General features: G+C 40.4%; 7 protein-coding genes and 1 long non-coding RNA gene across 17 annotated transcripts in view; 3 read left to right on the forward strand and 5 right to left on the reverse strand.

Annotated features, from left to right (window-relative positions):
* The first annotated feature begins 6,728 nt into the window (after window positions 1-6,728).
* Window positions 6,729-8,833, forward strand: LOC103717261 (phytolongin Phyl1.1-like). Of its 2 annotated transcripts, XM_026808501.2 has the most exons (3): window positions 6,729-6,802; window positions 6,975-7,074; window positions 7,189-8,833. In XM_026808501.2, exon 3 carries the CDS (start codon window positions 7,653-7,655, stop codon window positions 8,466-8,468), a length of 816 nt encoding a protein of 271 aa, XP_026664302.1. In that variant the 5' UTR covers window positions 6,729-6,802; window positions 6,975-7,074; window positions 7,189-7,652; the 3' UTR covers window positions 8,469-8,833. The 2 variants fall into 2 exon arrangements, with proteins under 2 accessions (XP_026664302.1, XP_026664301.1); XM_026808500.2 differs by having other exon boundaries at window positions 6,975-8,833.
* Window positions 8,834-14,569: 5,736 nt separating this feature from the next.
* LOC103717260 (single-stranded DNA-binding protein WHY2, mitochondrial-like) lies at window positions 14,570-39,339 on the reverse strand. Its single transcript, XM_008805576.4, has 8 exons — window positions 39,215-39,339; window positions 22,369-22,490; window positions 22,196-22,293; window positions 22,008-22,100; window positions 21,492-21,586; window positions 21,316-21,389; window positions 16,776-16,864; window positions 14,570-14,994 (listed from the first exon to the last, which is right to left on the reverse strand). The coding sequence occupies exons 1-8, from the start codon at window positions 39,244-39,246 to the stop codon at window positions 14,872-14,874; spliced, it is 726 nt and encodes a 241-aa protein (XP_008803798.1). The 5' UTR covers window positions 39,247-39,339; the 3' UTR covers window positions 14,570-14,871.
* Window positions 39,340-46,896: 7,557 nt separating this feature from the next.
* LOC103717259 lies at window positions 46,897-48,358 on the reverse strand. Its single transcript, XR_605647.3, has 2 exons — window positions 48,278-48,358; window positions 46,897-47,423 (listed from the first exon to the last, which is right to left on the reverse strand). It is a non-coding gene; the product is annotated as an uncharacterized LOC103717259 (long non-coding RNA).
* Window positions 48,359-52,079: 3,721 nt separating this feature from the next.
* On the forward strand, window positions 52,080-59,631 carry LOC103717257 (PHD finger protein At1g33420-like). The gene is made up of 5 exons (XM_008805574.4): window positions 52,080-52,855; window positions 53,293-53,419; window positions 55,674-55,889; window positions 57,836-58,453; window positions 58,647-59,631. The coding sequence occupies exons 1-5, from the start codon at window positions 52,507-52,509 to the stop codon at window positions 59,488-59,490; spliced, it is 2,154 nt and encodes a 717-aa protein (XP_008803796.1). The 5' UTR covers window positions 52,080-52,506; the 3' UTR covers window positions 59,491-59,631.
* On the reverse strand, window positions 57,705-77,282 carry LOC103717258 (vacuolar protein sorting-associated protein 9A-like). Of its 5 annotated transcripts, XR_005508108.1 has the most exons (9): window positions 77,072-77,169; window positions 74,231-74,378; window positions 72,149-72,319; window positions 67,563-67,742; window positions 62,844-63,141; window positions 59,789-60,007; window positions 59,274-59,663; window positions 58,608-59,172; window positions 57,705-58,428 (listed from the first exon to the last, which is right to left on the reverse strand). XR_005508108.1 is itself a non-coding variant. In XM_039118588.1 (7 exons), exons 1-7 carry the CDS (start codon window positions 77,167-77,169, stop codon window positions 59,653-59,655), a joined length of 1,125 nt encoding a protein of 374 aa, XP_038974516.1. In that variant the 5' UTR covers window positions 77,170-77,278; the 3' UTR covers window positions 59,370-59,652. The 5 variants fall into 5 exon arrangements, 3 of the variants coding, with proteins under 3 accessions (XP_038974516.1, XP_017700709.1, XP_038974517.1); XR_005508107.1 differs by lacking the exon at window positions 57,705-58,428 and having other exon boundaries at window positions 58,453-59,172; XM_039118588.1 differs by lacking the exons at window positions 57,705-58,428; window positions 58,608-59,172 and having other exon boundaries at window positions 59,370-59,663; window positions 77,072-77,278.
* A 2,169-nt stretch (window positions 77,283-79,451) lies between these two features.
* On the reverse strand, window positions 79,452-91,929 carry LOC103717256 (survival of motor neuron-related-splicing factor 30). The gene is made up of 8 exons (XM_008805573.4): window positions 91,733-91,929; window positions 85,600-85,668; window positions 84,685-84,798; window positions 83,919-84,001; window positions 83,747-83,822; window positions 82,858-83,043; window positions 81,866-81,994; window positions 79,452-79,858 (listed from the first exon to the last, which is right to left on the reverse strand). The coding sequence occupies exons 1-8, from the start codon at window positions 91,805-91,807 to the stop codon at window positions 79,697-79,699; spliced, it is 894 nt and encodes a 297-aa protein (XP_008803795.1). The 5' UTR covers window positions 91,808-91,929; the 3' UTR covers window positions 79,452-79,696.
* A 46,384-nt stretch (window positions 91,930-138,313) lies between these two features.
* LOC113463391 lies at window positions 138,314-143,014 on the forward strand. 4 transcript variants are annotated; one of them, XM_026808498.2, is made up of 3 exons: window positions 138,320-138,726; window positions 139,535-139,679; window positions 141,919-143,014. In XM_026808498.2, exons 1-3 carry the CDS (start codon window positions 138,559-138,561, stop codon window positions 141,933-141,935), a joined length of 330 nt encoding a protein of 109 aa, XP_026664299.2. In that variant the 5' UTR covers window positions 138,320-138,558; the 3' UTR covers window positions 141,936-143,014. The 4 variants fall into 4 exon arrangements, 1 of the variants encoding a protein (XP_026664299.2); XR_005508109.1 differs by having other exon boundaries at window positions 138,314-140,833; XR_005508110.1 differs by lacking the exon at window positions 139,535-139,679 and having other exon boundaries at window positions 138,314-138,726; window positions 139,936-143,014.
* Window positions 143,015-143,354: 340 nt separating this feature from the next.
* The window catches only part of LOC103717255 (putative methylesterase 14, chloroplastic), a 20,311-nt gene continuing 19,486 nt past the window's right edge, over window positions 143,355-144,179 (reverse strand). The window contains exon 5 of one of the 2 annotated variants that reach the window (XM_008805572.4): window positions 143,355-143,982. In XM_008805572.4, coding sequence (XP_008803794.1) covers window positions 143,710-143,982 — 273 coding nt within the window. In that variant the 3' untranslated portion in view covers window positions 143,355-143,709. Of the gene's footprint in view, window positions 143,983-144,015 lie in introns of those variants that run through there. The other variant, XM_026808497.2, reaches the window with a different exon arrangement.

Below are 144,179 nucleotides of genomic sequence, written 5' to 3' on the forward strand. Positions count from 1 at the left end.
CTTTGTGTTTCTCTTGGAGTCGACTCTTACTACCCTGGAGTCGACTCGTTGAACATTGGAGTCGACTCGCGCACTTCGGGAGTCGACTCGTTGACAGTTTCTGAGTTGAAGCTTTCTGTCCTTCTGTCTGTTCTCAGTCGGAGTCGACTCGTACTGATCTGGAGTCGACTCGAGCTCGTGCCAGTGAACTTGATACGCTTGGAATCGACTCGTGATACTCGGGAGTCGACTCGAGTCTCAGACTTTGGTTCAGCAGACTTCTTACCTTATCCAAAATACTATGAACCAAATCTAGAGACACTTGGACAGGATTTTCACTGAAACACTCAATTGAATTCATTAGTAATCACAAGATATACTCAAATGCTTTGAGCTCATCAAAATCAAATGGGGTTTTAATCAATCACTCCACAGGAAGAGATAAGAAAGGAGAGAGACAGAAGAGACAGACTCCCTTTTTCTTCTCCAAATAAAGGGAGTCTATCTCTCCCTTTTCTCTATAGGCAGAGGGGGTGGCATCCCATGGTGGCTCAGCCTTGAGTGATGGTGACCACGGAGACTCTCAGCCACAGTCATCACTGACAACGACGGCTGATAGTGGCAAAACCTAGAAGAAAAATGGGCCAAAACAGGGCACTCTATTTCAGATGGTTTTTTGGCGATTCTCCAGCCTAAATCTCATCTAAAATAGCAAGAGAGATCTACCTCAATCCGACGAGGTGGTCTAATGGCTCCTTTCAGCGATAAATCGAGGAAGAAGATTGGAGGAGGAGCTTTGGATCGGTGGCTCGATCTTGAGTGAACTCCAAAGAGGAAGGGGGTCTTTAAATAGGCAATCCCGGCCTTATCTGGCCAGTCTTTAGATGGTGATGGGACTTCGATCACCGTCGGGATCGCAGAGGAAGAAGACTCCCAGCCGGAGTCTTCCTCCCGATCCGTCCACATGTGCATCGCACATAAATTCCAAGGCCAAAATATGGTTGGGCTTGTCAAGTGGACCGGGCCCAGTCCACTAGTTTCACATTCTCCCCCCTAAAAAGAATTCGTCCACAAAATTTTTGTAGCTATAGTTCAAAGAGTAGAGAATATTTCTTCCAAATCAAATCATAATGCTTCTCAAATCAAAGCCATCTTATTTGACCTGTATCAAAATAATTCAATTCACCATCCTTTTACTACGCAACTCTGATTTAAACCACAACAGACTCATGTCAAGTCTAAGTTTTCTAAAATTACCAATTTTTTAGTACATGTATTGCTATATCTTAATCCTTGTGAACACTTCCAAAATTTAAAAGTTCACATTCTTCTTTTGATAGATAATCAAAGAATGTTATGTAGCCACTTAATCTTTTCCTAGCAACATAATAAGTCATCTAACAAAAGCAATGGGTATGAGTAATACTCGTATCAAACAATACATAGGAATAAATACTAAAATTAGATAAGTTCATATCACTATCGCATTAGTAGCTTGTGCATCTTGTTGCATAATAGCATAGACCCTTCGTTGGGTTCGTGGTTTTTGACTTGCCTCCTTTTTTTGTTTAGTTGTCAGGGCAGGTTGATTTTCCTCCCTTTGTGGACATTTAGCTATTTTATGACTCTTCTGCCCACAACCAAAGCATGCACTGGTGTTCTAGTGATAATCATTTACAGCATGATTTCTACCACATCTGGAACATTTATTGCTATTCATCTGCTCAGGGTTGTCACTCTTTGATCTCTTGTTTGAACTCTTAGTGTTTCTATTACTCTATTCCTGAGATTTATTTGACCTATTCTTCTACTTTTGATTCATTTCTTTTTTTGCCTGTTCTTCGTTAACTTCCCTTTCAATTATCAAGGCTTTATTTACCACAGCTGCATAGGTAGTCAATTCGTATGGCACTACTTGTTTCCTTATTTTGATTTTTAGTCCCATCTAAAATTTGTGCACTCAATCTTGCTCATCCTTGACTAACCTTGGAACAAATGTAGCTAGTTCGGTAAATTTAGCTTCATATTCTGCAACAGTCATATTTCTTTGTTTTAGATGAATAAATTCTTGCTCTTTCTGTGTCCTTACACTTCGAGAAAAATATTTATCATAGAATGCTCCTTAGAATCTTTCCCAAATGGCTCCCTATCTTGCTCATATTTATGTTCCAGTATCTGCCACTAATTAAATGCCTCATATTGCAACATGTATGATTTATAAAAATTCTTTTCATTGTTCTGGCATCTCTGAACAGTGAACGTGTTCTCCATCTCTATAAATTGTCAGGTTCCAAAGGTTTCGTAGTCCCCTTGAAAGTTGGAGGATCTAGCTTCTTAAACTCAACTATGTTACTACATTGCCCGTACTGCTCCCCTTGTTCTTGCTATTGCTATGCATGGTGCAATTGCATTTGATGTTGTCGACCTGTTACTATTGGAGCAACTGCTACTATACCTACTGTTGCATCTGCATTATACCAACTAAGGTCTATATAACCTGGCCTAAGCTCGGCTCTTGTTGTTCTATCTGAATATTCTGGTAGGATCGACGAATCCCTCTTGCTGAGGGGTGCCACCAACTTGTTTGGATGTGCCACCATCTTGCTGGTTTGGTACCTCAACATTAGCACTACTAGTAGTCTTTCTCATCTGATGTAGAAGCATCCTAACCTATATCCATCAGATAGTAGCATACCCATAATAAGCTTACCAACTAATTACAAGTATTTACAAACTTGTCACAATCATCATAAACTAACGTCCCAATATCCCTAGTGTCTATCCACCTACGCTCATATTATGTCTGATTCTACAACTTATGATTCATCTATTTATGCTCCAATACCATATTAATTATCATGCCTCCAACCCGAGATTGCGAGCCGGGGGTTGTAGCAATCACCACACACTCATAGGAAACTCTTTTCGTGAGCATGCAAGGCATCTCATCACGATATCAAAATCAGGCAGCAGAAATAATTTAAATAATAACGTTCAAATTTTAATTAAATAGCAAAATTAAAAGTCTTACAAAACCAATAATCTTGCATCAACTCTAAAACAAAATCTTATCTACGTAAAGATGTCAAAGTCTTGTCTTTAATTGTTCTCCGATGAAAAATTCCTGAGTCTAGCTAATTTTTCGGATATGTAAAAATAGTAATAAATCATATAATGAGCTAGACAACTTAGTAAGCCATCATATAATAAGCTAGACAACCCAGTAAGCAATGAACACTTTAACTAAATAAATCAAGCAATAAAACAATAATAATATAATAAAATTAAGAATGCAAAATATATCAATTCAAAGCCAAATCGATGTGCTATCACTTCAAATTTCAAATCTTGTTTCGTAAATCAATTATTTTTCAAATTATCAATTTTATCTCGACACCCATGAGCTATGACCACATTTATACCATATGGCTAGGATAGAACATGAGCTCATCAAAATGCCAATGTATAACCTCCATTAGTAGGGTATCGATATGCCAACATATAATCTCCACTAGTAAGGTATCGATATGCCAACATATAAATCCCACTGGCAGGGTGTCGATATACAACGAATAACCTCTACTGGTAGGGTGTCGATATACCGGCAAATAATCCTTACTGGCAGTGTCTCGATATACCATAAATAACCTCCATTGGCGGAGTGTCGATATACCAGCGAATAATCCTCACTAGCAAGGTATCGATACATAGTCTGGCTGCGAGTCCAAATATGTTTGCAAAAACTCGTTTTCTCATATTTAGTGCTCCAAATCATAAGATACATAAATTCATATGACATCGAAATCAATCGAACATATCTATATCGAAATCAATATGTTCAATTAACAATCAAACAATATTTTAGAAATAAGCACATATAATAATAAAATACCGTGCATCAACTTCATAAATCAAGAATGATTCATTTTAGAAAATAGCTATAATTTGTCGATAGATCTAGAAAAAATAGTTATATTACTTACCTTGCGAGCGAATCCAAAATATCAGTCCAATCAATTTCTTTTTTTTTAAGATTCGAGTATTTAAAAATTATCATAATTTATCATAATCATTCTAATAAATAAAAGTTCTATTTCAATACTTTCATAGAGCTGACCAAGCAGGAGTGCCCGACACCCTGATTGGTCTAATCAAGACAAAACTCTGATCATGTTCGAACTAGGTACAAATGGTTTAATAGAGATTAGAAGTGACCAAATCTCATAGTGTTTGGCAAGGATCAAGGGTGAGGGTTGGCACGCTGCTTGACGACTCTTGATGAGGATCTTTCAACTAGGTCAATTCAAAAATCACTAAGAGTTGTACTTATGGGGTCCAATCAACTCTAAAAAGAGAAAATTTAGGTAGAGAGATAGAAGAAAGGAGAGAGAAAGAAGAGAGAGAGAAAAGAAACAAAGAAAGAGAGAGAAGAGAAAGACTCTCTTCTTCTCCTAAATAGGGGAGAGTCCATCTCTCCCTTTTCTCTTCGGTCAGAGGGGGTGGCAGCCCATGGTGGCTTAGCCCCGAGCGATGATGGCTACGATGGCTCTCAACCATAGTCATTGCCAGCAATGATGGCTGGCGGCAGCGAATCCCAGAAGAAAAAGGGGCCAAAATAAGGCACCATGTTTCGAATGGTTTTTCAGCAATTCACCAACCCAAATATCAACTAAAATAGCAAGAGAGAGAGAAAGGAAGAAGAAGACCTACCTTGGTCTAGTGAGGTGGTCCGACGGCTCCTTTCAGCGACAAATCGAGGAAGAAGACCGGAGGAGGAGTTTGGGATTGGTGGCTCGATCTTGGGTGAACTCGAAAAAGGAAGAAGGGAGTCTTTAAATAGGCAATCCTGATCTTATCCGGCCGGTCTTTGGATGGCGATGGTACTACAAACACCATCGCGATCGAGGAGGAAGAAAACTCCTAGCCACAGTATTCCTCTCGATCCATCCACACGTGCGTCGCATGTGAAGCCCAATGCCAAAAATATGGTTGGGCTGGTCAAGTGGACAGGGCCGGTCCACTGGTTCAACATGTCATACTTATCCTTAAATGTGTATGTTATAATAACTGGAAAAGCAATCGACAATTTGGCAAAAATATGACAGAAGAAAGTGGGCCCTCTAGAAATGAGCTAAATAGTTTAGATGACTCCCCAAAAAAATGATTGCATATGATTAGAGTAGAACTGCTCTATCATGCCTACAATTTTTAATTCCTATACTAGAAAACAGACGTAATTTTGAGATATAATCATTAATTTGGGGTATAGACTATGCATTCTGGATAAACACACAAATAAGCAATCATGTACCCAAAAAAAATACACATTAAATAGGATATCTAGCACAAGCAGTGCAAATGATTTTTCTGATAGAGATTAAAGTAGAGGTAGAAATGCATGGGCCCCACCCTTACTAGTTCATTATGTGCTAAGAGAAGAACAAATGCAAACAGAAGAACAAAGCAATAGCTTTACGAAAACAAATATTTGCAGCTAAGTTTTCACAGAAGGATTTTACTTAGTGAGAACCAACTCTTCGGAAAAATAAGTTCATGTCACAGACAACAGGCTCAAAATCGATGCAGGATAATGAAAATCTTGTACTATCTTTCACATTGATAAACCTCAAAATAATAAATGATATACTAATACTCTTAACCTACCTATCTTGCACATCTTGAAGTGAGAGTCTTGAACGCTACCATTTATCCCTTCTCAAGCAAAGATGATACGCTACCCCTGGCTCAAAATAATCACTTTCTGCTTTTGCATAAAAGCTGCCTAGAAAAATATGCTTGTCGCACTCAAAGGAAATCTCCATCACTTATTGGTACACATAAATTGACTTTATTTTTTCCTCTTATTTTCTCATCCAATGTCACATCGTCTGATGTTTTTGACCATCCATGCTTATCTCACTGACAATTAGTTTACCAGTGCATCAGAAAAAATCAAAATGATAGAGCGCTAAAGAAGATCATCAACGAATCTGACTATCAGAAAAGGAAATCAAATAACCAAATAAAAGAAGGATTTGGCATTTTAGTTACATTATATGTTTGAAAAATGAATCTCGAGCACTTGCAATATATTTTGACAATACTTTTTCATCTATTATCTGTTAGTAAGAGCGCTACCATATTTTTCTTATCTTATATTTTTTTTGTAATTTTTAATTAGTCACAATAAAAAAATATTAGAATAAATAGTCTTCTAGATGCAACAACAGCTTATCATATGAAATTCACATAAAACATCAAAAAAAAAAGTCTGTTATCTTATTTTTCCATGAGATAATTAAAAGGAGTGCTTGTGACCAACCCAATTTTGAAAGTGATTTCAAAACATGAAAATTTTGTACCATTTGTTCTGCGCTAAGCCTAAGCTAAAAATGTTCATTGGACCATTTATGTATAATTTTATTAAATCAATAGAAGAGCAATCTGATACATGGAAATTGTTTTTTGATCAAATTCATGAACTGAACTTTCTTCCATGTCTATATTACCTCAATTTTAAGCTAATTAAAAAGGAGTAATTTCAGAATGACTCTAAAAGCAAGATCTGCCGAAGAATTTGTCTGCAAATGACCAGCAGGGAAAAGACCATGAGCCACAAGCCAGCCGAGATACGACTTTTGAAATACAAAAACAACTAAATTACTTGATAACTAGAGATCCTATCCAAATCGGCTACTTCCAAATGAATTCTCAACTAAGACCTAGGCGTTCAGATTGAAGTTTTCAGCTGCCGGCCAATTCCCACTGATTTAAGAAAGCCCGTTGAAATGGATAAATAGGTCGTGTACACTTAATCAAGTTGGTAGGTACTTAGACATTAATTTATTTATTTTTTCTTTATTTAAATATCTGGGCAAAATCCCCTCTCAAAAGAAAATTAGGGACAGCCCCAGAGAGCGCTTTATTCAACTTATTAGAATGAAGAAATTGTGTGCGTGTATATGACATTTTATTCCTTTCCCATTCTATTTAAGCTGAAGCAACCAAAAAAGAGAGAAGTGGCGCGAGTCTGTATCTAGGGTTTTTGGATCTGGGCCTCTTCAGAAATCCTGAGCTTCCTAGCAAGCGATTACGGTACTTCTTTCTCTGGATTCTCTCTGTTCTCCTTTCTCAAAAGCGCCGAACTTTCATTTGACTGTGTATTCTTCCCTCCGAATAATTGAAATTAGGATTTTTTTCTTGAACTAGATTTCTTGCAAGAAGTAAGGAAACGTCTTGATTTTCTGAATTTTCATCTTTGGCATACGATATTTTCTGTTGGGAGGAGAATTCCGCTTGGCAACTGCAACCTTTGGGGTTTATATTGGATCCTGCATCCGGTCTTCTTTTGTGGCATATTTCCAAAACCCCAAACCAAGAACTAGTTCTCTAAATTTGCAAGATCTGTGGCTAGATTATGAAATCTGAGGAGAGACCCGAACAGAAATTTTTCCGAGCTTCTGATTATAATCGAAATCCTTCTTGAAGCTCAGAACTTTGATAAATTCCCGGCGGTCAAGGTCCGTGTGGTTTGTTTCATCTCATGGCAAATCCATGGAAAGCAGAGATCTGTGACTGGATTATTAAATCTGAGGAGTGATTCGAAACCGAAAGGTCAAAGTTTTCAGAGCTTCTGATCATAATCCTAATCCCTTTCGAAGCATAGAACTTTGATGAATTCACAGCGGTCGAGGTCCCTGAGACTTGTTTCATCTCATTGCAAATCCATGGGAGTAGAGATAGTAGAGCAGTCATCAACAGATTCTTCTATGGACAACACAGTGTACTGCTGCATCGCGAAAGGAAACAGAATTCTCTACTCTTACAACACCAAAGACCGTGAGCTTGAGGCCCTGGCGGCCCTCTGCCTTGCGAATGCCCCACCCTTCCACAGGTGGTACTTCCACACTGTTGGGACAAGAACTTTTGGTTACTTGATGGAAGGTGGATGCACCTATTTCGCCATTGTGGAACCTAGCTTGGGGAATCTGGAGATCCTTCGGTTCCTAAAGCACATCAGGGATGGGTTCAAGAAGGTCTCAATGAATGGTTTCCATGATGAAGTGGTGCCCATCATCCGGCAGTTGATCAACTCATTGGAAAGAATGCCTCGACCAACAACAATTTCTGTTGATGAGAGCTTGGAGGGGAATGTGTCAAGTGATAGTTCCATATCTGGAAGGACCCCTTTACTTGGAAACAGCAAGCATGATAAGAGGAAGATGAAGGACAAAGTAGTTGAGAATCATGAAGTTTGTGAAGACCGTATAGACAGAGGAGTGAAGATCAACATGCCACCAGAGCCAGTAGGCAGTATGCCGTTGCAAAAGAGCTCAAGTTTGAGGAGGACTCAGGCACCGCAAGTTGGACAGAGGTTGTGGTGGCGACATGTGAAATTAGTTGTTGCTGCTGACATTATCCTTTGCTTGGTTTTGTTTGGTGTTTGGTTGGCTGTCTGCAAGGGTTTCAAGTGTATTTCGGATGGATAGCTAAATGGGTTAGATTTGGAGAACAAGGATAGTGCGGGAATTGGAAGCATGAAACACTTCATTGGATGTTATTTTGAAACGTTTATTTGTTTAGAAATGAAAGATGGATGCAACAAAACTACCACACGGTTGATATTTCTTGTTGCAACTTTTAGGAAGAATGGATTAGGAGATTTACTTGGCAGTTGTCAAGATTATTGAGATATGGTGTATTTGTATGTATTCATTTGCATTTTTTTTTCACTTCAGTGTTACTACTGCAACAATGGCTGCTTATATGTACTTCATGCTCTTGTTTTGTGTGGTTCTTGAGCAAACAGATAAAGCACGATATAAAATGATATTTTCAGTTTCCTTTTTGACTTTGTTTACATTTGCTAATCGACTGAAATTCATTTTTTTTTGGGTCAATGTGGTGTCAGAAATTACACTAGACAAAAAGACAAAAGACAAAGAAGGGCAGACTCGGAATTTTGAAATATTCCAACAATCCTCCACATATTTTAAAATTCAATAATAAGTTAACGAGCGCGAGAGTTCAATGCCTCAAATTGGTGTCTTTGAGACTATGAACCATTTTTTTAGGACTAGTAAGTATGACTTACAGAACTTTTGGTGAAACATGAAATTTCTATGAACCAAAAGTCCTTTATGTAAATCAGTGACTCATAGCCCACATTGACCTCTCAAGTTCTGGGCTTGTTCTAAACGGGTTGGTGCAAATAGGCCATGCACCTTACCTGGATATTCATGAGTGCTTTAGAACTGCCTAATTCTCATAGGAAGCGGCCCCACTTCCACACCCATATAGGTGGATCCATCAAGTGTGTACTGCAGGTATACACACCATCCTAAAGGACTATGGTATCCATTAAGAGCTTTACCTCATCCTTATCTACTACAGTTTGCACTATCTACACCATAGGGATGGATTTTCAAAATTAAATACGATAGTGTACTCACAGTCAACTAGCGACTTGTTATTACCCATATGAACATGCTTCATGGGATCTCCAATCACACATGTTGGGTTTCTGTCGTTATTGACTTTGATATAGGCATTAGTCCCATCCCCCTCGATGTTTCACTCACTAGTTTTCTACCTAGTGGTTTTGTCAAAGGATCGGCCAAATTCAACTCTGACTTTACAAACTCAAGAGATATAATCCCATCATCAAGCAGCTGCCTTACAATATTATGTCTCAACCTTATGTGTCTATTCTTTCCATTATAAACTTTATTCTTAGCTCGATATATAGCAGCTTGGTTATCACAAAGAATAGACACAGAAGGTGTTGGTTTATTCCATAATGGAATATCTCCCACAAGTATCTATAACTATATTCAAATCAGTTCCCATTATAAGCATATCATTAACATACAAACATATGATCACAACAACATTATTAACAACCTTACTATAAACACACTTATCAGCCTCATTAATTAGAAAGCCATTAGATACCAATACTTTATCAAATTTTTCATGCCATTGTTTAGGTGCTTGTTTTAATCCATATAAGGATTTTACTAATTTACAAACTTTGTGCTCATTACCAGGAACAATACAACCTTCAGGTTGTTCCATGTAAATTTCTTCATCTAATTCTCCATTCAAAAATGCAGTTTTTACATCCATTTGGTGAATTACTAAATTATGAATGGATGCTAATGCAATGAGTACTCTAATAGATGAAATTCTAGAAACTGGTGCAAAGATGTCAAAATAATCAATATCTTTTCTTTGTGAGTATCCTTTTGCTACTAATCTTGCTTTAAACTTATCAATTGAATTATCTGGTTTTAACTTTCTTTTAAAAATTCACTTACAACCAATTGATTTAGCACCTGGAGGCAAATCAACTAAGGTCCATGTATGATTAGACATAATAGACTCTATTTCATTATTAATAGCCTCCTTCCAAAAAGGTGCATCAGCTGAAGTTATTGCTTCTTTATAAGTTTGAGGTTCATTATCAACAAGAAAGGTGTAAAAATCATTTCCAAAATTTTTCTCTTTTCTAGTTCTTTTACTTCTTCTTAAATCAATTTCATAATTTTCATGTGCCTTCTTTTCTTATTTATTATGAGACTGAGAGTCAATTTTTTCTTTACCTAGTTTCATAGGAAAGATATGTTCAAAGAAATCAGCATTTTTAGATTCTACTATAGTGTTGGGTTCCATAATATTAGATTCACATTTTAATACCAAGAATCTATAAGCAGCACTATTTAATGCATAACCAATAAATAAGCAATCAAAGGTTTTAGGTCCCAACTTTCTTTTCTTTGGTTCAGGTAATAGAACTTTGGCCAAACACCCCCACACTTTAAGATATGTAAGGTTAGGTACATGACCTTCCCATAACTCATAGGGTGTCTTACCAATTTTCTTATAAGGTATTCTATTTTGAATGTGACAAGCGGAGAGAATAGCTTCCCCCCACAAATAAAGAGGTACTCCTGAGCTTATTAACATAGCATTCATCATTTCTTTTAGAGTTCTATTTTTACGTTCAGCAACTCCATTAGATTCAGGAGAATATGGTGGGGTAATCTCATGGATTATACCTTTATCTTCACAAAATTTATTGAAGAGATTATACTCATATTCTCCTCCTCTATCAGTCCTTATTCTTTTAATTTTCTTATTAAATTTATTTTCTACTTCAGTAACATATTGCTGAAATTTTTCAAAAGTTTCATCTTTAGTCCTAAGTAGATATACCTTAGTGTATTTAGAATAATCATCAATAAAAGTTATGTAAAATCTTTTTCCTCCTCTAGTTGGAGTGTTTTTCAAATCTCCTAAATCAGAATGTATTAATCCAAGTAATTCAGTTTCTCTTTCTATTGACTTATGACTCTTTTTAGTAGATTTAGATTCTACACACACTTCACATTTATCATTCACATTTCCAAAGGTAATATTATTTAACAAGCCTAGGTCTTTCATTTTCTTGATATAAGAAAAATTAACATGTCCTAATCTACCATGCCATACATCAACAGAATCAATCAAATAAGCAAAAGATGATGCATTTTCATTCATAGTTTCGGTTACATTCAAGACAAATAAACCCTGGTTACAATAACCCTTCCCAATGAAAACATTGTTCTTAGTCATTACAATTTTATCAGACTCAAAATACACTTTAATTCCAGCCTTTCCTAATAAAGATACAGATACTAAGTTCCAACGGATATTAGGAACATGCAGCACATCATTCAGGAAAAGGACTTTTCCTGATGTTAGCTTGAGGAGTACTTTTCCTTTGCCAACCACTGGCGAGGGTCTCGAATCACCCATGAACACTTGTTCTTCGCCTTCATTTAATGGAGTGTAGGAAGTATATGCACTCCTATTGCCACAAATATGTCTGGTAGCCCCAGAATCTACCACCCAGTCCTTTGCTACCATAACCATGTTGGTTTCAGACACAACTGCTGCAATAATATCTGTCTCTACCAAGTTAGCATTTGGTTTAACAGATATATCATTCCTTTTTCTAAACCTGCATTGATTAGCATAATGTCCAGGTATTCCACAAACAAAACAAGTTCCCTTTCTTTTAAAACCAAGACCTTGGAACTTAGGTTTCTTATCATTTTTGAGATAAGGCTTCTTGAACTTTGAACGAGACCCACCTGGTTTGCTGACTATTACATTGGCTTTGGAAGTCATTTCCTTGGCCAATTGTTCTCGGTCTCTGACTCGATTTTGTTCTTCAATTCTAATATGAACAATAACATCTTCAAGACTCATATGTTTCCTTTTGTGCTTCATGCTGTTTTTATAATTTTTCCAAGACTCAGGTAATTTTTCAATCAAACAGCCGGCTAGGAAAACTTCTTGAAGCATTATATCTTCATTTTTAAGATCAGTGACTAACCTATGAAAATCATGTATTTGGGATGACACATCCCTATCCTCGGACATTTGAAAGTGCAGAAAATTTCCTATAGCATATTTCTGTACTCCAGCATCTTCTAACACATATTTTTTATTCAAATTTTTCCAAATTTCTGCAGCTTCTTTGTATGAACAGTAGACATCAAAAAGTTCATTGGACAGTGTACTCAGAATTGTGTGTCTACAGATTTTATTTCCATATTCCCACTCTTTGAATTTAGTGTCAAAATCTTCAGACCCTTCTATCGGTTTTGACTGATTTAAATACTGAGCAAAATTAAGCATATCCAATGCAGAATAAACACGTTCTTGCCATCTCTTAAAATACATACCATTGAAACTCTCAATTTTAGAAGTATCAGGAATTGATCTAGCAGTAATCATAGCAGAATCCATGCCGAACTATTCTTAATGTTGAGGCGTGATTTCAGCCCCTCGGAGAATGAGAGAGAGAGGCTTTTTGATTGATTAACTCTATCGGATCTGATAGGGTTTAAAAAGAAATGAAGATCAAAACAATTCAAAAAATAAAACGGCAAAAAGAAACCTGACTCAAGCCCACACTCGCGGGGGGGGGGTCCCCCTGCGCGTGATAATCGCAACGCGCCCGGATCGGATTCGCCAATTTTGGTTTGGACCTCCATTGGGCTCATGCGCGCGTGGGCTACTTTCTTTCTTTGCTTCACCAAGTTAAAAGGTTGAATACTATATAAAGATCTTTTGAGTTTTGTTCCTTTCCAATGTGGGACTAAAAGAAAGTACACTAGACAAAAAGACAAAAGACAAAGAAGGGCAGACTCGGAATTTTGAAATATTCCAACAATTCTCTCATATTTGCTTAATATTAGGTCCTTGTGCCCCATACTAACAGAAATATATGGTTTAGAGGTCAACGAACAGGTCCGTGATAGATGAAAGTTTTAGATTTTGAAAGTGAATAGGTCTGGTGTTTGGTTACAAGTGAAGCACTGGAATTTGTTGTTGGATGAGGAAAATGACAAAGGTTCGGTTTAATGTCTTGGAGGGGAAGGAATGAGTGGAAGGAAATAGCAAAATATGGTTTCAAGAGTTCAAGGATTGGTTAAAAAGTAGAGAGGAGATTGCATGGTGAATGGCAATAATGAACAGTTGATAGCTTATATTTTAGGCAAATGGCTAAGGTAACTGAATTGAAGTTTCTCATGAAGCTCTTTGGCTTGTTTCTCCCCCCTATACCATTAGAAGTTGGGGTGTTTAAAGCCATCCGATTGGGTTAAATGGGGGATAGGGTGGCTTGCAGGATAATTTCTCAAGTAGCTATATATAACGTGGCTGATAGAATGGTTTGCAGGGTCGCTATAGGATGGCCATATCCTCTTATTTTGTTAAAGACTTCTGCGTTATTGCAGTATATATTCTTTCACCTAAAGCTGATTGCTGCTGAGTTAGGTGAACCCAAAGGTACGCAAACAAAATAGTTATTTCCCAATTTTTTTTCAGCACAATTTTCTCATTTCTCATATTACAGATTTAGATAATTTTTGGTCGGTCCATGTCACAGATTTGGATATAATATATTTAGATAACTTTCGGTTGGCTTTTCCGTTCATAGTTTTTGCATGGCTGCCTTTTTTTTTTGGGAGTTCAAAAGAAATTAGATATCTTTAAATGTTGGAGTTCTATAAGAATTAGATAACTTTATAGAGTTTTTTTCCTATGTGTTTTTTTTTCCTACGTGGTTTTCTCATTTCTCATGCGACAGATTCAGATAACTTTTGGTTTCTTCATGTAACAGATTTAGATAGAATAGATTTAAATAACTTTTGATTGATGAAAATAGGAAGACACGGTTTTTTTTTTGTTTTTTAATATTTTTCTGAATTTTTTGGAGAAATTTTTTTATGATTTTCCCTTTTTATGTCTTGTTTTTTACAAGATAGGTTTGCAAGTAATGGAGATATCTTTCCGGCCAGCACCTTCAGTTTCTCACCCTAGATCCCAAAAGGCACAGGCAAGGCTTGGTGAAGTCTGAACCCTTGTTTCTGCCCACCATACTAAGCATGAAAATACCTTTTCAGCAGTCAAGTGTATCTATATTTTATAGGATCCATGGCAAATAGTGAATTACATATTAGTACACGAGCGTTCAGTGACAACATCTGGGATCCTGCTGTATAGGCACAAGTTAGGACGACAAGGCATTTCGCTATTTGTTAACGATGATATACGTGGATGCACATCTTTTTATTCCATGCTAATATAGGTAGACGCACATATTTTAAATACATGAGCCATCTATGCGTTTACAAACAAAACCTCAAAGCCCGCCCTGTGGGAAGAAAGCATGTCATCTGCCCATTTTAGTTGAAAAACTAATTTAATTTCCATCACCAAATATGCGAGGACAATTGACACTGTTAAGCTACTAACCCAACTCCTCTGACAGAACAATATTGGCATCATGATGTTTGAAGCCACAAGCAATAGTCAAGGTATCGAATTATATCATCATCATCTTTCCCATTCGAAATCTGGGTCTGGCCGCATCTCTCTCTGCTTTGGCCGCTCCCCTTCGACACTCTCCAACTGTGGCTTAACGACCTGGTCCCAGCCCATGATATATGGCAAGATGAACTGCACAGAAGCAAAATATTTAGTGCTAGTTCCATTTAATCAATTATCAAACGACATACAATATAGCTGAATTTATTGCAATAAAACACAAACAGCTAAATTTAAAAGCACCCATCATATATGCGCGCATGTATACATTCATACATGTGTGTGTATATATATATATATATATATATATATATATATATATATATATATATATATATATATATATATATATATATATATACATGCCAACAGATGGTGACCTTAGGATTTAGTTGAGCTCATTTGTCATCCAAACTAAACCCGTCCCAACTCTCCAAATCCACACCAGCAACCACCCACAAGCTCTGACTTTCCAATTCAAAAATAGCAACGACCATAACCAGAACAAATGCGTACCGGTGTTTGTTAGATTTTACCTTCTTTATCACAAGATTTAATAAATCCTTTCTCAAAATTGCCGATCATGTTATCTCAGGTTTTCCCTCTATCCAAACCCTTAGAAGAAAATTCATTTATTCCCCTTGGTCCTTAATGCCTCCTCTACCTTTATAGCACATGATCGTGCTGTCTTGATTGATTCCTGGCAATGCTGTCTAAAAATAATAGCCTTGCACCTCTGAAAAGGTCATTTTTATCCTTCTAATATTGCCGCACATTTGCATTAAAATCTCAACTTTGTAAAATTTAGCTATTTTCCTTGATTATCTTAAACATAACAAGTCGTACACCATCACAAGCCTCACTTCCATCTTGTAAGGTTTTTCTACAATCTAAAATGCATAATTACTATCATAGTGACCCAAAGGCACTTCCTCTATTTGTTCATCCTAACAAAAGATGGAAAAAGAAGCTAAAAGGATGACAGTAGTGCATCTCCTGGCCATCAATTATTATCCCATAAAATTTGTGTTCCATATGTTCTCTACCTTGACTGATTTTAAGACTCTCATCCTGGAGAACCTCCATCCTTTCCAATTCAACATTTGAATCAAGTCTTAAATCATCAATTAACATTTTATCATAGCAAATATTATCCATGATGGAACCTCCTCTTAAATACAGCAATCAATTCATCCATGTCAAGTGTAAAGCCGTGAAAGACTTATTTGTCACCCCTTATGCAGTCCCACCATACTGAAATTCTCAACACACTCTTAACTACTTTTCATTTGTTTAAATTCCTTCATTCATGTATCAATCCTGTTTTACTGCTTTACAACACAATTTTCCCTTGTGTGCCACCAAACCACCCTCACTATAGTCTATCATATGCCCTTCATCAACAAATTCCATGTGTTACTTCCTCATATCGACCATTACATTGATTTCACAAGCAAGTCCAAGGCTATCCTTCATGGCATAAAACCAAATTTGTTTTAATTCTATCACCCTCTTACACAAAGGTCACTTCGAATTTCTATCACTTTGATCAATATAAACAGAAACCACAAAACTGCTCTAACACCGGATTAGGATCCAAATCACATGCAGGCTGCCAAAGCTCCTTCAGCAAGACCACCCATTAATGCATCAGTACATACAAGTCATAATGCACAACAAAAAGAGGAAGCAAATATGCTTTCTGCATAAACATGCAGTCACAATTTATAGTTACTTTATATGTTCCATGGTGCACATGTCAGTGACTATACCTGCATGTAAGTTACATTACATATATATATATGAATAAATGCAACTCTATTAGCGTGCATTTGTTTTATCCTATGATTTGGAAGGAAAAAATAACATTGTATAGAGTTCCACTATAAGATAATGGTTCCTGCAAAACTTACACTAAAAGCTGCACGCACCACTGCAAACTCAGCTTTTGCCACGGGTACAGAAAAACGATCATTTGTTTTCTGGACAGAATTCATGACAGCTGCACAGAGAGAGTAATTGTAATACTTACATGAATACTGCAGTTTGCAGACCATGGTTGATAATATTTAAGCATCCATAGAGTAACAAGCACATAAACTCAATAAAGGACAGAGAAACACCAGACTTTCACAGTTCTAAAAGCTCCATAGAAATGCCAACACTTCTTACGTGTGAAAACTCTTGTATTCCCAAGAAACACCTACCACTTGACAGGACTTTCTAATCCCCACCTTCCTTTCCTCCAATCCCCCTTCACCATGCCCACCACCACAATTCCAACCTCCTTCCCAACAATCAGCACTCAACTACCATCATCTCCTCCATTTCAATCTTCATCACCACCACTACTCTACCATCATCACCATTTCCACCTACAACCCAATGACAACCAACATAACCATTGTCATCATCAGCAACACCATCACCACAAATATGAGGTACAATCAACGCTCTGTAAATTCTGGAACACCAATGATACTCTGTTCAGTCCACACCACCCCTTGGAGATGGAGGTTAAACCCTTAATTTTTGACAGTCATGGGGACCTCTGGATTTAGGTTATAGCATAGGTTTGTGTATAGTTGAAAGAAATGAACCATGTTAGAGTGTGGATTTAGTGATAGAAATAAGCAAATCATATAGGTGGAGTTGGTTGCCATAAAGCAGGCATATAGCTTGGAGTAAGCATCATGCCTAACGTAAGCATCATGCCTAACGGCTTCTGAAAAGCGGGCATAGGCAAGGAACAGTTATGCCAGTCAAACTTGCTTATGCCATGCATAACTATTCAAAGTTAGAGGTGCCATTAGCTATTTCAGGAATAAAGCCACCATTTATGCCTGTGTCCTCATTTTTAAATGGATACGAGCAATATCAACCAAAAGTTATTCTAGACACTGTAGCCAAACAAATAGCAATGACATTTGGCACAACCATCTCTAATCCACTTTTGTGTTATGCCTGAACTGAATGCAGCCACGGGATTAGATGGCTTAGGAGAATGGCACTGAAGTATGATGACAACAGAATTGTAGGACTTGGTATGGATTCATTTGGAGTACTTTTGTTTTAATTAGGCGAATGAAAAGGTCATTTATTCTAACTGACACCTAACCTTCTGCAGAGTTCTTTTTTGAAATCTCTTGATCATCATACTTCCAATAATACCCATACTATTTATTCTCCATCTATTATTGCTTTGAAGTTTAAACGTCTCTATTTTCCAGCATAGGTGTCACCGGCAAAAAAAGAGGAACACACACACACACACAGAGAGAGAGAGAGAGCCTTTTAGAATAACATTCAAATAGGAGTATTGAAACAGAAAATATACATCTGAACATTATGGCTACTTATAATAGGTGCCTGATTCCAAAAAATTGAAGACTACCACAATGACCAACAGAAATTTGTCTCCTGTAATGATCTCACATAGGCAATCCACTATCACAGTTTAAAAGATTTCAATTTGAAGTGCAACAATATTAATGCTTCTCAGGAAATTTGCACATATTTAATGTTGTTTATGATTTAACATTAAATCATCATCATAATCATTATTATTAGTGTACAAAATATTCTGGATAAACCTAAATTATGATATTGGGATCTTGTACAATGTATATGTATGAATTTGATTCATCACAAATCTTGTGCTTGATGAGCAGCTTATATAGTACTTTAAAAATACTGCATATATAATCACTTCTTGAGAATCAGTGGTATTGTAAAATAGACTCATGGCTGAATAGGCACCTACAAGTTTACTCCCAATGACTAGGTTCTAATATCATATTTGCCTGAGGGTGTCAGCATGTTGAATTTTGTTTTAATGAAATTAGGTCATTGATAAGAATTTTCAGTCAATACACATGCCTATGCACATGCAATATAACTAGTCTGGAAAATGTACGTGAACTGTGATTCCACAAGTAGTCAAGTATAATGCCTTGAGAAAGTTACCATTGGAACAAGATATTAGACTAGATTTTCAGCATCATTTTAGTTTGGGTGGTGATAATAACTGGCAGTTTGCAAAAGTTCGATGCACTTCTGTTCATCCTTTGCTTTCGCACAATGGAATAATTTACACTTGCCGAAGTATATAGAGTCATCAAATGCAATTATCAACCATAACCATCTTGTCCCTATTATATGGCGTTCACTTATAGAATCTTAAACTATTATTTGTGGTTTCCACCATATTACTCTCATAAAATTAAAGCATAGATTCCGATCGTGCCTTCGAACACTCCAACATTATGACCTACAACTTAATAAAGATGACATAAAATTGAATTAACAACGAATGAGTCATAAAATTGATGTGATGAGAGTGAAAAACTAAAGGCAATGCACAGCGATGTATATTAGTTTAAAAACTTTTAAATTAAAAGAAGAATGTCCACTCTTACACAATCTTCCCTTAAAATAACCAGAAGACGAGCAAACAGCAGCAGACTGCTGTTCCCTTTTCTAGCCCTACACTTATATAATCTCTGAATTCTAAATTTGATTCTACTTACTGATAAACTGGGATTAACAATGAATGACAAAAGATTAATACAGATTTTTAATAGCCCACAGACCTAATATAGCAGCACAACTCTGAAAAACACAGAATTGGGCATTCAAATTTACATGGTATCCAGCTCCAAAATATTTTGGTTTTTATGGGGTTTAGCATGTGTAGACCAAGCACAACAGTTTGGATTTTTGAATTATATTGCCTAAGATGTAGTTTAGTTCTCTAACTATATTGAAAATGTGCAACTGTCCATTTTGTGTTCACTTGCAACCCATGTTATTGCATGCTAATTGCTAACTCAACTTGAACCAACCTGAAATCTCATCGCTTCAGCAAGTCAATACAGACACATTAGAAATGCTCCATATGCTTTAATTTCTTAATTATCCGGCCATCATTCACAAAAATGGTCGTGCAAAGAGCAGCAATGAAGGTTGATAACTCAATACACTCCAAATTTCAGATTCAGGTAGAAAAAGATTTGGATCTACAAGCTTATTGCGTTTCACTGTAGAAAGAAAAATTAGAAAGAAATGTGTGCCTGCAGTAAATATTTACTTAGAAAGAAAAAAGGGGGATGGGAAGGTTGTGCTTAACCCTCTGTCAGATTTTAAGTAATTCTATAAATGCAAAACACTAATTCTATGTGAAATGCTTTTGAGGTTCCTTGCCTATTTGATTGGTAACATAACATTTGTAATTCATAGATAACCTAATTGTGTAAACACATATGTTACATACATAATGTCATTTACATGCATACATGTGTATGTTGCATGCACGTATTCATGTATGTATTTACATATGTACGCATGTCTATATATGTATGTATGTGTCGATCTCCACTCAAATCCGGTCAGGTCTATATTGGACGAGGGAGCCTCATATCAATGATCCAAGCTGTTGGATGTGATCTACTAGCTCTAAATTGCTTATACACCACAAATCATAAGATTTGGAAACTTCTAGGTCAAAAAATTGGACAATCTAAATAACATCAAATTATATATGTTATTTTGGTTGCTTGGTGCATACGATCTCCAAATTATATGATTTCTTTTGTGTGTAAGCTATTTAGAGGTAGTACATCACAACCAACGGCTTGGATCATCAATATGAGACCCACATCGTCCAATCTACATCTAATTGGATCTGAGTGGAAATCTACTCGAGTGTAGCCAAGTCCAGCTCTCTCTCTATATATATCTCTATCTATCTATCTATCTATCTATCTATCTATCTATATATATATATATATATATATATATAAACATTGCTAGCCCTTGAAAAACTAGAATAATATAGATGATAAAGAAGCAAAGGTTTTAAAAGTTCAAGTAGATGAGTTGTTTGACCAACTATTCCACTAGGCTGCTCATATAATTGTCTCCCATATTCAAGGAGGGAAAAATTAAAGCTAGACAAGTGCGTGCCCTTTGCATTTATTGAAAAGAATGTAACAAAAGAAACCCTTCCACATTAGCCAACTTAGAGCATTTTTTATGGAACCAGAAACCACCAAGCAGAAAAAACTATGATTACTCATCCAAGTGTGTGCATCTGATATCATCTTCTAGATCAAGTCAGAAACATCAAACAGGATAATTGCCCAGAACATCAAAAATTTAACCATCCATACTTAAAGACATGTCATTGCACTAAGGCCCAACTCTAAGCAATTGACATTCTCCAGCTCCAAGAACTATTCCTAGGTCTCTTTGTTACTTTTGCTACAAAGATCCGCATTTCCTAAACCATATAACTCAAAATAGTTTTAAACCTAAACTTCAATCAGTCTTCATAAGAACAAAGGAAAAGCTACTTAGTAAAGAAGCAAAACAATGGCAAATGCTAGTTATTCAACCATGGGATCTATCAGTAAGCAAAGAAAAGAGGACTACTAAAATAGTCAGAGAACTTACTTAGATTAAAGAAATAACCCTCGCCATTGGGAACTGGGGAAACTGATAGTGTTTTCTTCACTTGACCTTCCAGACTGTAACATTGTATATCAGAAACCAGGGGTGGTGTGGGGTGTGGGAAGGGATACAATAGGCCTATGAAGATAGTGCATATTAATGGATGTCAAATAGCAAACCTTGACTTCATTGAAGGATCATGGAAAAATTCACATGATTCAGCAGGACCTAGGCTTATTAGGCACCCAATTTCAGTAGCTGATAATGCAAAGAGCTACAAAAACCAGTAATTAGCATGTGAAGCATCACTACATAGAAAATGCATATAAACATATGGTTCAAAAAATTAAACTAGCAGCAAAAGAAAAGAAACAAAAGGTTTAAATCCAAACATGCAGGTGAACTGGGTTGTGCCAACAGTCACAACCCCCTGCTTAATAACCAAAGGTTCTGGGTCCGAGCATTAGTGGTGCATTCCAAGTATTTGCGCATGGGTAATTATAGTGCAGGTGGGTCTCCCTGCCTTTCCAACAAAAAAAAAATCCAAATTTCCAGCATAGATTTCTATGGATCCCAAAAAAATCCTGGCTAATATCTAATAAAAAGTTATTGGAAAGATTAAACAGGTCAGTGGAACAAGCAGAAAATGACTCAAATAGAAGCGCAATTGCAAACACTACAGAAAAAACCAGTACCTGTTTCTTTTCAGGATCATACTTCCGTTGACCAATAGCAGGCATGAACTTCAATAGCACAACTCCCCTTCTATCAACTTTAGAACTCCCAGACTGCCCAAAATATTTTATAAATGAGGTGTAAAGAAAGAAAATCTTGGTCGAAAAATAAATCTCGAAACTAATGACCCCAAAAACCCAAACCATACATCCAGCCTGCTGAATGTTGGCAGAACAGGGGAAACTGTAAGTGCAGCTTTTCCTTTAAAAATAGAGAAATCTGCATATGTTTTTCCTGAATAATTCCCTGCAGAGGAACAAGAGTCTGAGCAATATCGATGAATGACAGAGGTAGCTGGAGTGAAACCAGATTTCATCATACCATGTTTTATGGAATCTGATCTTGCAGTTGAAATACCGAATCGAGAACTGTAATTACTGAACCATGAAGCTTCCTTGATATTACTATTTTTCTCAGGCAGAAATTTTGAAGCCAGTTGATTCCTGCAGAACCCAATCAAATGGTCAAAAGGTTATAATATGCAACCTAAAACCCAAACTATATGGTAAATAATGGATCTGAAGAAAAACATGCATGGAATATCCAATCGTCGCCTAAATCAATTTCACCATATAAGGGGACAAGACCAAATTTTATCATCAGAGTGAAAATAGAGTTACAGAGTGATTAAGCATCTAAGATTTAGCAGAGATTTAAGATGAAACCATGTAGCTGTCAAGAAGCTACTGAAACAAAGACATCAGGAGTTTCAGGCATGATAGTGAGAAGTCATATACTACTATCTCCAGAACTATCAAAACCAGCTTGTAACCATAAATTCTTGTTCCAGCTATTTGATGTCCACTTTATGAATCCTCATTTGCCAGGTATTTTTTTCTAGAGCCACTTTTGATGTTATTTTTGAGCTTCTCCATATCTTTTATTTCACAGCATTTATCCATGTTATCTTAGGTCTTCCCCTCTCAGATCTTCGTATTACATTTAGGCTCTTTTGGTCCTGCTACCTTCAAATCATTTTCTTGGATCCATTTTACTGCCCAGCATTCTAAACATAAAATACTGTTAACTTCATTATGATTCTATAATTTTTCCCTTAAACACCAAGGTATGCGCATACTAACCTGGAAGTACCCTTCAACTTTTCCAACCAGCTCTAATTCTATTAGACATGAATTCATCTATCTCTCTATTATTCCATAATAATAGATTCTAAATAACAAAAACAGTCACTTGCCCGTCGATCTTAACTGAGACCTCATATTCACTTATATTTTCACCAAAAGTGCATTTCCTAAGTTCTACTTTTGTTCTGCTGATATTTAAGCCCTTATCATGATGCTTTCTTCAATAAATTTGATTTAGCATTTAATCTTGTCATCTGCTGATCAATCAACACTACTATCATTAGCAAATAACCAAATAGCATACACCATAATACATCTTTGTTGATATTAATAGTAAGTTATTAAATGATTAGTTACCCAGCTCTCAAACAAATAAATAAAACAGGAATAAATTTCCACTAGCATGCAACAAGTTATGCAACTTCAAATATAGAGAACTTTAGTTCTCTTCTTTATAATGGCTATCAATATCTTTAAAACGTATAGAACAAAGGAATCCTGCATGAAAACAGGGAAAAATGTCAAATATGTACTACCAGAGGAAAATGACCCGGAGTCAATGTCACATGGATGGATGTGTTTCAATGCATACAGTTAAAGTGGAGATGTATGCAGCTCCATTTAATAAGCCTCATCATTTCACTCTTCAAAACCAAAATCTTTCCATGTTTAAGGATACCATGGAGAACTAAGCCTGAATTGCCAAACAACAACTAATGCACCCCTTGTTACCACATGGTATTTGTGGTTCAACCAACTCTAGCCCAAAGTTTAACTGGTCAGAAACTTCATACTAATTGAATGCAGGACCACCTGGGAAGGGCATGTGCATGCACAAGTGTATCTAAAAGGCAAAGAAGAAAAGTTTTGACTTTAAGGACTCCTGATCAATTCAGAATTCCACTACATCCAAAACTTTCCAAATACAACCAAGTAAAAGGAAAGAAAAGACAAAGGTTGGACTCATTAAAACTCTCTTACATCACTAATACTTCTCCTCAAATCTCTCCCTGGAGAATTCGAGAGCAAGTAATCTATTTTGCTAGACCAAATCCCAATCATCAATTATATTGAATGTTCTGATATGCTCTGGTAATGCTCGTAGCAGCTGGATGAGGTTCCCAAAGGACCGGGGGGGTGGGGTGAGTGTGGGAGAGGAAAACCTGTTATCCTGCGGCTGATTCAACAACCAAAACAGAGGAGGGAACAGGGGAGTTTTGGGCTCAAGAACAGAGCTTTTTCTGGGTTTTTTTTTTTTCACGAGAAAGCAATGAAGAAGAAGGAGGCGGCGCTCCTTTACAACCTTTATACATAACCACAACTCCCCTAAATCCCTAATCACAATCCTAATCAAACAGACTCCTAATTCAACTCAACTCAGACCCTAAACAAGCTTAGATTGGAAATCAACTTGATTAAACAAGGACTCAATTAGACTCAACCAAACCAGAATTCAAAAAAAATCACTTAATCAAGGCTCCATGCTGGGTTTCATTATGGTCCTGCATCAGTCCCCTCCACTTGAACACGACTCGTCCTCGAGTTTTCATCTGGGTATAGCTGCTCTTCAGGGTTATGGTATTCATAGATATCAGCGACATTAAAAGTCTTTGAAATTCCCATATCATCTAGTAGGTCCACAACGTAAGCATTGTTATTGATCATTTTCAAAATTCTGTATGGTCCGTACTTTCTTGGCTTCCATTTGCTGTAAGTTCCCACGGGAAATCTTTCTTTGCGCAAGAAAACCATCACCATGTCGCCTTCTTGAAATTCTTTGTGCCTTCGATGTTTATCCGCCCTTGATTTGTACTTAGCATTTGTGTCCTCTAGGCGTTTCTTCACTTCTAACTGTATAGCTTGAATTTCTTCTGCCAAATGTTCTGCTGCCGCACTGTTTCCAAAAATTTTCGGTAGGCGCGCCAGATCCAATACAGGCTTTGGTGCCTTTGAATAAACAATGGAGAAAGGCGACCGTCCGGTTCCACTATAGACAGCATTGTTGTAAGCAAACTCTGCTTGGGCCAAAGCATAATCCCAATGTTTCGGGATGCTCCCAGAAATGCAACGGATAAAATTACCCATGTTCTGTTAACCACTTCCGTCTGTCCATCAGTCTGAGGATGCGCAGTGCTGCTGAAATTTAATGAAGTGTCAAACATCCTCCATAGAGTAAGCCAGAAGTGACTCAAAAATTTGGAATCCCGATCTGATGTTATGGATTGTGGTACTCCATGCAAACAAACAATCTCTCGAAAGAACAACCTTGCAATGTGGGATGCATCTGATGTCTTCTTGCAAGGGATGAAATGCGCCATCTTGGAGAACCTGTCCACCACCACGAAAACTGAGTCTACACCTCTTTATGTTCGGGGAAGATCCAACACAAAATCCATCGACAGATCCTCCCAAATAGCATTTGGCACAAGTAGAGGCATATATAGTCCAGTGTTTTGCGATTGCCCCTTCGCTGTTTGGCAAGTATAACACCTTTGAATAAATTTTCCAACATCTCTTCTCAGCTGCGGCCAATGATACCTTTCCGTGAGACTGGCAATGATCTTGTCCCGACCCATATGCCCACTAAGGCCGCCACCATGAAAGTCTCTAATCAGCTTCTCTCGCAATGAGGATCTAGGAATACATAAGGAATTGCCCCAAAATAGATAGCCATCCTGAATGTTGAAGTCTCCAGTTGCTTGATGACTTGTACACTTTGCCCATACATCTTTGAAATCCTCATCCTCTGCATACAACTCTTTCAAATATTCAAACCCCACAACCTCTGCCTGCATGGTAGTCAATAAAGCATTGCATCGGCTCAGAGCATCTGCCACCCGATTTTGTGGCCCAGACACCGATGCTTCAACACAAAGAAAAATTTCTGCAAAAAGCTTACCCATCGAGCATGCATTCGGTTCAAATTGTTCTGATTACTGATGTACTTCAAGGCTTGATGGTCGCTGTACAGAACAAATTCTTTTTGAATAAGGTAATGCTCCCAATGCTTCAACGCCCGGATGATCGCATAGAAGTCTAGCTCGTAGGTTGTCCACTTTTGCCGTGCTTCACTAAGTTTTTCACTGAAGTACTCCACGGGCCGTCCTTCTTGGGTCAAAACAGCCCCTATGCCGACCACAGAAGCATCACACTCCACTTCAAATAACTTTTCAAAACTCGGTAATGCTAGTACTGGTGCAGAAGTTAGCTTTTCTTTTATCAATTCAAAACTTGCTTGTTGCTGCTCCCTCCATTGAAATCGGCCCTTCTTCATGCATTCGGTGATGGGAGCGATGATGGTACTGAAGTTCCGAATGAAACGCCGATAGAACGTCGCTAACCCATGAAAGCTGCGGACTTGGCTAACATTTGTAGGAATCGGCCACTCCCGTATTGCCTTTACCTTCTCTTCATCAACATGTATGCCATCAACCCCAACAACAAATTCCAGGAACACCAAGCGTTTTGTAACAAAATGACACTTCTTAAGATTAACAAACAACCGATTCTCCCGTAAAGCAAGCAAAACTGCTCTCAAGTGCTCCTTATGCTCAATTTCATTGCGACTATAGATCAGAATATCATCAAAGTAGACGACGACGAACTTTCCAATAAATGATTTTAGTACCTGGTTCATTATTCTCATGAAGGTGCTCGGTGCGTTGGATAGGCCAAAAGGCATGACCATCCACTCCTAAAGTCCATCCTTCGTCTTGAATGCTGTCTTCCATTCGTCACCGGGCCGAATTCGGATATGATGGTAGCCGCTCCGAAGATCAATTTTGGATAAGACCTTGGCTCCTTCTAACATGTCGAGCATATCATTCAAACGGGGTATGGAAAACCGGTATTTTACTGTTATCCTATTGATTGCACGGCTGTCCACACACATGCGCCAACTCCCATCCTTCTTCGGCGTCAAAAGTGCAGGCACCGCGCACGGACTCATGCTCTCCCGGATCAGCCCCTTCTTGATCAAATCTTCAACTTGTTGCTGCAGAATTTTGCTCTCCTTAGGACTCATGCGGTAATGAGGCAGATTGGAGAGACTTGCACCAGGCACCAAATCAATATGGTGCTGAATATCTCGCATGGGAGGCAGTCCATTCGGTAATTCTGCAGGGGTGATGTCTTTGAACTCTGTCAGCAATTCTTTGAACTCCTCAGGCACTTGCTGCATGATAGGCATCTTCGACCCCTTAACAACCAACACCATAACCTCTTCAGCCCCCTTGAGTTCTGCCATGAACTGCGCACCAGAAATAGCAAAGAAAGACTTTCCCTCCACTTGAGAAGTTTTGGGGGTAGGCTTCTCTTTCATAGGCACCAACAGAATTTTTCTACCTTGCCATCGGAACAAGTATGCATTGTCTCGGCCCCTGAATGTAACATCTGTGTGATGCTGCCATGGACGCCCAAGTAGAACATGACATGCATCCATATCCACTACATCGCACACCACTTCATCCTTGTAGTACCTCCCGATGGACAATGGCACCCTACATACATTCTCTACTCTCGTTTCAGCACCTTTCTTAATCCATCCAATCTTATAAGGAAACGGGTGTTTTTCTGTCTTCAATCCCATCGCACGAACCAACGTGGAAGAAACAATATTTTCGCTGATGCCGCTGTCAATAATCACATTGCACACAGTTTTGTGGATAGTGCAGCAAGTTTTGAAGATACTGTGGCATTGCGATTCCTCTTCATTCCTCGGGGCAAATAAAATTCGTTGAACTACGAAGGAGGCCGGAACTCCTTGATCCGGTGCCGTCACCTCGACGTCTTCATCGTCGGTCTGCCCCTCTTCATGATCCTCGTCCTCATGCGGCATTTCTTCTTCATCCTCAGCTTCGACTACATTGACTGGCCGTCGCCTCGGACACTCGTTAGACCAATGCCCAAACTCTTGACATCTGTAACATTTTATAGGCATTGGTCTCTCGTAGGGGTTGCCACTACCTTTTGGGGCCGCCTGCTGCTTGCTGAAATTTCCAGCTCCTCTCGACGTGGACGTTGGTGGTGGTTAACTCGAAGTGGCCGCTCCTTCAACAGTCTTCTGCTTTGCTATGGTGGAGCGCAAGAACGATGCTCTATTCATGGGCTGAAATTGGTGTGCCTTTCGTGTCGCCTGCGCCTCAAATTTTAAGGCCAAACTTGTAGCTTCCGACAGGCTCCACACCGGATATAAATCCACCTGATCTCGGATAGCCGGCTTCAACCCACCAATGTACCTCGCCACTTGCTGATTTTCTGTTTCTGACAAGTTGTTGCGGGCATTGAGGCGGTTGAATTCGTCAGTGTATTCGGTCACCGTTCGAGGGCCCTGTTGGCAGTAGGACTGTTAACGAGCCGAGCCGAGCCTGAGCCTGGGAGAGCTCGGCTCGGCTCGTTTCACAGAAGCTCGGGCTCGGGCTCGGTAACGAGCTCTATATTGGGCTCAAGCTCGGGCTTGCTTGGCAAAGCAAAGGCTCGGGCTTGAGCTCGTAAAGCTCGTTTCAATTACGAGCTCCAGAACGAGCCCAAGCTTAGGCTCGTAATCGGGCTCGAGCTTGGGCTCGGGCTCGATAACAGGCTATTTTTCTCTATGTGGTTAGATTTTTATGAATTATAGTGCTGAAATAAGATTTTTTAGTGGGAAACTAGAGCTCGTTTGGGCTTGTGAGCTGCTCGGGCTCGAGCTCGGGCTCGGGCTCGGATGTAAACGAGCCTTATATTGGGCTCGGGCTCGGGCTCGTTTGACTAACAAGCCGAGCCCGAGCCCGAGCCGAGCCCGAGCAGCTCGGCTCATTAACAGCCCTAGTCGGCAGTTCTGGTACTGATGGTAGAGCGCCTGCTCATAGTCAGGCGGAAGAAAACGGCCACGCAGATATTGCTTCATCTTGCGCCAGGTGGTGATCTGCATCTTTCCTTGCCGTAGACGGTTATGTTACAGTTGATCCCACCATGCAGATGCTCCTCCCTTCAATTTATATGCGACCAACTTCACCTTCTTCTGATATGGGATCTCCATATAATCGAAAATTTTTTCTACCTCAGCCAACCAATCCAAAAATCCCTTAATATGAAGATTACCGTTGAATGCACGGAGATCCACCTTTAATCTAAAATCAGGGGAGCCCCTATCACGAACGCCCCAAGGGAGCCTGTTTCTCACAGGTTCTGCATTCCTTCCCCCTGCATGGGCCCTGTTCATCCATGGATGTGGCTCGGGGACTTCGTCGACGACTGCATCTTCATCAGGGGGCCAACCGTCAATAGCCACCCCTCCAAAAGAAAGTCTGTGGTCGACTCCATTGAACCTGTAGCCTGCTTGGCCTTGGTTCCTCCGTGGACGTTGCCCTCCAAGCCCCTCATCTCCTTCATCCGGATAGCGATGGTTGAATGCCATTCGGTCCCGTTCGCCTCCGTTGAAGCCGTATCCACCTGGGTGCAGTCGCGGTCCACCGAATGCTCCAAAGACAGCGTCATCTTCCTCTTCGTCGGAAGACTCCGGAGGAACTCGCTGGCAACGCCGGCGAGGGGGATCTCGCGCCGGTGCCGGTGGACCGTGAGGGAGATCCTCGTGAGCCCGCACGCGCTCCCGGTTGGGATCCATGGTATTTTCAATCCGCATGGCTTGGAGAGTTTGCTGGATATCCCGCACGGCCCCTTCCAACCTGCGGATCGCTGCCCAAAGGCTGGCACCCCGTGATCGCCGGGGTGGACGCTCGTGGCACTGTCATTCGCCATCAATGCCAGTTGACCTCGCTCTGATACCAAATGGTGCGGTGAGCGTGGGAGAGGAAAACCTGTTATCCTGCGGCTAATTCAACAACCAAAACAGAGGAGGGAACAGGGGAGTTTTGGGCTCAAGAACAGAGCTTTTTCTGGTTTTTTTTTTTCACGGGAAAGCAATGAAGAAGGAGGCGGCGCTCCTTTACAACCTTTATACATAACCACAACTCCCCTAAATCCCTAATCACAATCCTAATCAAACAGACTCCTAATTCAACTCAACTCAGACCCTAAACAAGCTTAGATTGGAAATCAACTTGATTAAACAAGGACTCAAGGACTCAATTAGACTCAACCAAACCAGAATTCAAAAAAAATCACTTAATCAAGGCTCCATGCTGGGTTTCATTATGGTCCTACATCGCGGGGGGGGGGGGGGGGGTGTAGCGGGCACAACATGGTGGATAACTGTTTAGAAACCAATAGAAAAAAATTTTGAATTCGCATTAAGCTCATACCACCAGATTTAACCTGATGGTAAGTAACAACTCTTAAGAGCAGTGGCAACTTTTTTGTAAACCTCATATATGCTACTTTTCTTGCATAATCAATTTTTCCCACCGGTATTCAAGAGCACTAACCAAAATTCAACCTACACACATCAACTAAAATCCACACTCTCCATACTATCATAGTAACAGAATATTCTATCAAGTCCCACCAAATTCCCTAAAACCTAAGTAATTTATTTATTTACTTTCATCTTGCTTCTAATTTTACTTGATTGAATATTTGATACCAAGAATTAGTGCTTAATTATAGTGACATGAAAGTAATCTGAGCAACAATCAATCGCTATACAAGAACCACATGGAAAACAGGCAGAATCCAGCAAGAAAATGTTCCATCTCAAACATTTGGACAGTTACCAGTCAATCAAAAAGACATGATAATGAGAATAAATGGGGCAATAGCATATGTTTCTATAAAATCTAAAGGAGTTTTTGGACAACTTTTGGTTCAAGTCACAAAAATGTCAAAAATGAGACATACAGGTAGTAATGAGGGATTATCTACCCTAAAGATCCTACCAGTGAAATGCATAATGAGCATATGTAATTTCCAATTACCATCACAAGCTTATACATGCAATAGCCTTTTTATGTGCATGTAGACCTATTCAGCAGATTTATTAAAAACTAATATCATGGGCTACAGCATTTGCATATGGCCAAGATATTGTTATTAGTGTTATGCACCAATGCCAGGCACTCACAAGTATGATTGTGAGGACCCGTGTGGGCTTGTATTTAGTTCCACATCGATTATCCGCTGAGTAGATCTTGAATACTTATACAGGATCAAGAAATCCAAATAATACTTTCTGACTGGCCATTTTGGATGAGACCCTAGGTTGTCACAAATGGTATTAGAGCAGACCTGGCCCATTATCCATATGGACTAGAGGATACTGTAGCACGGATTCATTGGGGCTAACCACTAGCTAATTGTGGTGCTTGTGATTAGATTTGAATGGATTTAAAATCTTAGCCTGGCGATGACGTCAGGGCTTAAACGGAAAGAGTATGTGAATACCCATGTGGGCATGTGTTTAGTCCCACATCGGTTATCTGTTAGGCAGATCTTGGATACTTATACAAGATAAAGGAACCCAAATAATATCCTCTGGCTAGCCATTTTGGGTAAGATCCTTGATGAGAGTACAAAAGTGAAATTTTCATATTATCTTAATTAGTATTATAGTTAATTTTTATTAATAAAATTAATTAATTAATGTTTTATTTGTGTTTGAGTGAAATTAATCCAAGAGACCCAGTAACTCTGGTTTGAGCCCAATTTCTGACGGTCCGAGCTCAACAAATCCTTAGCATCTCATCTGAGCCTTACGTTGCCCGTCATCCGCATGCAATCTATATCACTGCGTCCAGCTGATTCAGCCAGCATTAGTGCCTGCGTCATGAAGATCCCAGCATTTTTCAACCGACCGTGGCAGCATGCAACTGGATCATCCCCAAGCCGCGTCTCACACGTGGCTTCCATATCCCCTGTTTCGAGAACAGAATCTACAATCAAAACGCTTCCAGCAACCATTCATCTTCAAAACTCCCAAACCGGCTCTTTCATCCGTGAAGCAACGTTCCAATGAACAGAGCAGGATTCATCCATGAGGAGCTTCCCAGCGATCGTGGCATCCAATTGTTTCATCTTCAAATTCCCAAACGGCAGCGAGGGAACTCCAAAGCCAGTCCTTCCGTCTCCCCCGTTTCTTTTCTTCCCAACGGTCATCTTCTTCCACAATTTCCAGCTGAAGAATCCCAAGCGATTCAACTTCATCCCGTATCTCAAGCAAACCGGATCATTCCAAGCTGCATTCAAATCCATGCGTTTCAGATGCTTCATCATCTCAACAGCCGAATCAAAACCTTCCCATGACCGAGTCCATCGCAAAGCACCCAGCAATCTCGGTTCGACTTCCATCGCGAAAACAGGGAGCAAATTAAACGGCCAGTTTGATCTTCATTGATTCCCAGCGTCTCTTGAGCTTTGGGAAAATTCTATAAAAGGGAGAGCCATCCGGTGGAAGGAGGGAGAGGAGGCGAGGGGAGGTCACGGAACGGAAGGGAGAAAGCAGCCGGGAGAGCCATCCGGAGCATCTTCTCTTCCAATCTAGGCAGCCGACGGGAGAGAGGAGAAGAGGACAGCTAGAGGCCAAGGGAACCAGGAAGCTCCCTCTTCCGATCTACCTTCTCAGCCGAACAAGAGAAGGAGGAGAAGCAACGGGAGGAGAAAACCCAAAGAAAGAAAACAGAGCACCCTGTTTTCTTAAGAGGAGAAAGAAAAAAAAAAAGGATTTATGTTTATTTTATTTACTCTATACTAATCCTTTTTATAAAATTGCTTGCATCTCATATGGATAGCTAAATCTTCTCTAGCTAAGGCTAGGGAAAAGCCTAGCATTTTCTTCATGTATTTTCTTTAATCATCAATTGGATTTTAATGTTTTTTTGATTTGATTTATGGTGCAGTAGATTGATAGAAATTATTTCAAACTTATATATTTTCTTTGATTTGTTATTTCCCCCGGGTATAACAGATGCTTAGAAATCCCTGTAGTTTAAAATAGAATTACTGTAATACTGCCCATAAAACTAAATCTATTTAACTGAGATAATAGATGATTTTAGGAAAAACTTGATGAAGTGCTAGGCTGAATCCTGATGCCTTAGTTATATTTTGTTAATCCTTATATTATTTAGCCTTTAGTTTTTGTTCACTGTCAAATCCCTGTGGATTCGATCTCGGACTCACCGAGAATATTACTTTGCTACACCCTATACTTGGGGTATCCTACGTTTAATTTTTCTTTTTAAAAGAGCAAGATTAAAATCGTAGCAAGTTTTTGGCGCCGTTGCCGGGGATTCAGGAAAGGTCTCTTCTTGACCAAGGTATGCATACTTTAGCTCAGATGGTAAAGGTTTTAGCTCATTTTTGGGTCATGCAGGATTTTATAGGAGATTCATTAAAGATTTTAGCTCAATATCTAAACCCTTATGTAATCTCCTTCAAAAGGAAACCCAATTTGTGTGGTCTGAAGAATGTCAAAGAGCTTTTGATAAACTTAAAAGCTTGCTGACCTCTGCTCCCATCATGCAACCACCTGACTGGTCACTTCCTTTTGAAATTATGTGTAATGCTAGTGAATATGCAGTTGGGGTAGTTCTAGGGCAAAGAAAAGAAAGAAAGCCTTATGTTATTTACTATGCAAGTAAGACTTTAAATAGTGCACAAATGAATTACACCACTACGGAAAAAGAACTACTCGCCGTAGTATTTGCACTAGAAAAATTTAGGTCTTACTTGATTGGATCCAAAATCATTATCTACACTGACCATGCTGCCCTTAAGTACCTTCTTTCAAAAAAGGATGCTAAGGCGCGTTTGCTTAGGTGGATCCTTCTGCTCCAAGAATTTTTTCTAGAAATAAGAGATAAAAAGGGGGTAGAGAATGTAGTAGCTAATCACTTGTCCCGTCTCACTTTTCCAGATTCCTTAGACAATTCACCCATAAAAGACACTTTTCCTGATGAGCAACTGTTTGAGATCACATCTTCACCCTGGTTTGCAGACATTGCAAATTTTCTAGTCACAGGTGAACTACCAAGTCATTGGAATAAACAAGACAAAAGAAAATTTTTGACTGAAATAAAAAATTTTTTCTGGGATGATCCTTATCTTTTCAAATATTGCCCAGATCAAATTATTAGGAGATGTGTACCTAATGACGAATTTATTAGTGTCATTTCCTTTTGTCATTCTGAAGCTTGCGGTGGTCATTTCTCTGCTAAGAAAACGGCTGCAAAAATTTTACAGTGCGGTTTCTATTGGCCCACCTTGTTTAAAGATTCCCATAACTTTTGCAAAGCTTGCGAGCGCTGTCAAAAGTTAGGTGGGATAACTCGTAGGAATATGATGCCTCTCAACCCAATTTTAATTATTGAAATATTTGATTGTTGGGGAATAGATTTTATGGGCCCATTTCCTCCTTCATTCGGAAATTTGTACATTTTAGTAGCTGTAGATTATGTCTCCAAATGGATTGAGGCAATTCCTTGCAAACATAATGACCACAAAACTGTTCTAAAATTTTTAAAGGAAAACATTCTTTCCAGATTTGGAACACCTCGAGCCATCATCAGTGATGGGGGTTCACACTTCTGTAATAAGCCTTTTGAGGCTTTAATGCGAAAATATGGGATCACCCATAAAATCGCCACCCCTTATCATCCACAAACAAGTGGACAAGTTGAAGTATCAAATCGATCAATTAAGAATATTCTGGAAAAAACGGTTAACCCAAATCGCAAAGACTGGTCTTTGCGTTTAACTGATGCACTTTGGGCTTATCATACTGCTTTTAAAACTCCGATTGGTATGTCTCCGTACCGTCTTATTTTTGGTAAACCGTGTCATTTGCCTGTGGAATTGGAGCATAGGGCATACTGGGCTATTAAGAGATTTAATTTTGATATGGATAAAGCTAGTTCACTACGCAAACTTCAACTTAATGAACTAGAGGAAATCAGAAATGAAGCATATGAGAATGCTCGAATTTATAAGCATAAAATGAAAGTCTTTCATGATAGAAATATTATAAGGAAAACATTTGAGCCTTCCCAGAAAGTTCTATTGTATAATTCAAGACTTCATTTATTTTCAGAAAAATTGAGATCTAGGTGGACTGGTCCATTTATAGTTAAAACTGTTTATCCGTATGGAACCGTTGAGATAGAGAATCCAAACACCGGTAATATTTTTAAAGTAAATGGCCAACGTTTGAAGTTATTTTTGGACAACTTTACCCCAGAAGTTGAATCGACCAATCTGGGAGATCCTGTTTATCAGGATTGATCTCTATATCTGCTAGAGATCCTCTGTTTGTACATAATTTTTCTTTCTTTCATATGACAATTGGTGAGCAACAGCAGTGTGCAGTCATTCTATCAGGTAAATTCTCCCCTTCAGCCTTATTATACTTCATACAATCATATTTAATGCACTCATGTTGAAACATTGGGGACAATGTTGAATTTAAGTTGGGGGGAGAGATTACTATATTTTTCTATATATCATACCAATTGTCATATATTTCAAAAAAAAAAAAAAAAAAAAATTATTTAAACATATATGTTGTAGTCATTTAATTACCACTATATTTTTCAAAGAAATAAACATGTGCAGCTATTAAGGCAAGGAGCATATTATGACTTATCAGAGACCTATTACTAGATCCCCACATAGGTATTCAATGACAATAGGAAGGCCTCAGGAGTTCACTTGTTTTACCTACTTGTTTGTTGATCTTATTCGCAAGAGAAGTACGAGTGTCCTTGTCTTAAAGTTCATGATTTGGTTTTCACATAAAGATTGAGTTTGAAATTCCCGGCTAGATCGCCTGGGTGCCTTATGTTCTGACCTTGGTTGACCTATAGTCACAATACAGTCACGTTACATATGTATATATATATAAAAAAAAATTTAAAAAAAAAAAGAGAGAAATAATACTGTTTGTCTTCACTGAGTAACCGGGCCTCTTGCCTACAAAGCAGCGAGTGTTCGCGTAAAAAGGTGAAAATGACTGAAATAAGTGACTAGTCCGGCCTCGTGGCGTAGTCTGGTTCGAGTAATTAAGTCCGAGGGGTGTTTCACCTAATGCCTTGAGCCAACTGGATCAAGAGTCATTGACCCAAAGCTCGTTACATGGACCTTACTAGAGCCTAATGGAGTTGGACTGTTTTAGTCATTGTGTTAAAAAAAAAAAGAAAAAGAAAAAAAAATAATAATAATAATATTTTAAACACGAGTGAGTTAGTTAAACTTAAACCAAGTGACATGTGGATGACTGGTTTGACTCCATTATTTTAGAACTCTGTGTACCTGGGATGTCTAGTTGGGATTGATAGCTTCATTTTTATATGCGAACCATTCTGGATAAATAACATGTGATATTCGGAAAATTTTGTGGATCGGGAGCTAACAAATGATAGTTAACACTTGTGAATTTGAGTAGTGCACCTAGAACTCAAGGGGTACCCAATTGTGGTGGAGGTATAGGTATTCTGAGACGTCACATTTACATTTGCCTTAAGGGTTGCTATGTTTTAAAGTATCTTCTAACTTAAAAACGATGTTTGTGGGTAACATCACTGCAAACCCTCACGAGACAACACTCGTCCACTAGGGTAACCTAGGGGTTTAACGGCTTGTTGCACGTGCTAAGTGCAATCGTAATGCTCTACGAAAGTGAGTATTTATTTTAATTCATGCATATTGATAAAATAAACAATACTTTTGCACCCTCATTTTATCATTTTCACACTAAATTGCTAGAGACTAGCAATAAGCTAGTTGAGGGGTGTGATGAGAGTACAAAAGTGAAATTTTCATATTATCTTAATTAGTATTATAGTTAATTTTTATTAATAAAATTAATTAATTAATGTTTTATTTGTGTTTGAGTGAAATTAATTCAAGAGACCCAGTAACTCTGGTTTGAGCCCAATTTCTGACGGTCCGAGCTCAACAAATCCTTAGCATCTCATCTGAGCCTTACGTTGCCCGTCATCCGCATGCAATCTATATCACTGCGTCCAGCTGATTCAGCCAGCATTAGTGCCTGCGTCATGAAGATCCCAGCATTTTTCAACCGACCGTGGCAGCATGCAACTGGATCATCCCCAAGCCGCGTCTCACACGTGGCTTCCATATCCCCTGTTTCAAGAACAGAATCTACAATCAAAACGCTTCCAGCAACCATTCATCTTCAAAACTCCCAAACCGGCTCTTTCATCCGTGAAGCAACGTTCCAATGAACAGAGCAGGATTCATCCATGAGGAGCTTCCCAGCGATCGTGGCATCCAATTGTTTCATCTTCAAATTCCCAAACGGCAGCGAGGGAACTCCAAAGCCAGTCCTTCCGTCTCCCCCGTTTCTTTTCTTCCCAACGGTCATCTTCTTCCACAATTTCCAGCTGAAGAATCCCAAGCGATTCAACTTCATCCCGTATCTCAAGCAAACCGGATCATTCCAAGCTGCATTCAAATCCATGCGTTTCAGATGCTTCATCATCTCAACAGCCGAATCAAAACCTTCCCATGACCGAGTCCATCGCAAAGCACCCAGCAATCTCGGTTCGACTTCCATCGCGAAAACAGGGAGCAAATTAAACGGCCGGTTTGATCTTCATTGATTCCCAGCGTCTCTTGAGCTTTGGGAAAATTCTATAAAAGGGAGAGCCATCCGGTGGAAGGAGGGAGAGGAGGCGAGGGGAGGTCACGGAACGGAAGGGAGAAAGCAGCCGGGAGAGCCATCCGGAGCATCTTCTCTTCCAATCTAGGCAGCCGACGGGAGAGAGGAGAAGAGGACAGCTAGAGGCCAAGGGAACCAGGAAGCTCCCTCTTCCGATCTACCTTCTCAGCCGAACAAGAGAAGGAGGAGAAGCAACGGGAGGAGAAAACCCAAAGAAAGAAAACAGAGCACCCTGTTTTCTTAAGAGGAGAAAGAAAAAAAAAAGGATTTATGTTTATTTTATTTACTCTATACTAATCCTTTTTATAAAATTGCTTGCATCTCATATGGATAGCTAAATCTTCTCTAGCTAAGGCTAGGGAAAAGCCTAGCATTTTCTTCATGTATTTTCTTTAATCATCAATTGGATTTTAATGTTTTTTTGATTTGATTTATGGTGCAGTAGATTGATAGAAATTATTTCAAACTTATATATTTTCTTTGATTTGTTATTTCCCCCGGGTATAACAGATGCTTAGAAATCCCTGTAGTTTAAAATAGAATTACAGTAATACTGCCCATAAAACTAAATCTATTTAACTGAGATAATAGATGATTTTAGGAAAAACTTGATGAAGTGCTAGGCTGAATCCTGATGCCTTAGTTATATTTTGTTAATCCGAATATTATTTAGCCTTTAGTTTTTGTTCACTGTCAAATCCCTGTGGATTCGATCTCGGACTCACCGAGAATATTACTTTGCTACATCCTATACTTGGGGTATCCTACATTTAATTTTTCTTTTTAAAAGAGCAAGATTAAAATCGTAGCAATCCTAGGTTGTTACAATAATAAATTAGAAACATCTCTAGATCCTTCTCGAATTTATTCACCCTCCCATCTTACCCAAGATAGACCGGATGCACACATAACTCAAGAACCCAACAACTGATACAACCTAGCCTTGAGTAAAGTGCTGAACCGAGGACTAGAACTTGCTTCAAATGTTCGACCCATTTGCACAACAGATACTACTCCAAGCCACAAAAACTGTACCTCGACCAAGCACCAGAACGCCCAAATGGTTCGAATGTGATTATCCTCTTACTAAGGAGCGATCGAGAGAAATGCCTAGCACCATTTCAGGTACCACATGTTTAGTGCTTTTTTACCTAACCTATTAGAAAGAGTCATGAAGTATTTTCAACATCCTTGTAGCTTTTTCCATCTATTAGAAAAGAAAATATTATTAGGACTCGGGAGGGCGTAATCCATGCTTTTATCGACTCGTATTTCTCCATGGAACGAATAAAAACGTTTCCAGTTATGCGGTGGAAGGCAAAAGAAAACGTTCTGTAGAAAGCCCAAGAACTAAAAATCCGACCAACACGAAGCATTAAGATATGGAATAGAAATGAGAGTGGGAAAAAGAGGCGGGTTTCGGAGAAGCGTGATTAAGACCACTTTTAAGTAAAAACAAAAAAAAAAACCCACGAAGGGAAAAGGAGAGATTGAAGGGGGGAAACAAGAGGATGATTAGAGTTAGGTGACTTGCCTGGGCAACCAGAAGCGGGAGAACTTCATCATTCTGGAGCAAGCGAGAGAGAGAGATAGAGAGAGAGAGAGAGAGATTGTGCGGCGCTTCGGGAAATTAGGACAGCAGCGGTGCACGGAAGCACATGGTTCGGATGAACCTGGGAAGCGAACCAACTGATTGGATTTCATTGGTTCGGTTTGCTTCGGTTCACTTTTTGGTTTCGTTCACATTGTGGTACAGATCTATTTAGTTCGGGTTTTTTTTTCCCCGGGAGTTTGATTCTGTTGGTTCACTTAGGAGTGAAGGGTTTGGGTAAGTCAATCCTATCCAATCTATATAATATTATACATAATCTATAGTTTATAATGTATATAATCTAATAATTTATTATGTCATACATTTATAGGATTTTTTTTGGTATAGATTTATAGTCTATGTTTAACTTCTGTTTTGTTGAGCAGAATGTTTGAGTCTCCTTGTTCCTATAACATGCTGTCCAGATCTTTTTTAGAAATTATTATTATTGAGTAGATTATTTGTTGCTCCAAAATTGTCCACTACCTATTCTTAGTACATTTTTTAGTAAAATCAATAAACCATTGTACTAGAATTTTTTTTTCAAGTATTTTAATAATTCAAAGAGCGATTTGCACCAATCAAATTTTGATAGTCTCATTTTGGTGTGGTTATAATATTGATTGGGCCACTTTCCATTTCAACAATTGAAAAGTAATTGGAATCAACCCAATCTCAAGTAGTGGCCTTCTTCCATCTTTTCTCATGTCTTTTTAAAGTAGACTTTTCAATGGCCAATCCCATGACGATGCAAATTATATTATTTAAACATAAACTTTCGACTTGATTGAATAACATGAATTATACTATTTTTTATCAATTAAATAGTGATTTTTTATATTCAAATTGTATAGATTCAATACTTGCTTTTCTGGGCTTGATTGGTTGTGTGCATGTATCAGATACATCGAACCTTGTAGGTGCAGTGTAAAAGTCCAAATATCTAGCAGACATGAACTATGTGCAATAAGTATGGAGCCCCTCTTGAGCAGTGAATAGTGATCTTGAAAATATGACTGCTATTTTTATTGTCAGTTATAAAATGTTCATTATAATGTTTATCAATTATTGTAATATAAAAATTCTCAAAAGTCAGATTTTGTATGACAAATAGCGGTTAGATGGCTCCGTTATACATGCTACTCTTAAAAATAAGGATTTTTTGCATGAATACCCTTCTAAATATCAAATTTTGCATAAATACCCTTCCAAAATTAATATTTGTATGTATACCGTCGTAAAACTCTGTTATTGTACAAATGCCCGTAATATAACGGTTATTCTAACGGTGTTAAGAAAAATCATATTTATATTAATTAAAAATAAAATTATGCTATTGTCCTTGTCTTTTTTCTCTATTATCGAGATCGCGATCTATTTGCATGTCTACCCATTAAAGGTATTCTGGTCATTTTAATTTGAAACCATTAATTTTTTAACGTCGTTAGATAGCATGGGTACATATGCAAAAACAAAAATAAAAAAAGGATAGAATAGCAAAACAAGTGTTTTACGAGAGTATATATGCAAATATCAATTTTGGAAGGATATTCATGCAAAATCCGATATTTAGGAGGGTATTCATGCAGAAAAACCCTAAAAATAAATAGTAGAAGTCTTTGGTCATCCTCATATAAATGACCAAAACTATTCTAGATTAATTCAAATAAAGGCTCTTAAAGAATAACAAAATATATGATAAATGTTATGTCAAATATCTACATGTGCAGATTCAGCAGCGTTTCCATTTCATGATATATATGAAATTGTTTAAATAATCCAAGTCAATGCCCTTATCGTACTCATCCATTTATTCAGTTCATAATTGAAATATTTGGATTGGTGTTGATTGGGGGAAAAAAAGTTATAGATCTGCTCAAATTCCTAAATAGCGTAGTATTGCAACTGAGAACTGACTGGCCTCATGCGCCACGGCGAAAAGCATGGCAATGCTGGAGAGCTCGATGGTCAACTTTTTTGGTCGAGATTGGAGAAGATGAGCGGCGCTTGGTCATTACAGCTGAGATCCTCACCAGATGACAGCTGATGCCGAACCAAATCCGGGAAGGATGACTGCGGTGGTGATGATGTACTTTTGGGATTACTACTGTATGTTATAGCTGTAAGATGGAAACAGGAACAGATGGAGAAGAGAAGGAGGAAGAGGAAAAGAAGAGGGAGAAGAGAAGGAGGAAGGGAGGAGGGAAAAACGTGGGGAAGAAATTGTTTAACCTTCATTAAAAACCTCATCATGAAAATAGTTCCCTATATATAGGGCCCAAATACACAATTTGCATAAACCCCCTTACACAGAAATAAATCCTAATAAGCCCACAAATAACACAAATAAACCACAAATAAACCCTAAAATGCAAATAAGCCCAGAAATAAAATAAACCACAAATAAGTCCTAAAATACAAATAAGCCCAGAAATAAAATAATAAAATAAACATGCAAATAAAATGGTGGCCTAGCTGATGTCCCCATCAACTCCTCCCAGGTGGAAAAAACTCAACCCCGTCGAGTGCAGATCTGGCCGGCTATCGTACTGCTCCAGAAGATCAGGGTCAAAGCGCTGCAACTCGGCTCGCGAAATCCACGTCACATCTGATTCGAGTCGACCTTTCCACCGAACAAGGTAACATTGGTAGCTTCCTCTCTTGGTAGAAATAACCTGCTCATCTAATATATGTTCTATGTATTCTCTGCGTGCATGAAAATTTGGAGGTGGAGGCTCAATAGCAGGTGCTGGGTCAGGTTGATCAACAACAACGGGTGTATCAACAAAAGGATCAGAAGGAATGAATGTGGACTTCTTGTATGGGACTAAATCTTCAATATTAAATGTCGCACTAATCCCATAGTCTTCAGGAAGATCTACAACATAAGCATTCGAACTGATTTTCTTTAAAACTTTGAATGGTCCCGCACTACAAGATTGTAACTTTTTGAACGTTCCCAAAGGGAGTCGTTCAGGTCTAATTCTTACCATGACATAATCGCCTACATTCAATTCTTTATAACGTCTGTGCAAATCAGCAAGGAATTTATATTTTAAGTTATTAGAGTGAATATGTTTGCTGATCTCCTGATGCAACGAATGCATGTGTGAAGCAAATGATTGTGCAGACTCAGAGACTTTATGTTGATGAGATATGGAAATCAAGTTTATGGGTTGCCTAGGTTTATATCCATTCACCACTTCGAAAGGACTCATGCCTAAGGTCCTATTGACCTAACTATTATATGCAAACTTGGCGGTTGGTAACACGAGATCCCAAGTCCTAGCATGCTCACCTACCAGACATCTTAAAAGATTCCCTAGACTTCGGTTGACAACTTCTGTCTGACCATTAGTTTGGGGATGATAGGTAGAGGAAAATTTTAATTTGGTACCCATCATGTGCTAAAAAATTTTCCAAAAATAGCTCATAAATTTAACATCCCTATCGGACACACTAGATTTTGGGAGGCCATGGAGTCTAACGATTTCGTCGAAATAGAGTTTCGCAATCCTAGAAGCATCGGAAGTCTTAGAACATGGAAGAAAATGAGCCATTTTAGAGAATCGGTCCACCACTACAAAAATGGAATCGTGTTTGGTCGAGGTACGTGGAAGCCCTAACACAAAATCCATGCTAACATCTTGCTATGGACAATCAGGAACAGGTAGTGGAGTGTAAAGACTAGTGTTCTGTTTACGTTGTTTGGCTAGTTGACATGTGCAACACTGACCGACAATTTTGGCCACATCTCTCTTGAGACTCGGCCAAAAGAAACGTCTTTCCACCATTTCAATGGTTTTGTCTCTCTCGAAATGCCCAGACAGTCCTCCAGCATGTATTTTCCATATGAAGAAATCTCTCAATGAGGTTCGAGGAATACACAATCGGTCAGAGCGAAAGAGATAATCATCTTGTAAAAAGAAATTATCTTGTCTCTCTCTACTCCATCTCGTAGGGTCAGGTATACATCACTAAAATCGGGACAGGTGGTATATTGTTCCCTGATCCTTTCAAACCCAACTACTTCAGTGCTCATCACGGATAGGAGGAAGATCCATCGACTGAGCGCATCAGCAGCCTTGTTCTCAACTTCAGCTTTATGTTTCAGTACAAAAGTATAGGCTTGCAGAAACTCAATCCATCGGCCGTGTCGAAGGTTTAGTTTTTTTTGGAAATTGAGATACTTTAAAGCCTCATGGTATGAATACAGGATAAATTCTTGCGGTAACAAATAGTGTCGTCAATGTCGCAAAGTTTGCACTACCGCATAGAATTCCTTATCATAGGTGGAATAACGCAACCTGCTGTCGCTTAACTTTTCGCTAAAGAACGCGACAGGGTGACCTTCTTGGCTTAACACGCCACCTATGCCAACGCCAGAGGCATCACATGCGACCTCGAATACCTTAGTGAAATCGGGGAGGCGCAAGACAGGTGCTTCGGTCATTCTTTGCTTAATTTCTTTAAATGCTTGGGATGCCGACTTAGTCCAGATAAAATCTCCTTTCTTCATGCAATCTGTAATGGAAGACATTATCGAACTAAAATTTCTAATGAAACGACAATAGAAAGTAGCCAGACTATGAAAACTACGTACTTCTGCTAGGGTCTTGGGCTCAGGCCAATCGACTATCGCGCTTACTTTTTTCGGATCAGCGGAGATACCCTTGGAAGACACTATGAACCCTAAGAAAGTGACGTGATCAGTCAGGAAGGCACACTTCTTAGGGTTTGCAAAGAAGCTTTCTCTCCGTAGGACATCACAAACATGCCTTAAGTATGAGAGATGGAGCTCTTGAGTTTGACTATAGATGAGGATATCATCAAAATATACAACGACAAATTTATTCAAGAAAGGTTGAAAGATCTATGTCATCACCCTCATAAAAGTACTAGGAGTATTTGTTAATCCGAAAGGCATTACTAGCCATTCGTGGAGTCCATCTTTGGTTTTAAAGGCAGTTTTCCATTCATCCCCAGGACGAATCCGAATCTGGTGGTACCCACTCTTTAGGTCGATCTTGGAAAAAACTGTAGCACCAGATATATAGTCCAAAAGGTTGTCCAGCTTGAGAATGGAAAAACGATACTTAACTATGATTTTATTGATAGCATGGCTATCGACGCACATCCTTCAAGAGCCATCTTTCTTATGAGTGAGGAGTGCAGGTACAGCACAGGGACTCAAACTCTCACGAATATATCCTCGAGTAAAGAGTTCGTCAACTTGACGTTTCAGTTCAGTGTGCTCGTTTGGGTTTAGCCTATGATGGGGAAGATTTGGCAAAGATGCTCCAGGAATGAGATCAATTACGTGTTGGATATCACGCATCGAAGGGAGTGTATCTGGAAGATCCTTAGGAAAAACAGAGTGAAACTCCTCCAATAGGGGAACTACTCTAGTTGGTGATGTGACATGCAGCGCTACTAATGAATCCTTACCAAATGCAATGCAGGACAACCTACTAATGCAACCTACTATGAATTCGGAAATCAGCAAATTTTCACAAAAATAACTTAAAATTAAATGTTACTAATTTGTACTTTGGTTATTTCAGAATTAAAGTAGGAAATTAGTCACTATAAGAAGTTAGGTTGCAAACACGTATTACAGTCGTTCTAATCCTAAAGTAATCTGATCGACGGATGCCAAGAATTATCCTGTTGCTAAGGTGTGCTAATTTAATATCTAGAGTTAAAGGGTAAGTAAGATGGGTGTGGTAGTAGATGTTCTAGGTTTTGCAGTTTGATAGGAAAGTAAGTTTTCAAAATAGGACTGTCATGCAAGAGAACTAGAACATAATTAGATAAACAAGTCCAAAAGAAAGAAGAACCTGTTACCTGTGGTGGATGCAGTTAAACAGAATCATGTACTCGTGGACAGGGGCGACGATCGGGGCATGGTTGCAGCTGATGGACTCTCGAAACGGCTCCAATTGGATCTGATCACAGCAACTTAGTTGGGCTTGCGGAAGAGAGGAAATTGGGCCCAAAAGGCCTGCGGGTCAGGGGCCCGCACAGAGAAAGCAGGGTGGGCGGGCCGGAGTGAGGGTGGGCCCTGAGGGTGTGCAATGTTGTTTGGGCCCGATGAGAAAGGAGGGTGGTAGGGCACGTGGAGTCGGCCCGTGAAGGAAGAGGGGGGGGGGAAGGGTTCAATGTTGAAACCCTCGATGAAAAGAAAGGGGGGGGGGGAATTGGGGGTGGAAAGGCGGTGAAGTGGTGGTGTGCGAGCAGAGGAGGGGCGGGCAGCGGCGAAGCAAGGAGGGGCGATGAGGCGGCGGTGGTGGCAATCGGGCGGTCGCGGGAGCGACGGGACGGCGACGGCGAGGCGGCATGGCTCGGTGGGGAGGGAGAAGACGGCCTCGGGCGATTGCGGATCTCGGCGGCGACAGGAAGCGGCTCGGGCGGAGGCGGCGAAGACGGAGCGGCACAGTGGCGGTGGCGCAACTGCGGAGGAGCGAAGACGGCCACGGCAGTGACGGCGACGGCGGCGGAAACCCCTTGGGTTTCCTTTCGGCAGAAATAGAGGTAAGCTTCTTTTTTTTCGAGTTAACGGGCTCGGGTTTTCGGTTGCAACCTGCTCCGATAACCGTGAAGTTGAGCACGTGCAGGTCCCGTGCAAAATATTTTTTTTTTTAACTTGTTGGATTTTGGACCCGGGCTACCAGGTTTTGGGGGTAACGGGTTTAGAACTTACCCGTTACCACTCGTCTTCAACCTCCCGACCGAAATGGGAGGACGATCCGGTCGCTTCGGCGGTGGTTGCGGAACGGCTGAACGGTTTGGCGATGGAGTTCGTGGCCGTAGCTCCGTGGTCGGCGGCGACAGGCGGCGGCCGAACGTGGTGGCGGCCGGATTTCTCCTGTGTGCAGTGGTCGGCGGGTGCGTCGACAGTTTCGAGGGATAGGGCTGATAATAGAGCGGCGACGCTCTTCTTCTTTCCGGCAGCGGGATTCACTCATGGCCCGTCAGCACGCTCTGGTGTCCGTGGTCGGGGTACCCCGTAGAGCTCGTGCACCAACCGGAATCCGGGGATTCGGCGCTGCTCCACCATACATCGGCGGGGTTTTCTGTGGAAGGCGATGCGGCCGCCGGTGTTGAAGCAAGGGAGGTGGAACACGACGAGGGTACCGCGGTTGATGGTGGTGTCGGGCGTGATGACAGGTGGACGGGGAAGACCAGCCGCAGAGTTCTCTTCGTTCTTCTTTTTTTTTTGTGAAGCTGACAGAGGGAAAGAAGAAGGAACCGAGAGAGGCCCGGTGAGCCAGGGGTTGTTCCCCTCTGTCCCTTCTTGTGAGAATCGAGAGAGCGAGAGACCCCTTTTCTGGTGAGCGGAATTGACAGAAGGAGGGGCCCTGTTCTTGTTGTTGGTGGGAACCGAGGAAAAGGAAGACTATTGTTGGATCGGGCTTTGGCAATAGAAGCAAAACTGATTTGCTCTGATACCAAGCTGATGCTGAACCAGATCCGGGAAGGATGACTACGGTGGTGATGATGTACTTTTGGGATTACTACTGTACATTATAGCTGTAAGATGGAAACGGAAAAAGATGGAGAAGAGAAGGAGGAAGAGGAAAAGAAGAGGGAGAAGAGAAGGAGGAAGGGAGGAGGGAAAGACGTAGGGAAGAAATTGTTAAACCTTCATTAAAAACCTCATCATGAAAATAGTTCCTTATATATAGGGCCCAAATACACAATTTGCATAAACCCCCTTACACAGAAATAAATCCTAATAAGCCCACAAATAACACACATAAACCACAAATAAACCCTAAAATGCAAATAAGCCCAGAAATAAAATAAACCACAAATAAGTCCTAAAATACAAATAAGCCCAGAAATAAAATAATAAAATAAACATGCAAATAAAATGGTGGCCTAGCTGATGTCCCCATAAGCAGCATTCCAACCTAAAACAACATAGAGCAAAGAAATCTTCTGGTCGGAACGTATCTCGGTAGGGGACTCTTCGATGCCTCAGTCACTATAGTTATTAGAGAACAAAAGGAAGTTTTCTCAATCTTCTTACTTACCTCCTCCTCAATCGTCGTGTGCCTTTCATGAGCGAAACTTCTTTTCTTCTGCCGAATCGGCTAGTGAGTAGGGTCCACACTTAGCCTGTGGATGATAACCTTTGGGTCTATACCTGGTATATCAGAAGCTGACTAAGCAAAGATATCAGACTCAGCACAAAAAAATTTTGGGAGCTGCACTCAAACAGTATCATCAAGATGGGCTCCAATTTGCACTAAAAGCTCTCCAGTAGAGCCTTTTGAGCTTTTGGAAAAGTCAAAAAGTTGTTTTAAAATTTTTATCAAATATCTCAAAATCACCCAAAAAAGCTTTTGACCCTCTAAGAAGTAATTTTTGGTCCTCTAAAAAGCAACGTCAAACAGAGTCAGAGTCCAATGATGCTGCAATGAAAATGCTTGGCTTAATTAAGAAGTTCTTTTTATTATTTTCGACTAGGAGACCAAATAAGAATAAAAAGTTTTATTCTTCTATTAGAAAGATATTCATGGCCTAAGACACCACTTGCTAATGGAAATTTATTTATTAATGTTTCTGACAGTATGCGTGCAGAGAACTAAGCAGAATTTCAAAAAATTTTATGCGGAAAGAACGGGTTAAACATTTTAACCCAAAATATGCTTGATATTTTAGATATTTTGACTCTGGTACCAGTCGAAGACAGTCTTCAACTGCACATCACATGTGTTTCGGGCTCGGTCCCAATACATAGGGTGACACCCGCGCGTGCCTATCAAAGCACTTATCACATGAGCCCCCGGGTGGAGAGCCACGCTTCGTCACACGATCACGCGTAAGAGTTTCCGAGAATCGGATAGTCTCCACCAATCCTTTGCTTTGATACCAAATATCACAAAGCTCTCAGATTCCGAGAATTGTGTGATTCAAATAAATATGCATAAATCACAACTTCTTGTGATTTGAAGATTGAGATCATATCTCAACCGTAAAAGAGATCAGATCTCTTACCTTTAGAAGGGGGTTCTTTCAAGGATGCTTCGCAGTCGCACAAGCGTCCGGCCTCGATGACTCGTCCACGCGAAGCTCCAGAATGATCAGCTTTTCGGGGAGTGCTAGCTCGCAGGGAGGCAGAAGGTTGGCTGAAAGGGAGAAGAAGGAAGAAGATGGACCTTCATAGCTCAAGAACTCCTTCTTGGGCTTTCACCTTCAGAGCTTCTCTCTCCTCTCACTCTCTTTCTCTGGTGTTCTTTGATGTCAAGAACAAGGAAGAGGGGTGGCCTATTTATAGGCCAAAAAGGGAGGTGTCCCTATGAGGTGTCTGATGAGGTGTCCTGCCAGGACACATGTCACACATGCAAGAAAAAGAGGTGTCCTGCTCCACCACGTGTCATGCATGCAAAGGGGTGAGATGGCCTAGAGGGCGATGTCATGGATGACCTCATGAGGCAGATGAGGTCATGGATGACATCAGGAGGAGTGTGGGGTGTCTAGGCCCGCCACATGTCACACATGCAAGCAAGAATATGCTTAAGAGCGGACGATCGGGATGTGGATCCCACATACAGTATGTGGGTCCCATAAATGCAGGATGTGGGTCCCACATATAGTATGTGGGTCCCATAAATACAGTAGTGTGGGTCCCACAAATGCAGGATGTGGGTCCCACAAATGCAGGATGTGGGTCCCACAAAGGGAAGGGAGTCCTAGTCATACTAGGATCATAATTGATTTCAATCCAATTTGACTCAAGCCAAATCTGATTTGGTTGGGGCAAATTAGACATTTTTACCAAACCAATTTTGGTGTCAATTACGATTTTACCAATTTCAAATCATATTTGAATTTGGTCAAGCCCAATCTCTATTACTCAATCAAATTGAGTCTAATCAGTGATCCAATCACCAATTAACTTCTCCAAGCAACAATTGCTTAGGGCAATCAGTCAATCACATTGACTATTTTACCTCTAAACGATTCTCAATCGTCAATCAGCCATTTGATCAATTCAGAAACTTCTAAGCGTGTGACCTCACAGGTTCGAACCTAAGCCGGTAGTACAAGAACACTTTCTGCACTAATCGAAATAACCATCCAGCAATAGGACCCGACGACCGGATAGGCCGAATAGATGCAAAGCAATATTCTAGAACTTTTTGGACTATGGTTACCGCATAATTCATCCTCTTGACCAGAAAATGTCTAGGGTGGGTTCAGAGTCTGTCTACCCTGAAACGATCAATCCGGAAATATGTTTCAATTCAATAAGTCAAGTGATAGAGATTTGACTTTTTCTGACCAGGGTACTACTTAATTGAAAACACAAGGCATTCACCCTTATTCCTAAGGAAGGTCAATCCCATCTTGATCTGCAACTGACTACCACAAGTACTTGACTGGATCTAAAAACCTTCCGTCGCTGGATTAGAAATCTAGGTAGTCCGGCACCAAAGTACAGTGAGTTGCTTGCAAGCCACCGGTTGCAATCTTAGGTTTAAAGGATACATATACCCATATCCACTCGGAACAACTCTTGACAAGAGAGAGTCCGTCAATTGGTCACGTTCAGTGAACGTACACTACCATTCACCTGTATACCATACTAGTATCTCTATGCTCTTTGGTTTGGAAGACAACCAATAAATATGATATACAATGACCTACGTCCGATAATACTATCGTCCTATTAATAGTATATCATACGGTCATAAATATTTAAGGACCTGTGTGACAAAATCATATTTTATTACACAAAGCAGTCCTAAGGACTTCATCACATCGAAGTTTGTGAAGATGTTCTGGTGATGAATAAATACCATGTTATTGATTCAAATACATTTACAATCAACAATTAATTGGATTTAGGACATAATTCCAACCGTTTCAATTTGATATCATTCTGGTTTGCCAAACTTAACATTATTCTTAGGAATCAATCATGTGGGACTCATACGATGACAAGCTCAAAAAGATTAGAAGAGAGTTTTGTATGATGCCCTAAATAATTTAATTGATTTGTATCAAAAAAATAATTTAACTGATAGAGAAAGTAAGAAACCTTTCTTGATAGGCAGCATTTGGTGCTAAATTTAATCCTAGGAAGAGTTATTAATCAAACAATTGGAGTTGTTGCTCCAAAAATTCACTAAAAGTTAAGTAATGCAATGCTGCTTTCGATATTATGTATATCTGTGTTGTATATAAATATGCCTAAAAATGGATCAGATAAAATCTAACCAAATCCATTTTTGTATCTAATTTGGATCAGACTCAGATGAAAATTATAGTATCCTATCAGATCTAGATACTAATTTGGATATTTTTTTCTAACTTTTGCCAGATCTAAATTTGAATCTGAAGATAAGTGCCCAACCACCGGACCATGATGTTGTTACTGGTTTATATAGGTATTTTTTCACTTATTCAAAGCACTCGGTCATTAATAATCATTTCATATACATATTATGATATTTCATATTATAATAATTACTTTTTATAAACAATATTTTTTATAAAATTAAAAAATTAATCTTAGATATTTTCAAAACTTTATTGCTAAAAATATATAGAAATATTAGTAACTTGTGCGTGCTACTACATTTAAATAGTTTTTTTTACACGATCTCTAAAAATAGATAATTAATGATTTTTTATTTATATTATAATTAAAAAGTAATGCTAATATTGGATATAAAAATATTAATATTTTTATATCATAAATTTATTTTAAATAATTTTTTAATATTTTAATTCAAATCTAGCTAAACCAATAACTTGGAGTCTTGATCAGGTCCGTCTCCATATGGATTTAATAGTCATATCTTAAATCTTTACTTATCTTGTGTTACATACAATCTGCATAATGAATTTTATTACCATTTTTATGATTATACAACCAATATTAGTTCCGGATAAAATTACCATTTTTATAATTATATAACTAATATTAGTTCCGCTAAAAATTTGATTTATATCCCAATAATATCCAACCTGATAGGAAAGATATGGATATAACTAATATATAATTTCTATCCATATCCACTCAGGATAAGTATGAATGTAATTAATATCTGGCTTGTATTAGAAGAAATATGGATAATAGTTTTAGTATCTATTTAATATTATATTAATATTTGTTGGAAAATATACATAAATATAGCAATATATGATCGTTATTTAATCTATTTTCAGCCTTATATTAAAAAAAAGAAAAAAATTGAATGCCTAGTCTCGGAGCCAGGATTCTCTTTATCTCGGGCTGGACTGAACCCATCACAGACTAGTGACTACACATACCGCGACAGCTCGACACTAACTTGCCAAGCAACGCGCCGGTTACATAAAATGCAAGATATCATGCAAATTCTGAAACTATGATATGTTTACATGTTGTATTAACAGATATGCTAATCGAGTCAAATGCTTTCTCAACTCAACCCAGCACCAATTAAGTGGTTAGAAAAATCCTATCCAGATCCTGAATTCCCGATCACTTTCCCGCAAAACCTCCCTCCAACCCGGTCTAAAATTCTAAGTCGACATTTTCAAAACAAAGAATCTATTATATAATTTTCTAATAATGGACCCTTACCCGTTCTTCGATTTCAAAATTTCAAATCAAAACCATCAGTAGTCAGCACGGAAAAAAAAAGGGGCGAGCCTCGTCCCGCGAATGCCCCTGTTTGGTAATTTGATACGTATCCGTATATGCCCATGTAGGGCTATTCCGGGAATTTGCCCACCGACCCTGTCCCTCCCTGATTTCTTCTATAAAATCATCAGGCCCGTAACAGAGGGACCGCTCCATCCGTCTCGCACCGCCTTAAAATAGATCATTTCGTAGCACAAAAAGTTAAAAGAGAGAGCCCAAAACTAGGGCGCGGTCCCCCATTTTCCCATCTCCCGCTCTCTTTTGGGAAACCAATCCCTAACCTAACCCTAACCCTAACCCTAACTCAACCCTAACCCTGGTTATCGACTCCCAAGGCGACCCATCCGATCTCTCTCGTTTCCTCCTCTCCTCCTCCTCCTCCACCTCCTCCGCCTTCCTCTTTAATTTCTGAGCCGTAACTCTAGCCGATCGCTAACTGTAACCCAGATCTCCCCCCCCAACATCTATCTCCTCCTCTCTCTCCATTTTTAAGCGAAACACTAGCCGTACTTTTATCTTGGGCCGATCAACGGCGCCGTTTTCTCTGGAATCGCGAGATCTGGCCGTACCCTCGACGGAATCCGACGCCATGGTGGTGAACGGGCGGCCGCTGAAGCGCGCGAAGAGGCGGGTGACCGCAGATATGTGCGATTTTTTGACCTTTCCGGCCGCCGGCGACGGGATCTGCGATGGCCTCGACGGGCCATTCCGCATGAACGTCCGCGAGTTTCTAGTGCGGCACGCCCGGCTGTCGCCGCCGTCGTCGATTTTGTTGCCCTCCGCGGTCGCTTCGCCGCATCTCATACCCTGGCGGATCATGTTCCGGGTGGGTGATCCGGCGGAGGGTGAGCAGCCGAGAGCTTCCGTCGAACTTGATGTTGTGGAAGAGGATGTGCTGCGATCAAAATCGATCTATTGTGACCACTGTAGAGTCGTTGGTGAGATGATAATTTTACTGATTTTTTTTACCAATTTTCGCTCTCAAGTTTTTTTCTTTTTCACAACATTTTTATCTGTTTAGTTGACCGGACCTGATTTGGTAGGCCGGTTTCATCTGACAGCTGTCGCGCACTACGTTACCATCATTATAAATTTAATAACGAATTTATTTTGGATATTAAAATCTTAAAAAAAATCAGTATCGATTTTATTTTTTTAAAAAAATTAAATAATTTTTGTTCAAGCACTTCCTCTTTAGTTCTTACAACACTTCACAATTTAATTAATTAGTTACAAGCTAGGCATTCATTCATTTGACGTTGATTGCATGATTGCTTGACAATTGAACCAGTGTCGTAATGGCTGGCTATGGTAATTCTTGCCTGTCCTGTTTTTGTGCGCTGAAAATGCTATTTTATGTTTGATCTTGTTCCAGGGTGGAGCGGTCATCCCGTTTGTGGAAAGCGTTACCATTTTATAATACGAAATGATGGTAAACCACCCACCAGTTGTCGCCATACTTGTATCCATTGTGGAACCTCCTTGCCCTTGCCGGATACAAGGTGGGAAGGATACTTTCTTGATAGCGTTCCATTTCTTTTGGGTTCATGTCCTTAACTACTCATATATCTTAAGTAGATTTCTCATGAGTGATTAAAATTGCTAATGCCCCCCTTTAGTCGAAGTTAGGATTCCAAACAGGCTAATTAATTTTCTGTACATTGTGGACTTGAGGCTTAGTTGGGGCATGCAATGAACCGTCTGGGTCTAATCAAAATCCTTGGAACCGAATCAGAGAGATCCTGTCAAATGGAACTTCAACTATTGCTGACTTTTTGCAAGCATAATAGTTTCTGAGTAGTTCAAGGATTGTAATGCACGCTCCTTTCGCTGATGTTTTTATTGCATGATATATCTAACAGACTTGCATTAATTGTAATTTGTTAAGCAGGAACTCAACAGAATATAGTTGTACTATCTGCACTCTCATAAAAAAATGAAAGAAATTGAAAGTTCTCCATAGTAATTTTAATTAGGCAACTTGAGCTGGAAATCTGTTGTCTGTGGTTAGTGCTACACATTTTGATATCATCTTATTGTTGCATACTTCTGTTGAATCCTTTGTTAAATTATGCTTTACTTATACATTTTTTCTTTTGTGTAATCCTTCCATGGATTTATGTAAGCCTCTGTCGAGTTTAATGAGAAATTGGATATCCGTAATTTCTTTTGGGGGAACTTTTCTTTTCAAATGCTTCTCAAGAAAGTTCTTCTCCTGTTGCATTTTCTTTATTTGAGTCTCATTCAGTCTGACATGATTCTGAAAATGTCGGATCAGTTTGAAGCATCTTTGGTTCCTTGTTTTTGTTGATTTTCTCTTTTACTCTCCAAAGTTGCGAGTAAACATTTTAGTAGTCTAGACCACAAATTATGCTTAAGCTGATGAGTGTGACTTGAAATAGCTCAGTTAAAAGAAAAAGATGTGCATGGCAGTAGGTTTGTAGACAAATGGAAGCCTCTTCAAGGTTTGCTGGACTCCGAGTCAAGTATATCTAATCTTCCATGGAGGATTCTGATGTGTTGTTTCTGTTGGTTGTTTTCCTTAGATTAGCTTGACAGGCTGGGATCATTGGGCCTACACATTGAGCCCTAGAATAGAAGCTTGTTATCATCAGATTGCTCGCATCTTATATTAGATGCTGTTACCTTCATGGTGGTGCGCTTTTCTTCTGTAAAAAGCTCTTCTATGACAGTGTCTCAAGGATGAATATCCTTAGGATGCTCCAAACCTTTATCCTTTCATTGGAGTGATCTTCTCATTTTGGTCTGCTGTTAAGCTCCATACAATCTTTCCTTGGGATGGTCCTTGATTGTGCAGAGCATTTAGAAGACTTTCTCCTGAGCTATGATTATTTGCAATTCATAAAAAGGTTTGTAACGATAATTTCATATGACCATATGCCACCTGCATATGGCTTAGTCATTTATAACACTTAGAACTTGTTTATATTTTCCTTGATTTTTTTATGTCACGTAATGAAGATTTTGATTGCTTCGCTGTCTTGGTTCTGATTTGCAGTTCAGTGGACCAGTTTTGTAGCATTGTGTTTCATGTTACATAATGGAGCTAGATAAGAGACTCTATCTGGGTTGACTTCAGCATTTACATATTTCTATTGGAACAAAATTAGCAATTTGTTCCAATTAAGTGATTTGTTACCATTTTGACCTACAAAAGTGGGTATGAGGACAGCAGGGACACTTCTCTAACTTTATTTCGAGTAGCCTTTTGGAGCTAAACATTGTGGTGATCTACGTGCATGTTGGTATAGGCCAGGGTTTCTGTTATGCTGTGGAGTGGTTTGATTAGTAGAACAAAAACTGAGTTTATTTCTTTTGAGATACAGTGTTAGTGGCTAGGCATGTTAGCCATATATTAAGAACTGTGATAAACTTTAATATCTGTAGGCAAGTGTCTCATTGTTGTATTTTGTGGGACTCATTTTGGTGTCAATATATGTAGTAACTGGTTCAAGATTTGAGTGATTTTCAGATATTTATATTTAAAGTATAACTTTCAGTATTGTCTTGAAATGCTTCAGTGGAATTTGTTACTGCTTAATAACAGGTTGTCTCCTGCAATCACAATAATTCTTCAGTATGTGTGAAAACAATGGAGATCTGAGCAGGGCATTCTGCTAGCTATTTATTACGAAGCCTATAGATCTGAACTATATTTAGCGATCTTATGATGTTTGTTTATTGTGCAATGCTTTGTTGATATACTGTTTCTCATGCAAATGCACCCTTTTTCAGGTGTATTACATGCAAATATGAGATGACAGGTGATGATCTAGAAGATTGGCCATATGTACAGTTGGAAGATTCTAGTCATTTGCTGCATGCTGTAGTGCATGCAAATGGTTATGGCCACCTTCTCAGAGTTAATGGTCGAGAAGGTGGTTCAAAATATTTAACAGGATGTGATATAATGGGTTTTTGGGATCGCATATGCACAATGCTCCATGTCAGGTATGGACTATCTAGTGATTATTGTATATTTCTTGTCATTTTTGTTGATCATTATATGATCGAGGTTTACAATTGATTGCAACATTTTGTTAGGATATTCTAAAAACTGATGATTACTCAGTATGTTATTAAATGCTCAATGCTTACATTGTATTAGAAATTTGTATGCTAGACATCTTTTTGTTTCACAGTCAAATTTTTATTATCATAACAGCAAAATCTTAATATGTAACTCTTTTCGTATTGGGGAAAATCATATTGGCATATTTGTGGTTAAATTCACACAGTGGGGTGTTGAACTAGCAAGATTTTGTGGTTTGGGATGTACGATAGTTTTGGAGGGCAGGTTTACAATCTCAGGGACCCACACAGTAATTTTTTAAACTTCAAACAAATTTATGGTATTCCATTGGAGGAACATAATCATGAAAACTTTATTTTATTTGCCCTCAGGGTTTCTATTTAGTTGTCATATAACTGATTTGGTACAATAGTAAGGGTGTGCCTTGGCACAATGGTAAGGTTCCCCCTTTTTTTATGGTTTTTTTTTGTACCTAGAGGTCATGGGCTTGAAATATGGAAACAGACCCTCCTCAAACAACCCCTTGGCAGGAGCGTCATGTATTGGGTCGTCCTTTATCATATAATTGGTTTTGCACATCTTTTGGACTATCGATGGAATGTCGAATTATAAACATAATAACTGAAGAGAGAACGGGGGCATCTAAACATCATCAAAGCCCATTGTGCACTAACTTCCTATGTTTTAAAAGATTCTACATGACAACTGACAAATTAACAACTTGAAGCCTGCTTGGTACCAAGACCCAATGGAGGTTCGGAGCAGGCTTTCAAAGGTCAAGGCTGCCCGAAAGAGTAATAAATTCAAAATTAATTTAGAAAAGAACAAAAATCTAACTTTTAATAGAGCAATTATAACATGCTGAATAAGGTATAGTAGATCAAAGGAAAATACTGACCTGGCAGCATCTATGCTAATTTATAAATCAATCTTATCCTCCATGATGCTAAGGCAGTGTGTAGGCAATTTCACTTAGGTAGGTCTCAGGTGGCCAAGGCAGCAGCAGGTTGTTCTTATAATGGGCCACAAAATTGGCAACGGATATTTGGTGACTGGATTGAAAATGACAAAACATGGTACAATGTCGTTAATTGACTTTGCAAAGTATGAATGTGGAGTTCTGATATTGTAAGTGGGTGAGTGTTTGAAGAACATTAGGAGGTTGAAGTTGGAATAGACGAGAGAATCTTGAGGAAGGAGCACAGAGGTATTGGAAAACTGCTTGTTAATAAAGAATATGTGAAAAATGTAAGATGATGAGTTAAAACAGCTAGAGCTCAGAGTATTGCATCCATGAAGTCTAGCCCAAGTTCTCTGCATCCTCTCCCCAAGGCAAGATAATGGATTTAATTTCCATCTCAAAATTTTGCATATCTTGTAGGTATGAAGCTGATGGTTTTGTGTGCAAAATACATGACGTGGGTGCTTATGGAATTTACATGGCTTTCACCTAATGCTTATTGATTGTTGGTTCTTGTGAAATTGGATTGCCTCTCCGATTCCACCCACTGTGAGGTTTTAAATGATTAATTCTGATTATATGGCGGCTACCGATATCACCCTTGTATATGCACTTTTCTACTTTGGGTCGCTCGTGCTTTTGATGGAACCATTGTCCCTGCATATATATAATTTGAATAGACATTTTATTATGAATTCTGATTCGATTTCCTTATTTATCATTTGTCATTTCATGTATTAATTTCGTAGCATAATTTTTATTAAAGGTTATGTTGGTAATATTATATGACTTCTATAAGCATTTTCTGTAGAAATGAAACTACAAGAACCTCTTTGTTCCAACTAAAATTTTCCAGTATCCTGTTTTTGTTTGGTGACCAAACAATCATTTTTGTGATGACAGAAAGGTCACCGTTATGGATATATCCAAAAAGTACGGAATGGAGTATCGGCTCCTGCATGCTGTAACTGCTGGCCATTCCTGGTATGCGGGTTGGGGATACAAATTTGGTGCCGGCAGCTTCGCCCTGACTGCCGATGCCTACCACAGAGCTGTGGCAACCCTCTCTAATGTACCACTGTCTATCTTCTTCTCTCATGCACGGTCTACTCGCACCCCATTACAGAATATAATTGCATTATATCAGTCCATCTCCGACTGTCAATTAGTGACCGTGAGGGACCTCTTCTGCTATGTGATGCATCTGCTTCATGAAGCTCATGAGCAAGCACAGCCTGAAAATCTTACGAGGAAGCATTTGGCTAAAGCTACCGCAGGTGATTTGTGCGCGCGGACAAGGGAAGATGTTGAGCAGGCAGAGAAGGCCATGATCAAGGTTCTTCGAGCTGTTGGGGGGTTCAAGTGGGTGACTTGGCGTGCTCTTAGAGGAGCCACATGCCGGGCAATAGAATCCCCAGAGCTGCTTGATTATTGCCTTAAGGGACTTGGCGGTAAGGTTACTGATAATGACATGGTTGTTGCTGTCCGATGCAATGCTGAAACAAGCGCAATTGAGTACAGGTCAGGCAAAACATATCAGCTTGTATCTTGCTTATTTTCTAGTATTGAGTCCTTTATACAGGCATCAGTAATTCTATGCATTCAAACTAAACCTACTGGACGACCATAAGGGGATTGCTCATGATAAATATTATTTGGTGAAAGTTTTACATACTGATTGCTGGTACATATTTTCCTTTTCTGGAAAATGCAGGCTTGAGGCAGCTCCAAGGCAGACAATGGACAAGCCATACTTTTCCAGACCAATGGCTGATCAGCTCCTCCATGATCTCAAATTCTTGTATGATGCCATTCTTAATCCCACGACCATGCAATCTTACAAGCCACAAGCCACAAATGATTCTGCCCACAGCTCAGCATCAAAACTGCTTGACTGCAAGCAATTCATAAAGCACTATGATGATCTTGATTCTAGTTGGTTGCCTTCTAGTCCACTTGTGCTTCGGATCTGGTGCCATGTTGAGTTGATCGACCACCCAAAGGATTATACTGCTTCCCCACCAGAACTTCTGATTCTGCCTATCTATGCCACTGTAGCTGACTTAAAGCAACAAGCAACAAGAGCTTTTCAAGAAACATACCTCATCTTCCAAAGGTTCCAAGTTGAGCAGTTAATACTAGACCGTGGAGATGTTGGAGACTTTACTCTTGTCAAGCATATACTTGGTTCAAATGAAATTGCCATTATCAGAGGAAGGTGTGTTGGAGATGTCCAAAGGCTGGGTCAATTCCGAATGGAGAGAGGATTAGAGAACTGGATTGTGGATTGTGATTGTGGCGCTAAGGATGATGACGGTGAGAGGATGATGGCCTGTGATACCTGTGGGGTCTGGCAGCATACAAGGTGTACTGGGATCAGTGATTATGACGAAGTACCGGCAAAGTTTGTTTGTAAGAAGTGTATCTGCATACGCAAGTCTAAAGGCCGCAGCAGTGGAAGAATCAAAAGTAACACCTCCAGTGGGAGGTGCAAGGATGAAATAGAACCCTCCATCACTGAGTCAGGCAGATTTGGTAGCATGACAACCGTAGGGTGATAATTTTGTTATTGTAAAGTGTTGATCTGCATGTACATAGAGTAGCGTAGTATGAGAGCTGATGATAGTCTCAGCTTTGGCGTGCTTGTAATAATTTTTAATGCCATGGTTGAAACTTTTTGCTTCTCCTTGATGCAGAAGTTAATCTTTCCCGTAAAATTTTCATTTTGCACCTGCATAGTATGAACGCCTCATATACATCAGACTTTACTAATCTAGAATGGTCTGGATAAATTAAAGCATTAATCAAGAATTAGCCAATTTACTTTACAAATATACAATTGTTTCTATCACTAACCTTCATGGATCCTTTTTTCGATCTCTTTTTTTAATTCAGTGCTGCCTGCAGGGTCTTTCATGATATGCAAGAGCTGTTCTTCATGTAGAGAGAGTCGAGCCAGAGCCTTTGTTAGCATTGTATACCTAGTTACCACTTGTTGATACAGCCTTAGCAGCTGTTGAACATCCTCTGTTGTCAGTTCTTTTGCCTCCGAGCCCATGAAAGGATATAGGCAGCCTGCAATCCCATATGAAAACATCAGCTGGAACGCTATCAATTTAGCATTTTTTATTGCAAAGGGGCACTCAGAATCAGCATCGCGGAGCTATTTCTTGACCATGATATCCCTAGGTTCTACCTTACACAAATAATTAAAATTTTTAATTACTTGAAAATTATGTTGAATTTATTTTATGCTGATTCCTAGGAAATGGCATAACATGGAGAGAAGGCAAGCATCTAGTGATTATGGTGCATCAGAGAATGCGGTACAATCTGGTTCCTCATGTGATATGTAGTTGCATCACAATGAATTTGTCCATTACAAACTTGTGTTCATTGAAACAAAAAAAAAAGGTTAACAGATGACAAAGATGACGACAAGAAAGCGAGTGAAAGAAAAAGAGAATTAAACAGAAGATAATAAGAGTACTAAGAGGAAGGTGAGGAAGCTGAAAGAAGAATTAATACAATCTGAATGCATTCGTCAGTAAACATAAAGAGCTTCAAGGCAAAAAAGGTGGCGACAAAATTTGCGGAATGGAAATCTGCGCTTCTACTTACATCTATTAGGCAATGGGGAGTAAACTTGTATTTACATTCTAAGTAAATATATTATGTAACTTCTACCTCATAAAAATCAGGCAATTTAAGTCAAACAATCGACTTCAGTATCTTCATTTTCACAGCCAACAAGCCTTTTGTCTCTTTTTGTTTCGGCACCATGTATAATGTATTGCAATCAAAACAATAAGAAACATTCATGTGCATACAACTTCACCCAAACATATTTTGAACATAAGAAGTACATAAATATACATCATGTAAACTTAAGCAGGATTCTAACCTAGGTCATTGGTTACCACATCCCAATAACCTTACCAACGGGCAGTAGTTGGCACAAGTTAACTTGAGAATATATTAAGTCTGTTCTGCATGCTTTAAGCATATTGGTATACTGATTCAGTTAGGCAGGTTAGTCCTTGCCTAGGCAGACTAACAAAATGCATAGGTTAACTGCCACAGTCAGATATGCAGAAGTATTTAAAAGATTTTCAAGGATATTTATAAAATTTCCAAGGATAGGCTCTCTTAATGCAAGATGGAAAGATAAACAGTACGCAACATGCATACACGATCAAAATCAAGTAATTATGGCCTGTAGAAACCACACAAGCTATTATATCCAAATCAATGTTGTCAAAGCAGCAAATTGCCTCAAGGTGGTATCTGGGGGAAAAAACAGAGGACAAGAGATTGGAGAAAATAAAAAAAGATAAAACAAATCAACATCCAAGACAAATAGAAGGCAAACAAAGAAAAGGAAGATGGAAATCTTTCAACAGCAAACAAGAAATATCTGGTCATAAAAAAGTAGAACTTAAAAATAACGATGAAGATAAAGTTTTTTTTTGTTTTGTTTAGGGGGTGGGGGACTCCTTATAAATCGGCAGTTGGTTTCTATTCGACGGTCTTCTGCGCTCTAATGCATATCAGGTCAAATTAGGGAGCAGTGAATAGGCATCTTAGAAGTAAATATATTTTCTAAATTTAATAAAAAATATATTTCTAACTTGTTAATATTAGCATAATATCTGACAGCTAACAAATCATGTCAAATCAAATTAGTCACTGTAGATAACTCCATGTTCCCTATTGGTTCCAATCAAGAAACTAAAGACTCACAAGTGTAGAAGGATCCAAGACTTGATATCAACACCCATCCTGGTCTGGTCCTAAGTCAACACGATATTGGATGTACCTGCTCCAATACTCCAAACAGGTTGGCATTCTAATACTTTACCGTACCTCCAAAATTCATGTTTTTTGGTTTTTTTTGTTTAGGATTTTTTGATCTTAAATGATTTTTAAGATTTTTTTAGCTTCTTAAGTTGTCTTCTTGAGCCTCTTAAATAGGTCTTGTAGTAGGATGCTCCTTCTTGAACGATTTCTAATTTTTCTTTTTTTGTTTTCTCAATATTTTGGAACTCTTATTATTTTTAATGAAGCTGTACCTTCAAGCTCCCTCCCGTGACTGAACCAACAAGACAAAAGAGAGCCAATAGGGGCTCTCTTTTTTCTGTGAGAAGGACCCATCTATCCTGGCTAGTACTAGGCGACCCGGATAGCAAACCGATCCCGACCAGTACCAACTGGGATGGCTGGTACATCCGTTTCATAAGCAAGCCAGTGTCCTGAGGCTGACCCAACTACCACTCTCATCTAAATGGTACAAGACTGGTGGGATGCAGCAATATATTATTGGGACAGGAATCCTAAAATGCATGTATAAATGTGTCTATAGATATGCACAATCACATATCCAGCCTATGTAAAAATATATAAGTAAAAAATAAAGCATGTAAACTTAAGCCAATTTCAGTATCTATTTTAGTAAACTTGATTATTAGCATTATCAATACACTAAACAGACTAGAGTCACTAGATGGTCCTAACCTAAGCAGTTGATCCAGACTAGGCACCCAGGCAGACTGACAAGATACCTGCCAAAATTAGTTAACACTGCTGCTTGATTACCAAAAAATAGTGGGCAATCTACTGTATGCTTAATGGATGACATGAATAATTGCTTTACGGACCAGTTACAGATGATTATTAACTTTATGAAAAATCACATGTAGAGAGCATGGAGCATGGATAGCCTAAGAAGCAGAAAATAGCTTGATTGGTTAAAATCAATTTTTCTGCATTAAATAATTGAACATACAGTTTGCACAATAACTGTGAATTTGGTCAAAATACACCAGTATGGAAACAAATGTCAAGAACAATCTCTTTATGCAAAATGTCAGTTATAGTATAATAAATAAAATTATCATACTGTAAAAGTTACCTTCGAGATTGACATGGATCTCCTTGCCATGCCTTCTCATGGTGGTGGCATCATCTTCAGATAACTGTAGTACACTACTATGCCCAGTGACAGTCTCTTCATTGGCTATTTTTGCTGATTGCATATTCTCCTGAAACTCACTTTCTTCCATGGACAGTGAACTGGCATTGATATTTGTTATAAATGTTTCTGCTGAGATGAGATTGGTAAGGTAATATTCCACTTCTGACACAAGCTTTGACTGCCTTCTAAAGAGCTGGATAAATTTCAGGTTGGAATGCAGCTGGGGAGGATTGGCCTATATCAAGTTGAAAGGAAACTAAAATGCTTTAGACCTCTGTAAGAAAAAGCATGTTGAAAAACAATTTAAACATAATGAGTTCTGAGTAATTAAGGTTGCATGGTACCCACCAGAAATCATAGGTCAGTTTGAAAGAGGTTTTTTAATTTTGGGTACCAAAAAAAAAGAGCATCTATTAATTAAGACAACACCCCAAGTGCTCCATATTGTGAAAAGTCAAAGTCAAACTTGAAAAGACAATGTCCAATAAAGGCACTTATGAGATAATAATTTTCTATTGAGTTCTCACAAGTGAGGAAGAAATTTGGTTATCATATTCTGCAATCCTCACCATGAGTAGTTAAAATTGGAAAATGAGAAGAAATGGAGACATGCACACATGTTGCCACTACTAGAAATCATTGTGCAGTAGGAAAAGCATTTCATGTTCAATAACACCCTCCATCTAAATTGTTCTCATGAAAACTAAACCAACTGTAAACTGCAAGCCTACTTCACTCTTGCAGTGATATCTAGCAAAGGCAATGATATCATATAAATTTTTCTTTACATGCAAAACAGAAATATGCGATGTAACTGCAAAAGCCTACTGTAGTTCACTTTGCACGTCTATTAAAAAACAGTTCGTACGAGTAGGTATTATTCTGCCAGAGAAGCAGTATATTGTATACGTAAAATACCTTAATTATTCCGAACCTCAGTAGTCCTTTTCCAGGAAACAACTCGCAATTACTTGAAAAATATTCTGTGGCAGGCTCTGTTAATGTGGGTTTTTCATTGAAAAAACTGGGACAATATTAAACTGGACGTGGCTCAAAGATAGGTCCTTTAGAAACCAAAGGCCTATAGAGCTAAAATGCTAGTTGTGGTGGCCTTTCCTTCCTAAAAACACTGTGATCTCTAAAGAAATGGAATTAAGACAGCCATAATAATTTATGAGTGCAAATGGTAAAGTTAATCGTAAAAATTGATGAGCTTGAGTGTCACAAGAAATTGGAATTGGGATGCTACTTGTAATATATGAGAGTCAATGTCCAAAGTAAAAACTAAATATCAGGGAAATCAAGAAAAAGAGAATAACTTTCACGAGGGAGTAATTTGAATTTTGAAAGATAATGCTTTTAAAAGGAATACAAATAAAAATCTTTAAAGGGCTTCAAAGTGTATTCCCCATTTTTCCTGTACTACTTCCTAAGACATATAATCAACAAAAATTGGTATCATGCTCCCACATTTTCATTAGAAGTAAAACATGTAACATGACCATTTTTATTGCAATCAGTTAACCATCACTTCCTCCACATTAACCTTACATAATGAGGTGTTTATACAAGAGTCATGAGCACCATCAAATAACCTCGGATGTAATCCATAGATTATGATGTAATCCAGTGTTTAGAACAGCAATACAAATGGAGCACAGCATAGATGTGACGCCTACCAACAACAACATATAATCACACGGAAACTTGAAAATACTGTGTTCAAAGAGACAGGTGTCTTAACCATTAAACCAAGCCAGAGAGCGATGGCTCAAAGAGAAACATGGATGACTGCACGGTCAAGGCAAATGACTTGTCTTTGACTAAGAAATAGTTCATATTTATGTTACGATGTCAATAGGACAGATGCGCTTGCTACATGATCGGTAATGATTTTTTTTGGGGGGTGAAGGAGGGAGGGGGGTTGACTCGGCTCTTCCTTTCCCTTTAAGATAACTTCTTACTCCTTAAAAATGTCTGTTCTTATTAATTTAAAACATCTAGACCATCACCAAGCCATATAAGATAACAATGTACTAGATATGTCTTTTCTGCTTTAAGAGCCCTAGAAAGTTATTTATGGCTCAAAATAGGCTTCTTTACTGTGGCTGTTGGTAGAAATCCAAGACCGCATCAAGAGAATATAATTCAATGGATGAATGTCATTAAAAGAGAAATGAGTACTTTCAATTGGAGACATTATACTCATGAAGCATGAAACTTCCAACGCATTAACATTGGTTTAGAAAGCTGATGAAAGGTTTTGATTCATGAATTTGCAAATCAAAGAAGATATCAAGTTGAACCCTCTCAAGAAAAGAATCCTCAAAAGGGAAAAGTAAAATCAGCAGTGAGCGATTGACCAGATAGTTGGATCCACCATGATGTTTGGAAACTCAAAGGATTCTTTATGTATGGTGGAAGGAGGAAACCAGGGACATGGTCACTTTATGCTAGTCAATTACTGTAACAGAACCCTTGAGATGCCATCTCATGTCAGTCAAAAATAGAAGAAATAAGTTGGGTACCTTTCTAGACGTCCTTCCTCATCAAGTAGTCTGCATCTCACAAGGCAGGAGGGACCATATTAAGGGTAGGCCACAAAAGAAAAAGTTGGCTACTCAGGGGACCACAAAGCAGTGGTTCACTATGTACTATAAATAGCATCTCTTTTATTGCATTTGGAGATAAGTAACCAAGGAAAATCAATTCAATTATTTGTCCCTGTACCTTTTGTAATAAATTCTTTTCATATTTTAGGGTGTGTTTCAGTCAAATAGGAGTCAGTCAAGCAGGAATCCTGTCTGGACAAGTAATGAGCCTAATTTATGTATGACTAGATAATGATGAGCATGGTGTTGTGAGCAGTCAGGAGTCTATAAAGGAGCCTCTTTTCTCACATGAACAGTTTATTTGCAAATGTTCAATTAATATTTCAGACTTCTCTTCTTGTAGGGAACATAGTTGAGAAGCCTATGATCAACCAACAGTGTCATTCTTCCACAGCAAGGTCCGCTGTACCGGGTCCGGTAGGCATACCGGTTGCCTACCGGACCGGTACGGTTTCGGTTCGTACCGAAATCGGACGGTACGAACCGGAAAGCTCTTCCCCACTGGAGCCGGAGAAGAAGAGAACGAGAGAGAGCGCAGGGAAGAGAGGGAGGGAGACCACCTGTGGCCGCCATCGGAGAGCCGCGGAGGGGCGGGGGAACCCGCGGATGCGCGGCGGAGGTTGAGGCCGTGTCCCCTGTTTCGAAAGAAACATGGGACGCGGCCGCACTTTTTAATTTGGGGATTTTAAGTGAAGTCGGCAAATCTTTCAAAACAAGGGACGCGGCCGCGGCCTTGGCCTCCGCCGTGCCCCTGCGGGTTCCTCCGCCCCCCGCCGGGCTCCGCTGCCCCTCCGCGGCTCTCCGATGGCGGCCACAGGTGGTCTCCCTCCCTCTCTTCTCCGCGCTCTCTCTTTTTCTCTTCGTCTTCTTCGTCTCCAGCACAAAACTAGCCTATACCGGTTTCCACGGCTCCGGCGTACCGGTAGCTGGCCGGTTCTGCATACCATGTTCCACATTTCTAGAATAAAGTTCCATGATACAACGATTTCTTCTAAATTTAGGATAAGATGCCTCAAAGTTTACCTCCTTCGCAGGTAGATTTTTTGTTCTTTCAATTTCAATGAACAAAAATACAAATAAATAATACTAAATTATGACAGCAGAGGTATACTTGTCATATTCATTATTTCAGTGGAATCTAGAGTGCTGGACTTAATTTGCAGCATTCTGAAAAATCAGTCTGCAAAGAAACTGACAGGAAATGTGATCTATTACCAATTCTTAATTTATGATCGGAAAATCATCCTGCATCACTGTGCTGAACAGCTTTGAAAAAAGTAGACAGACTTTTGAAAACCTTTTTCTTAGAAAGAGGGGCTTTTTAAATTTTCAAACCTTAAAAAGGTTAAAGATTTGTGAGAGTTCTATCAGGCCATGACCAAGTTTCTACAAAAATATACCACTCCAGATCATGTTTATTAAGAATGTGCTTCAATTCCAATAGTAGGACATCTTAAACATGCATATGTAAATAAAGGAGAAAGAAAAAGGTAGGCGGGGGAGCTACCTTATGCAATCCTCATTATGAATTAGTACTCAATGACTATATCCATGACGAAATTCAAAAAAAGATAGTTCTGTTATAGATTGAAAAATATAAGAAATAAACAGTTTTTTAATAAGAAAATGCATTAAACTTTTTATTAGAAGACTTTTTTCTGACTTAAAAGCTTTATTTATTATTTCTCATTTATGAAAAATTCTGCTTCTCATAACACAGAGAGATCAAGAATAGAATCATCAAACAACTTTGGCAGCAATTAGGATTTCAGAGTCTACATTTCTAAGTTTGAAACAACTTAACAACTTAGTCAGCAGATAATCAAGTTTCGCAAGGGAACTGCAGACACATTATAAAATACTCTTTTCCTAGAGTATTATTTATTCAATACATCTGCACTATACATATACACAGACCTCACTTAGCTAATGACAGAGAGATAAAACAAGAAACTGCAACTGTAAATAGCATGCAATAAAAGTAAGGGAATCTGCAAAGGAAAGGTAGGCACAACTATTGTTACCAAAAACAAAAAGAGCTTGCCTTGATAGTAACATAAATAAGAACTGGAAGGAAGTCATCAGCCCCTGCTGGTACATAATTGGTTGACATTGATATATTGAGCAGTAAGTTGTTTATGATTCGACAACAATTCATAATGCAGAGAAGCTTCTCACGAGGAACTTTGAAAGAATTTATCTTCTGCAGTTCTTTTGCTGCAAACTAGTAACCATAAATAAAAGGAAGAAAAGTTGGTCAAAATTTTGGCATTCAGAATACAACGATGTTAAACTATAACTTGCAAAATGTTTCTGACTGGAAAACTATAGCATCCTAAATGCTGCACCAGGGTCCAAATATTACTTTCAAAAAATAAATCACACAACTTAAGGAAAGCTATTTCTGACGTGTCTGGTGACCTTAATTGAGCTTCTCTATCATTTATTATGTGCCCAATCAATTTATTAACCAAGTTATCAGTCATTCCAATAGATCATGCACTTTATTGACTATTCTCCTGGTTTATTTAATGTTGTTCCATGATTGTATTAACATAGCTTTAGGACAGATTTGTTTGTTAGGGTACAGCTTCAAAGCTCTTTGGAGCAGATACATAAAATAATATAAATTTCAATATCAAGTCACCCATGTAGAAGTATAGATTGACAAAATTTCCGCACTGATGGTCACATGAACTTATACAGGACTAATTTGAGCACCATAAACAATAGATCATACAATAATAAACGGTCGGAATTCCATAAAATAGAAGAACTACAAACATGATCATACAAAGAGTAAATTGGAGTAAATTCTCAGAGAAGAATATACATGGTCGAAAGGTCAGAATTTTATGCCTAGCCTTGTTTGTTGGAGGCCACCACAACCAGGTTCAGTCAAGCTCAGTTACGCCAGCTCAGTGAAAAATCACAGAAAGGCTGGTGCATGGTTTATGATCAGGGATTGTAAAGGACAAGTGTTAATTGCTGCCTCTATCGGGTTGTTTCATGACATGGTCCCAGTGAGAGCCACATGAGAGGGACCTAAGGCAATTAAAAAGCAATTAAATATGCAGTGCACCTTCAGTATATCAGCATTGAAGGTGACGCACAAACAGTATTCAGTGGATCAAGTAACGTCAACCAACTAAAAAAATTCACCCTAACTCTGGCACATTTTGGAGTGTCGATGCATCATTGAACCCACCATGACTGATATAGTTAGGGAAGGGAACCAGGTTTCCTGCTGGCTAGCAAATGAGAGGTCCAAGATTAGTGGGACAGTTTGGCTCAATATCTTTCAACATTTGGTGTAAAATTGTAGTGAATGCTCAAGATGTTTGTTTTGGACTAAGGTTTTAAGTCTTGGTATTGGCCCCATACTGGTAGCTTACCAGCATATATGGCAAGGTAACCCACATTCTGACCCATGGTACAATGCTGGAGTCAGCACAGCATATGTACTGTAAGTCGGTGAATATCATATGAGGTTGGTTGTACCAGCCGTGAAGATTGGAAATTAACACCATGTATTTTTTTATGTTCCTAACTTGGGGAGTTCCCTCCCCTCCTGATTATGGTCAAAAAAGGGGACAAGTACAGCTTAAAACTTCAGTGTCTTTCAGTATATTATGGATCTTAAAGGATTGCTCTAACTTTGATAAAGCTTTGGTTCCTGTTGTATCATCATCCAAATGTTATGTCAACCTAGGCCCACTGTCTTAGACAGTTGAGCAGGTCAAGAAATCAGCACCAATAAGTGAGAATTGATGTCAGGTTGGTAGCTACTTGAAAAAGTTGTCAAGAATTGAATTTTAAGCATGTCAAATAGATGTTATGTCTTGCATGTAAGGTCAAGGTACGCATTGACATCAAGAAGGAACATTATTTTAATTCAAGAAAGATAAAATGTTGTCGATGCACTATGTTATGATGTTAGATTTTTATAATTTGACAAGAGATCCATAAGCAATCAATGCATTACTTTAGCTATCAGCCGTTAGCAGTTGCCTTTTTTGGTCCCTTTGTTCACCACTAGTTAGATAAGCTACTTCCCCTCTGGAAAAAGTTGAAGAATGATACAAGCAGTTGTTGAGTTTAACAAGAGGATGACTAGGGCCCCATTTGGGAGAGCATTTAGAGAGCCAAAAAGCACTTTCTGGTCATCTAAAAGCACTTTTAGATGAAATAGGAGTGTTTGGTAAAAATTTCGGAAAGCTATTTTAACTTTTTCAGAAAGCTAAAAACAGCTTTTTGGGAAAAGCTTTATTTTGGAGCTTACCGGAAAAGCACTTTTAGGCCCGGTCAGGAAGCTGTTTTTTGACCAAAATATCCGTGATAAAATATAACAATTACACAAAATGTCCCTTTAATAATTATTTAACCAATTTTATCACCTAGTTAGAAAATTTGTTATATAATGAGAAATTAATTTCTGCTAATAATTAAATATTTTATATCTTTATTATTGTATTATACTATAAAAATAATATTATATTACATTATATCATAATACATTGCTATGTTATGTTAAATAATTTAATATTATATTAAATTATTATGCTATAGTATACAATATTATATTACTATATTATAATAATATTATATTACATTACAGTAATATTATACTATATCATATATTTATGCATTAATACATATTATATTTTATTATGCTTTGTCGTATAATATTATGCAATGTCCTTTATGGTTATTTTGTCACACCAAAAGTACTTTGTTAGTTTATTTACCAAACACATGTTAAAGTGGCACGACACTTTAGAAATGTAGTTACCAAACAGCAAACTACTTTTTATAAAAGCTCTACTTCAAAAAGCTCTATTTCCAAAAGCTCTACTTCTAAAAGCTCTACTGCCGACAACTCCCCCAAACGGGGCCTTGATGCCATTTAAATGTCATTTGCATTAAAAGCAAGGGAAGACAACTTTTTGAGATATGGAGATCACAAGAAAGGGGTGTTATTTTGTTACAAGGGAGCACTTTCTACCTGCAGGGAGATGGGTACTGACAAGCTGTTGTTTTGCTATGTTTACTGCTTACAGTTCTCCTTAGCTGTATAAGAAGTCTCTTTGGGCATCCAAAATGATGTTTTCAATTGCTCAAAGCAAGTTTAAATATCAACAAGTCCATAAATCTGCATTATCCATAAGGATAGGTATATCTACTAGAGAATTCATTGTACCTTCAAGAGCATTGTATAAGGTCATTATGAGTCCTTGAGAATTCTCCTTAGACTAAGCACAATATTCAATATGAACTTCATTAAATTATTGAATTTAGCCCAATTCCAAATTACTATTTTATCATAACTAATTCCTCTGGTTTTTGGTGCTAGTGGCAATTCACTCCATTCAGTCCATCACCCAACCTGAAGCAACTTCAGCTTACTCTTATTTTAACACAGTACACAAACAAAAGCTTTCTCCAAAAAGAACTCAAGCCGCCTGTCATGTCTTCTTCCAGGTATTGCCAACATCTTCATATTGAATAATGGTTGCTTCTCCAACTAAACTTTTGCTTTATGTTGAAAGGACAAGGAAGAAAGAAGAGGAAAAATGAAAAGGAGAATAAACGGGAAATGATGGGTGGAGAAGAAATAGGAGATACAGAAAGAAAATGAGGAAAAGAAAGGATAGATTTGTACTCCAGCCAATTATTAAAAACAAATTTTGAAGTCAATCCGAAACCCAATCTAGAACCTAATAAATTGAGGACCCCACTGATTTGACCTTTAAAAGAAGTAGAATGTTTCTACGATTAATTTTATGCAAAATAGAGTTTCTTTTGAGACTAAAATGAATTCGCTATCAACAAGAAATTGCTAAATCAATTGAATTAAAACATGATTTTAACGAATCTAAGAACAACATACTGTTCTTTAATATATCTATCTGAAAATATAAATCTAAAGTATCTTAAATATATTAAATATATATTTTATTTTCACAACTTTAATATATCTGAAAATACATTAAATGAATAAATTAAAAAAATTCCTAGTTGTAGGTTACCTACTAAGAACATCAAGCAACATTCGCGAATCGATTTTGAAAAATGCGTCCATTTTCCACTAGACAATCTGCACTAGCATGATTTATATGGCAGGTTTACTAGAAAGAAAATTAAGATGAAATCTACCAGTAAGCCGATATAAGGAGCAGAAACAAAGGTTCTAATGAAATTGGTATCTTAAGAGTAATTAGTTGGCTCAAATGAAGACTTAAATATATAAGAATTTTTCATGAACATATAAGTTGACAAAGTTCAGGCATTGCACCTCCTCATATGCTCATGGAATGTACTGACTCAACTCACATTTTATCATCACACTTCATTATGTTTGCCTTATTGTTTAACCTACATGGCTTAGAAAATGAATGGCTGCCTACGACTAATGAAACATTTATGCAAATCCATGTCTGTTTTTAGTACAGTCAGCTATTAATTCAACCATGTATTTCTTCATGCAAGAACTTACAATAAAGTACACAACAATCATGGTGAAAATAAGTTGTTCAATTACACAATAAAAGGGAAAATTAACTGTTGAATATATCATGCAGGAAAGAATATGCATGTAATTTTTTGTTTTTTTAAAAAAATCTGGCATACCAGCCATGATGCTTCATTTCGTAGAACCCTAGGGACATCCAAGTGATCAGGCCTAACAAAGTGCTGCAGCAAGCGAATTTTCTCTGAAATGTATAGATCTGCTTTTACATCCTCGGGAGAGGAAGCAAATGTGCGGTTGAACAACTTTGTCATGACATACTTTTCGAGACCCTGTACAGCGCACAACTATTTCAAAGACATGTTTCAAAACAAGTGCAAAATATTTCATGTGAAACAGAGAAAATTAGATATTTCTGTCAAAAGAAAAGCAAGCAATTACAAGACAGATTTCTCTCATTCAAAACTCTAGAGCACTAACCCTGAATTACAAACCATAAATAAAGCAAAGGGCAGCCTCATTCAATTCGCTGAATGCTGAATCTCAATTCCTTCTTTTTGACTTGGAGAACTTATTCATTTTTTATCAACTGGCTGAGCCATATTTTATGGACTACCAATATTTATTCTCTTCTTGTAAACAAAATCTTCAAAGGTTCTAAAGTTCAGTCAATCCAAGATGCAACCATCTTTGAGAAGGTCAACTGGAGGTTAAAAGGAAGTTCTTGTTCACAAAGTATAATGCCATTGCGCTTAATGATTCTTGACTAATTACAGTCCATGGTTCGCAATACCGATGGGTACTGCTTGTACGGAGTGTACCGTACTATATTGGTACCAAACCAAGACTCGATCCTAGGGGCGTACCAAGGCTGAAACAAATCCGTACCAAGTATATTGACACTATACTAGCATGATAAGTGTATGGGGTCTAGTACCAAACCTTGAATTACACAGCATTCACAAGACTAATTTTGGCCTTTTAGTGATCTGGTTTGATGTCACAACACCAAATCAATCAAATTTTGAACAAAGAACATTGACTTAAAGCTAACTCATTTAGAATGACAGAAGTTTAAGCACATAAGTTTTATTTTAAATTAAATTAAATAGAGTTACATATTCTATACTCGGCAATAAACCAGCTGATGATATTGTTTCCAATCATTTTAAACACTGAAAAAAGGATTGCCATATAAGTCAAATAATCAATGCTACGTGTATGTATGGAAGTATCTACTATGGGCATACACAGATATTTCCCATAATGGATCTGTTGCATTATTGCATTTTCCCAAAAAATGTTTGTCATACACTATTTTAAATAACATGCATTGAATGTGAACAGAACAACTTGCTATGTGCATGCAATTGATGTAATTTCAAGCAGATATGCCAGACAAGTGTCACGAGATATCCATGGATAACAAATTTTAGTTGATCATTGAGAAGCAGAGATGTGAAAGATTCCACCCATAATATAGCAAGCTTTATGGAACTTAGATTCTAGACAAGAAAAGTTTGAAATTTAGACAATCTTTCTCCATATTCTATCTTTTGAGGTATATTTGTTATTTGTTGTTTTTCATACAACTTATAGGACAATTATAATGTTAAAACCACAAAATTACGATAAAAATTTTATGCCACAATAAAATGAATCCAGACTAATATAAACTACATCTCCATTATGAAAAGACATCTTTGAGATCAACAATGATGATAAAGCTACAACTTATGGGGGAGTTAGAGGTGCAAGAATCCCAAAATGGGGTATCACAATATTTATTTATTTATTTTTGTTTAACACAACATTTGTTCAAATAATAATACAAGACTTGTCATTGAAGATGTAAAATGAATCACTGTTAGATACGCACAAGACATGCGAGTAAAAAATGCAGCAAAAGATTTTCAAATTTTGGTTGCAGATAAAGTCAAGAAAAGGGACTGAAAGCAGGATCAATTGCCAAGGCTAACATTTGGTTGATAGATAGTCAGAATGTTAAGTGCTGTCCACTAATATATGTTAACAAAAATAGAAGGTTACAGTTCCTCTATAATCCATGCACATGGTAACTTGTTATAACAAAGAGTAAAATTAAATGAAATTAATTAAATTCGAACAACTCATATCAGCAGCACATTACAACATGGTAACAGCAATTAGGAATTTAGGATATTAATGAGTAACTAAATGTGTAGCATGTGAAGCATGCTACACATAAAGGATGTGAAACATACCTCAACTGCACTATCTATTTCTTCATGTGAAGCATGAGCCCATAAAGGATGCTCTTTAATAGTACTCTCCATGGTCACAAGAAAGTCTTGCAGCTTTCTACTATCATTTTCAGCATCAGTTGTATGAAATGAGAAGGACACAATGAAGCTGCAAATAAATGCTATTTCTTGCAAGTTAATATTAATTTAACAATTTAACACAACCCCCCCATCCCCACCCCCAAAAAGAGGGGAAAAAAGAAAAAAATATATCACATGCACTTATCATTCAAAACAGGTAGAGCATTTCTTATACAAGTCATAAGTACAGGTAGATACAATTGTTAAGGATGAGGCCATAAAGGATGCTCTTTAATAGTAGTCTCCATGGTCACAAGAAAATCTTGCAGCTTTCTACTATGCATGGTGGAAAATCAAGACTGGTTTTCAAATAAGAATAATTCACTCAAACTGTGAGATTCCACTTGGAAGGTAAGAATCTAAAAACTATAAAATGAAAAGGGAAATATATAGTCATTGTTTGATGATGCTAGTATGATCTTCTTCGTACCAATTCTGACTATCGGTCAGAAAAAAAAAATAATCTGTGGTAATCTCATTATGAAGATTTTCTTGGAAAAAGTAAACCACATTTTAAAGTATGACCTCATAAAAAAGGAGCCATATTCCTAGAATAAAATTGGTGAGGCAATCAAATTGAATGGTTCAGAAAGATCATGGGCTCCAATGCATAGGAAGCAAGAAATAGAGAAATAGGAAGTGTAGAATGGAAGGAAAGACCAGAATATAAAGAAATGCAAAATGTTTCAATCGACTCTTTACACTTCCTAACTTTTCGTACAAGAAAAACCTGAACAAACTCTACCTACTATACGAAACCCCTTATTATGACCCTAAAGAAAGAAAACCTAACCGCATTCTTTGGAATCAACATTATTTGTTGGCTTTTGTCAGATAACCATTCTTTCAACCATTTGAGACTTGAGATTAAAACCACTTGCCCCTTTTTCTAATGTTTATTTTTTAAGATTTAGATTTCTGAATTATGTGAAAGGGAAGGGAATTTGATTGAATTGAAGGAAATATCAGATGCTTAACTCACCTTTCAGGTTCTGTTTCAAGACAAATTATGCTTACATCAGGACCACAGAAGGGCACTAAACTCTAGCTACTAGTCAGAAAGCCCTACTATTTCAGCCCGTTTATGACTCTCTAATAATTACAGTAATTTTCACTATTCTATTATATTTGGAAATGTATAAACCCATTGAGAGGTAAGAACAAAAGTACTAGCATGCATCAAAAAAGAAAATGATGTTTGCAGAAGTAGATGATATAATGAGAAACGGGGGATGGTTGATTGACCTTTAAATTTGCTTCCTTTCTCTTATTTGTAAAGCAACCATACACAGCCTAAAGGAAAAGAATAATATTGCAGAAACAGAAGGGGCTAATACATGAAAGCTATGTGAAACACAATTAATGAGGGTGTTGAAATTGAATTTAGCAATAACAGTGAAGTTCTTCATTCAGAACTCCATAAGAAATGCCTGGCTTCAAACTTTAAAAGAGGATGCGCCAAAAAAATGGTAAAGATGAAATATATTGAAAAGAAAAATCCACACAGGATGCAAACTATATTATCACAGATGATCATACCAAAAGATACATAGATAAAATATTAAATGAAAAGAAAATCCAAACTTCAATATCATGGTTCACTGACTCATCTGGTCCACCACGAAAGAATAGAGAGGAAATAAAAAATCAAAAGCTGGCTTTCTTAGCAAAAGCAGTAAGCATATATCAAATAAATTATGAACAGAGCAAACACATCTATACTTTGATCCAAATAAAGGCTGGCATCAAATCCTCGAAATTAACAAGTGTAAGCTGATCCTTGTTCAAGTATTTCAAATCACTTGAATATAGTAGAGAATATAACCACGGAAGAGTGATCGTTTTTAAAATTGAGAGGGTTCAAAGAGAGGTATAGACACTGTTTCCAGCACAAGTATAAACAACAGAAAACTATCACATATCACATGTGATTCGAGTAAAACTTAAACAACAAGATCCAAAACAAAACCTAGATATATTAATTCATCAATCACTCTAGTCTGCAAACAGAAGAAAAAGACACAAACAAGAGAACTAGCACTTCTTATTCGCTAACAGGCAACAGACAAAAGAGCATTCCAAACAAATCCTAGTCTCACACGAGTCCGTCACTCAAGATACAGAATAGAACCCTAAAATCAAGCCAAGCAGTTAAAGAATGGCATAAATTAAATCTCTCTCAAGTGCCAAAATTAGAGAATTCTAGTCCCTTTATATGACAGAAAAACAGAACCAAGCAAGAACACTGTTTTCCAAAACAACAACAAGGTTGAGAGAACGGAATAGAAATGTCAAAGAAATCAGGGTAGACATCATAAACTAATCAAAGATCATATGAGATCCAAAAGAAACCTATATAAGGAAATTGAAAACAAAATCCAGATATCACGATCCATCAACCACTCTGCCAATAAACATAAAAGAAAACGAAAAACAACTGAGCTAGCATTCCCTGTCTGATAACAAGTAACAGGCAATAAATCCACCAAAAAAATACACCAAACAACCCCTCCATTCAAACAGAAGCCGAGGTAAAACCCTAAACACAACAAAGATCAGAAGAGCAACACCCCAAGCTGCAATCAAAAGCAATCCAAGTCTATCACCAAAGACACAGACAAAACCCTAAATTTCAGCAAAGAAAGCATAAAATTCAGTATTCCGGCTCGAGAAATCATCCAAAAGGGGGGAGAAAATCTCGGCAAAAGCTCTAAAGAAGACCTCTTGATGGCACGGACGAGATCGGCAGAGGCGGGATGGCGCATCCGATTCAGAAAATCGTAGAAATTGGGCTGTGAGAAAGCGGAGGAGGAATCCATGGGAACCCAAACCCTATTCTTGGATCGACTGCGATCCAAATTGCCATCGCTTTTTCTTATCTGGCGCTGTAAAATATATAAGAGAGAGGCCACGAGGAATGTTAGGTAGTTCTAACCTTCGCGCGTGGGCCTCAATGGGGAGTCAAGTGAGGGATTTTTTTTTCTTAATTATTTATATTATTGTTATTATTAGTTAACTCGGACCGGTTGCGTGCTAGTCTCGCACGCGAAGCGATATTTGTGGGAGCGCCGACATTCGGCCTCGCGCACGGTTTAAGGTGCGCGGGTTCGGGGGAGGACCGGGGACGGGAAGACTTCTGCGGACCCGATCGGACGGTAGATAGGAATTCAGATGTGATGACTTCAGCGGTACGATCAGGTCACGTGGCGATCACCCTTGGAGACTGTAATTAGAGCCCCTAGCTTTTTGTCATTATTGGAGGGAAAAAAAAATAAGAAAAGTTGTAGAGAGGGATCAAAAAAGAAAAGGACAAATTGTAGGCGTGGAATGTGAAAGGCATCACCATGTTACATCGAAACAAGATTTTTTTTTTTTTCTTTTACTTGAGTAAAGGTGCACTTTATGAATATTAAGAAATTTATGCAAAACAGATGGTCAATACCTTAGTGAGCCAGTAGAAGTTTTATCTGCATCATTGTTTGTACGTGAATCGCAACACCATTGGTGGGATGCATTTTGCTTGAGTGGAAACTTTTGCTTTTGCTGTGTAGCGAATTTAATTGTAAGGCACATGTTTTGCTTCACCCTTTTATACTTGCAGGTGCTAGAAATGTGGCCAACAAATGGTTCTTTCAATTACACCTCAAGTAAGCCATTGGATGCTACTTTCTACTCTCATTCTAACCTATGAGTACTCCATGTACCCTATGAGAAAAATATATAAGATTGAAAATGAATCGAATAATATCCGTCTAGATTTATTTTTGTTTCTGAATTTTTACATAAATAGATAAAAAATTGAGTATCTCACTATTCATATTAATATTTATGTTTGTCAAAGAAAAACGTATATGAATATTTATAAATAATTATCCAATGCATATTTGAATATTTGACTCTACGTGTAATCCTATTTTAATTTTATATAGCAACATAATTAATAAAAAAAATAAATGACTATATTGACTCTATGGCAACCGGATCCATGCCCGGTCCTGCCCAAGATTTTCTATCTAGTTTCGGAACTCCAAGCCTACCACCCTGATGGCAGGCCCACAAAAGCCCCGGGAAAACCTCGCCAGCCCTAAAGCTGCTGCGCAAAGGGTCTGGTCACCAGGCATGCGGCCCTTCCCCACTTGAGGTTAATCACGCTCTAATTCTGATTCTCGGACTCGTAAAATCTCCAAGCTCTTATGCCTTTACATGCCTTTAGGCCAAGACCAAGCGTAAGATCTCTGAGCTCTCACCCGATTCCAGCTAACTTTTTCATCATGAAACATGTGAGAGCTGGATAGCCTTCCATGGCATACTGAAATAGCGCCCCCTCACAAAATCATGTTTATAAGACAATTGATAGCTCAAACCAATGCATTTAAATTCATGTAAAACACAGGAAGCCTCAGCAGTCTCCAATTAATTTCATGGCATATCTTTTAAACTCGTAATACAGTAGCAAATTATTGCTTCATAATCAAAAAAGTAACTAGTAGAATAATACCACAAATCATGTAACTCTGAAAGCGCTTTTCTTTTTGTCTTAAAATAACCGTGTTTAAAATCCCTAACATCACCATTTTATTCCATAAAGAATAAGAAAAATAAAGGAATGGGGGGCAAATAACAGTGTCTTAAAATTCCTAATATTTTTAACATCATGCAGTGGTAGACCCTGCGACACCCCACCCTCCCCCTCTCCCACCCCCTCCTTCATGCTCTCTGCTGGGACCATCTTGCCAGAATTTTTTTTGAACAGGCCCTAAATTCTTTGTGCTAACACTGCATGACAATAACATAGCCCTCTTATCAGACGTCAATCAGTCCATCCAACATGTTTTGCTCCTGCAAAATCATGGAGACCATCCCATGCCCCAAGATTTTAGCCATTCATCTGAAATTTTGTGTTTTTTTTTTTCCTCATTCAGAGAACCCAGGAGCAGCCACACATAATGTTTGAGGAATCTGATCCTGCAATCCTAATAAAAGTGGGCAACTAAATCATCCACTTCCTTGATGGATTTTTTGATTGCTTAAAAATAGTGTGCGAGTTCCATCAGCATTTCCACTCCACCCTAACCTTCCCCATCTGCTCTTATCAGTCAAGTTCCATCAAGCGGGAAATATATTGTGAACTTTGCAGCAGGCCATCCAAACAAGCCCTGTTAGAGCAGCAGTATATGGGAAGAAGTGACAGATCTAACCTAACATGATCTCATAATCAAGCAAGGTAAATTGCGTATAATATCATGGAGTGCACCAAGTAGATTACATATAAAACCCCACTCAGCCTATGTCACCACTCTTTATGGTGAAGATGAGAATACTGATGGCATTCTTACTGACTCTGAGCTACTCCTCTACATCCACGGTAGCTCCCTTGAGGTGCAAGTGCTTCTCCCTCTTTTGGAACTCGGTCAATCCCTTTCCACTGCCGGTGACACCAACCTTGCCCTTTGGATCTTCTGGGGACTTGAAGATACTCTCTCGCTTTCTCCCTGAAAAGAACCCGATCTGCAACAACAAAAGCAGCAGTGGGAAAAGGAGAAATCAAAATCAAATTTGGATTTCATATATAATGGATGAACAGCATAACACAGTAAGATAAATGGTGCTGATGAGAGTTGAATGATGGTGTTCTATGATGTTCTATGATACCACATATTTAGCCAACCACTGATGTTTCTTAAGCAGATGTAAATATAGGTAAAACTCAGGTCTACAAGTTGCCTACAGTGCTGCAAACAGCTCTAGGAGAGTTCTCTCTCTTTTTTCTTTTTTCTTTTTTTGCTACGAGGGAGAGATCTCTTCACCAATCCCTCAAAAACAAGGATTAAGTCAGAGCTCATTCAACAGGGAATCTTTTTCCTTTTGATGACTTTCTTAACAAAGTATCCAGTTTCCTCAATGGACACATTTCTGTTATCATTCACATGCCAACTCTTGCCAACCTTCCATATTTGTAAAATTCTACAATGATTCAACCCTTTATGCACATTCGAAAGGTACTTGATGGGAAAAAGAAACAGTAGGGTTTATTATAATTAGGGATTTCAAATGAATCCCCACAAACAAAAAACAAGTACCGAATTACATGACCTCTCTTGGACCAAATTTGCAAGAATTGATAAAAGAAAAATACATGCATCAAATATTCAAAAGATTAATACAAACGGAAACATTAAGTGCATAGTCTAAGAGTTCCTGACATGCATCAAATACTCAAAAGACTAATACAAACGGAAACATTAAGTGCATAATTTAAGAGTTCCTGACAAGTAAAACACATATGGCTGGGAAAAGGCCTATAGCTTGCCCTAGGAGTTTCAATCTCAGAATATATATGCATTTTATTGTCATTAAAATCTGCGTTTAATGAAAGTCTTAGCTCTCTAAATCTGCTAAAAGACTTTGGTACCTGTATGCAGAATTAAGTTCAGTTCAAAGTTAAAAAATAACAAACAACACAAAAACAATACTCTAGCTTGGAAAGCATTGGTACATGCCTCTAGAAATTTGTACCTTTAGCAACACAAAAATAGGTAACTTAGAATATCCCTAGGGGCTCGTTTGGTTCACGGGAAGCATTTTCCCTTCTAGGAATATGATTCCTGAAAAGCAGATTCCTAGAAAGAAGATGCCTGAAAAAGTATTTTTGGCATGTTTGGTTGACAATAGAAAAGTGACAGATTTCCAGAGTGCTTATGTTTGGTTGACCATCCACTTTTCTGAAAAAAATTATGTGTAATTCATATTATACCCTTAATAAAAATTAAGTTTTTAATGCCTCTTTACTGCTGAAGGGCTTTTTTGGAAAAAAAAATGGAGTGATTCCCGACTCACGGAAAAGTAACTTTTCCATGTTTCTCATGGAAAAGACTTTTCCATGAAACGTGGGAATCATATTCCCATGGAAATACAACTTTTCCGTCTTTCTCCTTTGAAAACTCCAACCAAACAAGAAGCATCTCATTACTTTTCCGTTGACCACACTTTCCTCTCATCTTTTTCCGCGAACCAAACGAGCCCTAGATGATTTTGGTGGCTAGAGATTCATGTTCATAACAAAAATTGAACACAGTACATGATTGAGTTTGGGGTGCAATATTAAAGCCTAACAAATATGCACCTTGGTGGTGGGATCTCAGAATTGGAGCTTATCGTCATCATGTCAAACAAAGAGGCTAGACAATCATAGGATGGTAAGCCACACAGGCAGAGATACAAATAAGAAGAAAATTGGCAAAAATACATGGATGCATAAAAATTTCAGCACAGATGTTACTAAAGAGGCATAACCCTGTTCCAATAATTACATGTAAAATGTTTTCACCCAATACAGAGACAACCAAATTTTGGACACAAATTGCCATTGACATAATCTTTACAGAACAATGCAGTATTCTGCTAAAACGTATGCCACGAGTAGGTGCATTTACCAACTTAATTAAGATGAAGAATCCCATAAACATCCAAACATAAGGCATAAGTGCAAATTCAAGAATGAAATAACAATTTTACCGTCTTAGCTTTCCCCTTCGTTGTCTGGAACTGCTGCCAAGCATTCTGACGCTTATTCTGCACAACTTCAAGTTGTTCAAAGCGAACCTTTGACTTGAAAGCATGTATTTTTTTGCGCTTAGCAGCTTTCTGCAAATTTATAGTCAGCCAAATACATCAATCCGCAGAAAACATCCAAAAGATAACTTTCAAGGGACTATATGACAGAACTATGACTCAAAAATTGCAAAATCCAAAAGATTTGGTATTGGCCTGAACCAAATATGAAACTCGGTTGACTTTGGAGTTGCTGCTGATACGAACTTCTGGAGCAAAATTTAAAAGTTTATTCTAATTATTCACATTTCTTTATTCTTCTAAATGTTTGGAAGTATTTTCCTTAGGCTAAACTTGAATTTTTCAAGTGAATCATCTGAGTTACTGTATAAATGTTTCATATACAAAATTATTTATTATAAATCCACCATAACTTCAAACATTTAAATTATAGGAATTTCAATCATTTCTATTTTACTCTTAACGACCTGATTAAACTACCTCCATGCCACTTTTGTTTGCCACCATCCTTCTCCTCCTTTAACTTCAAATGAGGGCAACTCTAAATATCATGTCATAATTGCTGATGGCAGTGAATCCAGATAATCCAAGCAATAGTCACACCTCATGCCAGACCCAACTATTGCAAGTTTGCAACCAATAGCCAATTTATGTTCGATAATCATTATTTTCTTGCAAAACTGGATTAAAGTTATTAAGGAAAAAAATAACATTTAATATGATAGTTCAAAAGATTAACTAGCTAGCCATGCGGCAATGACTTCTAGTGGAAATGTCTATCTTGATGGGGCAAGAGATAGGATTTAAGATCTTGTTATGAAAGACATCTTTATCACCGCATGAAGAAGACTCATGCATGCCGTTGTCTGGGGGAGCACAGAAGCATATGCCATACACACTGGTACAACTAGATGTTCTGCACCAATGGTACTCACCACATCCTCGGCATCATTGGGATCAATGCGAAGTTTAGGAGGTAAACTGCGTGCTTGAAAGTCAGTCACAGCTGCTTGTGCAATCTTCCTTTTAATGGCTTGTTTGGTGGCTTCAGCTTCCCTCTCAGCTTCGAGCAAAGCATCAACTACTCCCTCCTGGATGGGCCTAACATTAGCAGGATCCACCTAAAATGCAGCAACATGGATGCATAAGGTTCTTTGACATTGCAGTAAAAAGGAGATAAAATATATAAAAGCAAAAGAGTGACTACTTTAGCAATGCCAAAGGATCCAGCATCTCGATTCAAGAATAAATCAATTGAGGAGACTGCAACATTGACATATTCTAAAATAGAATTACGATAATGAAGTTCTTTGAATGGAGAACATGTCTGAAGATGTATATGAAAGCAATATGGAGTTCAGCATGTGATGTTAAGTGAAGAATTCATTTGTATTTCAAAATAAAAAGCAGCATTAATAAGGTCAGGCAATTCAGCTAACAAATGTTGCAACTAACATATCAGAAAATTGAGTTAATTTTTCATCCAAATCCTTCAAAACATTCATAAACCATGACAAAATCTTGCTTAAAATAATTGTCATGCATGGGAAATAAAAGAGAATGCTCGATTTAGAAAAAAACTCACCATATTTATTATTCTAAAAAGTGAAACCACATTTATGACTGCCTTGACAGAAGCAATAGCTGACCAAATTGTTTAGAACTCAAGTAAAAAAATAAATTTTGCCTTATTTTACCAAACTATTACACATAGACAAACTAGCCTCTTTGCCCATTTAAGGCTTGTCTTGCCACATATGAAACAAATTGCACAAACAAATATAAAAGTCAACGTTTATAAAGTTTGATTAATTCTGGGCATACCTCCTCCCTGTTTCCCCAGCCATCATAACAGACATAATATCCATTTGGCGTAAGAGCCTCAATTGTTGCATCGTACCTAAACATTCAACTAATCAACACATAAAAGAAAAAAGGTAAAGCAACTGAAAAGTAGAATGTACTAACTAGACTAAATAAGTTTTCTAGTACATACCATTCCCCATCTTCACTCCAAACAGCTTGAACTTTGGTGCCAACAGAAAACTTCTCATGAGATTTGGAAAGTTCACTTGATTCCTACAATGGGAACCATAAAACTTAACGAAAATAGACTGCCAAGATGAATCAGAAGCTCTATTTAGCAGCAAAACTTTAGTATATTGCACGAAAAAAAAATAAATTAGTATACACAGTATACACTAGACCAAAGTCTGCCAAACCGGGCCGAACTGCCCAGTTCAGGCAGTACCAAAACCGGGTCGGTTCGTCATTCATATTCGGTTCCGGCCTCTACCAGCCGGAGATATTGGACAGGCCGGTTCAGTGCCGACTCGGTCCGGTAACGAACTAGTACCGAACCGTACCAGGCGCCGACCGGTATGGGTCTCGGTACCGGTTCGGCGGACCTTGCACAGGATAATAAAACTAGTGTTGTTTCAAGCATAAAGAATTACAAACCAATGGCTGTTATTCCTTGCCCTTTCAATTAGCCCACTCCACAATATATTGAGACCTTTAACTAATTTTAGTAGATGATGAATTAAATGGACTATATATGACACTACTGACCAGCAAATTTTCTTCAGCTAGATATAGGGCTTAAATCTTAGTTTTGTGAATCCATCATCCTTGGAACTTTCATCAATCAAAAATTCATGATTTAAAAAATATAAAAAGGTTACCATTTTGACATTTTGCACAACTAGAAGCAAGGTGTGGAAACACAAGATTGTCTGTCACACTATAATCAAGAGATTTACCACTTTGGACTGGGAGGACCCATCCAACAGACCCTGGAGGGACACATCTAAACCAAGCTGGGCAGCCTCTGTTTGCCTTGCAGTTGCCAAAAGCTCCTCCGTCAAAGCAATAACCTACATTCTCAAAAATTACACTAAGTTCAGCCCAAAAAGCAAGGATCCAATTATTGTTATTTAGAAGCCCAAACTCCACGAACTTATAACAGCAGTGTGAGCATCTGAAATCAGGAGATTGCAAGCAGGCAGGCCATCACGACACACATAAAACCTGCAAAGAACCAAGATAAAGGGTGATGGGCATCTTAAAAAGCCACGATTTCTCATATATCGCTCTTCTTTTTTAATCATAATTGCCCATATAGCTCCAAGCAAAGTTCACCATCTCAGTACCGGACCCATACTGGTACCATTCTATTACTATATTGGTACACCCAATACGGGGGGTAGTTTGGCATACCGACACTCGGTACCCCCCTCTCCTAGGGTACCATGTACTGATTCAGTACCAGTATGGTACAGTACCGTCGATACATACTCGTACTGACCGGTACGGCAAACTATGGCTCCAAGCACTTTAAAGAAGAGCTATTTTGCGACAGAAACATCCTTCTCACCTTTCAAGCTATAAAGAAACATTAGCAGCCATATGATGCTGCCTTGCTTGAACACTGGTCAACCCTTGAACAGAAAAAGCACAATCGGAAAAGCAATAGAACATGTTGAATTTTATATAGGCAAAAACATAAAAATAACTTTAAAAATAATAAATAAAATATGGTTTGCTCACTCAAAATTTGCAGTAGTGTATTTATCTTACATTGAATCAAAACCATCCAACAAGATATTGTCAATATTTACCTGATAAGATGATCAGCATATAACAGGAGTAATAATCATAAAAGGGAGACAGCTCACCTCTTCAAGCTCCTTCTCCATATCTGCATACTCAGAGTTTCCAGGCTCATCAATCAAAACCTTTCTGACCTGAAGTACAAGTTTGCATTGGTAAAAAAAAAAAAAAAGATATTTCAACAATCAAAAATAAAATATATAAAATAATAATAAGAAGAAAAGGATTGGAGAAACTCATGTAACAACAATTACTTGCTAATTATTCAACAACCTAAAATTACACAAGAATGCAGAGGAAATTTGTTGTCTTGGAAGAAGGCAAGATGATAAATAGATGTTTGAGTCACAACAAATGAAAAGAGACAGTCCCATCGTTAGAGACCAAACACAAGAGGGAGAAACTCACTAACAAACTCACACTAATTTGTTCGCAAAATAACATGATATCATACAACAACCTGACAAAGGAATTAGACTGATGGCTAGCACAAATTTATTTGACAATATACCTTTCACAACATATCAATGCATAGTGAGAGTTCTGCTTTCATTACATGATTGAGACACATGCTTACAGCGCATATTGGTGATTCATCAGAACAGTTGGAGTTCCATTATCATTACACCAGCAATGTGCACATGCAAGACATGTGAGCTTGCACATATAAGAGAGATGGGAGAGAGAAGCTTAGAGGAGGGAAAGGAAAAATGGGTATCTGGTGAAGAATTTCGAGACAACCAGGTATCCACTTTGGTATTTATAAAAAAGAAAAAAATATCAAAATGGAGTTGAACTTGGAGTCAAACCCCGAGTTTGCATTATAGTCATCATTACTACACAATATAACAAAGACCACCTCACTTGAGTACGTGCCCCTGTAAATACAACCTTAAAGATGTTTTGGGGCTTTCCATAAATCAACTAAGTTTTAATTGCATACAGATTTAGCATGTTGCACCTGCTATGCAAGCTTTATCCTTTGTACTTACCACAAATGAACAATCATGATAATTTTTTATGCTTATGCTGCCATCTATTGTACCATGAATGCATCAGCAGGTAGGCCAAAATCTTGATGCTTTCACCTCCATTCACAAGATTATCTTATGTAAGTACGCACTTTTAAAGCCCACCTAATGCAATACCTATTGTTAAAATTGGTAGCTACTGAAGCATAAATAGGTCACCTTATTTGCTATCTTTCTCTCTAAATGAGATCTCAATTCCAGCTACAGTTTCATATCTTACAACTAGAATCCCTCTTTTTCCAATCCGATTCCTCCACCGCAAACTCAAGTTGATTCAAGCATCGTACACTTTTTATTTATTGGGAAAACCCAACTACTCTCTTGCAAATCCATGAAACAACTCTCAGACATTTTTTTTTCCTTTTGGAAGATACAGAAGCAAAACAAATAACCAATTGAAGACCATGCATACTCTTGTTCAAAATCAACGTCAAGTTCCTTGCATCTAGTTTATACCACAAAAGACTATTATGTTGACCAAGGACCTTACATGACACTCTAATGGTCATGCATTTTCAAATTAATAAAAAATATGTTCCATGAAACCTTTATACCTCTTGCACTCCAAAACTAGTTTGATTATACAGATATTCAGAATTTCACTTTAACTATTAATATGGAAAAAGAGAATTACAACCTTCGTACATAAATGTTAGGGGAAAAGTAGATAAAGGGACAAATTTTTAACTCTCTAAAACGATCATTAAGTAGAATCGAATCTCAATTTCAAAAAGGCAATCAGGACATTTCAAGGCTTCTGGATATTACATCGACAATTTGACCCGGGAAAATTTTTGCTGCTTATCTAACAATGAAGATTCACGGACTGAGCAGACCTAGTATAAGGTAAAGAAGTTGCCTACATAATGTAATTATAGATCAAACAGCTTTTAACAAAATGCTCGATAATCCAAAAATTTCTTGTGGACTGTAGAGCTTGTTGTAATGCTAAATTAGATAAACTGACAAGGAATTGAGAAAAAATCATATGGAAGATCGTTATGCAATGTTTGCTTGTTAATGTTTATAGACAAGAAAGAAAACATGTGGCTGCGAAAAATCCTAAAATCCTATGCAAGTATTATATAATTATATGAATTTACTTATGGGTGTATATGTCGAATGGTTTGAAGATGCCTACTATTTTTACCTAAAATTTCTCCCGTTCCATTTCCTTTTAGGTGCCTGTACAGGTAACTAAGTAATGAAACTCAACATTAGTGTATGATGAGGATAAAAATGGTTACCATCTTGAGAAAAACATGTCAAAAAGCTTTTAACTGAAATCATGTTCTATAGCAAATTCAAGTAGAAAAGCAGGGATCTAAAGCTATTGGGAAAAAAAGGGATATAAAAACAACTACAGATATGTATGAAATGATATAAAATATTGCACAAAATCGACTTCTAATTACCTGGGTCTCAAAGAAATGTGGTATAGGGTTTAAAAAGTACAGATAGCAGAGTGCATGCTACATGTATTAGTAAATAAAGATAAATTTTGAGAAAGTAGCAATAGCAATGAAAGATACTTGTATTTGCATGTAAGCAAGATCCCATAATAGAAGTAAGATCCCAGATAGAAGATTCCATTTACTAAGAGAGAGACTAGGAGGTATTGAGTAATATAGACTCATATTGAAGGACAACTAAATATTTGCTTGCTAAGTCAAATGGAAGGAGTTCAAAGAATAACAAAAGCGCAACCAAGTTTTGTGAAACATCATTGGGTTGTTTTTAATAGATATCGCCTTAGATACAGAGGCACCACAGGACCTGCAAAATTCAAGTTATGTAAGAAACAAGAATTCAGATTTTTATCACTACAATCAAGGATTTAAGTTTCAGCCAAAATGGCTGAAACCAATCCATTTCGGCCGAAACTGATTGGTTTATATTGAACCAAAACTAACCCCCAGTTTTGGGTTTCAGTTAGTTTCGGCTGAAACTGACTGAAACTAGTCATAGATTTTTTTCAAGCTTTCTTTTAATGTTTTTTAATAAATTTGCCATTTCTTTGTTTATTTAAGTACAGCTGTATATAGTACCAATGTCCAATGGATTTTCTTTTTTTCTTGAGTTAAAAAAGGATATATAGTAAATATTAATTCTTGATGGCCAAGGCCTCTAGTGACCCTTGTCTTACAACTTCACAAAAATTGTTCTAAATAACTAAATACAGTATGTTTTACAAAAAATAATATTTTTTCATAACTTCATGGATCAATGAGGCGTGGAGTCATCTCTATCAATACTCCAACCCACATTGTCATAATGATAACAGCCACTATTATTGACGTGACTCACCTTGCAAATAGTATGTGGTCTTGAACAAGGAAATTGTTTTACACACATGTGCACTTGTCTTGTTAGTTTATGCTCAAGTGGTTAGGGATAAAATGGATTAGATACTGGTATATCCACATCCATATCCACATGTTTCAATAGATATGAATACAGATATGGATCTTAAATCGATATAAAATTAGTAATCATATCAGTGCCTATGAATTTAAATATGGATATTAAGCTCATATCAAAATAAGTATCCATATTTGTTCTAAATAGATGCAAATGCAAGTTGAATATTAGTTATATCCATATCTTCAAATCCTAATATGGATATAGTTTAACATTATTTCTAATATAAATTGGATTTTGAGTAGAATTCAATAATGAGAACTAACATAAGTAATATAATCATAAAAGATGGGAATGGAACCCACTATCCAGATCACATGCGACATATAGCCAACTGATCCACTATCAAAATCGCAAGCTATGCACGGCTAATTAGGTAAAAGTCTTTATCAAAATTCAAAGCCGGACTAAAGATCGATGCAATCAAGGGTCTAACTCCCTAGGTCACTGGTCAAATTGCTGAGTCAATCAGCCAAACTTGATTTTGTATTGGAAATATATTTAAAAATTAAAAATACTTAAAAATAAAATGTAATACAAAATATTAATAAACTTTTGCATTAAATATCACCTCTTGAATTGCATGGATTTATATTCCACACTACTCTTTAATTACAAATTAAGTGGAAAATGATCATGAATCATCTAATATTTTAAAAAACTTGGAATAAAAAAATTATACATAACAAAAGAATATGATATTGTTTAAATTATTTTAAACAATAAATTTTGAAAGTATCACAAAGACTAAACTAAAATAAATTTATTTTTCCATTTTCTATCAAAGGAAGAAGGATTTTTATGAGAAGAATTAATTATTGAAATACAAAGCATACTTCAAATTACTCTATTTAATGATGCGAATGGATTTTGAATAAGTATGACAAAAAATCATTATGAAAAATGATTAGTAGTGATTAAGATCAATTGTTCGTTCAGCGGTTCGATTCCAACTTCTAATCTTATTGATGCATTTTTTGAGACCAATATTCGCGGTTATGTATCGTGATCCGATCGGATACAAAATTTGTATCCGAATCCAATAGAAACTGGATATGAAAACAGATTTGGTTGGATAATGCCCAACCTATTTTTAGCCTTTGATTGATTGACATTTAGTATTTTACTTAAGATATTGATACATTCCTATAATGCAGATTCAACATAGTTTATTTTGAGATTGAAATTACCCAATTTATATAAATTATGATCCTAGAAAACTTAAAACACAATTAAATGATGGGAAATGACTTTCCTATAGATTAACATCAGCCTGAAACTACCCAAATTTTATAAATTATGAATATAGATAACCTAAAACACAATGAAATAATGGAAAATAACCTACCTTGATTTTCTTTATTTCTTAAATTTTCTATCTTTGATTTTTTTCTAGATTTTTTGGCCAAAACTCTGAAACTCAGAGGGAAATTGTCAAAAGCACTGAAATTGTAAAACCAAAACTCTACCCAAGGGACTGAAACCAATTTTAAAAATCTTGTTATTAATTTTCATATTGCTTTGAGTTTTCATAAAGCTTAGGAACAACGTAGAACCACATAAGAGTAGCCTCAATGAAGAACCGAGTGAGGGAAGCCATAGAAGATGGTGTCGGTATATGAAATGTTGGCTAGAGATATCCTGTGTGAGGAGTTCCCACAGAAGCAAATGGGTAAAAAAAGGCTTGATATAAGTGATAGACATATTTGAAAAGAGTTTACTTTTTCAAGGTATTGGTCCTTTTTCCCCTGAGCAGAGACCAACAGAAGAGTATAACCCATAATACCAGGATACATGCATCACATATCATGTTGTCTCTTGGCATCAAAAAATAAGAAATAAAAGCAAAACAATAAAAAATAAAAATAAATAAGACAGAGAATTGGAGAAAACTGAGTTAACATGTGTGATGGTCTTAGGGATAAAATTTTGATGTTACAACAAGCTTCAATAGTTGATGGGGGACAACCGCAGTGTACAGCCATCACTACCCAGAAGTTTGTTGGTCACCCCAGTGCTGCCATTTCACTTCTCAACATCATTATGGTGCATCAAAGCCCATCTACTGATGTGAAAAAACATGGTCAGATTCACGAGATTTGTGGAGTGTAAGAAGTGTCTGGGTCAGCACACAAAATCTCAGAACAAGTTATTCCTATTATTGATGAAAGCTTTCATATTCAAATGAAATAAATTATGGATTCATGTGCAGCACCAACCAAATCTATTATTTCTGCCACTGTCCTGGTTCCTGAAGCTCCCAAATCTATGTTTTCTAACTAGCAACTGTCTAATCCCCATAAATTTAATCCAATTTTGGAATTCTTGCTAAGTTCTGCAATATCTCATGATAAAAATCATAAATTTATGCAATAATAAGATGAAAGGAATTCAGCCAATAAGGAATCAGTTGCTTGACTTCAATTGTTAATAAGAAACACAACGCAGCAACAAGAAACAAGAAAAGCAGTAATTCCAGAGCCAAAAAACCCGTAGTTGATGTTTCTTTAATGAAGCCTATCAGAACTCACAAATAATGCAAACAATCAAGAAACAGATCCAAGAAACAAAAGGTAATAACAGAAACCCTAGAAACAGAAGAAGCATAACAACACCATGATTGTGGAACAAAACCAAAATTCCTTGTTTAAAAGACCCATCAAACTCCAAAAGATTCAAACTTTGAACCAAGAACCCATTAGTACTTCCAAAAAAAATAGCAAGGAAAAGGATCGCAAGGATGGACCTCGCGGAGCTGATCTTTATACGTGGAGAGATTCGCTGCGAGCTCTTCGGTGCTTAGATCCTCGCCCCCTTGCATTTTCCCCCTTTGTTCTTCCTTGTTACTCTTGTGATCTCTCTCTGCTTCGAATAGTTTCAGCTTTGCAGAACAAGGGAACCTTGTAATCTTTTGGTCCTTTTAGCTAGGTTTCTTCCCCTTCGCCCTATCTCGGGGTTTTGATAGAAGAAACGGCGTCGGAGGTTAAATTTACGGAAATACCCTTTTAGATCTGACAGGTAAAAGTTTATAATCACGCGCGACTACGCCTTTTCGGTGTTCCACATCGAGATCGGGTGTTGCTTATGGTTGATTCAGAAAAGAAGAACACGTGCCTGAAATCGAAGTAGGTTGTCGGAGACCCCTTGTGGGCCGCGTTGGACGGTAAGCCTTAAGGATTTGGGTTTGCGTTTGGGTTTGATTTGGGTAAAAGAGCAAGTGGGCAATGGCTGTCTCGGGTTAAGGATTCGTTCGGAAGGTGGCTTGAGGTTGTCTTCCGACCAGAAGCTTACTAGTTTAGCGTGGCATGCAGGTCTCTCAGTATTGTGAGATATGTGCAGGTATTGAGGAGATCACCGAGCATGTTCTTCTGCAATGCCCTAGGGCTCGAAAGATATGGCGGAGGTCACCGATCCCACTACCTGACTCGGTGGTTTCGGCGCAGGACCTGACTCATGTGCTGAGAGAGTCCATGCGGAGCCCTAGATCTGTTGAGGCTGGGATTCTTATGGCGTACTTGTCCTACCACATTTGGCTGGACAGAAACGCTGGCCTGTTTGAGGGGAGGTGGTCACCTTCAAGGATGATGGTGGATAGAGCGTTGCTACATGCGAAAGGGGTCATTGCGGCTGCTGCTGTGTTTTCTTCTGGGATGGCTAGGGACATTTGGGGTACTCTTTATGCTGTTTTAGCGCCTCAGTTTGCCCTTGTGTCTTGGGTACCCCCACCCCTTGGCTATCTCAAAGTAAACTTCAACGGCAGTAGGTCAGTAAATGGTGTAACTGGAGAGGTTGGATTTACGATCAGGGACTACCATGGTAGGATGCTGCTGCAGGAGGGCGGCGCACGCCAGGGCTTACAGCAATCGGGGCAGAGCTGCGGGCAGCCTGGAAGGGTATATCCTATGCCATGCAGGTACTTAGTATCGAGCAGGTGTACCTCGAGGGGAACTCATCTATGGTGATCGACTGGATCCGGGAGGGACAAGTATGGTGATGGTCATCCCCTTATTCGGGAGTCTCGCATGATGGCTCAGATGATGGGCAATTTTCAGGTAGCACACGTGTTTAGGGAGGCGAACAAGGCAGCAGACTGGGTCGCCTCCTTTGTTGCCCGGCATTCCGAGGATTTTTTGTGGACGTCTGCATCAGACGTTCCTCCTCCTTTGTTTTTGTTATTTTTTCGTGATCTGGTAGGTTGTACTCATATTAGAATTATATGAAATGAGTAGCTGTTTCTACCACACACACACAAAAAAAAAAAAAAAAAAAAAAGAGGATTCGTTCGTTTTTGATGATGGGCTTGGTAAGGAACAAAAAGGCATCTTAAAGAAGCCACTCCGTAAAGAAGAAAAAAAAAAGGCCTCTTAGTGTTGTTAGCAAGAATTGTGGGAGGTCTAATTTGCCGAGATCACTGGTAAATCTAATCAAATCTAATACCTCAAGCAAAATACCCCCATGATGAGGGGGAGATAAATATAAATAAATGAAAAGTATAAAAAATAAAATTTGGATTATAAACTATACAATCTCATCCTAATAATATTATCTCATAAAAAAGTTCTTGGATTTTAAATAATTACTATCATATTAATGAAAGAAATTAATTTTAAATAATTTAAAAATAAATCTTGCTCTGATCAGGACACGATCTGATTGAATAAGGTCTATTTGCATCGCTTCAATAATTGAAGCATATCAAATTTGGAGCGTAACTAAAAAAAAAAGAAGGTAAATGTTAGTGGTAGAGAATATACACATACGAGAACCGCATAACATGAAGTTATTTTAGCATCTTTAACTTGCTAAGAACACGGAATCTATATTTAATAGTAAAAATATATAGGAAAACACTAGAAGTATATTATACGAAGTTATTATAGTATTTTTTTTTTTTTTTGCTAGAATGGACGGCTCACTCTAATATGGATATTTTCAACAAAATCAAAAAATAAAATATCACAAAAGACCATAGGAGACCTTACCATCTTTAACTTGATTAGAATATGAAACCTCCACACCTTAATTTTCCCTTTTCAGAAAAATAAAGTATATCATGCTTGGGATATGATTAATGAAAAATAATAATAGCAAAACAAAGATTATAGTAATATCAAAATAAAAAGAAAATAATAATGATGATGAGTTGATTAAAGAAAAATAAATATTTTTTGATTAAGAATGAAAATGTAAATGCAAGTAGTATCTTCAACTTAATTAGTTAATGTTTTCACTATTTCTATTTAAACTCAACCTGGACATCGTAGCTGGAAATTTTCCCTTCTGAAAGTGAAAAGACATCTTATTTCCCTTATTGTTTAAATAAAGGAAGTGACTGCCTAATTGTTAAACCATGCTATAACGCATGTATATTTGATTCAATCTGTTGGGGGAATACAGTTTTCCCCCGGTAATATAGTAACTCCGCCGCTGGAAGGCCGCACGACCGCCGACCCCGGACGACTGAGGTCAGAGTCCGACCTCAGAACCTCCGACCTGGAGAATTCCCGACCTCAAAGGTCTGTCCTCGTCGACTACCTACTACGGCCGTACCCCTCCGAGGTCCGGCCGAGGGCCATATCCTGCCACTGCCCCAGCATTTATTACGCATGACCTCTGCAAACCCCCGGTTCACTCAACAATTAATGCAAATCTCCGGCCTACTCAACAATTAATGCAAATCTCCGGCCTACTCAACAATTAATGCGCACCTCCGGCTTACTCAACAATTAATGCGCATGGCTCCTATTGTCTACGGACCCATGGCTCTCCACGGCAGATCAGCTCAGCGGAGTCCAATCAACCGTGATAAGTCTCTGATCTCGGCCTCACCTCCGGCACCAATGCAATAATTCACCCGATCGCGTGCCGGCTGGGGTCGTACGACGGCCTCATTTTCGACATTAATGCAATGATTCGCCCGATCGTTTGCCAGTCCAAGCAACATGCCGAGCCGTACGACGGCCTCGCCCCATCACATCACAGGTACACCGACCCTCCTATAAAAGGGAACCCCCGCTTCTCAGAGGGGGGGTTGGAGACAGAAAACTCAAAATATACTGCTTCCTCTCTCCTTTAAACACTGACTGCCCCCCTCTGACTTAAGCATCGGAGGGCCGGCGCCGGAAGACCCGGCCACCGGCTTTTCTGCAGGCACCCCGACGGAGGACGCCGCCCGCCGACGGACCGCCGCTCTCCTGCGCCCACCGACCGCTCCCTCTCCTCGACGGACGACCACCCCCGGGTCCAATTTCCAGCAACAGTTGGCGCTAGAGGAAGGGCCCGAGTCGCGATCATGAAGTTGAGAAGTAAGGGAGCCTCCAATATCTCCCGGCGTCCCCCACAGAGTCCTGGACACTCCGTCCAGAATTCGCCTACTCCGGCTGACCCAGTTCCCCAGGTCCAGCCGGAACAATTCAATACTCTGGTGCAGCAAGTTCAGGCCCTGGCCGCCGCCGTTCAAGGCCTGCGGCGTGAGGAAGTCTTACCAACACATCCCCCACAGGCCCAGGTCTTGCCGGAGTTTCCTCCCAACGGCCCGATTCTCCCAAGCCAGAATCTTCATGGCTCCTCCAGGGCCAACAACGAAGGGCGGGCCTCCCCCCAGAGAGAGCTGCCGGGGGAAGGCCTCAATAGGAGACCCCAACCCTCTGAAGCCGAGTCAGCCCCAGACCACCGTGGCCCGGAGCAAACCACGGTGACGATTCCACAGGTTGGGGAGCTCGACAGGAAAGTCGAACACTTGGAACGCCAGATCGAAGCGCTCCACAACAAGAAGGCAAGACAAGAAGGGGATTTTGAATTCATCACCAAGTCCCCCTTCTCCCGCCAGATCGAGGATGAGCCGGTCCCCGCGAGGTTTAAGATGCCTCAAGTGGAGCCCTACAGCGGAATCACCAACCCCCTCGACCACTTGGAGAGTTATCGAGCTCTCATGGCCCTACAAGGATCCTCGGAGGCTGTACTTTGTAAGTGATAAGTGCTAAATAATGCATAAATTAATATCTTTTTCATAGCACTTATCATCATTTTAATGCACATATTTTATATTTAAACATGAAAAAAATAAATGTTCCCTTTCATCATTACATTTTAATAAAGTATTAAAAATAATTCAAGTTTGATTTTTTTTATTGGTTGAATCTAACGTATGCAGGTCAAGTCAAATTCATTCTGAACCCAAATCGCATGCAGCTCCGCAAATCAAGACCCTTTCAGATTCATCCCAACTCCCTTGGTCCTTTCCTGCATTTGGCTCAACAAAATTTCCCTGTGTCACATATCAGTCACTTAATTCCCTTCCCACACGTTCCAACCAACTAAATAGGATCACATTCCCTGTATCAAACACCCATGATACAACCCATGTGTTCTCAGCCGTATCCATCAAGTCTCCCATGTCTTCATCTCAACTAATCTCCCAACATCCACCTCATCCTCCCGAACTCCACATCCATTTCATCTTTCCGAGTTCACAGCGATCCTATTAACAGCTACAATCCGCATGAGATCCTTCTCCCGGAACGATCTCACGTTCGAAATCCCACGACAGCATTCAGCCGCGTCCACGTTTGACCCCGGATCCCATTTTTTTCTGTGATCAACTTCATCTTCATCCCATGTCCAAAGAACAGAAGCTTCTTCAACCGTGAGATCTTCTCCATTCTCCCACGGATAAACCCAGCATTCCATGGTTAGCCATGAGCTTCTACCACGAGTCTTCCCATCCCTATCTCGTGGCCAGCCAGATGAGCATCCCAGACTTCACGGAAACAAAACAGAGCAGCTCACAAAACAACATCATCCGTATCCCGTATCCATCTTCATCCCAACTGTTCCGCTAATTCCGTCCGCAAATCAAGCTCCGTCGTTCTGTTTTCCTCCCAGCATCTGCAACGATTCGGCTTCATCCTCAATCATCTGCGATTGAACTTCATCTCCCTGTTATCAGCCGAGATCCAAACACCCCCTGCGGACTCAAACCAACTCACAGCATCCCTTCCTCCGCTCATTCTATGCTTCAGCCGAGATCCCAACTTATCTCCCCTGTTTCATGTTCAATCCGTTCGTAACCTCCCGACTCCACGCTCCCAACTTCATTTCCTCTTCCGATTCCTTCTCAAACCGAATCTAGATTGGAACAAAAGCATCCCTGTTTCTCCGTGACATCCTCCACATCCTTTCCAAGCTTATCTTCACAGAATAAAACCAGACTCCCAGCTGCCAGCCGCACGCGTTTCAGCATCATTCGAACCTGCAGCTGAGATTTCCAAACGTCCGAGCTTCACGGATCGTAGCCCAGCGAATCCCTGCATTCCGCCAACGGCAAAAGTCTATCCTTATCTTTCATTCAGAACAGAGGAGAGAGGGGGAGAAACGCAGCCTATAAAAGGCCCAGGCGTGAACCAAGAAGGCAATCCTTCTTCCCCCACCGGGGGGGCATTCCCTTTTCCCCCACCGGGGGTTGCTCCCATCATCTCTCGGAGGCCACATCCCACGGGAAGAAGAAGAGGAAACAGGGGAGGGAGTGAGCCACGGGAACATGAGAGAATAAAAAAATAAGAGGAGAGAGAAGAGTTTTGTTATTTTGGAAATATTTCAAAGAAAGAAATCATGAAGGAAGAGATGGGAGCCTGCTGCTGTGCTGCTGCTGCCGTCTCTAACTCCATGCAGGGCTGATCTCTTCTCCAGGGCCGGATGTAGCCCTAACAAAGGGCCAAGGGTTTTTATATTTTTAATTTCTATTCTTGGAGTTGTATAAACTTTATTCTGCTTCTAATGAATATTTTATTTCATCTCATATTTAATTTCTGTGATTTTAAATATGAAGTTTATACAACTGCTCTTCATGATCATTGAAGTAAAAATAAGATAGTTCATGCTTAAGGAAGATGCGATGTGCTACCACCTTAGATTAGGGCAGACATTTCATGCCTACTGAAGATGGATTATGCCCAAATTACTTTTGTAAATTTTTATTTAAATGCTTATTAGGCTTGTAGCCAATTTGCATGTTAATCTAAGAATAAATTAAAATATAAATAACCCTTGTTCCGATGTTAGTGGTGAATTCCTTGCCCTAGGTTTCCCCCAAACTGATATCTTTTTAATTGCATTTTGCTTTATTAAAATTTCTTAGTTTAATTTTCTTCACCAACTCTTCCTTTTTAAATATTTTGTTTTTTTTAAAAGAAAAACAACTATACCCCAATCCCTGTGGATCGATACCCGTAATCACTATCCTACCAGATACGTGCTATTGCGTGGTCTTTAAAGTTGACTATCAATTTTTGGCGCCGTTGCCGTTGCCGTTGCGTGGTCTTTAAAGGTCCCACTTTCTACTATGCCATGGTTTGCTGATATTGTAAACTTTCTTGTCACGAACCGGATGCCGGAGCATTGGGGATCGAATGATAAGAATAATTTCTTACGTGAAGTAAGATGTTATTATTATGATGCTCCTTATTTGTTCAAGTATTGCAATGATCAAATCTTTAGAAGATGCATTCCGGATCATGAGATACAAAGTATACTCTCTTTTTGTCATGCCAGTGCTTGCGGAGGACACTTCGCATCTAAGAAAACAGCAGCTAAGGTGTTACAATGTGGTTTTTATTGGCCTACACTATTTAAAGATGCCCACGAGTTCTGTAGGACATGTGACCCATGTCAGCGTGTTGGAAGTCTAACTCGTAGGCAAATGATGCCTCTTCAGCCCATTACTGCTATTGAAATTTTTGACATGTGGGGTATTGATTTTATGGGTCCGTTTCCACCATCTTTTGGCCATGAGTATATTTTAGTTGGTGTTGAGTATGTGTCAAAATGGGTAGAAGCTGTTGCCTGTAGAACTAATGATCACAAACCTATTTTGAAATTTCTAAAAGAAAATATTTTTTCACGATTTGGGATGCCCAAGGTTATAATTAGTGATGGGGGAAAACATTTCTGTAATAAGCCTTTTGAGATCCTATTGCAAAAGTACGGTATCACTCATAGAATTGCAACTCCTTATCACCCGCAGATAGGGCTGGAAGTGGGCTCGGGCCGGCCCGAAGCCCATCGGGTCGGGCTGCCTGCGGGCCGGGCTATGGGCCAGGCTCACAACATTTCGGGCCGGGCTCGGGCTTCATCATTCAGCCCATTTCTATTTCGGGCCGGGCTCGGGTATTTCATTGGCCCGGCCCGGGCCCGTCCAAGCCCGAGCCCATTTCCAGCCCGACGCGGGCCAGTCTGCCGAAGCCCGAATGCCTTAATCGCGGCCGAGTAACCCGACTACCTGAGTTGCCATTAGGGATTTGCAGCCCGAGGGATTTGCAGAGGCGTCGGCGCGTCGCGGACGAGCGGTGGAGGCGACGAGGCGTGGTCCCCCTGGAGCTAGGGTTTCTCCGGTTGTCGTCGTCGTCGACCGTTCAAGCTCGGCGAAGTGGCGAAGAGGAGTCCCGACCACCCTATCATCGGCGAAGCTAGGTTTTGAGGTACGATTAGATGAATCTTCTTCGTTTTGGTTGGGATCTTCTTCGTTTTGGTTGGGATTTGCCGAGGCGTAGAGCGGACGAGCGGCGGAGGCGTAGAGCTAGAGTTTCTCCGCTTCTTGTCAGCTCGTCGCCGGTCGCTGGGTTGATTACATATACCTAGTAGTCTAAGAGTTCTTGCAATACATTTCAACATGTACAAAGAACATCTCTGAAAAATGAAGCCTACACCTGTGAATGCTAAAGAAGAACACTTATTTTAAATGAATTTATTTTCCTTACTAGATTTACTCTGAATGATCCTAAAGAACCACTCCAAAATGAAGTTATGTTTCTTTCTCTCTTTCTTCTTTTCCTTCATCTCCGTGGCTTTTGTTCTTCTTCTTGGTATGTGGTTTTATCTGAGGAGGTTGTGATGATTCTTGGACAAGGGTTTTGCTACACTGTCTGTTGTGATTATTAAATCGAAACGGCAAGGCAATCTTGGATGGTCTTCTGTGGTTCTTATGAAGGCAACCGTTTGCAGCTGTTTCGATTTAATATCCAATCGGGCTGGCCCAAATGGGCTGGCCCAAACAGGCTCGGGTCGGGCTCGGGCCGGGCTCGGGCCTCGTTCCTGTAAAATTGTTCGGGCCTCGGCCCGGCCTGAAGCCCGGAAAAAAATGTCGGGCCGGGCTTGGGTAGGGGTGTGGCCCGGCCCGGCCCGGCCCACTTCCAGCCCTACCCGCAGACTAGTGGCCAAGTAGAGTTAGCCAATCGGGAAATTAAACGAATTTTAGAGAAAACGGTGAATCCATCACGCAAAGACTGGCCTTTAAAACTTTCTGACGCATTGTGGGCTTACCGTACTGCTTATAAAACTATTCTTGGTATGTCCCCGTATCGGCTAGTCTATGGAAAAGCATGTCATCTACCTGTTGAAATAGAGCATAAATCGTATTGGGCTATTAGAAAATTAAACTTTGAACTGTCAGATGCTGGTTTCGCTAGAAAATTACAATTAAGTGAATTGAATGAAATTCGTCGGGATGCGTATGACAATGCTAGACTTTGTAAAGAACGAATGAAAATTAGGCATGATAACTCAATTCTAAGAAAATCTTTTGAGCCTGCACAAAAAGTTCTTTTGTATGACTCTCGCCTACATCTGTTTCCTGGAAAGTTACGATCAAGATGGACAGGTCCTTTCATTGTAAAAACTGTTTTTCCACACGGGGCAGTTGAAATTGAGAATCCACAGGATGGTCAAATTTTTAAGGTAAATGGACACAGATTAAAACCTTTTCTTGAAAATTTTGCAGATGAAGAGGACTCCTTTTCCTTGGGGGAGCCTTCTTATGACTGAACATGAAGGCCAAGGTATGTGTATATTAGTTAGAATTATTATTTTTTTCTTTTATTTCTAGTTTTCTTCTTATTTTGTAGGTCTTCTTTTCTGAAAATCAACAGCTCAAGGTATTCTTCTTCTCTCTATTATTTTCTCTATTGTCTCTCATATATAGTTTTCTTGCATTTTTTTACATTGAGGACAATGCAATGTTTAAGTTGGGGGGAGGGAAATATTTTGATAGAAAAAAAAAAAACTTGTTTTTGTATTTGATTTATTCTATTACTTTCTTTTCTGAGCAAATGCACATGTATTTTCATATTGAGTGTGTACAACTATTAAGGCAAGGAACACATGCATACTATGACTGATCAGAGACCTATTATTAGATCCCCACACGTGTACTTAATGACAATAGGAAGGCCTCAGGAGTTCATATTTGTTAACTGCATTTTTGTTAGCCTTATCCATAAAAGAAGTATGAGTATCATTGTTCGTACCATAAGGTTCAGGATTTGGTTTTCACATAAAGATAGAGGTTGAATATCCCGACTAGATTACTTAGGTGCCTTATGATCCGACTTTGGTTGACCTATAGTCACGATGCAGTCACATATATAATAAAAATATATATATGGTTCAGTCTATCATTTTTTTCTTGCATAATTATTATTCAAAAAAAAACTACTTATGATGACAAGTCTGGCCTCATGGCGTAGTCTGGTTCGAGTAATTAAGTCCGAGGGGTGTTTCACCTAATGTCTTGAGCCAACTGGATCGGGGGTCATTGACTGAAAGCTCGCTACATGGACCTTACTAGAGCCTAATGGGGTTGGATAGCTGTAGTTGTCATGTGTATTGAAAAAAAAAAATGAAATAAAAATAAGCATGAATGAGTTGGTTAGGCTGAACCTAGTGACATGTGGTAATGACTGGTTTGACTCCATTGTGTTGGACCTCTGTGCACCCGGTTTGTTTAGTTGAGATTGATAGCTCTTTCTTTACATGCGAACCATTCTTGATAAATTTAGACAATATGTGATATTCTGAAAATTTGATGGATCAGGTTCTAATAAATTGTAGAAAATACTTATGAACTTGAGTAGTGCACCTAAAACTCATGCGGTGCTCTGTTGTGGTGGAGGTATTAGTACTCTGAGAAAGTCATGCGATTTGATGCACACTACACTTTTATATTTCCTTGCTTTGATAGTTGCAATGCTTGAAAATATATATCGATTAATTACATGTGTATTAGCTTAGAATTTATTTCACATTTTTTTATTATGATCTCATGTCATGTTATATCATGTATGATGTTTGTGGGTAGCATCCCTGAAAACCCTCACGAGACAACACTCGTCCACTAGGGTAACCTAGGGGTTTAACGGCTTGTTGCACGTGCTAAGTGCAATCGTGATTCCTACGAAAGTGAGTACTTATCTTAATTTTGTGCAATTAGTTCTAATAAAACATCAAAGGACCAACCAACACTTTTTGTACTCTCATTTTATCAATTGCTTGTTAATTGCTAGAGACTAGCAATAAGCTAGTTGGGGGGTGTGATGAGAACACAAAAGTGCGATCTACACATCACTTAAATTAGTATTATTGCTAACAAATAATGATAGAAGTGCTGTATTAATATTTTATTTTTGTGGGGTGCAGGTGATCGTGAATCAAAGTTAAAATGCGCATTAGGCCCAAAAGATGCATCACTGTAAGTGACCAGCCAAAAGTTCTGGATTGATTCCCAGTCGTCACCCCCGCATCATCAGCTCGCGTCCAATCCAGCGTCCGTCTGAGTCCGCTTCTCCCGCGAGCCCGAGTTCATCCATCCACCATGTCATATCAAGCTCCCAGCTTCTATGATCTCAGCGCCAGCGTCCAAGGTTCATCACCCGTGATCTCAAAGCCACGCGTCCCAGCTCCGTGCGATGCATCCCTCCCACGCATCCCAGCTCTAGTGCTCAAGCTCAGCCGTCCACCTCTTCTCAGTGATTTGCCCATGAAGCTTCTCCCAGCGACCGAAGATCCCGCATCCACAGCCTCATCTCGTTTCGTGTAACCTCCCATTCCTGAGTCCCAGCTCCCGTCCAAGTTCGATTCTCCTGCAAGCCCACGCATCCCAGATTTCAGATCACGATCGTCCCAGCATCCCATATCTCAGCATCCAACGCGTCTCAGCCTTTCGAGTTCATCCATCCACGCGTCCGAGCACCATCGATCACCATCCACTTCTTCCACGTCTGCTCCGCGTTCTCCGCTTCCCACGCACGATCCTCGGCGTCCGTTTTGAGCTCCTCTCCACGCGCAATCAGGGGAACGATCGAAGGGGATCTATATGAGGGGAGTTCGCTTGGCAAGGGGGGATGCTCTCCTATTAAGGAGGCCCCCATTCGAAAAACAGAGGATCCCTCTCCTCTTCGGGGGGAAGAAACGGGGAGCCTCATTCGAAAGGAGAGCCCCTATTGAAAAGAAGAAAAGAAAGAGAGGAAACAGGGCATGTCCTGTTTCCGAAAATAAAAAGAAAAAAAAAAGAGTGAAGGAAGAGGAACAGGGGAGATTTCTTTTATGTTGATGGACGGCTAATTTCTTAGGGAGGGAGATGGAGGAACCTTTGATGTATTGCTCTTTGAAGTAAACTCTAAACTTTTGCTTTCAATGATTTATATTTATTGATATGTTCTTGATCCATGCGTAGTTATCTCATAGATAGATCTTTAATGGATTATGATTATTGATATATGGATTGCTTTAGTATTTGATTCGTCGTAGACGTAAAAAGCACGATGAATACTTAGAAATTGAGTTCATATGTTCATGAAACATATACCATGATTAGATCTATCCTACATTTAATCTTTAATCAAGAACCATAGAGTTTATTCCTTGGATGCAATATCATCAAGGGAGATTCCAGATCCCTACCATTTTTATTTCATTGAATTGTGTTTATTATTCTCTGCATTTAATTTCTGAAAATCAAAACATCATTTTAATCCACAAATTTATTTAATTAATTAATCTGAAAATTATGCTAATAATCTATAAATTTCGTTCCCTGAGGATTCGACCTCGAACTCCCGAGATTTTACTACTTGTACGATTCTCCTGCACTTGGGAGAACAATTTATTTTTGCATCAAGTTTTTGGCGCCGTTGCCGGGGATTGGTAGCATAGTTGTTTTTCTTTTTATTAAAAAAAATTTTCAAAAAAAAAATTCAAAAAATAAAAAAATAAAAATAAAATAAAAATAGTTTCTATTTTTACTTTCCTTATCTCCTTCTCCTCTCTTACTAATTTTTGATTTTTCTTGGTATCATTTGATCAGGAACCAAAGAGAAGTTTGGGACAATCAGAAAGGGAACGACTGAAAAAGGAATACTGTAGAGGTTTGCTTTTTTTAAAAAAAATTGCTGGAAATTCTGGTAACATCTGAACCGTTCTTATTTCAAATTGATTCCCATCTAGCCTGCAAGTTGTGGTGATTGTTTGATTTCGATTTTTTTTACAAAAGTGTGAATGCATGCTTGATACACATACACCAATTAATCCGCACATAGTAAGGGCAATCACCCCAACAAGATAAGAACTGGATTTCATCACCAGATTCTTGCCCAAATTAGGTGAATCAATTCTCACATAGCTATCACCTTAATTAAAATTAATTAGACGTTGGCCCCTAGGGACATTCGAGCTCAATAGGACGAAGATCACTGAAAGTTGCACCAATTTTGCTCTGTGGCTCAGTTGATGTCTAGGCAAGCTTTGTCCCAAGGGAGACAGTTCATCTGTTCGAGGCAAGTGATTTTTAAGTGGGACCTTTGCAACGCATCGTGACCCCCCACTTACCTGGGAGCTTACCTGGTCAACTAAGTTCATTAGACCGAATTGGAGGCTTAGGTGCCCTCTTCAAATCAGTTAGGAGCTGTCTAGTGATTTTAGGGCAAATACAAGGATTTGACGTGTTTTTCTCTTAGTGCATGCTTGACTTGACTGATCAGAAGAGTATAACTCCGTGCCCGACAATCAGTCTTCCACAAATTTTCTTCCTTGGAGAACCCCGCATGAACCCGGTATGATTTGATAAGGATGCACTGCGTCTGGCTGAAGACGTTAAACTTAGCGCTTGTTGGGAGGCAACCCAATTTCCATAGATTATTTTTGCACATTTTTTTATTATTTTCAGAAGTCCTCATATTACTAATGCAACTAAGGTACAATATTTCTATCCTCCATATGCATCATATTTTTATCCAAAATAAAAAAATAATAAAAATAATAAAAAAATAATAATATAATATTATTAAAAAAATTAAAAAAATAATAATAATACTTAAAAAAATATTGAGGACAATGTCTGATCTAGGTTGGGGGGTATAGGATTCGAATTTTTGAAGAAATTTTTCGCATTTTCGAATAAGTTTTTCGAATTTTTGATTTAAAAAAAAATTTTAAAAAAAACCTAATTTCTATGCTTTAGTGCTGAAATGATAAACACACAAAGTATATAAAAACTAAAAAGCCCAATAACTAGTCAGGAGTAAGTCAATTTGAGTTCTTTTTATTACAAATTCTTTTAGCGAGTTGTAAGATAATTTTTACTTTGGAATTTCACAACACACATGGCCTGCACTTCTAAGGATTAGGTTCAACATTATGTTACTAAGTCTAGTAGCAACCTTGAGTCCTGATGAATCATTCCTATCTAATTCACTATTATCCCGTATTTATTGTTAAAAAAAAATGAATTTAGTCAGGTACATCGAAAAGGGCTACCTATTGTCAAAGGTCAGCGGGCTTGCAATGATGAATCCGAGCATAGGTCCGTAGGGGAGTCTTGATGCCTAACACCTTATGCCATCTGGTGTGGGAGTGTTGACTGAATGCTCGTTACATGGAGGAATCATTACAAGAGTAAAAGTGCGTAATAAATATAAAATAAAAAAATAATAAAAAATAAAAAAAAATAAAATAAAAAAAAGAAGAGAAAAAGAAAAAATAATATTGACCTTGAAAAAGACGATAGTGTGAAAGCCGTCGTTGTAAAAATTCGAGTAAACTGGAATATTACAGATAAAGCCCATGAAGTATTAAAGTAAACATCCACAACTCTCGAAATCCTGCAAGGTAGGATGATTTTGAATCAGTGATTAGGTCTTATCTGACCAATTCTTGGAAACTACTAGTTTTAGCAGTATTTTGGAGAATCTAAAGCCTTAGCTTGTGTATGGTCCAGATATCACCGAGCACCCAAGTATAAATTAGCCTTACAACTCTCTAACGGAAACTTAATGACTTCAACTTAAGTTGCATCTTGACCTAGGATTTGGGCTGACTTAGTAATTAAAACTTTGTGTGCTTTTGAAATTATTGGCACTTATGCATTTGAAATTAGATTTTATAAAACAATAAAATAAATACTTTCGACAACAGTTTGTGGGTATCTGAGCTGGAAACCCTCACGAGACAAAACTCGTCCTCTAGGGCCACTTAGGGGTTTAAAGCCTTATTGCATACGGTAAATGCAATCGCGATTCCTGCGAAAGTGAGTTAGTTTTTTATTTTATTTTGCTCGAGGACTAGCAAAATGTAGGTTGGGGGGTGTGATAAGTGCTAAATAATGCATAAATTAATATCTTTTTCATAGCACTTATCATTATTTTAATGCACATATTTTATATTTAAACATGAAAAAAATAAATGTTCCCTTTCATCATTACATTTTAATAAAGTATTAAAAATAATTCAAGTTTGATTTTTTTTATTGGTTGAATCTAACGTATGCAGGTCAAGTCAAATTCATTCTGAACCCAAATCGCATGCAGCCCCGCAAATCAAGACCCTTTCAGATTCATCCCAACTCCCTTGGTCCTTTCCTGCATTTGGCTCAACAAAATTTCCCTGTGTCACATATTAGTCACTTAATTCCCTTCCCACACGTTCCAACCAACTAAATAGGATCACATTCCCTGTATCAAACACCCATGATACAACCCATGTGTTCTCAGCCGTATCCATCAAGTCTCCCGTGTCTTCATCTCAACTAATCTCCCAATATCCACCTCATCCTCCCGAACTCCACATCCATTTCATCTTTCCGAGTTCACAGCGATCCTATTAACAGCTACCATCCGCATGAGATCCTTCTCCCGGAACGATCTCACGTTCGAAATCCCACGACAGCATTCAGCCGCGTCCACGTTTGACCCCGGATCCCATTTTTTTCTGTGATCAACTTCATCTTCATCCCATGTCCAAAGAATAGAAGCTTCTTCAACCGTGAGATCTTCTCCATTCTCCCACGGATAAACCCAGCATCCCACGGTTAGCCATGAGCTTCTACCACGAGTCTTCCCATCCCTATCTCATGGCCAGCCAGATGAGCATCCCAGACTTCACGGAAACAAAACAGAGCAGCTCACAAAACAACATCATCCGTATCCCGTATCCATCTTCATCCCAACCGTTCCGCTAATTCCGTCCGCAAATCAAGCTCCGTCGTTCTGTTTTCCTCCCAGCATCTGCAACGATTCGGCTTCATCCTCAATCATCTGCGATCGAACTTCATCTCCCTGTTATCAGCCGAGATCCAAACACCCCCTGCGGACTCAAACCAACTCACAGCATCCCTTCCTCCGCTCATTCTATGCTTCAGCCGAGATCCCAACTTATCTCCCCTGTTTCATGTTCAATCCGTTCGTAACCTCCCGACTCCACGCTCCCAACTTCATTTCCTCTTCCGATTCCTTCTCAAATCGAATCTAGATTAGAACAAAAGCGTCCCTGTTTCTCCGTGACATCCTCCACATCCTTTCCAAGCTTATCTTCACAGAATAAAACCAGACTCCCAGCTGCCAGCCGCACGCGTTTCAGCATCATCCGAACCTGCAGCTGAGATTTCCAAACGTCCGAGCTTCACGGATCGTAGCCCAGCGAATCCCTGCATTCCGCCAACGGCAAAAGTCTATCCTTATCTTTCATTCAGAACAGAGGAGAGAGGGGGAGAAACACAGCCTATAAAAGGCCCAGGCGTGAACCGAGAAGGCAATCCTTCTTCCCCCACCGGGGGGGCATTCCCTTTTCCCCCACCGGGGGTTGCTCCCATCATCTCTCGGAGGCCACATCCCACGGGAAGAAGAAGAGGAAACAGGGGAGGGAGTGAGCCACGGGAACATGAGAGAATAAAAAAATAAGAGGAGAGAGAAGAGTTTTGTTATTTTGGGAATATTTCAAAGAAAGAAATAATGAAGGAAGAGATGGGAGCCTGCTGCTGTGCTGCTGCTGCCGTCTCCAACTCCATGCAGGGCTGATCTCTTCTCCAGGGCCGGATGTAGCCCTAACAAAGGGCCAAGGGTTTTTATATTTTTAATTTCTATTCTTGGAGTTGTATAAACCTTATTCTGCTTCTAATGAATATTTTATTTCATCTCATATTTAATTTCTGTGATTTTAAATATGAAGTTTATACAACTGCTCTTCATGATCATTGAAGTAAAAATAAGATAGTTCATGCTTAAGGAAGATGCGATGTGCTACCACCTTAGATTAGGGCAGACATTTCATGCCTACTGAAGATGGATTATGCCCAAATTACTTTTGTGAATTTTTATTTAAATGCTTATTAGGCTTGTAGCCAATTTGCATGTTAATCCAAGAATAAATTAAAATATAAATAACCCTTGTTCCGATGTTAGTGGTGAATTCCTTGCCCTAGGTTTCTCCCAAACTGATATCTTTTTAATTGCATTTTGCTTTATTAAAATTCCTTAGTTTAATTTTCTTCACCAACTCTTCCTTTTTAAATATTTTATTTTTTTTAAAGAAAAACAACTATACCCCAATCCCTGTGGATCGATACCCGTAATCACTATCCTACCAAATACGTGCTATTGCGTGGTCTTTAAACTTGATGCAAAAATAAAATTGTTCTCCCAAGTGCAGGAGAATCGTACAAGTAGTAAAATCTCGGGAGTCCGAGGTCGAATCCTCAGGGAACGAAATTTATAGATTATTAGCGTAATTTTCAGATTAATTAATTAAATAAATTTGTGGATTAAAATGATGTTTTGATTTTTAGAAATTAAATGCAGAGAATAATAAACACAATTCAATGAAATAAAAATGGTAGGGATCTGGAATCCCCCTTGATGATATTGCATCCAAGGAATAAACTCTATGGTTCTTGATTAAAGATTAAATGTAGGATAGATCTAATCATGGTATATGTTTCATGAACATATGAACTCAATTTCTAAGCATTCATCGTGCTTTTTACGTCTACGATGAATCAAATACTAAAGCAATCCATATATCAATAATTATAATTCATTAAAAATCTATCTATGAGATAACTACGCATGGATCAAGAATATATCAATAAATATAAATCATTGAAAGCAAAAGTTTAGAGTTTACTTCAAAGAGCAATACATCAAAGGTTCCTCCATCTTCCTCCCTAAGAAATTAGCCGTCCATCAACATAAAAGAAATCTCCCCTGTTCCTCTTCCTTTACTCTTTTTTTTTTTCTTTTTATTTTCGGAAACAGGACATGCCCTGTTTCCTCTCTTTCTTTTTTTCTTTTCAATAGGGGCTCTCCTTTCTTTTTTTCTTTTTTTCTTTTTTTCGGATGAGGCTCCCCGTTTCTTCCCCCCGAAGAGGAGAGGGATCCTCTGTTTTTTGAATGGGGGCCTCCTTAATAGGAGAGCATCCCCCCTTGCCGAGCGAACTCCCCTCATATAGATCCCCTTCGATCGTTCCCCTGATTGCGCGTGGAGAGGAGCTCAAAACGGACGCCGAGGATCGTGCGTGGGAAGCGGAGAACGCAGAGCAGACGTGGAAGAAGTGGATGGTGATCGATGGTGCTCGGACGCGTGGATGGATGAACTCGAAAGGTTGAGACGCGTTGGATGCTGAGATATGGGATGCTGGGACGATCGTGATCTGAAATCTGGGATGCGTGGGCTTGCAGGAGAATCGAACTCGGACGGGAGCTGGGACTCGGGAATGGGAGGTTACACGGAAACGAGATGAGGCTGTGGATGCGGGATCTTCGGTCGCTGGGAGAAGCTTCATGGGCAAATCACTGAGAAGAGGTGGACGGCTGAGCTTGAGCACTAGAGCTGGGATGCGTGGGAGGGATGCATCGCACGGAGCTGGGACGCGTGGCTTTGAGATCACGGGTGATGAACCTTGGACGCTGGCGCTGAGATCACGGAAGCTGGGAGCTTGATATGACATGGTGGATGGATGAACTCGGGCTCGCGGGAGAAGCGGACTCAGACGGACGCTGGATTGGACGCGAGCTGATGATGCGGGGGTGACGACTGGGAATCAATCCAGAACTTTTGGCTGGTCACTTACAGTGATGCATCTTTTGGGCCCAATGCGCATTTTAACTTTGATTCACGATCACCTGCACCCCACAAAAATAAAATATTAATACAGCACTTCTATCATTATTTGTTAGCAATAATACTAATTTAAGTGATGTGTAGATCGCACTTTTGTGCTCTCATCAGTAAGGCCTTCCCGGCGACTCTTCGAGGCACAGCTCGACTTTGGTTTTCTGGGCTAAAGCCAAGCACGGTATCTTCCTTCGAGCAACTCGGCAGGCAATTTGCTACCAATTTTGCTGCCAGCCGACGCCAAAGGCGGACGTCGGACTCCCTCCTGGATATCAAGCAGAAGGAGGGGGAATCCCTCAAGGAGTACCTAGACCGCTTCACCGCCGCCACGTGGGAAGTCCGCGAGCTGGACCAGTCAATAGCCATGTCGGCTCTAAAGACTGGGGCCCGCTCTTGTCGATTCCTCTTCTCCATCGAGAAGAGCTTTCCGGCCGACTTCACCGAGATGCTGGCCCGAGCTCGGAAGTACGCTAAGGCCGAGGAGGCAATCGCCTCCAGGCGGGGTGCGATCGAGCCCGCCTCAAGGAAGCAGAAGAAACGCCGCGAGGAGCGCGACCGACAGAGAAGCCGATCCCTCTGTCGAGAGAAGAACCTCCCCCGACTAAGGAGCCCGCCTCGGCAGCGGGGACAGCCACAATGGAGGACCCCACCTCGACTAAGGTCCCCACCACGGCCTCGGGCGTACCCAGGGAGGTACGAGAATTACACACCCATCAATGCACCCCGGGCCGAGATTTTGATGGAGATTGAAGGCCGGGACTTTTTCCGACCTCCACCTCCCATGCGGGATACGGGATTCCCGCGCAACCCCAGGAAGTACTGCCGTTTCCATCGGGACCATGGGCACGACATGGAAGACTGTATTCAGCTCCGAGACGAGATCGAGGCGCTTATTCGTTGCGGGGTGCTCAATCGGTTCATACGGAACCGGCGTGAAGAGAGGAGGCCAGCAGAAAACGCCACGCCCCCTGAGAATTCAAATGACAACAGACCCATCGCCGGCACCATCAATGTCGTTAGGGGAGGGACTTCTGCTGGAGGGCCAACCCAGGAAGTTTCCCCGAAGCACCTGTTAGATGTATGCCCTAGAAGCCAATTTGGCTGACACATTGTTGATTCTAGGGACATAATTTTGTACTTGACTATTTATTATTGAATAAATAAAAGGCATCTTTTTCATTCATATTGTTTATGTGTCTATGAATCGTCCAAGAAATTAATAAGATGATGATACATATTCTCAAGAGTTGAGAATTTGAGCCATGTATCATTGGTGATTAATTTCTAAATGCTCCTGATCAATGGATCATCACGAGGACGGTGATCGATCCGATCAGTGCTCAGATCACTTTCCTTCTGGATGGACGAGACTTGAGTCCACAGTGTAGGGACACTGAAGTGATAGTGCAGGTGCTTGTTAGAGAACAAGGGTACTGAGCGTGACCAAGACAAGAAGTCACTTGGATGTCTATCCACTCGTCAGTGACTTACTTGATGTTGCAGTAGTGTGACTGGTCCTTTGACCTGCGGTGCTTCGGCTACTCACAGTGAGGTTATTGTAGTTTGACTGCACACATACATGGTCTCTAGCCATATGGGTCCATGCAGTGTAGATTGGCTGCAGTAGGTTCACTGTAGGAGTAGGGTATGCACCTATAAGGAATCTATCGACCTTGATAGAAGAGGAGTGATCCTATGTGATTTGTTAGACTGAGTTCTAAGACCTTGGCCAGGGCAGTAAAGTGGAGAAAGAGTTTTCCACTATCGAACTCAAGTCGAATAAATCTTGACATATGACAGATGATGGGGTTTGACGAGTTGTCCATGACCTCCGTCCTGTAGGGATCCACGATAGTAGGACTGTATCACATGTTAACTGCACCTAGAGGTTCATCATTCGATTCTGCTGGGTAGCCACTACATGCTGCTAGGTGTCACTGGTGGATGGTGGGACTCATAGGGATTATCTTGATGATCGATAAACCCTAATGAGTTGAGTTGGAATCGTTCCAACCCATTGAAAGGAGTTTTCAATGATATAGTGATAGAGATCACAATATATCTCACTACCAGTCAGAATAGAACCTATGGGGTCACACACACTAGAAGTATTGACCGATCCGATGGTTGAAATCGTGATTAGGAATCACAAGAAATCAATTTGATTGATAAGAAGTTGAAGAAGGAAAAGGAATTAATTAATTGGACTTGAAACAAGAATCCTACTTCGGGTAGGATACCTAGAGTTCTAATTGGATTAGGACTGGCATTCCTACTTGGAATAGGATTCCTCAATCCTAATGAGATTAGGAGTTTTGAATTAAAATTGGATTCCTACTTGGAGTAGGATTCCTAAAAATCCTAATTGGATTAGGACTTCGGATTCAAATAGAGTCCTAATTGGATTAGGACTAAAAATTAAACAAATCCTAATTGGATTAGGATTCCTTAAGTCCTAATTAATTATTAATCTAATGAATCAACATGACTCCTAATTGGATTAGGATTGAAGAGTTCAATTGAGTCATGATCCATTCAAGTCCTAATTAGATTGGGACTAGCATAGATTGAACCCAAATTGGCTAATCCTAATTAGATTAGGATGAAACCATGAGAGAGGCACCTAATCCTCTTTGGAAGAGGATTAGGTTAACCAACTAAGAGGGGCATCAGCCCCTCTCCAATTGCTTGGGGCGACAAGAAGAGAGGAGCTAGGGCCGGCGCCCCCTTCTTTCTTTGGAAAGTTATCTAGGGCTCCAACTTTGGAGGAGCCCTTGATAGCTATAAGAAGCACCATGAGGCCGGCGCCCTAAGCATTGGAGCCCTCTTCCCTTGTGCCGTGGCCACCCTCTTCCTCCCTCTTAGTTGCAGCCGCAAGCAAGAAAGAAGGAACCTCCAAGTGTTGGCGGCCTCCTCCTCTTCCTTTTCTTCATCCAGCGCAAGCAACAGAAAGAAGGCTGTGCAGGGGTTCATCTACTTCCTCTTCTTCATCCTTCTTCTTCCTCCTCTCAAGCACTTTCAAGAGTTGAAAGAAAGAGAAGAGATCAGCCATCAAAGGAGTCTTTGCAAGGGAGCTAGCACCCCGGGAAGACAAGAAAGCTTTGATCGGTTCTCTACTTCGTGTGGATACCCGTAGAGGCCGGACGTTTGAACGGCTTCAAGCGAACCCTCTTCCTAAAACCACGAATTCAGATTCGCGGTGATCATCTACCCGCGCAAGGTGAAGATTTGATCTTCCTAGTAGTTTTAAAAGTTTTAATTCTTACCTAATTACGAAAGGTCTCGAAACAACGTTCATGCGATGAACGTCGAACTCGCGCATGCCGATTCCGCTGCCATCTGAAAATTTTTGAAATATCAGCGGCATGGGCGGGTTCCCAACAGTGGTATCAGAGCCTAGGCTTCGTAGATTAAGGTAAGAATTAAATATCTAAAGGCTTATTAGATCTGAAAATTGATTGATCATGCATGCTGAAAAATTCTGCATGCAGATTTTTCAGGGGTGCTGATTTTTTACATGCTGATTTTTATGTGATAAAAAGATGATTCTAATTGCATTGTTAATGGGATTACAAAGTTTAGAATCATGATTAGCATGATCAGCGACCTATGTCATGATATAATCAGTTAGTTTTCAGATCTGAAAATTATAATTGTTGCATACGGTGATGATCATAGGATTCAAACCCTTTTGGTATCAAATGTAATGACCTGCGATGTGATCTGCGATGTCATGTAATTTTTCAGATGCTTGCATGCATCTTATTTGATGTTTTGAGAGGCCTGCGTGCCTCCTAAAAGGAGATGTAATTTATTTTTATTTTTATTTTACATCTGGTTGTATTTCTGTGATGTGATGTACATCAACGATCAAGCTGAAGCAAAGGCATGAGATGAAAGGTGATCTGAGCGGTTGATGGCGATGGGATCAAGAGTTGATCAAGGATCGAATCAAGGAAGCTTGGAATCAATTCAAGAGTTGAAGACCACTTGATCGATTGATGTGCATGTGCTTGTAATACGACCTAATTAGAATCCATGATCATCACCTAGTTAAAGTTTAGCTTTAATTATTGCCGCGATTATAACTGCCTGCAATGCGCCGTTTGCATGTGATGTGAATGAGAGTCGGGTAGATAGGTCTACATGTGATGTAGCAAACCCAATTGAGACCTAAATCAAAACCTCCTCAATCAAGTCGAGAGTGAACCGACATGAGCAAGTCTTATTAGATTAATTGATCTAATTGGTGTCTAGGAAAGCATGAAAGGTGGTTACTTAATTAGGACCTTACTCTCTGAGTAAGGGGAGCCTCCCACCTGCTTACCTGGCCAATTGTTCGATTACCTCTTATAAAGGGCTCAAGTTGCAAACACTAAGACCTGATTAACCAATATTAAGTCAATAGGTCTTCCACTGTAGTAGAGCTGCTAAGGCCTTTCTGATGTTGACTTGTCTCGGCTGGACACAGTGGTCAAGTTGCATTGGGGGGCTGGACCTCTCTATAGACATGAGATGTTGTAGGGTAAAGGTGGGGTTGGGCACCAATAACTGTTAGGTGAGGACCCAATGACGACTTTATTCCTACGGTTATACAGTGGGTCTGACTTAACTAAGAAATGGGACCAATAACTGTTAGGTGAGGTCTTCATGGCTTAGAGACCAAGTTACACTGCACCATGCTTGAGAAGCATTGTACAAGAGTTGTACACTCATCCATCTATGTGTCACCAATAACTGTTAGGTGAGGTGGCATGTAAATCGGTGGGACCGCAGTACCTACTAGAAACCCTAGTCGTGTGGGATTTCCGTTTTCCTACCAGGGGAGTGTGAGGAATTCGAGAAAATAGTGGGAGTCATATTTGTTCTAAAAGACCTTAGGACAGATTAGGATCAAGTACAAAAGTCTAACTAGAATCTTTACTCTCTGCAGATACAATGTCGGCTTCAAACCCTTTGACCCGTATTCTTGAGACCAACCGACTGACCGGAACCAATTACAAGGACTGGCTTAGAAATCTCAAAATAGTTTTGGACTGTGAGAAGATAGGCTACATACTCGATTCAGATATCCCCACATTACCAGCACGTCCCACTGATGTTCAGCGTGAGATGCATAAAAAGTGGTTGGACGATGACATTAGAGTAAAATGCTATATGATGGCATCTATGTCTAATGAACTCCAATGCCAGCATGAAAATATAAAGACTGCTAGGGACATACTGGCACACCTGCAAGAGTTGTATGGTGAGCAAAGTCGCACAGCTCGTTTTGAAGTGTCCAAGAGGCTTTTCAAAGCGAAGATGCGCGAGGGGCAGTCTGTCCATGATCACGGTCTGACCATGATCAAGGACCTAGAGGAGCTTGAGAAGCTCGGTATGGACATGCACAAGGAATTGCAAGTGGATTTGATCCTACAGTCACTTCCTGATTCATTTGGTCAGTTTATAGTAAACTACCACATGAATAAGATTGAATGCACTAAGACTGAACTAATCAACATGTTGGTAACTGCTGAGGGAGCCTTGAAAGGTTCAAGGGGCAATGTCCTCGCTGCTGAGTTGACTTCTGGTTCCAAGAGAAAGTCTACTTGGAAGAAAAAGAAGCCTGCAAAGAAGCAGAAGAAAGACAAGAAGCCAAAGAAGGAAGTTCAAAAGAAAAAGGCTAACGACAAAGGAAAATGTTTCCACTGCAATGTCGAAGGCCACTGGAAGAGAAACTGTCCTTCATACCTCGAGAGCTTGAAGAACAAGAAAGGTGACACACCTTCAGAAGGTATAGACTTGCTCATTATTGAAACTAATCTAACGGTTTCTTCTACTTCTAGTTGGGTTATAGATTCTGGTTCTAGTGCTCATTTGTGCACTACCATGCAGGGTCTAAAGGAAAGTAGAAGGCTGGCGGAAGGTGCGGTAACCCTTCGGGTTGGCAACGGGGCAAAAGTTGCTGCTGTGGCTGTGGGCACCTACCATCTGCGACTACCGTCTGGATTTAGTTTAATACTTAGAGACTGTTATTATGTACCTGTTGCTAGCAGAAATTTGATTTCTGTTTCATGTCTAGCACAGGAAGGTCATATTTTTACATTTGACAAAGACTGCTGTTCTATTTATTTAAGAAATAAAATAGTCGCACGTGGTTTCATGATTGACAGTCTCTATCATTTACATATGGATGTATCTGTGAATGTTACCGAGCAAGATGTGAGTGCCAAAGGATCCAAAAGATCCAGAGATGAGATAAACCAAAGATATTTGTGGCACCTCAGACTTGGCCATATTGGAGAAGATAGGATGAACAAAATGGATAAAGATGGGCTCTTAGGCTCATTGACTTCCGAGTCATATCCAGTTTGCGAGTCCTGTCTTCAAGGAAAGATGGCTAGACTGCCCTTTGTAGGACATGGGGAGAGGACCACCGAAATACTTATCCTAGTACATACAGATGTATGTGGCCCATTCGATGTGCTAGCCAGGGGACGTTATTCATACTTCATTACCTTTACCGATGATTATTCACGGTATGGGTATGTGTATCTTATGAGACACAAGTCTGAATCCTTTGAAAAGTTCAAAGAGTTCAAGAATGAAGTAGAAAAACAAACTGAAAAACCTCTTAAGGCTCTTCGATCAGATCGAGGAGGAGAATACCTTAGTGGGGAATTCCGGGACTATCTCAAAGAAAACGGCATAGTCTCACAATGGACACCTCCGGGTACACCTCAACTCAACGGGGTGTCAGAGAGGAGAAATCGGACCCTATTGGATATGGTCAGGTCCATGATGAGCTTCACTGATTTACCTATGTTCCTTTGGGGAGATGCCTTACTCACAGCGATTTATTTGTTGAATAGAGTTCCCTCTAAATCCGTTCCTACCACACCGTATGAGATATGGCATGGTAAGAAACCAAGTCTTGGTCATCTCAAGATTTGGGGATGTCCGGCCCACGTCAAGCGACTACAGGCGGACAAGTTAGAGGCTAGGACCATAAGTGCTCGTTTTATAGGATATCCTAAAGAGTCATTAGGATACAATTTTTACGTCTCAGAGGATCACAATGTGTTTGTGAGCCGTCATGCCATCTTCTTGGAAAATCAGTTTGTCCTTGATAGAGGCAGTGGGAGGAAAATTGAGCTTGAAGAGAAAGTCTCTGAAAAGCAACGAGTCATGGATCCTATAGAACCCATTCATAAAGAGCCAGTACACGATGTCCCTCAACCACCTCGTAGATCTAGTAGGGTCTCCCATCCTCCCGATAGATACTTAGGTATACTAGAAGAGGATACCGAGGAAATGTTCCTGATGGGAGATAGGGATCACATACAGGATCCCAAAACCTACAACGAGGCGATATCTGATATCGATTCCGAGAAATGGCTGGAAGCTATGAAGTCAGAGATAGACTCCATGCATTCCAACCAAGTCTGGACCTTAGTAGATCCACCAGAAGGTATTGTACCTATTGGATGCAAATGGATCTACAAAAGGAAGATAGGTTTGGATGGAGAGGTAGAGACCTATAAGGCAAGGCTTGTGGCGAAAGGGTATAGTCAGCGCGAAGGTATTGACTATCAGGAGACCTTTTCACCTGTAGCCATGCTAAAATCCATCCGGACATTGCTTGCCATTGCAGCATTTCATGACTATGAAATCTGGCAGATGGATGTGAAAACTGCTTTCCTGAATGGATATCTTGATGAAGATATCTATATGGAACAGCCTTTGGGTTTCACTTCCAGTGATGGAGATCACAAGGTCTGCAAGCTGCAAAGGTCCATCTATGGACTAAAGCAAGCCTCTCGGAGTTGGAACACTCGTTTCGATGATGCAATCAAAACGTTTGATTTCATCAAAAACGAAGAGGAACCATGTGTTTATAAAAAGGTTAGTGGGAGTGCTGTCGTTTTTCTCGTACTGTACGTAGATGACATTCTCCTGATTGGGAATGATATTCCCATGCTAACCTCGGTCAAGGTCTGGTTGTCAAAAGAATTCTCCATGAAAGACCTTGGGGAAGCATCCTATATTTTGGGAATAAAGGTCTATAGAGATAGATCTAAAAGGATGCTTGGCCTTTCACAGAAGATGTACATAGAGGAGGTGCTGAAGAGGTTCAGCATGGAAAACTCCAAGAGGGGTCTCTTACCCCTAAGGCATGGAATTCATCTCTCCAAGAAGATGTGCCCCAACACATCTGAGGAGATTCAACGCATGAGCAAGATTCCTTATGCATCGGCAATAGGAAGCCTCATGTATGCCATGCTATGTACACGACCTGATATAGCTCTTGCTGTGAGTGTCACAAGCAGATATCAGTCGAATCCAGGTGAAGAACACTGGACAGCTGTGAAGAATATTCTTAAGTACTTGAGAAGAACTAAAGATTTATTCTTGGTTTTTGGAGGATCATCAGAGTTAAAGGTAGAAGGGTACACAGATTCAGACTTCATGACTGATGTCGATGACAGGAAGTCAACATCTGGATACGTGTTCTTGTGCAATGGTGGTACGGTGAATTGGAAGAGTTCTAAACAACCGATCATTGCTGATTCTACTATGGAAGCCGAATACATCGCCGTCTCTGAAGCTGCTAAGGAAGGCTTCTGGTTCAAGAAATTCATTGCAGAGCTGGATGTGATGACATCAGATGCCATAACACTCTACTGCGATAATAATGGCGCCATAGCCCTTGCTAAGGAGCCAAGGTCTCATCAGAAGTCTAAGCATATAGAGCGGCACTTTCACCTCATACGCGACTATATGGAGAAGAAATATGTAGAGGTGCAGAGAGTAGACTCCGCGGATAACGTGGCAGACCCTTTCACTAAGCAGCTGAGTCAGCAAAAGACTGAAGCCCACCTTGAGAAGATGGGCCTAAGATATATGACCAATTGGCTTTAGTGCAAGTGGGAGATTGTTAGATGTATGCCCTAGAAGCCAATTTGGCTGACACATTGTTGATTCTAGGGACATAATTTTGTACTTGACTATTTATTATTGAATAAATAAAAGGCATCTTTTTCATTCATATTGTTTATGTGTCTATGAATCATCCAAGAAATTAATAAGATGATGATACATATTCTCAAGAGTTGAGAATTTGAGCCATGTATCATTGGTGATTAATTTCTAAATGCTCCTGATCAATGGATCATCACGAGGACGGTGATCGATCCGATCAGTGCACAGATCACTTTCCTTCTGGATGGACGAGACTTGAGTCCACAGTGTAGGGACACTGAAGTGATAGTGCAGGTGCTTGTTAGAGAACAAGGGTACTGAGCGTGACCAAGACAAGAAGTCACTTGGATGTCTATCCACTCGTCAGTGACTTACTTGATGTTGCAGTAGTGTGACTGGTCCTTTGACCTGCGGTGCTTCGGCTACTCACAGTGAGGTTATTGTAGTTTGACTGCACACATACATGGTCTCTAGCTATATGGGTCCATGCAGTGTAGATTGGCTGCAGTAGGTTCACTGTAGGAGTAGGGTATGCACCTATAAGGAATCTATCGACCTTGATAGAAGAGGAGTGATCCTATGTGATTTGTTAGACTGAGTTCTAAGACCTTGGCCAGGGCAGTAAAGTGGAGAAAGAGTTTTCCACTATCGAACTCAAGTCGAATAAATCTTGACATATGACAGACGATGGGGTTTGACGAGTTGTCCATGACCTCCGTCCTGTAGGGATCCACGATAGTAGGACTGTATCACATGTTAACTGCACCTAGAGGTTCATCATTCCATTCTGCTGGGTAGCCACTACATGCTGCTAGGTGTCACTGGTGGATGGTGGGACTCATAGGGATTATCTTGATGATCGATAAACCTTAATGAGTTGAGTTGGAATCGTTCCAACCCATTGAAAGGAGTTTTCAATGATATAGTGATAGAGATCACAATATATCTCACTACCAGTCAGAATAGAACTTATGGGGTCACACACACTAGAAGTATTGACCGATCCGATGGTTGAAATCGTGATTAGGAATCACAAGAAATCAATTTGATTGATAAGAAGTTGAAGAAGGAAAAGGAATTAATTAATTGGACTTGAAACAAGAATCCTACTTCGGGTAGGATACCTAGAGTTCTAATTGGATTAGGACTGGCATTCCTACTTGGAATAGGATTCCTCAATCCTAATGAGATTAGGAGTTTTGAATTAAAATTGGATTCCTACTTGGAGTAGGATTCCTAGAAATCCTAATTGGATTAGGACTTCGGATTCAAATAGAGTCCTAATTGGATTAGGACTAAAAATTAAACAAATCCTAATTGGATTAGGATTCCTTAAGTCCTAATTAATTATTAATCTAATGAATCAACATGACTCCTAATTGGATTAGGATTGAAGAGTTCAATTGAGTCATGATCCATTCAAGTCCTAATTAGATTGGGACTAGCATAGATTGAACCCAAATTGGCTAATCCTAATTAGATTAGGATGAAACCATGAGAGAGGCACCTAATCCTCTTTGGAAGAGGATTAGGTTAACCAACTAAGAGGGGCATCAGCCCCTCTCCAATTGCTTGGGGCGACAAGAAGAGAGGAGCTAGGGCCGGCGCCCCCTTCTTTCTTTAGAAAGTTATCTAGGGCTCCAACTTTGGAGGAGCCCTTGATAGCTATAAGAAGCACCATGAGGCCGGCGCCCTAAGCATTGGAGCCCTCTTCCCTTGTGCCGTGGCCACCCTCTTCCTCCCTCTTAGTTGCAGCCGCAAGCAAGAAAGAAGGAACCTCCAAGTGTTGGCGGCCTCCTCCTCTTCCTTTTCTTCATCCAGCGCAAGCAACAGAAAGAAGGCTGTGCAGGGGTTCATCTACTTCCTCTTCTTCATCCTTCTTCTTCCTCCTCTCAAGCACTTTCAAGAGTTGAAAGAAAGAGAAGAGATCAGCCATCAAAGGAGTCTTTGCAAGGGAGCTAGCACCCCGGGAAGACAAGAAAGCTTTGATCGGTTCTCTACTTCGTGTGGATACCTGTAGAGGCCGGACGTTTGAACGGCTTCAAGCGAACCCTCTTCCTAAAACCACGAATTCAGATTCGCGGTGATCATCTACCCGCGCAAGGTGAAGATTTGATCTTCCTAGTAGTTTTAAAAGTTTTAATTCTTACCTAATTACGAAAGGTCTCGAAACAACGTTCATGCGATGAACGTCGAACTCGCGCATGCCGATTCCGCTGCCATCTGAAAATTTTTGAAATATCAGCGGCATGGGCGGGTTCCCAACAGCGCCCACGCGCTTCCGAAACCATCTCGTTCTCGGACGAGGATTTGGAAGGGGTTGAGACCCCTCATGATGATGCTGTGGTCATCTCCATGATTGTAAATAAGTTTGATGTAAAGCGTGTCTTAGTTGATAATGGGAGCTCGGCCAATGTTTTGTATTATCATGCCTACCAAAAAATGGGATTACCAGAATAACATCTCCGAAAAATTAATACCCCACTAGTCGGGTTCACCGGAGATTCGGTCCCAGTTGAGGGTGAGGTCAGCTTCCTTATTACGGTCGGCCTCGCTCCCCAGGAAAGCACCGTGAGGACGGACTTTCTTGTAGTCCGTCTGTGCTCAGCCTACAACGCCATCCTTGGACGGCCAGGGCTAAATACCCTCCGAGCCGTAGTCTCAACCCGCCATCTACTCGTGCGATTCCCCACCGGCCAAGGAGTAGGCGAGGCCCGCGGGGACCAGCTGGTCGCCAAGCAGTGTTACATGGCGGCTCACAGAGTGAAACAACCAACTAAGGCGCCGCCTCAGGCAACGGGCCCCTCGCTACCCATGGAAACCCTGGACGCAAGGGACGACCTCTGGAAGAAGCAAGTAGAGCTGGTGAGCTCCTCGTCCAAGTTCCTCTACGAGAAAATTTTTCCGAGCTAACCGTGCAGGTCGGCTCCGGCCTTGGCGTCCGCGAAAGGGATCACCTCATCGGCTTCCTGCGGGACAATGCTGATGTCTTCGCCTGGTCATCCGCCGACATACCAGGAATTGACCCTGAGGTCATGACCCATCGACTCCAGGTAAAGCCGACCAGCAGACCTGTGAAGCAGAAAAAGAGAGGCTCCGCCCCGGAACGACAACGAGCTGCAGCCGAGGAAGTGGACAAACTCCTTGAAGCTGGCTTCATCCGAGAGGTCTCCTACCCAGACTGGCTCGCCAACATAGTCCTCGTGAAGAAGGCCAATGGGAAATGGCGCATGTGCGTGGACTACACCGACCTGAACAAGGCTTGCCCGAAAGATAGTTTTCTCCTCCCAAGCATCGACCAGCTCGTCGATTCCACCTCAGGACATCAATTGCTGACTTTCATGGACGCCTTCTCGGGATATAATCAAATCCGAATGGCGCCCGAAGACGAGGAGAAAACTGCCTTCATCACCGACAAGGGCACCTATTGTTACAGGGTGATGCCTTTCGGTCTGAAGAACGCTGGAGCCACATATCAGAGGCTGGTCAGCCAAATTTTCGAGGACCAGATCGGTCGAAATATGGAAGTTTATGTGGATGACATGTTGGTAAAGAGCCGAGCGGCGGAACACCACGTAGCTGATCTCAACGAGACGTTCGCCAAGCTCAGGAGATACCGAATGAAGCTCAATCCAGCAAAGTGCGCGTTCGGAGTCTCCTCGGGCAAATTCCTGGGCTTCATAGTGACCCAGCTTGGGATTGAAGCCAACCTCGAGAAAATCCGAGCGCTGCAACAGATGGCGCCCCCAAAGACAGTCAAAGAAGTGCAGCGGCTTACCGGACGAGTTGCCGCCTTGGGGAGATTTGTCTTCCGATCGGCTGAGCACTGCCTTCCATTCTTCAAGATCCTTAAGCAGCCAAAGGACTTTCTGTGGTCAGAAGAATGCCAACAGGCCTTTGAAGAGCTCAGGCGCCTCCTGGCCTCTCCCCCGCTACTCACCAAGCCTCAGCAGGATGAAGTTCTTTATTTATACCTGGCCGTCTTCCCGGTTGCAGTGAGCTCGATCCTGGTCCGGAAAGAGGACAAGCTCCAAAAGCCGGTTTATTACATCAGCCGGGTCCTCAGGGATGCCGAGACCCGGTACTCTAAACTGGAGAAGACAATTTTTGCCCTTGTCATCTCGGCTCGGAGACTCCGGTCTTACTTTCAAGCACATACAATAGTCATACTGACCGACCAGCCTATGAAGCAAATATTGCAAAGGTCAGATCGTGCGGGGAGGATCGCCAAGGGGGCGGTCGAGCTCGGAGAGTTCGACCTCGAATATCGGCTCAGGCCGGCCATTAAAGCTCAAATACTCGCCGACTTCCTCGTGGAGTGCACCTTGCCAGACGACCTCGAGCTACCGTCTGCACTTATGGAGACAGCCCTGAGGCTACCATGGGTCCTATATTCGGACGGGTCCTCAACTTTGGGGGTAGCGGAGCTGGACTCATCCTCACCAGCCCGGACGGAGTGGTGGCCGAACAAGCCTTGCGCCTCGAGTTCCCGGCCTCAAACAATGAGGCAGAGTACGAGGCGCTCATTGCTGGGCTCAAATTGGCGAAAGAACTAAAAGTAGAAGACCTGAAGGCCTTCAGCGATTCCCAGCTGATAGTAAGCCAGATCCAGGAAGACTCTGAAGCAAAAGAGCCATCAATGCAAAAATATCTCCAAAAAGTGCGGAAACTTACGTCGGCCTTGGGCTCTTTCAGCATCCAGCACATTCCCAGAGCGGAGAATCTCAGGGCAGACCAGTTGTCCAAACTGGCGACCTCCCGCATGAGCGAGCTTTCCAAGGAGACAACGCTCGAGTATCTTCAGATACCTAGCACGGAGGAATCCGAACCTACCATGTGCATCGACTTCGAGCCAAGCTGGATCGACGGGTTCGTCCGCTATCTCCAGGACGGAACCCTCCCTCATGATGAGACAGAGGCTCGCCGGATCAAGCGCCAAGCTTTCCGGTATGTCCTATATGAAAACAAGCTCTACCGTCGATCATTCACTTCTCCACTTCTCAGATGTCTCCGCCCCTCTGAGGCGGACTACGCCCTCCAAGAAGTCCATGAAGGAATTTGTGGAAATCACCTGGGAGGTCGGGCGTTAGCCTATAAGATCCTGCGGCAAGGATATTACTGGCCCACGTTCCAGAAGGACACGGTGGACTTTGTTCGAAAGTGCGACCGGTGCCAACGGAACGCCAACATCCAACGCTGACCTTCGGCCCTGCTAACTTCAATCATCGCCCCCTGGCCGTTTGCCCAGTGGGGGATCGACATTTTGGGGCCCTTTCCTCTGGCCACCAGGCAAAGAAAATTTCTGGTCGTCTCCATCGACTACTTCACCAAATGGGTTGAAGCTGAACCTGTAGCCCGGATCACCGAGCAAAAGATGCGGGACTTCGTGTGGAAGTCCATAATCTGCAGATTTGGACTCCCCCGAATCCTTATATCTGACAACGGCTGGCAGTTCGACAACGTCCACTTTAGAGAATTTTGCTCCGAGCTCAGCATCGACCACCGCTTCACCTCGGTCGCCCATCTCCAGACAAACGGAAAAACTGAGGTAACAAATCGTACCATTTTGCAGGGACTCAAGGCTAGGCTTGATCGATCCAAAGGATAATGGGTCGAGGACTTGTACAACGTCCTCTGGGCATACCGGACAACGTTCCGATTGTCCACAGGAGAGACCCCCTTCAACCTAGCATATGGCACAGAGGCTGTCATCCCGCTGGAAATCGGCCTCCCTTCTTCAAGGGTGGAGCACTATGACCCCGACTCCAACTCTTCCCGACTCAGAAATAATCTGGATCTCGTTGAAGAGACACGAGAGGTCGCCCGGGTCCGCATGGCAAGGTACCAACAGAAGACGGCCCAATACTATAATTCCAGAGTCAAGCCCAAGCTCTTCAAAGTGGGGGACCTCGTCCTCAGGAGAGCCGAGGCTTCTCAGCCAACTGAGCAGGGAAAGCTCGCCCCAAACTGGGAAGGGCCATATCAAATCGCCCGAGTACAACGATCCGGGGCATACAAGTTGAAATCTCTCGAAGGGACTCCAATTCCGCGAAGCTGGAGCTCCGAGAATCTACGGATGTATTACCAATAAAACCCCTAGGGGTTCTGGGCAATCAGGAACATGGACTCAATCTCCTCTTTACAATGATTCGTCTCTTTTCAATAATTATGGTTCTCTTCTAATGATGGGTCGTTTGTGATATTCAGATTCCTCGACTAAAGTCGGGATGCCCCGAGGTTCGACCGTAGAGTCCCAAACTCCCTCGACCTCGGAAAGTGTCGCAGGACGACAGAGCATCGACTTGACGCAAGATTCCTCGACTAAGGTCGGGATGCCCCGAGGTTCGACCGTAGAGTCCCAAACTCCCTCGACCTCGGAAAGCGTCGCAGGTCGATAGAAGCGTTCCCAGACCCATCGACCTGACGCACGATTCCTCGACTAAGGTCGAGATGCCCCGAGGTTCGACCGTAGAGTCCCAAACTCCCTCGACCTCGGGAAGCGTCGCAGGTCGATAGAGCATTCCCAGACCCATCGACCTGACGCACGATTTCTCGACTAAGGTCGGGATGCCCCGAGGTTCAACCGTAGAGTCCCAAACTCCCTCGACCTCGGGATGTATCGCAGGTCGATAGAGCGTTCCCAGACCCATCGACCTGATGCAAGATTCCTCGACTAAGGTCGGGATGCCCCGAGGGTCGACCGTAGAGTCCCAAACTCCCTCGACCTCGGAAAGCGTCGCAGGTCGATAGAGCGCTCCCAGACCCATCGACCTGACGCACGATTCCTCAACTAAGGTCGGGATGCCCCGAGGTTCGACCGTAGAGTCCTAAACTCCCTCAACCTCGGGATGTATCGCAGGTCGATAGAGCGTTCCCAGACCCATCGACCTGACGCAAGATTCCTCGACTAAGGTCGGGATGCCCCAAGGGCCGACCATAGAGCCCCAAACTCCCTCGACCTCGAGAAGAGTCGCAGATTAACGGAGCATTCCCGAACCCCCTTAACCTCGGCGGGCGCCACCGGGTTCGTAAGAAGCCCGAGTTCTTCGAAAGTCAAAGAAGGACTCTGAGAGTCGGCAAGGAAATAAGGCCGCCCACTCCACTACGAGGAGCGTAATTTTGGAAATACAAAAGGTACATCCTACTTGAGGCTCGCCTTGTTACATTTATCTACATATTGTCAGCGACATCCCGATTAAAATCGGGACCTTATTCTGACCAAGGTCGCATTGCTCCTGTAAGTCGGTTTAGTCTACTAACCTCATGCACGTTTCGTCTACCGATAATCTCCATGACAACCTATGAAAACCCTCATGAATAAGGGCCTAATTCGGCCCCCATACATGGACTCCAACGTCGACTTATGAGGATAACCTCGACCGTGGGTGTACTGATCAAGCTCAAGAAAGTCGAGGTATTCTCCACAGGTTCCGGCCCCGCTCGCTGAAGCCTCGACGGGGTCCGAGGGCGATAGCTAACCCTTTTATTGACCTACGGTCCGAGAGCCGAGCCCGAAAGCTCGGCTAGGCCCCCTGATAGTAACCTATGCGGGTCGGACAAGGCCCCTCTCGGGGTCCGGGGCCCGAGCTTGGTGCCTCAAGAATCCGAAAACCAAACCCGGCAACCTTTGCGAGCTCTAAATCCAGGCTCCAAAACTTGTCGGACGCTCGAATCCGAGCTCCAAGACTTGGTAAAATTTGTTGGGAAACAAGTTAAGGGAAAGAAAAGCAAAATACAGCTGAGAAACGTGTATTCATTGATGAGCCGCCCAAAGGCTAGGATACAAAGTCGAGGATCGGTAAAATAATAAGTTGAAGTACCGGCCTCGCTCACAACTGAAGAAAGTAAAAGGAAAGAATAGGCGCAGAATCGCGAAAGGAAATCTTTTCATTAATAAAGCGCCGGAAGGCTAAGTACAAAATTAGAGGTCGACCGATCAACAATTTTGAAGGCCGACCTCAGTTACAGTAAAGGAAAGAAAAAAGTCTACGTCCTAAGAGACGGCAGCAGCGTCGGCGTCGCCCTGAGGGTCATCTATGGCGATGACCTGGGGGCCTTCGGCGGACACGGGCTCGGGGTCTGCGGCGGGGACCTCGGCGGGCACCTCAGGAGCGTCCTCGATAATTCCGCAAGGGGGAGCCTCCGTCACCGCCAGCGCGGCTGAGTCCGCCTCAGCCTCGGTAGACTCCTCGGGCGCGAGGGCATCAGGAACGTCGTCGTCGGAGTCGTAGCCCAACCTCATCCTCGGACGAATCGTGGAGAGATCGAATTGGGGGCAGAACCGAGCCATCTGCCTCCGGAAGTTCTCGAAGCCGCGGAGGAACCCATCCACGGTTCCCTCCTCTAACATGTCGCGAAACTCCTCTGATTCTTTGAAGGAGTCTACGGCATGTTCGGCCCACTCGAGTGCCCTCCTTTCCCGAGCTTCCAGTTGCTCGATTTTGAGGCGCAGGACCCCGCCCTCGTACTTGAGGCCTGCGACCTCGGATTGGACCTCCCCCAGGCGCGCCTCTGAGGCGCGCAGAGCTGACTTGGCCAAAGAGTGGGCACCCCTCTCTTCTTCAAGCACCTCGACCATTGCTAGGCGCCCGGCCTCAGTAGCCTCCCTCCGCGCCTCGGCCTCGGCCAGCGCCGCCCCCAACTCGGCGATCTTCTTTTTGGCCAGCTCCAATTGCCGGCTTATTTGCCGAGTTTCTTCTTGACACCCTTGGGCAATGAATACCAGGGTATCGACTTCGTGGATATGCTGCAAGAGAAAAAGGGTGAAGCGATCATGAGTTAAAAAACATAACATATTCGCCAGTAGTCTAAGGAAAGTTGGGAAAGTAGCTTACCCGAACGGTATTGCGGTAAGTACCGTCGACGATCTCTTCCAACGGCAAGTTTCGGAACTCGGCCCGGTCCGCTGGAAGCATCGCACGCTGGAATACGGCGCGTGCGACATCGGCGTCGTGGATGGCCGAGCTCCCCTCGAGGAGTGGGGATCCTGGCTCGGCCGACTCCTCCCTTTGGACCCTTGAAGAGCTCGGCTCGTCCGAGCTAGGGACCTCGGGACCTCTGACTTCGGGGCCTCTGGTCGGCTCAGGCCCCGGGCGCCGTAAGCGAATTACGGCCGGCCCCTCCCGCTGGGCAACGGGGGCAGGACAGGGGGGGCCGCTGGGCCGGCATCACCGACGGCCCGTGTCCGCCCCTGATCAATTGCGGAGGCCCCCGCCTCCGGGCCTCTCGTCCCGGCCGATGTGGAAGCACCGGCCGACCTCGACTTCTTCTCAGGCTGGGGAATAGCCCCCCCGGCCTCGGCCTCCCGCCTCTTCAGTCGAGAGAAGAGGGACGTGCTGCTGGTCGGCATATGGGGGATGTCTGAAACCAAAAATTTTCTTAAGTGTCATACCAATGTTAGTAAAAAGAGAAAACAGATAAAAACAAAACGATGCGACTACTCTTACCCTCGGGGCGCGCCGAACTCAAGCCCACGCTCGCCAAGGCGCCCTCCCGTAGGAGCTCGGTTAGGTTGAACCCCTTCCCGAGGGCCCGTAGGGAGTCCAAAACCCTCAGCTCCCCCCCCGAGGGCTCGGAAAGCCTATTGAGAGCTTTCAGCCGCGGGTGCCCCCACCTCGGGTTAAACCCCCACGGCACCTCGGACGCAAGAAAGAAAAATTTTACCTTCCAATCGTGAATAGAGGAAGGGGCACCCTGGAAGAGTGACATACCGCCCCGAAAGGCGAAGTATAGCCACCCCGCATCCGCCGGGTTTTTCTTTAATAAGAAACATCGTCGGAAAACGCTCACCGAGGTCGGAATCCCGTGCGCAAGACATAAGGACAAGAACCCGATTATAGTCCTCCACGAGTTCGGAGCAAGCTGTGCTGGGACGAGTTGATACTCTACCAGCAAGTTGTTCACGAACTCGTGAACAGGGAACCGAAGACCGGCCCAGAGCGTCTCGCGATGAATCACGATCCGACCTGGGGGCGGCCGCGTCACCCTGTCCTCCGGCCCCGCAGTTTCGAGACGAAACCCGGGCTGGAAGAAGAACCGGGAGCGGATTAACTCCAACTCCTCCCCCGACAGACTCGACCCTATTTCCTCTGGACCAGAACCCATTTTACAGAGAAATGAAATAAACTAGAGGTAAAGGGAGTGAAGAGGAGGAGGAAGAGGAACCTTAGCTAGCACAGGGTGGGAACCTACGGAAAAGTCGCCGGAAATCGCTCCGGGCACCGTCGGCAAGATTTGGTCGAAAGGTGGAGTGAAGGAGGAAACGGCAAAAACGAAAGGCAACCAAATAGAACTCTTAGGGCAGATTCGTGGGGTTTATATAGACCCCCCTGACGGCCCAGATCGGCGGGTTCGGTTCCCACCCCCCGTCTGGATTGCGCCACGTGTCGGCCTCGGAAGCCGAAGCACCGCATTCACTCCAGATCAATAAGTCGAGTACAAAATCGAAGCGCCGTCCCATCGGATCTCACGGCCTCATCATGGGTCCGCAAAACCGGACCATCTTGAAAGACGAGCGGACATCACTCCCGCTCCCTCCATTTAATAGGCCTCAGGGACACGTGGAGCGTCGATCTAACCTTCGCCTCTCCGGATCATTATGCTACCAGTACGAGGTCAGAAACATCTGACCTCGGATCAAGCCGCGTGTTCATTTTGAGGCACGAGACGGCGTACCCATTCAAGAGGGGGGACCTCGACCACGAGATCGAGGCGCCGCCCCATTGGGCCCAGGGACCCTCATCATGAGTTCGCCGTACGAAGCGATCTTGGAGATCCAAAGGGCGTTGTCCCCGTTGTAGCCGCTTCGGGATGCGTAGGGACGCAGACCCCGTTATAAGTTCGCCATCTAAAAGCGACCTCGAAGTGCCAAAGGGCACAGACTCCGTTATAAAAGCTCCAAGACGCGTAAGGGTGCGGACGCAATCCCCTCCGACCTCAATAACCACAATGATAATTTCTACTTCCCGCGTCCGAGCTTGCAAGCTGCTCGGACTCGGAAGTCGGGGGGTAATATTGGAGGAATATAGTTTTCCCCCGGTAATATAGTAACCCCGCCGCTGGAAGGCCGCACGACCGCCGACCCCGAACGACTGAGGTCGGCGTCCGACCTCAGAACCTCCGACCTGGAGAATTTCCGACCTCAAAGGTCTGTCCTCGTCGACCACCCACTACGGCCGTACCCCTCCGAGGTCCGGCCGAGGGCCATATCCTGCCACTGCCCCAGCATTTATTACGCATGACCTCTGCAAACCCCCGGTTCACTCAACAATTAATGCAAATCTCCGGCCTACTCAACAATTAATGCAAATCTCCGGCCTACTCAACAATTAATGCGCGCCTCTGGCTTACTCAATAATTAATGCGCATGGCTCCTATTGTCTACGGACCAATGGCTCTCCACGGCAGATCAGCTCAGCGGAGTCCAATCAACCGTGATAAGTCTTTGATCTCGGCCTCACCTCCGGCACCAATGCAATAATTCACCCGATCGCGTGCCGGCTCGGGTCGTACGACGGCCTCATTTTCGACATTAATGCAATGATTCGCCCGATCGTTTGCCAGTCCAAGCAACATGCCGAGCCGTACGACGGCCTCGCCCCATCACATCACAGGTACACCGACCTCCCTATAAAAGGGAACCCCGCTTCTCAGAGGGGGGGTTGGAGACAGAAAACTCAAAATATACTGCTTCCTCTCTCCTTTAAACACTGACTGCTCCCCTCTGACTTAAGCATCGGAGGGTCGGCGCCGGAAGACCCGGCCACCGGCTTTTCTGCAGGCACCCCGACGGAGGACGCCGCCCGCCGACGGACCGCCGCTCTTCTGCGCCCACCGACCGCTCCCTCTCCTCGACGGACGACCGCCCCCGGGTCCAATTTCCAGCAACGCAATCCAATTTTCAAATACAATCCTAAAGCTCGCAACATGGTTATGGACAATGCTACTGGAAATGATAGCTGAAAGCATGGATTGAACTCAAAAGTCTACCAATCCAAAAGTGATCGGATCACACTAAATGTACTTATATGCAGCTTTCAATCAACGGCTTCCTCCTGTTATGGAGTAACATCCTGGGGCAAAGTGCCATTGCACCACGACGTAGTCCTCCGATCTGCTTTCACCTAGTCCAACTTGACTGCTCCTGAGATCCTAGGGATGGGGTCCTCGAACCAACGCATCTTAGCCTCCAAGGAGGTGCAGCGGAGGAGCATCTCGAGGTTCGTCACCTTCCCCCAGATCCGATCCCACGAGGGCACCGTCGCCTAGAACTATGTCCCTGGGCTTTATCACGATCTGGATGTCTGAGAAACCATGTTTGCTGCTATGTCACCGCAAAGTGGAGGAAGAAGGGCTCCTGCACTGAGCGGATGGGCATGTCTCCGGACTTGCGCCCCATCCGGTCGGAAGTAGGTTGAGAAGGCGACATGGCCAGCGCCCCTATTGTAGCCTTGCTATCACCGTGGAAGCCGGCAAAGACAATATTAATAAACTTTATTAACAACCTGCTATAATCAAGTATAAATTTTCAAATAAAAATGGATGAGGATCCATCGTGCTCCAGACCCAGAGCATAAAAGATGGTATGCTTGCAAGATATACCATAGAAGTGTACAAAGCTACTGATCAAATCATATAATCTCAAAGCAATAATGATAATTCTTTGATTATTATAAATTAATTTAATTAAGATCTTAATAAATCATTTCGTAATCAATTGTTGCAAAGTAACATAAGTCAAAATATGCTAACTAGTTATTATTATTCAATTAAGATGTTCAAACTAAACTAAGTTAGTCTAACTAGTCTAAACTAAATTTCAAATAATTCGGAATTTCTTTAAAAGATAGCACACTCCTCCAAGTCCCGAGCAATCATAATTCAGAATCTGAAAAATAGAGAAAAAAAGAATAATGAGCGACATTAGTCCAGTAAGCAACATAACACTACAAAGTGGAATCTAAGCATGCCAAATAAATAAATAAATAGCATGATACTAATTGAAAATAAATCAAATCTTAAATAATACATATATCTCTTTTAAAATTTATTAATATTTTCATGAACTGATACTAGACCCGACATCAGGCTATGGCCATATAACCTAGTAATATAAGTCTGATAGCAGATATAAGGTGCACCAAATGCTAGATAACAAATACTACTATTCGAATCATCAGTGGCTCGATGTCGAAACTAGTTTCTCAGATTACAAGTCAACAGGGTTAATGAATAATCCGCATTGGCGGGACCATATCATAACCGTGCTAAGAATACACATATATATATAATTTATAATTTATTCAATCATTTTATCCAAATTTTATCTTACATCACATAACATATTTTAAAAAATTTATTATCATAATAATAACATGTCTGATCCATTTAATCTAGTATCAAATAAATATTACAATCAAATTTAATAAACTAATTATCACTTTACCAAATATCAGAAAGCACACTTTGATGCATTAGATTATTTACCTCTTCTTATTTCAAAATCTCACTTTTTAGGCATATCAGGTTCATCTGTTTTAATAATATTAAAATATTATTAATTTTATCATTATTTAAAAGCCAAGTAAAGTCAAAAAATAAATAAAATACTATTAGAGATACAGTCTCATGCCCAAATCAAGACGAAGGAAAGGCAAGGTTGGTCAAGTAGCAGTACCCGACCGTATGGGTCGGTCTGAACAATGTGAACTAAACTGATCAAGATGACCTATGATTTAAGTGACTCAATTAAGGTCAATGGTAACCAAATTCTAAGAGTACATGACAAAGCTGAGGTATTGGGCCAGTATGCCTTCCGGGTATCGAGGCGGTGCAGGGCCTCCACCTTGGGGTCAACTTGGATCGAAGCAAAGAGAGTTATGGCTTTGAACTAAGATCTTCAGATCTTGCTTAGAGAGAGAAAGAGAGAGAAGAGAGATAATCCCAGTCTGGGTTCAGTTAGGGGTCGCGTCTTGGTTGCCAATGGCACTAGTCATTTAATCCATGAGCCAAAGAAGAAATACAAGCTAGGGAAGTAAATCAGATTTTTAAATAAATAAATAAATAAGGATAAAATGGGAAGAAAAGAAGAAATAAGAAGAACAAGAAAATGAGAAGGAAGAGAGGGAAGAGAAGGAAGAAGGAAAAGAAGAAAGGAGGCCGGGGAAGGGTGGTAGCGGCCAGGCCATGGTGCAGAGGGTCAACGGCCAGCCGAGGTAGTGGTGGAGGCCGGAAGCGGCTACGGTGGTTGGCAAAAAGGAAGAAGCCGAGGAAACACTCTTAGTTTGCTCCAAAAATAGGGGAATGGGGATCGGTTTGGGAAGAAAAATGGAGGAGAAAGGGAGCTCACCGGCAGTGGCGTGGGTGGCGACTCTCAACTGATTGTGGTAGATTCGGCGAGATATGTGGCGGTAATGCTTGGAGTAGGGAAAAAATAGGGTAGCCGGGGCTTTAGAGGGAATTAGATATGATTTTGGAGGGTGGCAGGGATTGCATACGACAACACGATGGCCGTCGGAGGTAAGGAAGAAGAAGGGGGGAGCTTGATGGTGGGATCAAGTGGTGGGGAAGGAGGGATTTATAGAGGTTTCGGATGGGGTTAGCTCGACGATCGCACCCACCTGGCCCCCCACGATCATGGCGGCGGTTGTGCTGCTTGTGCATGCTGGTGGCCATTCGAATGGTCCCGTGGAGTCGTCACCGACCATGACTCCGCAGCCTTATCCCCTCAACAACCGGCGAATCAAGCATGGGAACACGGTTCCTCCGTTTTGATCCCATTTTTTTTTTGAAATTTTTGAGTTGAAGTCGATGGGCATTGCCGACTTCAACCTGGGTTAGGCCCAATGAGAACGATTCTCACATTCTCCCCTCCTTAAAAAATTTCATCTTCGAAATTTAATATACCTTAGTTTGCAAAAATGTCCGAATATTTCTTTTTCATGTCGTCCTCCAGTTTCCAAGTAGCCTCACATTTAGTGTGATTATTCTACCGGATCTTGACATAGGGAATCATGCGCTTTCTTAATACTTATTCTTTTCTGTCAACAATACATACCAACTACTTATCATATGACAAGTCTTCTCTAACTGCAAAGGAGCCAACTCTACCACATGTCCTGCATCTGGAATTCATGTTTGTAACATGGAAACAAGAAATACATTATAAACTTCAGATAGCAAAGGTGGAAGTGTGAATCTGTATGCTACAACTCCAACTTTTTTCAGAATTTCAAAAGGTCCAACATACCAGGGACTGAGTTTCCCACATATTCTAAATCGAATTACCCCTTTAGTAGGAGATATTTTCAAAAATACATGATCTCCGACCTGAAATTCTAACTCTTACCTTCTATTGTCTCCATAACTTTTCTGTCTGCTTTGAGCTATCCGTAGGCATTCGCTAATTAATTGGGTGTTTTCTACTATTTGCTAAACAATTTCAAGACCTATAAATTTTCTTTCACCTACATCATCCCAACAAATAGGAGATCTACACTTTCTTCCATACAGAGCCTCTTAAGAGGCCACTTGAATACTTGCCTAGTAACCATTATTATATGCAAACTTGACCAAAGGCAAGTAACAATCCCAAGAACCTATCATATCAATCACACAAGCTCTCAACATATCTTCAAAAATTTGAATAGTCCTTTCTAACTAGTCCCCTATACAAACTATCCCAAAAATAAACCACAAGTTGTGAGTCTCTATTGGATACAATCGATTTAGAAATTCCATGCAACCTCACTATCGGATCAATATAAAGCTCTACAAACATTTTCAATGTCACTCCTATTTTAAATGCCAAAAAGTAAGACGATTTTATCAATTTGCCTACAATTACCCACATAGCATCATAACCTTAGGAGTATGGGGCAACCCAGAGATGAAGTCCATTGTGATGTGTTCCCACTTTTATTTAGAAATTGGAAGAGGATGCAACAACCCTGCCAGTCTCTGATGTTCTACTTTAATCTGCTACCAAGTCAAACATTGTGCTACAAACTATGCAATCTCTCTCTTCATGTTATTCCACCAAAATATATTCTTCAAATCTTTATACATCTTAGTACTTCCAGGGTGCACTGTGTACCTGGTGCTATGAGCTTCTTCCATAATTTTTCTTTTTAACTCAGAATCATTTAGAATGCAAATTCTATTATTGAATCTCAATGATCCATCCTCACACATTCTAAACTCTATTCTGAGAACTTGACCAACATCAATTTTAATCTTTTGTAACTGAGGGTCATGTACTTGTGCAACCTTGACCCTTTCTATTACAATAGGCTGGACATGCAAGTTAGCCAAATATATATTAGGATTATGCAAACATACAAATCTTCCAAAATGCCTCTCTAAGAGGTAAATAAAGCAGCTATACTATCCAAAGATTTTCTACCTAGTGCATCAGCCACTACATTAGTTTTTTTCGGATGGTAATGTATAGACAAATCATAATCCTTAAGATAAACATCTTCTCTGTCTCACATTGAGTTTTTTTTAAGTAAAAAAGTATTTTAAACTTTTATGATCAGTGTACTCCTTACAAGACTCACCATACAAATAATGCCTCCAAATTTTTAATGCAAACACAACAAATCATGAGTGAGGTAATTTTTCTTATAAGGCTTTAGTTGCCCGGAGGCATAAGCAATTACTTTGTCATTTAGAATTAACACACAACCCAATCCCTCCTTTAAAGTATCATTGTAGATGATGAAACCTCCACCACTAGAAGGAAGGGTAAGAGTAGAAGTCAATACCAAACATTGTTTAAGCTCCTAGAAACTCTGTTTAAATTTATTTGACCACTCAAACTTAACTCCTTTACGAGTTAGTCGAGTCAAAAGTGCGGCGATACATGAGAAACCCTCGACAAATTGTCTATAATATCTAGCTAGGCCTAAAAAACTGTGAAGTTCAAAAACATTATTTGGCCTATTCCATTTGACCATTGCCTCTACCTTCTTTTAATCTGCACAAATCCCCTCTTTAGATACCACATGCCCTAGGAACATCACACCGCCCAGCCAAAATTTACTTTTCTTCAATTTACCATACAACTGCTCTTGTCTCAGAGTTTTTAGAACAATTCTCAAATGTTGTTCATGCTCGGCCTGAGTAAACTAGAATATCATCAATAAAGACAACCAAAAACTTGTCTAAAAAGGGCTTAAATACCTTGTTCATCAGGTCTATGAAAGCTGCTAGAGCATTTGTCAACCCAAAGGGCATGACCATAGATTTATAGTTTCCATATCACGTATGAAAAGCAGTCTTAGGCGCATCCTCCACCCTTATCTTCAATTGATGGTACCCTAAATGAAGATCGATCTTGGAGAACATGACCTGGGCGCCCTTTAACTAATCGAACGGGTCATTAATCCTTGGTAGAGGATAGTTGTTCTTTATTGTTACCTTATTTAACACCCGGTAATCAATACATAGCGTCATACTACTATCCATTTTCTTTATAAACAATACTAGAGCTCCCCATGGAGAAATCCTAGGTTTGATGAAACCTTTATTAAAAAGAACTTACAACTATTCCTTTAATTCCTTCATTTCAACTGGAACCATTCTATAAGGAGTTTTGGAGATTGGTGTCGTACCATCAAATCAATTGCAAACTCAACTTCTCTATTTGGACACAAACCGAAAAAATCTTCTGGAATGACATTAGGATATCCATTCACCATAGTCTTCTAGTTTTTAGTTTGCTTATCTGGTATCAACTACTGTAGCTATATATGCCATACACCTTTTCCTAAGTAACTGCTTAATTTGCATAGCAAAGACAACTCGAGAAGAAGTATAGGTGCCACTATCCATAAATTCAGTATCTCCTGGAATCTGAAAATTTACTCGTTTCTCATAGCATTGAATAGTAGCAAAATATGGCACTAACCGGTCCATACCCAAATTTATGTCAAAATCAAAATATAAATGACTATCAAATCAGCTGTCAATTCTCTACCTACTATCTAAATTGAATAAGACTTGCAGCTTTGATTAGCAATCACCCTACTGAATAAGACTCTAATGGCACACAGGGCAGTTTATGCTTTTGCACAAATACAGATGACACAAAAGAATGTGTAGCACCAGAATCAAATAATACATAGTCGTAAATAGATATAATCGACAACATACTTGATACCACGGTGTTGGATGCATGAGCATCCTACTGAGTCAGTGCATAAATATGGCTCTGAGTGTGCAGTCCCCGCCCCCTTGTTGCTCGGGAGAAGATGGCTGAGCTGACTGAAACGGAACAAAAGAAACTTAAGTTTTTAATAAGATGGCTTAGAAAGTAAATCAATTTTTTTAATAAATATATAAATAAAGATAAAATAGGAAGAAGAAAGAAGAATAAAGAAAAAAGAAGAAAACAAAAAGGAAGAAAGGAGGCCAGTGAAGAGAAGGAAGAGGGAAAAGAAGAAAGGAGGCCAGTGAAGGGTGATGACGGCCAGGCTGTGGTGGCAGAGGGCCAACGGCCAGCTGACGGCAGCGGTGGAGTCCGGCAAAAAGGAAGAAGCTGAGGAAACACTCTCAATTTGGCTCGAAAACATGAGAATGGGGCTCAGTTTGGAAAGAAAAATGGAGGAGGAGAAAGGGAGCTCACCGGCAATGGCGTGGGTGGCGGCTCTTGACCGATGGTGGTGGATCCGACGAGAATTGTGGCGGCATTGGTCAGAGCAAGGGAAAAACAGGGTAACTGGGGCTTTAGATGGAATTAGAGATAGTTTTGGAGGTTGGAAAAGCTCAAATACGGTGACATGATGGCCGTTAGAGGTAAGGAAGAAGAAGGGAGGAAGCTCGATGGTGGATCAAGTGGAAAGAAAGGAGAGTTTTATAGAGGTTTCGGATGTTAGCTCGGTGGTCGTTGCACCTACCTGCGATCATGGTAGCGATTGTGCGTGATCCAATGGTCGGCGACCATTCGAACAACCCCGCGGAGTTGTCACTGGCTACGACTCTGTGGCCATATCCCCTCAACGGTCAGTGGATCAGGGAGGAGAATGTGGTTTCTTTGTTCTGATCAAATTTTGTTTGAAATTTTTGAATTAAGGTTGGTGGGCATTGCAGACTTCAACCTGGGTGGGGCCTAAACAGGATCGGCCCAAGCCTAAGGCGACCGAGGCCTCGGCCCAGAGGGCCTCCGATCGCCAAGCTGCTCCGCTGCCTGCTGCCCTGCCTAGTGCCTACGAGCTGCTCCGCTTCCTGCTGCCCTGCCTAGTGCCTACGAACTGCTCCGTTGCCTGCTGCCCTGCCTACGATGGGCTACGAGCTACGATCAGCCTAGGGTTAGGCGAACAGGGGTTACAGCTTACGGGACAACCGGACAAGACGTCTTAGCCTCTTAGGCACCATAGCCCATCTTCTCCATTCGCCATGGGATTCCCAGATAACCAGAGTCCATGGCCCTCTTCTTCTTCCTTCCGACGCTCCAATCCTCTAACTCTGGCGACGCTCCGCCTCCGGTGCTGCCTCCTCCCGTCCTCCACCTCAACTACATCAAATCTGCTGGAAGAACACCAACCCAGTAGTGTTTTTCTTGAGGTACAAGTACAACCTAATCTACCAGATGTTAACTTCCTACCGACTCTTCGCCTTTCTTTGATGCTATGCACGTGTTTGCTGTTTTGTTCCAATGATTTTTTTATTTTTTTATAAAATACTTACCAGATGCTGTTTTCAGACAAGAGATGTGGTTCTTGTTCTTTGTTTCTGTTGTTCTTGATGATCTCTGAAGGAATGAATGCACTTAATCTGCAGTCCTAGCATTTATTTACCTTCTGGTCCCTTGATTTTCCTTTGTTCAGTGATCATCGATGGAAGATTTCGAGGTTTTTTCTTGGAAGTAGACCAATCTTAGGTATTCTTTTTATTTTCTAGTAATTTTATTTTTGATTCTGTTCTGTTTTGGATTTTTTAGGATTTTCTAATGTTTAATCTTTGAAGAAATTTTTGTTATGAATTATAGATTCGTTCTGTTTTATGGAATTCCAGAGGCATTTAAAAGCTGACCATTCATTTTCTTAACCTTCCACTGCTATCTTAATCTGCAGTCCTAGCATTTATTTACCTTCTGGTCCCTTGATTTTTCTTTGTCTAGTGATGGAATTGCTACCTAGTCTTGATGCTACTTCCTTGTGATCAACTCTTGACCAGTTGACTTATGTGCTCCCAAATTTTCTTTACATATGTGAACAGCATACCATTTAACTCTTTTCACTTTTTTCTTGGTCACTCATTCTTTATTATGATCCTTTTTCTAGTATGATTATAGGTTATTGCACTTTGAAGTGCAATCAGTATTATGCTAATCTAATTGTTATGTAATTCGTTCGATTTTCTTTTTTGTCAGAATTCGAGAAAGTTGTGGACAATATTCAAGGTTCAATTCCAAAAGTTGAATGGAATTTTGAGGGTACTCATTGCTTTGACAATGGGCCACTTACAGCTCAGTACCTATTTTGTTTTGGACGCATTGAACTTTTGTTTTTGGCCAGGTCGATTTTTCTTTCTTTCAATTAACACAAATCCTTACATTCAACCGTCCTTGTTATTTGGAGCATGTTATGTTATGGCGCATCACACTTAAAGTTTTAGTAATTGGTGTTAAAAGTATTTTAATAAATTTTGAGCTTAAAAATTTGATTAGTAATTTTGTATTTCAAAAAATGGACGAATTATTTTTAAATAAAATTTTAAAATATTTTATACTTATTAAATTTTTTTATTAAAAAAAAGGCCTTTCTGTCTTAGGCTTTCAAATGCATTAGGCCGGCCCTGTGCCAATGAGGCAGATTCTCACAGGACAAATGGACAATCAGTTTCTATGTAGAATACGAAAACAGAGCAGAGAGGTTCTTAATGGGATGAGGATTGTTCTAAGTGATCTTTGAAATTCTAAAATCAAACTTTATTACCATTTTGGAAATAATCAGCTAGAAGAGTCCAAGCAGTTTGTGAACTTGAAAAAAATGGAAAAGGATCTGTTGTTACCAGATTTTTCTATGGTTTTTCAGCTAAGAATAGTGCAATCAGTTTAGAACTTCTGAAACGAAGGCAGAACACATTGTTTGTTAACAGGAGGGGTCCTTGATGGGATTTCTCCTGAAATTTGGATGGGCAGTGGGGGGAGCATGGACTGTTCTAGCTGTTTTCATGGAGTTGAGGCTGAGCTGGAAGGAGAGCATGGCCCAGATGTAGAGGGCTTTGGGGGTAAGGAGAGGGGAGGGATTGGAGTTGGGGTGGAAGAGGTGGGCGAGGCGAGGCTGTTGGGGATGAAGATGAGGTGGCCGATGCATAAGCTGGCTTGGTTGAGCATGATCATAAGGCGTTGACAGCAACGTGGCCAGTGGTGCCGGCGACGGCGAGGCTGAGGTCACTGAAATAGGTGATCTTGGAGAAGCCTTAGTTGAGGTCGAGGTGGCAGCGGGTGCAGACATGGAGGAGCATGCAATGAAGGTGAAGGCGGCAACGATGGCGAGGAGGAGGGTGCCGGCAACCCACCCAGTGCGCATGAAGGTGTAGAGGAGGCCAGCATCGACAATTGTGATGCAGAAGATGTTTGGGAAGGTCTTGAGCTAGGAGGAGAGGTGGGCGGCGGAGGGGTGTGACGGGAGGTGAGGGCTCGTCGAGTCTGTCAGGCCATGGGAGGGTGAGCTCGCGTCATTGTTCTTTATGCTTTCCAAACCCATCGATTTCTTTTTTTATGAATTTCCAAACCCATGGGAGGCTGAGGTCACAATTATATGAATTTCTTTTTTTAGCCTAGAACCTATGCATAGAAATCTATTAATTTATAATGAGAAAGACTTTGAGAGTGAGCCTGAACCTATTTCACCCACTTCCCGTAAGAACTTCATTTAGCGTTTAGGGTGAAATAGGATCTCTGAAACATGATCTCTTCTTAGGTCATCCTCATATGTAAATCCTGCCTTCTATATGTGTCTATCTATGCACCTTGATGGTCCAAAAAATATGATGATTCTCTTAAGGTTGGATGACTTGCATTTTGAGTCTTGATTAAAATATCAAAGAACTTGTGTTTGTTGATTGGTCTAAAATCCATCTGACTTGTAGTTTCTTCAAACTGAAGAACGAGCACCATGAAAAGCTGAATCCATCCTTGTAAGTCTTGCTCTTCAGCTTCCATTTTCTCTGACAAACAAATTGAACAATCTTCCGCAGTTCCTTTTTTCTCAGCTATCATTTAAAATTTTTGTCTTACCAAGATCGTCTATATTGTTGCCTTCAGTTCTACAATACGAGAAAACTTATGGTCAATAAGGTATGGCTTCCACTTCCTCTAATCTTACAGACAACTTAGAAAGAAATTTCAAACAATATTATTATTTTGGATGCTGTTAACTCATGAGTTTTAAAAACTCTATCACATTGATAGGTATGTAGTTGCCCTTTGCCTGTTTCTTTGACTCTCAGAATCTTGTTCTATCCCATTCCATTAGTTTTATCATAAGCATGGCGAAGCCCTTTTTCTCTAAAATATGTTGGCTTGTGTAATATGCATGATAGCTTAGCGATTCTTATAATATATTGTTATATTTCTTTCTGTTTAGGAGTGTGGAGCATTTTTTTTTTTAACTACACCCTTAGTTTCTAACAATGCAGCTTTCTCTTATCTTCATTGGTGTAAACTTGAAATAGTTTTTCTTTTGAGCAACTACTCACCAACTAAAGTTGGTTCTTCTGCCTAACTGCATCGCTGATCCATTTCTGCAGCTCTTGCGAAACTGTGAGTTCTTGCTTTGGGGTTATTCTCGCCTCTAACAATTTTGAATCTCCCAGCAAGCCATCACAGTAAACTCATATTGGTTGACATTGATGTATGCCATTGCTTTATTCTTCCATTTTCTAATCACAGTTGCAGGTGGATCAAAAACAGCATTATTAATTTTTTACTAGCAGATGTCTGGAGTGCCTGTTACTGCGTTACAAGTCCAAAGAAGGGTTTTCGTGGATGGGGATCTTAAACTTTCCAGATCACTTGACCTAAGTGACAGTGTTCATGGTTTTTGACTGATGCATCTTTATTTCATTGAGGTGATGGAATATGTCATGCAAACTTATGTGGCTGTGCAGCTTTCGGCTGCAGAGAAGGAGCTTCACTGGGAGGGAGGGAGGGAGAGAGAGAGAGAGAGAGAGAGAGAGAGAGAGAGAGAGAGAGAGAGAGAGTTCATCTCTCTCATGAGCTTGCTGGGTTCACAAAGCATTTTGTATTTAGGTCACTGGCTCAGGGTTAATGACTGTAAATATTCTTGAGGAAAAAATGGGGAGTGCTGCTTTTCATCCATTGTCCATCTAGACCTTAAGGTGTGAGAAGCCGAATATGAGCTAGCTGGGGAACTTCCTCGTACAGAAAATAAGAGCTTCTTTTGTGGTGGGTAGATGAAAGCTTGGGTTCCCATCACCGTCAACATACTGAAGTGGCTGCCTGCAGATCGATCAGCTGGCTCGGAAGAGTGGGAGGTTGAATCAGTGATAAATTATCAATTTTCAGGTGTTCATGCATATCTTTTCCAGCAGATCCTGGTGCCTTTGATGATAACTCTCTCTCTTCTTAGAGTTCTCTGTATTTTTGTGTGCTGTCTGCAAAATGGTTTCCAATCCATATTTGATGCTCCTTTGAGATGGGGTTGAGCTACTTCAGTGTTCATGCTCATCCTGACACCAAGGCGATATGCATAAATTGTAGTTCTGATGTTTAAGTGATGCTATTTTAAAAGATGGCAAATTGAGTAATGCAGAGACTGTTCAAACATTGTTTTATGACATGAAACCCTTCCATTTGCATGCTCTGTCATGTAAATTTCAGCAAGGTGCCCACTCCACGATATTGCTGGTTCTTTTTCATTTTGTGATAAACTAGCATGCCCACAAGTGGGGTTTTACTTGTAGAGGCATGTACTCCAGAAGGAATGAGTTTCTGATTTACTTTTACAGGTCAAAATTCTATCAATCTTTTGGTTTACTTATCAATTATCTATTATATATAACTAAAAAAGAAAATCCATCTCGTGCTAAGCTCTCCATTCACCAGATGGAGGTTTTTTTTGGATAATAACATGATTCTTTATGTAATATGATTCTTTATTTTGGATAATCAATTATATATATATATATATAATGACTATAATCATTCATCAAACTTCATGCTCTTGATAAGAACTGACCCTATTTATGAAAAAACGTTTGCTCTTAATAAATCTATAAATTCTAATACATTCCTGCTTGATAAATAAATTTCTTATTTTTGATACATGAATCTCTTATAATGTATTTTTGATGCAGCAATCCTCCATATTGATGAACAAAAGCAGCTTTCGGAATCACGAGATTTAACTTATCAAGACTTAACCTTTCCAATCAACTTTGTTCAAGCACGTGTCTCCTCCCGGACCTCCAAAATTTTTCACAAAATCTTTTATTTTGTGAATCCTTTTTGCTATCCTATTTTATGCAGCCTCCACTTGTAGCTCATCTCATTCAGCTGCAACCTTATGAAACCAGTATCTATGAGAGCTGGGCGATTTCAAGCAAAATTTTGTTCAGAGACTGTGGCTTTGAGAAGAAAGGGCAGTGATCGCTGCCTTTGATCTTGTAGACCCCATGAGGCGGGTTCTCCCGGACCAGCTTCTCCTGGATGTCGGCTGAGAGCATGTAGTCACCAAGTGTCTGAATGAAATAACGCCGGACAGAGCCATAATTTTCAGGGGTTAGAGACAGCTTCTCCATGATTGGTGCCAGTGGGATGGGTCTCATTGAAACTGCAGCCAAAGATATATCCTGCTATCACCATTCACCCCTTCATTAGAAAACATAAGTCACATCCATTAAACTGAAAACTATTAAAACATTAAAAGCCATCTAGAGTTAGCCATGCAGATGATGATTTCAGCTAGTCATCTGCGATTTTCCACAGTGACATCATGAAACAGAGCTTCTTTAAATTTAAGAAACTACAGTTAACTCGGCTGTCATGC

Source organism: Phoenix dactylifera, unplaced genomic scaffold (genome assembly GCF_009389715.1).
Source record: "Phoenix dactylifera cultivar Barhee BC4 unplaced genomic scaffold, palm_55x_up_171113_PBpolish2nd_filt_p 000381F, whole genome shotgun sequence".
Lineage (NCBI taxonomy): Eukaryota > Viridiplantae > Streptophyta > Magnoliopsida > Arecales > Arecaceae > Phoenix > Phoenix dactylifera.

Bases quoted from the DNA above. Each gene is read 5' to 3' on its own strand.
- LOC103717261 (XM_026808500.2), top strand. From the start codon at position 7,653: ATGAATTCACAGCGGTCGAGGTCCCTGAGACTTGTTTCATCTCATTGC.
- LOC103717260 (XM_008805576.4), bottom strand. From the start codon at position 39,246: ATGATGAAGTTCTCCCGCTTCTGGTTGCCCAG. The intron at 22,491-39,214 runs GCAAGTCACCTA...TGGGTTCTGCAG, and splicing joins TCCCGCTTCTGGTTGCCCAG to GAATCAACTGGCTTCAAAAT. The intron at 22,101-22,195 runs GTATGGTTTGGG...TATTTTGGGCAG, and splicing joins CAACATTCAGCAGGCTGGAT to TCTGGGAGTTCTAAAGTTGA.
- LOC103717257 (XM_008805574.4), top strand. From the start codon at position 52,507: ATGGTGGTGAACGGGCGGCCGCTGAAGCGCGCGAAGAGGCGGGTGACC. The intron at 52,856-53,292 runs GTGAGATGATAA...ATCTTGTTCCAG, and splicing joins TGACCACTGTAGAGTCGTTG to GGTGGAGCGGTCATCCCGTT. The intron at 58,454-58,646 runs GTCAGGCAAAAC...TGGAAAATGCAG, and splicing joins ACAAGCGCAATTGAGTACAG to GCTTGAGGCAGCTCCAAGGC.
- LOC103717258 (XM_039118588.1), bottom strand. From the start codon at position 77,169: ATGGATTCCTCCTCCGCTTTCTCACAGCCCAATTTCTACGATTTTCTG. The intron at 63,142-67,562 runs GCAAGCTCTTTT...AACTTGATATAG, and splicing joins TTATTTATGTTACTATCAAG to GCCAATCCTCCCCAGCTGCA. The intron at 60,008-62,843 runs GTAACTTTTACA...ATGGGATTGCAG, and splicing joins GATCCATGTCAATCTCGAAG to GCTGCCTATATCCTTTCATG.
- LOC103717256 (XM_008805573.4), bottom strand. From the start codon at position 91,807: ATGCAAGGGGGCGAGGATCTAAGCACCGAAGAGCTCGCAGCGAATCTC. The intron at 84,002-84,684 runs GTAAATCTCTTG...TTCCCATTGTAG, and splicing joins GGTCCTCCCAGTCCAAAGTG to GAATCAAGTGAACTTTCCAA. The intron at 81,995-82,857 runs GTGAGTACCATT...ATAAATTTGCAG, and splicing joins CCAATGATGCCGAGGATGTG to AAAGCTGCTAAGCGCAAAAA.
- LOC113463391 (XM_026808498.2), top strand. From the start codon at position 138,559: ATGGGATTCCCAGATAACCAGAGTCCATGGCCCTCTTCTTCTTCCTTC. The intron at 138,727-139,534 runs GTACAAGTACAA...CTTTTTTGTCAG, and splicing joins CCAGTAGTGTTTTTCTTGAG to AATTCGAGAAAGTTGTGGAC.